Below are 132,527 nucleotides of genomic sequence, written 5' to 3'. Positions count from 1 at the left end.
TAATATTTTGGTGAACTGGCTTTGGGTCAATTTTTATTTGAAACCCATATAGGACCCTCCGTAACTACCCGAGGGATCAGTACGTGTAGCCTCAGCACGATCCATGACTCATTCATAGTATTTAGGGACTGCACAAGCAGAATTTGGTGATTTTCTCATTTTTCATGTGTGTTAGCCCATAAATATTTTAGTGAATTGGCTTCCGGTCATTTTTTTTTGAAACCCATATAGGACCCTCTGTAAGTATGCGGGGGATCAGTACTTGCAGCCTCAACACGATCCACAATGCATTCATAACATTTAGGATCGCACAAGCGGAATAGCCGATTTTCTCATTTTTCGTGTGTGTTAGCCCATGAATATTTTGGTGAACTGGTTTCCCGTTATTTTTTCTCAAAACCCATATTGGGACCCTATATAAGTATTCGGGGGATCAGTATATGTTTTCTCGGCATGAATTCACATCGTATTCAAAGCATTTGAGGCCGCACAAGCAAAATTAGGCAATTTTCTCATTTTTCGTGTGTGTTAGCCCATAAAAATCATTTTAGTGATCTAAGGACTTTCATTAGGTATACATAGGTACACATAGGATTTTCTTGCAATACATAGTGGTTTGTAAAATGACTTCCGGTCAATTTTTTCAAAACTCATATAGAATCCTCTGTAAGTATCCGGGGGATCAATATGTGTAGTTTTGACACGATCCATAATGCATTCATATCATTTAGGGGCCGCATAAATAAAATTAGGCGATTTTCTCATTTTTCATGTGTGTTAGCCCATGAATATTTTGATAAACTAGCTTCCGATCAGTTTTTTCCCTAAACCCACATGTGACCCTCCATAAGTACCGAGAGGATTAGTATGTGTAGTTTTGTCCCTATCCATGAAACATTTATAGCATTTAGGGGTCGCACAAGCAAAATTAAGTGATTTTCTTTTTTTTTTACTTTGTGTTAGCCCATGAATATTTGGATGAACTGAATTTCGATCAATATTTTTTCTAAACCCATATGGGACTCTCCGTAAGTATCCGAGAGATTAGTACGTATAGCCTCAACACGATCCACGATGCATTCATAGCATTTATGGGCAACAAAAGAGAAATTAGGCGATTTTCTCATTTTTCGTGTGTGTTAGCCCATTAATATTTTGGTGAAATGGATTTCGGTCAAATTTTTTTCAAAAATCATACAAAACCCTCCGTAAGTACCCAGGGGATCAGTACGTGTAATCTCAGCACAATCCACTGTGCATTCATAGCATTTAGAGGCCGCACAAGCGGAATTAGGCGATTTTCTCATTTTTCGTATGTGTTATCCCATGAATATTTTGGTGAACTGACTTTCGATAAAAAAATTTTGAAACCCATATGGGACCCTCCGTAAGTATCTGGGGGATCAGAACGTGTAGCTTCAGCATGATGCACGATGCATTCATAGTATTTAAGGACGGAACATTATAATTAGGTGATTTTCTCATTTATTCATATGTGTTAGCCCTTAAATAATTTGGTGAACTGGCTTCCTGTTAATTTTTTCTGATATTCATATGGGATCCTCCGTAAGTACTCGAGGGATCATTATGTGTAGCCTAGGAACGATCCACGATGCATTCATAGAATTTAGGGTTGCACAAGCAGAATTTGGAGATTTTCTCATTTTTCGTGTGTGTTAGCCCATGAATATTTTGGTGATCTGGCTTCTGGTCAATTTTCTTTTAAATCCATATAGGACCCTCAGCAAGTACCTGTGGGATCAGTACTTGCAGTCTTTCCATGATCCACAGTGCATTCATAATATTTAGGGGTCGCACAAGAAGAATAAATGATTTCTCATTTTTCATGTGTGTTAGCATATTAATATTTTGGCGAACTGGTTTACGATCAGTTTTTTCTAAAACCTATATGGGACCCTTTGTAAGTACCTGGGGGATCAGTATGGGTAGCCTCGACATGATCCACAGTGCATTCATAGCATATATGGGCTGCAAAAGGGGAATTAAACAATTTTCTCATTTTTCGTGTGTGTTAAACTATGAATATTTTGATGAAATGACTTCTGGTCAATTTTTTTGAAACTCACATGGGATCCTTTGTAAGTACCCAGGAAATCAGTAAGTATAACCTCGAAATAATTCACGGCGCAATCATAGCATTTACGGGCCGCACAAATGAATTTAAGTAATTTTCTCATTTTCGTATGTGTTAGCCAATGAATATTTTGGTGAAATGACTTCTGATCAAATTTTTTTTCCTAAACCCATATAGGAACCACCACATGTATTCAGGTGATCAGTATGTGTATCTTTAGCAAGATCTACATTGTATTCATAACATTTAAGGGCTTCATAAGATGAATTAGGTGATTTTTTCATTTTTTTATGTGTGTTAGCTCATGAATATTATGGTGAATTGGATTCCGATAAAAAAAATTCAAAACCCATATGGGAACCTACGTAAGTAACCAGGGGATCTGTACATGTAGCATCGGCTCGATCTATAGTGTATTCATATCATTTAGGGATTGTACAAATGGAATTATACGATTTTATCATTTTTTGTGTATGTTAGCTCATGAATATTTTGGTGAAATGACATTCGTTTAGGTACCCAGGCGATCAGTAAGTGCTGCCTCGATAGAATCCATGACGCGTTTGTAGAATTTAGGGGCCGCAAGCGAAATTAAGCGATTTCATTGGATTTTACTCGGAAATATTATAGGCCCCTCCTTAGGTATTCGGGAGATCAGTAAGTGCGGCATCGGCATGATTCACGGTGCGTTCATAGATTTTAGGGGCCGTATAAGTGAAATTAAGCGATTTTGTCATTTTTTCATGTTGTTAGCCCATAGATATTTTTGGTGAACTGGCTTCCGGTGAATTTTTCTCAGAAACCATTATGGTACCCTAGAGAATCAGTACGTGTGGCCACAACATGATCCACGATGCATTCATAGCATTTAAAGAATGTACAAGCGGAATTAGGTAATTTCGCTATTTTTTCTTGAGTGTTTTGCCCATGAAAATCTTTGGTGAACTGACTTTTGATGAATTTTTTCTCTGAAACTATTATGGGACCTTCCGTAGATACCCGGGAAATCAGTATGTAAGACCTCAGCACGATCCACAATGCTTTTATAGCATTTAGGGGTTTAACAAGCGGAATTAGGCGATTTCACCATTTTTTCATATGTGTTAATCCATGAATATTTTTGGTCAACTAACTTTCGATGGATTTTTCTCATAAAGAATTATGGGATCCTCCGTAGTTATCCAGGAGATCAATATGTGTGACCTCGACACGATCCATGGTGCATTTATACCATTTAAGGGCCTCACAAGTGGAATTAGGAAAGTTTTTTATTTTTTCGTATGTGTTAGCCCTTAGATATTTTTGGTGAACTGGCTTTCAAAACCATTATGGTACCTTCCGTAGGTACCTGATGGATCAGTACATGTGGCCTCAACACGATCCACGGAGCATCTGTAGCATTTAGAAACCGCACAAGCGAAATTATGCAAATTTTGCCAATTTTTTCGTGTATATTAGCCCATTAATATTTTTGGCGAACTGGCTTCTTGTGAATTTTTCTTGAAAGCCATTATGGGACCCTTTGTAGGTATTCGGGGATCAGACAGTCCGGCCTCGATACGATCCACGGTGCATTCATAGCATCTTAGGTCCGCACAAGCAGAATTAGGCGATTTTACCATTTTTCATGTGTGTTTGCTCATGAATATTTTTGGTGAACTGACTTTCGGTGAATTTGTTTCTTTGAAACCATGATGAGACCCTACGTAGGTACCCGACTTCGATAGGATTCACGATGCATTCATAACATTTTATGGTCGCACAAGAAGAACTAAGCGATTTTGCCATCTTTTCGTGTGTGTTTTCCCATGAATATTTTTTATGAACTGGTTTCCGATGGATTTTTCTCGAATACCATTGTAGAACCCTCCGTGGGTACCAATGGGATCAGTACATGAGGCATTGGCACGATCCATGACGCTTTTATAGCATTAAGGGGCCGCACAATCGAAATTAGGCGATTTCACCATTTTTTGTGTGTGTTTGCCAATGAATACTTTTGGTGAACTGTCTTTCGATGAATTTTTCTTAGAAACCATTATGAGACCCTCCATCGATACCCTGGGGATAAAGACATGTGGTCTCGACATGATCCACAACGCGTTCATAGCAGCTAGGGACCGCTCAAGTGAAATTAGACGATTTTTTCATTTTTTTCATGTATGTTAGCCCATGAATATTTTTGGCAAAATAGATTTTGGTAGATTTTTATAGAAAACCATTATGGAACACTTCGTAGGTACCCGAGGTATCAGTACATGCGACCTCGATGCGATCGACGCTGCGTTCATAGTATTTAGGGGCCACACAAGTGAAATTAGTCAATTTTGCCATTTTTCGTGCATGTTAGTTTATGGATATTTTTAGTGAACTGGATTCCTTTGAACTTGATAGCATTTAGGCACCTCACAGGCAAAATTAGGTGATTTTACCAGTTTTTAATGTGTGTTAGCCCATAAATATTTTTAGTGAACTAGTTTCTGGTAGATTTTTCTTAAAAAATATTGTGGGACCCTGCATAGGTATTTGAGGGATCGGTAATTGTCGCCTCAGGATGATCCACGGTGCGTTAATAATATTTAGAGGCCGCACAAGCAGAATAAAACGAGTTTACCAGTTTTTTGGTGTGTGTTAGCCCATGGATATTTTTGGTGAACTGGTTTTCGGTGGATATTTATCACAAACTATTATGGAACCTTCTGTGGGTACCAAGGGGATCAGTGCGTGTGGTCTCAGCACGATCGATGGTGCATTCATAGCATGTAGGGGCCCTCACAAGCGGAATTATGCGATTTTGTCATTTTTTCTTGTGTGTTAACCCATGGATATATTTGGGGAAATGACTTTTGGTAGATTTTTCTCAAAACAGTTATGGGATCCTCCATAGGTATCCGGGGAATCATTATGTGTGAACTTAGCACGATCTACGGTGCATTCATAGCATATAGAGGCCGCACAATTAGAATTAGGCGATTTCGCCATTGTTTTTGGTGTATTAGCCCATTAATATTTTTGGTGAAATGACTTTCGATAGAATTTTTTGAAAACAGTTGTGGAACCCTCTGTAGTTATCCGTGCAATCAGTTAGTGCGGCCTTAGCATAATCTACGGTGCATTCATAGTATTTAGGAGTCGCACAAGCGAAATTAGGTGATTTCACCATTTTTTCGTATGTGTTAAGCCAATGATATTTTTGGTGAACTGGATACCGATTGATTTTTCTAGAAAACCATTATGGGACCCTCTGTAGGTATCCAATGGATCAGTACATGCGGCCTCATCACAATCCACAGCCCGTTCATAGCATTTACGGGCTGCACAAGCAAAATTAGATAATTTCACCATTTTTTTCATGTGTGTTAGCTCATAGATATTTTTGGTGAATTGGTTTCTGATGTATTTTTCTAGGAAACCATTATGGTACCCTCCAAAGGTACCCGGGGGATCAGTACATTCAATCTTGGCATGACCCACGGAGCGTAATAACATTTAGGGGCCGCACAATTGCAATTAAGCAATTTTGCCATTTATTCGTGTGTGTTAGCCCATGGATATTTTTAGTAAACTGACTTTCAGTGAATTTTTCTTGTAAATCATTATGGGACCCTCTGTAGGTACCTAAAGGATCAGTACATGCGACCTCGACAATATCTATGATGCTTTCATAGCATTTAGGGGCTGCACAAGCGATTTAGGTGATTTATTTTCTTTTTCGTGTGTGTTAGCCAATTAATATTTTTGGTGAATTGGCTTCCAGTGAATTTTTTCTCGGGAACCATTATGGAACCCTCCGTAGGTACCCGTGGAATCAGTACGTGCAGCGTCAACACTATCCTTATTATGTTCATAGTATTTAGGGGCCGCACAAGCAGAATTATGTGATTTTGCCATTTTTTCCTGTGTGTTCGCCTATGGATATTTTTATTGCAATGTCTTTGGTGGATTTATCTCAGAAACTATTATGGAATACTCCGTAGGTACCCAGGGGTTCAGTACATTCAACCGCAACATAATCTTTGATGCATTCATAGCATTTAGAGGCCGCACAAGAAGAATTAGGCGATTTTACCATTTTTTCCGTGTCTGTTAACCCATGAATATTTTTGGTAAAATGGCTTTCGATGAGTTTTTCTAGAAAACCAATATGGGACCCTCTGTAGGTATCCGAGGGATCAGTACATGCGGCTTCGTCATGATCGATAATGCGTTCATAGCATTTAAGGATCGCACAAGGGAAATTATGCGATTTTGCCATTTTTCGTATATGTTGGCCTATGGATATATTTGGTTGAATAGCTTCTGGTAGATTTTTCTCGAAAATTATTATGGGACCCTCCGTAGGTACCCGGGGGATGATTACGTGCGACCTCGGCACGATCCACGGCACGTTCATAGCATTTAGGGGCAGCACAAAAGGAACTGGGCAATTTCGCTATTTTTTCGTGTGTGTTAGCTCATACATATTTTTGGTGAAATGGCTTCCTATGGATTTTTCTCGGAAACCGTTATGGGACTGTCCATAGATACATGAGTGATCAGTAAGTGAGGCCTAAGAATGATATTCGACGCGTTCATAGTATTTAGGGGTCGCACAAGCGGAATTAGGCGATTTCACTATTGTTTTGTGTGTGTTAGTGTCACGACCCAACTCCGTAATCCACGAATCTTGCTCGAGTTAGACACTCATTCGTACTCGTAGCGCAAATTAGCATATTAGAAGAATAAACAGATATAGAGATCAAGTGAGGTCGCTAGATAGCACACAAAAGCCGATAAGGCCGTCACAGAATACAAAAGCCCAAAACATATACAGAACCCACAAATACATATCTACATACCTCTAAAGAATGATAGTATAATCATATAACGGGATAGGGCTCTTTCGTACCCCTGACCAATGTATACATATAGGCTACAGAAAGGTCAGTACCAAAATATGGGATCCGAACAAAGAAGCACTGATAAACAACAGAGTGGATGTCCTAAGCAAGCGGATCAACAACTCAAACGTTTGTACCTATAGGCATGTAACGCAGCCTCCGAGGAAAGGGGGTCAGTACAGAAAATATACTGAATATGTAAAGCATGGACTGTAATAAATAAAGTCAGAACCAGAACAAAATATGCAGAAAATAAGCAAAATATCCAGAATGTCAAAATACTTATCACAAACACAGATAATGTGTGCGGAAAAATATATATCATATCCGGCCCCATTAGAATACTTGGTGAACAAAACGTGGTCGCCCTCCCATCATTGGTACTACAACACAACATACTCCAGAGTAGAAAACATCTCCATAATAGATCATATCATATCAGATGTCCATATCATATAATATCTTCAGACATCAACATATGTGTACATGGCACAACATACACCACAACCCATGTACATATCATACCTGTCCCCTCACGTCGGGGCAAGACGAACAATGCAGAGAAGTACGCTTGATAACATATCCTGGCCCGGGCTCAGTGGAAGAAGCATTGAGGCATCCACGAGTGGAGTAGTGAGAAACTAAATGAAATTTAAAACATTGTCAAAGACTCAATGAAGTAATAAAGACGAATTGTCATTTGAAAATCAGGACGATAGTCATATCAATCACCCCTCAAATATCACTATTGATCATATCAAAAGAGCCTTAGAAATCATAGGCATGAATCAAGACGATACAAAGTAACTTATAAAAGCCAAGGACATTAACTATCGGAGAATCTCTAAGAACAAGAATCATGAATCACCCTCGAGACTTATGAATAAAATTACCCCTAAAGCTCATATTAATCCTTACTTAATTCTAATACATGCTAAAAGAAAGAAGGTAGCTTCACATACTTATGGCAAAGACATACCAAGAGAAAGAAGGTAGCTTCACATACCTCTTATAGATTACTCTTAACCACGTTCGCCTCGTCGTCTTTTGAATCTATTTAACATGAAAGCAATACTAAGGTTAATAACCTTTCATTTTCCAATTTCCAACTCTACAACCAAGTATCCATAGGAATCGTTTCCTTATCCATTTCTCTCGACTAGTTTATTACTAGTTCCGAAGTTACCGAAAATCGAGCAGCATCTCCCTTATAACTTGCCCTATCCAAACTTCAAACTACATACTTAATTACCACAGCCAACCAACAACAAAAACTAGCAATATTTATACAAGTAAAATCACTTCAACATTACACAATATAAACTCCAACTAACTCGCTCAAAATTACGATACCAAAATAGAGTTTTTAACCTTTGTTTCGTAAAACCCTTAACCATAAAAAATGGAGCGTCGTGTGGCTGCAACCAGCAATACCCACACCCTTATTATAACTCTTTCCATCCCTGCAACACGCAATCAAACCATCTGCAACCATAGCACCACAATCACAACACACTACTCGACTTCGATTTAACTCTAACAACTTCAACTTAGTTTGTTTTTAATGTTAAGCATCCTTATGCAAGTTTTCCACTTCCAGCCTTATTTAATACATTTAATATACCTCATAACAACATCATAAATTACAATTTAAATGGGAAAGACTTACCTTATCTGAAACTTGCCAAAACTCACCTCGAAAGCTTTTCTAGCGCGGTTGAAACTTCGTGGCTGTTTGCTATCCTTTTGGGGCTTCTTGAAACCATAAATTTACATTACTAACACCTTCATACCCTCATGGTACACCCTATATGATTAATTCAAGGAACAAAATCGGAGAACTCACCATTTTTTTCTCCCTAAATCTGAGGCTCTCTCTTTCTCTCTAGCTAGAGTTTCTTCTCTCTTCTTTCCTTGAATTTTTGGATGAAGATATAACTTATGGGATAAGGATGAGTTGAAAAGTCATAAAGCATATATATACCACCTTAGGGGGTGACATATGTCAACCCCTAAGTGGTGACACGTGTCAAGCCCTTATTGGGCCAACACACCCCCTCCTTCACCCATGGGCTGCCATGTGGCAGGTAGGGTCCACCTCTTACTTCAGTTGCTGCCACGTGTCACTCTCTCTTGCTTCCACGTGTTACTTTCTTTTCCTCCTCATGGGTTCGAAATCTCATTTTGCTTTACGAAACTATATAATCCTTGCTACGTAAGTTTGGTATGAACTCAAGTAGCTTAAGAATGTAAAATTTTCAAGTTGGTAGCTTACGTACGTTAGTCGAGTCCTACGACTCCTTACTTGACCTCCAACTTCTTCCAAATTCTTATAACCATATTTCCAATCTTCCCTACTATGAGGTGTCATATTCTCCTTTCCTTAGAGTTTTTTGGTAGCGTTATAGATTATTCGTCTCACATGGTGACTTCTAAGAAGCTTAAGTACCTTTCAAGGTACAAAAGTACGGGGTATAACAGTTAGCCTATGGATATATTTGGTGAACTGACTTCCTATGAATTTTTCTCAAAATTTATTATAGGACCCTCTATAGGTACCAGGAGATCTGTACATTCGGCCTCGCATGATCCACAACGCATTCATATTATTTAGGGGCTGCATAATCGTAATTAGGCAATTTTGCCATTTGTTTGTGTATGTTAGCCCACTGATATTTTTGGTGAACTGACTTTCGATGGATTTTTCTTGAAAACTATTATGGATCCTCCGTAGGTACCCAGGGATCATTATGTGTGGCTTGGAAATACGTACGACATTTTCATAGCATTTAGGAGTTGCACAAGCGGAATTAGGCAATTTCTTCAAATTTTCGTGTGTGTTAGCCCGCGGATATTTTTTAGTGAATTGGATTCCGATTGATTTTTCTCAAAAACCATTATGGAATACTCCGTAGATAACCGAGGGATTAGTACATGCGGCATCGGCATGATCCTTGGTGCGTTCATAGAATTTATGGTATCAAAAAAGGCAATCAATTAGAATCAAGAAAATAACTCAAAAAATCTTGGTAAACACTGGAATTTTTACCCCGAAAAGCCAAATTCCCCTCAAGAAGATTCCATTAAAAGGCATGGCGTGGATCGTCAATAGACTGAAGCGTGCCGCACAAATAGAATTAGATAATTTTGCCTTTTTTCATGTGTGTTAACCCATTGCTATTTTTGGTGAAATGGATTTCGGTGGATTTTTCTAAAAAACTATTATTGGCCCTTTTGTAGGTACCCAGGGGATCATTATGTGTTGACGACACAATTGGTGGTGCATTTATTAAATTTAGGGTCACACAAGTAAAATTAGGCGATTTTGCCTTTTTTTCATGTATGTTAGACCATGGATATATTTGGTGAAATGGCTTCCGGTAGATTTTTCTTAGAAACTATTTTGGGACCCTCCGTAGGTATCCGGAGGATTAGTAAGTGTGGCCTCTTCACAATTCACGGCATGTTCGGATCATTTAGAGGCCGCACAAGCAGAATTAGGCAATTTTGCCATTTTTTCGTGTGTCAGCACATGGATATTTTTGATAAACTTTCTTCCGGTGGATTTTTCTCAGAAAACATTATGGGACCCTCCGAAGTACCCAGTAAGTGTCGCCTCGGCACGATCCATGGCACGTTCATGGTATATAGGGGCCACACAAGCGGAATTAGGTGATTTTGCCATTTTTTCATGTGTTAGCCATAGATATTTTTTGTGAACTAGCTTTCGGTGGATTGTTTTTGAAATTTTTTATGGGAACCTCTCTAGGTACCCGATGGATCAGTATGTTTCATCTTAGAATGATCCATGGTGAGTTCATAGCATTTAGAGGGCGTGCAAAAGTATTAAACGATTTCACCATTTTTTGGTGTGTTAGCCCATGAATATTTTTGGTGAACTTGCTTCCGATGGATATTTCATGGAAACCATTATGGTAACCTCCGTAGGTACTCTAGGGATCAGTACGTTTGGCCTAGGAATGATCCACGACACGTTCGTAGCATTTAGGGTCCGCACAAGCGGAATTAGACAATTTCACTATTTTTCAGGTGTGTAATCCCATTAAATGTTTTGGTAAACTGGCTTCCGATAGATTTTTCTTGAAAACCATTATAGGAAGCTTCGTAGATAACTATGTTATTAGTATGTGCGGCCTCGTCACTATCAATGGCGCCTTCATAGCATTTAGGGGCTGCACAAGCGGATTTAGGCGATTTTGTCATTTTTTCTTGTGGTTTAGCCTATGTATATTTTTGGTGAACTGACTTTTGGTGGAATTTTCTCAAAAATTATTATGGGACCCTTTATAGTACCCAGAAGATCAAAACGTATGGCCTCGACATAATCCACAACGCGTTAATAGCATTTAGAGCCGCACAAGCGAAATTAGGTGATTTCACCATTTTTCTGTGTGTGAGCCATTGTATATTTTTGGTGAATTGGCTTTCGATGAGTTTTTCTCGTAAACTATTATGGTCCCTCTGTAGGTATCCGAGGGATCAGTACATGCCGCCTCAGCATGATTCATGGTGCGTTCATAGAATTTAAGGGCCGCGCAAGAAGATTTAAGCAATTTCACTATTTTTTAGTGTATGTTAGACCATGAATATTTTTGGTGAACTAGTTTTTAGTGGTTTTTCTTAGAAACTATTATGGGAAACACTGCAAGTACCTGAAGATCAGTACATGAGTCCTTGAAATGATCTAAGGCGCGTTCATACCATTTATGGACTGCACAAGCGGAATCAGACGATTTCATTATTTTTCGTATGTGTTAGCAAATGGATATTTTTGATTAACTGGATTTTGGTAGATTTTCCTCGGAAACCATTATGGAAAGCTTCGTAGGTACCCAAGTGATCAGTACATGGGGCCTCGACATGATTCATGGTGCGTTCATAGCATTTAGGTACAACACAAGCAAAATTAGGCGATTTCGCCATTTTTTCGTGTGTGTTAACCCATTGATATTTTTGGTGAACTGCCTTCTAATAGATTTTAATCGAAAGCCATTATGGGACACTCCATAGGTACCCGAGGGATCAGTACGTGCCTCCTCAATATGATCCACAGTGCGTTCATAACATTTAGGAGTTGCGCAAGCAGAATTAAGCAATTTCACCATTTTTGGTGTGTATTAGCCAATGAATATTTTTGGTGAACTGATTTTCAATGAATTTTTCTCAAAATTCATTATGGGACCCTTCATAGGTACCCGGAGTATCAGTATATGTGGCCTCGACACGATCCACGACGCGTTCATACCATTTAGGTGATTTCACTATTTTTCGTGTGTGTTAGACAATTGATATTTTTAGTTAACTGGATTTTTGTAGATTTTTCTTGGAAACTATTATGGGAACTTCATAGATACCCATGTGATTAGTTCGTGGGGCCTTGGAAAGATCCATGGCGTATTCATAGAATTTAGAGTTCGCACTAGCGGATTTAAGCGATTTTGCCATTTCTTCATATGTATTAGCCCATGAATATTTTTGTTAAACTGATTTCCGATCAATTTTTCTCGAAAAACATTATTGAAAACTATCTAGATACCCGTAGGATCAAGACGTGAATCATAGACACGATCCACGGCGTGTTCATAGTATTGAGGGATCGCACAAGAGGAATTAGGTGATTTCGTTATTTTTTCGTGTGTGTAAGCCTATAGATATTTTTAGTAAATTTGCTTCCGATGGATTTTTCTTGGAAATCATTATAGGACCCTCCGTAGTTATCCGAGGGATAAATACGTGTCACCTAGGCACAATCCTCGGCGCGTTTATAACATTTAGGGGCCGTACAAGCGAAATTAAGCAATTTTGCTATTTTTTTGTATGTGTTAGCCCATGGATATTTTTGGTAAACTGACTTTCGGTGGATTTTTTCGGAAACCATTATGGTACCTTTCGTAGGTACACGAGAGATCGGTATGTACGGCATCGATACGATCCACGACGCGTTCATAGCAATTAGGAGCTTCACAAGCGAAATTAGGTGATTTTGCCATTTTTTTCATGTGGGTTAGCCCATTAATATTTGGTGAACTGACTTTCGATTGATTTTTCTCGAAAACCATTATGGGACCTCAGTAGGTACTCGGGGGATTGGCACGTGCTGCCTTGGCATGATCCACGATGCATTCATAGCAATTAGGGACCGCACAATTGAAATTAGGCAATTTCATTATTTTTCTTGTGTGTTAGCCAATCGATATTTTTGGTGAACTGACTTCTGGTGGATTTTTCTCCAAAACCATTATTAGACACTACGTAGATACCTTGGGAATCAGTACGTGCAGCCTCAACAAAATTCATAATGCATTCATAGCATTTAGGGGTCGCACATGTCTAATTAGGTGATTTTACCATTTTTACGTGTGTATTAGCCCATGAATATTTTTGGTGAACTAATTTTGGTGGATTTTTCTCGAAAGCCATTATGATACCCTTTGTAGGTATTTGAGGGATCAGTAATTTCCGCCTCATCATGATCCACGGTGCGTCTATAGTATTTTGGGCCCACACAGGTAGAACTAAGCGATTTAACCATTTTTGGTGTGTGTTAGCCCATGAATATTTTTGGTGAACTGACTTTCGATGGATTTTTCTCGAAAACCATTATAAGACCATCTGTAGGTACCTGGGGGATCAGTACATGCGAACTCGGCACAATCCATTGTGCGTTCATTGCATTTAGGGCCGCACAAACTAAATTAGGCGACTAAGCCATTTTTTCGTGTGTGTTAACCTTTTGATATTTTTGGTGAACTAACTTCTGAAGGATTTTTCTCTGAAAACTATTATGAGACTCTCTGTAGGGACCCAGGTGATCAATATGTGCAGCCTCGGCACTATCCACGGTGCGTTCGTAGCATTTAAGGGTCTCATAAACGAAATTAGATGATTTTGCCATTTTTTCGTATGCATTAGCTCATGGATATTTTTGGTAAATTAGCTTCCTGTAGATTTTTCTCGAAAATTATTATAAGACCTTACCCGGGGGATCAGTACGTGCGGCCTCAACACAATTCACGACGCGTTTATAGCATTTAGGGGCCGCACAAGCCGAAATAGGCGATTTTGCCATTTTTCTGCATGTGTTAGCCCATTGATATTTTTAGTAAACTGGCTGCTGAAAGATTTTTCTCGAAAACCATTATGAGACCCTTCATAGTGACTCGGGGGATCAGTACGTGCATCTTCTACAGGATCCACGGCACGTCAGTAGCATTTTAGGGCCGCACAAGCGGAATTAGATAATTTTACCATTTTTTGTATATGTTAGCCTATGGGTATTTTTGTTAAATGGTTTCTGTTGAATTTTTCTCAAAAATCATTGTGGGACCCTCTTTAGGTACCTGAGGGATCAGTACATGCGGCCTCAATACTATCCACGTCGCGTTCATAACATTTAGGGGTTGCACAAGCAGAATTAGGCAATTTTGCCATTTTTCTGCGTTTGTTATCCCATGGATATTTTTGGAAAAACTTTTTTGAAAGATTTTTCTCAAAAATCATTATGAGACCCTTCGTAGGGACTCGAGGGATTAGTATGTGCATCTTTTACAGGATCCACGGCGCGTCCAAAGCATTTAGGGGGGGCGCACAAACAAAATTAGGCAATTTTTGCCATTTTTGTGTGTGTTAGCCCATGAATATTTTTGTTAATCTGCTTTTTGTTGGATTTTTCTTGGAAATAATTGTGGGACCCTCTGTAGGTACCTAGGGGATCAGTACTTGTGGTCTCGACATGATCCACGGCGAGTATTAGCATTTAGGAGACACACAAGTGGAATTAGGTGATTTCTCTATTTCTCATGTGTTAGCAATGGATATTTTAGGTGAATTAGCTTCTGGTGGATTTTTCTTGCAAACCGTTCTGGACCCTCCATAGATATTCGGGGGATCAATACATGCAGCCTTGACATAACGACATGTTCATTCCATTTAGCGGTCTCATAAGAGAAATTAGGTGATTTTGTCAATTTTCGTATGTGTTAGCCCATGGATATTTTTGGTGAACTTGTTTACGGCGGATGTTTCTCAAACAATGTTATGGAACCTTTCGTAGATACCCAGAGATCAGTACGTGCAGCCTCAACACTATCCACAACGAGTTTATAGCATTTAGGGGCAGCGCAAGCGAAATTAGGTAATTTCGCTATTTTTTTATGTGTTAACCCATGAATTTTTTGGTAAACTGGCTTTCGATGGATTTTTCTTGAAAAACATTATGGGAACCTCCGTATGTACCCGGGGTATCAGTATGTTTGTCCTTTGCATGATCCACGGCGCGTTCATAGCATTTAGGAGTTGCACAAGCGGAATTAGGCTATTTCGCCATTTTTTCGTGTGTTAGTCCATGGATATTTTTGATAACTGGCTTCCGGTGAATTTTTCTCGAAAACTGTTATGGGAATCTCTGTAGATACCCGAGAGATCAGTACGTGCGGCTTCGTCACCTTCATATTTACAAATTATTTTATAGGCTAATACACATGAAAAACTGAGAAAAATCCTCAATTCTTATTTTGTAACCTCTAAACTCTAAAAAAGTGGTGTAGATCCTATAGATGTTTATGAATATCATTCACTAGGTAATTACAGATGGTTATATAAAATTAAGAGACAAAATTATCAAACTGTCATATTTTACAATATAATACTAGGTTAATACACACAAAAATTTGAGAAAAACTTTGAATTTCTATTTCGTGATCTCTAAACACTAAAAAAAAAAGTAGCGTAGATCCTACATAAGCTATGGATATCATTCACTAGGTAATTACAGATGATCCTTTAAAATTTGGAATCAAAAAGTTTCGGACTGATATATTTAAAATATATTTGTATGGTAATGCTCACTAAAAATTGAGAAAAAATACAAAATTTCTATTTTGTTACCCGTAAACGCTAATAAAAGAGGAGTGGGTCCTACAAAACCTATATATATTTTTCACTAGGTAATTATGAATGGTCCTACAAAATTTTGAGCCAAAATTTTTTGGATGGTCATAATTACAAAATATTTATAAGCTAACATATATGAAAAATTGAGAAAATTTGATTTTTTTTTCGTGACCCCTTTATACTAAAAAGTGGTGTCGATCTCAAATAAAATATAAATATCATTCATTAGGTAATTACAGATGGTCATACAAAATAGGAGTCAAAAATTACCCGATGGTCATATTTACAATATATTTATAGGTTAATACACACACAAAAAAAAAATCCTAAATTCCCGTTTCATGACCCGTACATACTAAAAAAGTGTTGTGGATCCTATTGAAGCTACACATATAAAAACCAGAGAAAATTCTGAATTTTTATTTCGTGACTCCTAAATGTTAAACAAAAGTGGCATGATCATGTACATGCTATGGGAAGGGTTTACTTGGCCATTACGAATCGTTCTAAGAAATTTTAGGTAAACATAGTCAATCAGTTATATCTTCAAAAATTTATGGACTAACACATAAAAAGCTATGAAAATTCTAAATTCTTGTTTTGTGACCCCTAAATGTTAATAAAAAGTTACGTGAATGATGAATAGGCTATGGGAAGAGTTTGCTAGGTCATTACGAATGGTCTTAAAAAGTTTAGGCAAACATAGTTGGGCAGTCATATCTCCAAAAATTCAAGGACTAATACAAATTCTAAATTCGTGATTCGTGACCCCTAAATACTAATAAAATTGACCTGAATCATGTAGACGATATGGCAAGGATTTACTAAGCCATCACAAATGGTCCTTAAAAAAAATTAGGCAAACATAGCTAGTCAGTCATATATCCAAAAATTCAAGAAATTCAGGATAATATCGATTTTATGTATATGACCGACTTTGTTTGAGCTCAAATTTTATGGGTCCATTAGTGATGACCAATTGAATGATATTCATTGTTGTTGAAAGGTAAACAACACTTTTAAAAAAAATTATGTGTTTTGAAACAAGAATTCAAGATTATCTCATTTTTTTGTGTACAAATCTTTAAAAATTAGTTGTAAATAATAAAAATAATTCTATTTGACTTTTGAAAATATTTCTATCTCAAGGTCTTTCTAGGATGGGGTATGTACCCCAAATTGAAAGGGAAAAAAAACGAACGTAGTGGGGTTAATTAACCAATGAAAAGACACTTCCTGTTTTAAGGTGCAGTTAAACCATATGGTTAGTGTAGAAACTATATCTGTGCATCTTATATCCAAAAGGCTTGACCCACCAACGGGTTGGATGTGAGGAAGGATATCTTTCCACTGTTAATCAAAGGTCTTTACATTTGAGTCTTGATAATGGAAGAGTTTTTAGTAGGAAGAAATGTCTCGCTCTACTATACCCCTGCACATGACGAGAATCTAAATTAGTCAGGCTTGTGTCTCTTATAAGACCTCTGATTGAATTCTCGATATTTTCATTGAGTCCAAAATGTCGAATTTAATGGGATATCATAACTCATTTGCATGTATGCAGTTCCGAACGAACCCCAAGCACCCTGTTGGAGTATTTTTCAACTCCACAAGTTCAACTGATGCAGCCCTTGCTGGTGCATCTTAACTTGTGCTTCGCGTTCTTGCGAAGAATGGTCAAAGATGACCTCCGCGTTCGCGAACCAAGTCCCGCGTTCACGGAAGAGAGTCAAAGTTGACCTCCGCGTTCACAGACCAAGTCCCACGTTCGCAGAGAAGGACCCTTGGCAATTTATCAGTGTTCTTCAATGATTTCAACTCATTTTCTCAAAGTTTAAATACGCTATCTTGAGCTTTAGAGCTCCATTTGAGCTCATTCATTTCTTCTTTTTTCTTCTATTAATTAGTTTAGATTGAGCAACTTTCCCCAATAACACTTAGCCATGTGCCTGTAGACTGAAATGGTCTCAGTCACTGGTAGCCTAAGAGCAAGTCAAAACTACGAGAAGAATGCAAACAATTTTATGAAGGTAGAGAAGTTTTCAATTCAAATTTCAAATTGTTGTGTCGTGTGTTAAGAAGACTGAAACCGCCCTAGAACTTGCCTTGATTCCTATCTAAAATTAAATAAGACTAGATTAATCTCACTAAATTCATTCTCGAATAATTTATCGATGAAACTAGACCTAGGTATATACAAATTTCTTGTGATTGCATAAAAAAAAGGATCTCAACTTGGTTAAAAGGAAGAAGAAGGAATGGAAAAGGGGGAAGAGAAAAGGGGTTGGGGGACGGGAAGAAAAGGAAATGTGAAAGGATAGAAAAGAAGGGGGAGGGGTTGGGGTGAATAGGGGAATATTAGTAGCTATCTGAACTCTCACTTTATTGGTGAAGGTTTGATTTCCCACACTGTAATTTCCTTTTCTATTTCCCCTTTTCCACTCCAATTTTTTTTAAAAGGATTGGGTTGAATACTTGTCCATATATTCAATCAATAGATACATGTGCTTATTCAGTCATGACATACTTATTCCATCAAATACAAATACAATAACAATAACAACAACAACATATTTAGAAGTCGTTTGGTAGAGTGCATTAGAAAAAATATTAATGCATGCATTAACTTTGTGTATTACTAGTACATTGTTTGGTACACTTTTCCATCCTATGTATAACTAATGCTTACTTTATTGTGTATTGAGGTGTGTATTACTAGTACATGAAAATTCATGATATTAGTAATATGATGGTTTTAATGCATGTATTAGAAAGGTTAAAGACTCAATTACCCCTCAAAATCTCTTTTTACATTTTTTCCACCATAATTATGGAGGATATCTTTGTAAATAAATATTTTTATGCAATGCATGCTATTTTTAATGCACCAAACCAAACAATGCATAAGAAATAATCTATATATAATTAATACAAGCATTACTAATGTAAGTATTAATAATACACTCTATTTAGCATTATTCTTATACACCCTACCAAATGACCGCTTAGTGTAATTTCATAAATGGGTTTTGTGAGGATGAAAATGTACACAGTACTACTCATATTTTATGAAGGTAGAGAAATTATTTCCGATAATAGTAGTAATAATAAAAATTAAAAAATGTGACTAAACGACGCCTATTATAGCCAACCTCTCACACCATTGGGGCATCAGAGCATCTACTTTACACATGCTCAAACCATTTCAGCCTCACTTTCCTCATTTTATCCACCATAAGGTTACTTCCACCTTGTCTCAAATGTTTTTGTTCTTAATCTTATTCTCCTAATACACTCACATATATCTCAATATCCCCATTTTTGCTTCATTTATCTCTTGAATGTGATATTTTTTTTATCAGCCAGCACTCTGTCCTATTTAATAGAGTTGTTAAAATCGAGAAAAGACTCTAGTTGGGAGCCGATTTTCAGAATTCAGGACAGCTATATGTGTCCATTTAGGTATGTCTCTTTGAACCGCGGCAAACTTGCACGCTAGCTTATACTTCCTTGTTTTAATTTATTTTCACCATTTGATTTGACATAAAATTAAAAAAATAAAAAATAAAAAACTTTTAAATCTTGTAATCTTAAATTAAAGATAACTCAATTATGTCTATAGAAGGCAGCAGGAAGTAGTAGTATTTGGTAGGGTTACTTAGCATTTAATAGTAGAATATATAAAAATAATACTAAATAGAATGCATTAGTAATGCTAAGATTACTTATTGTTGGGATTATTTCTTATCCACTATTTACTTTGGTATATTAAGGACAGTTTAATTTTTAACTATGTTTATCTATGTATTAGTTACTATTATATTGCTAATATCATAATTTGCTATATATTATTTATACACGCTATAATACTGAATAGGGTGTACGACCCTAAGACTCCTTCAACATCCAGATTCCTTCACTTTCTCTTATCTGCATTCCCCTAATAAAATGCTGTTATGCTGATATGACTGGGAAAATTCACAGTGGCTCAAGAGAAGGGGATATGGAAGTGGAAATATTCTTTACCTTTAAATTACTTCTAATTTCTAAAACAGCAAAAGCAACTAAAGTTACAAAATTTCAACCTATCTTCTACGTCTGTTCAACTATTCTGTTCTCTGGTGGCGGAGCATAGCGGCGGAGAGAATCAAGACTGCCAAAAACATATGAACAGTATGTCAAAATATACAAATAATAAGTAAATGTTTCTAAGCACTTTACATTATTGAACAAAAGGACTGCATCCCCCTTAACAATTACTAGGAATTTAGAACGAGCGAAGAGGCACATGTATATGCACACACATGGTTAACATGCAGAGGACAGGGGAGGCGGCGACGGAGAACATTGAAGGAGGAATAATGGGGGACAGAAAGGAAGAACAGTGAAACGGGGAACAATAGAGGGAAGTTGGGACTGTAACAGAACATGAGATAAGGGAAACCACAAAAACAAGGGAGTTAGGAGCCAATTAGTGAAATGAGTTTGGGAGAGACAAGGGGAAAGAACGAGAAATGGTGGGTTAAGGGCAGTGAAGGAGCCAGACTATGCCAAATGACGAGCGTTAAACACAAAATATTCATATGTTTCCATTACAACCCTTTGAATCAGTTATATTTGGGATTGGCATAATACATAAACAAACACTCAAACTTGGCTTCAACTGACAAATAAGCACTCCAACTTTGAAAGAGCATATCCAAATACCTCAATTTGGTCTCAACTGGTAACTAAACACTCCAACTCGTCTCCACTAAGTTTCTTGGACACTTGATGCTGCGTGACACATAAATTTTGGAGGTGTCTAGATGATCATTTTGTAAGTTCGAGTATTCAACTGATATAGTTGAGGTGTCTAGATGTGCATACTCAAAGTTGGAGTGTTTACTTGCCAGTTGAGACCAAGTTTGAGTGTATGTTTATGAATTATGCCTTTGGAGAAACATGTCATGTTTGAATATTTCATGAAGTTGTGTGTTTGAATGTAAAGCAGGCTGGTGTTGTTAGTATATTAATTTCAAATAGGATTTCAGTGACACAAAATCTAGAAAATCATGACAGATGGAATCTTACCTGCAGTTTTGAGGAACTTGCCATGATAATGCCGATGATATCTTTTGTACTGGTGGCAACGACAAGAAGTTTTTCCAGTCTTGAAGAAGGATTCTAAGATCGTGAAGTTTGCTTTCCAGCCCAAAACAGCAATTAGCATGCATTGTACATACTTCATTCAAATTCTTGCTAGGTTCACAAAAGCCACCAAAGTATGCCGTGTCCAAGAATCTCATTTTGAGATCAATATCCCTAATGAAAGAATCGTTCTTGATATTGTTAAGAACATCTTGGTCGTGCAAACCTGGATACTTCTCTCGTGACGAATACCAGTACTTGTAAAATTCAATTGATCTGTTATTCGATCTCACATGATTGAAACCACCATTAGGTCTATTCCCAACATCATCTGGTTTGCCTGAGAAATGATCACATGCTATTTGAAAGTCTGCATCCTTGTAAAAGTGAGGAAATGGATCTCTGAGCCACATAACATCGGCATCCTAGCAGATGGAAACAACTAAAATGTAAATTGTGGAACATGTTTGCCAGCTAGATACACAATGCAATATATTTACTGAACTACATGGCATCAGAAATTGTTCAATATATGAAGAACTTTACTTATTTTACTTATTTTGGTAAGTAAACAATTGTATTCATCGCCAAAGTAGTATCTTTACAAGACCACAGACAAGCAATACATTGGCTGTCTAAAGAAGTAAAAAAACAACAGCAAACACACCTGTTACAAAAGACTTAGCAGAATTATTGAAGCAGTAAAAAGTGATTCTTCAACAAGAAATTACCAATAATGCAAAAGATGAGCATGTACAGCATATATTAAATGGTATGTACAGCAGAATTCATGCCACTGCTCTTCCAAATTTGGTTAACCAAAACGAGAAATGATCAAAAAGAACAAAAAAGGAAAGGTGCAACCAGATATTATGAACTTAACATAAATACTATATTAGTAGCTACACACCGGCTTAGAAATTTTATAGATGTGCATCCCTCATCAGTATGTCGATTCATACTTACTTTAGCAACGTTCCAATGTGCTATCCATCTTTCTTCAGAAGAGCAACGAGACCCTAAAAGAAACGCCTAAAATACTGGCTAAGTTAATAGTACTAAGAAAGATGATTTGTAAGGAGAACTCACAAAAGCCTCGAATCTTGTCAGATCAAGTTCCCAAAAAGACTACATTTTCACCTTTCATCAGACTCACATAAAAGCTATTCTTTATAATCATGCATATTTTTTCTTAAAATTTCAACATGGAAACATCTCAAAGTAGAAAAGAAGCATTTTTTTGCTCTAGTTCTATATCTAGGTTGTTTTAAAATAAGAAAAAGAGAGACCTCTATGAAATGTCTGCAAACGAAAGCCACTGGAATATTAACTAATATTTGGTCAAAAAGTGGCTCCAAATTATGTATATTCACATAACTATGCCATGTTAGTCCAAAAATACAGAGCATGATACAGATGGTTCCCTCGGATCATGTCCTTTTGGATTTATGACATGCCTAACCCAAGTAATGGCAAATCAGAAATAAAAGATATCCACAAATCCAAACGCTTATCAAGTATTTCTGGAAGTCTTCATTTGCTGTCATGTTACGTTACTAAGTAACAAGTGGAACAAACACATGAAATAATAGGTAACGTGCCAGACATCCAAAATTTTAATTATGAAACAATGGAATTGAAATTTGTGCTAGTTTAATTCAAAACTAACAAAAATAAAGAGAATTAACATGCGCAGTAGAAAGTATACCGTGAAGATGAAGTTGTAGCCCATTTCAAGCACCACCCTCAAAAAGTCGATCCTTCTCCACATCATCTTCAAGTAGTCTGGGAACATGAAATAAGCTTCCTTTGAAAAATCAACCCCTTGAGTCACTAGTGCATAGCAATGACTATGTAAAGCCACACATCTTGAGAATGCCTTCTCATCAAGAGCAATAATCACTAAATGATTCAAAAGCCGACGGGTGTGGTCTCCAATCCTAAAACTTTCAAGAAACAGATCAACAACTGAATTAGGAGCAGCCCATGCTTCATTCAAAGTTGTTAAGATCACTGTTTTATCCTCCATAGCAGCGTTCTTCAACACTTTCTCAAGCATGTACTCCTCACTATCCTACAGAAGATTGGAATTTAAGCAAGGAAAATCTGAAATGTCACATTATCCTAAATAAATATCTTATATCTTAGTTGCTGGCTTTTTTATGTATTTTGATTCGAATACTGTATTGTCTGCTATATATGAGATTATCACAAGATAATACATATAAATGGTCGGTCCACGCAGTTTTTCTTAATTCACACTATAAGAACAAACAGTTAGTCCTCAGATTATTTAGTTAATTCTGCATGAAAATAAACAATACTCCTACAAAAGAAACTCAAGAAAATACTCAATTTTCTCTTGATCCAATCAATCAATCAACTTTGCATCAATCTTAAACCAGTGGGGATCAGCTCTATTTAATAAAAAAAAAAAAAAGTAAGACAGCTCGGTACACAAAGCATCCATTGTTAGACCAGGGAAGGACTGCACCCCTACTGGGGATCAGCTCTATAATTCCTCTAAATTAAATTGGCCATTTCATCCCAATTCAGCTCTATGAATCCTCTAAATCAAATTGGCCATTTCAACCCCAATATTTTAAAATGTATTTTATTAACCATATTGATATGAGACAGAATTGCAAATTTTCGTATAGTTTTTGAAATCTAAATTATAATTTTTGAACTAATGAGCTCATCTAATCCACTTTAGCTTCAAAAATTAATCAAATTGACTCTAGTAAAACAAAAACAATCACATAATTGAGTTGATCTAATCCACTTTAGCTTCAAAAATTAATCAAATTTCCTCTAGTAAAACAAAAATTATCACATAAATTGAGACACAGGAAGTAGTAATTTTTTTTTTTAGCTAGAAACTAGAAATTTCAAAGTCCTCCATTTTTTCTAAAATATAACTTTAGAAGACCAAATAAGAAAAGTGAAAATGCAGGAAGAAAAATGATCGATCCTCACCGAGTAAGCAGCGGCGGACACATTATCGTCCGGAAGAAAGAAGGAGGCGCGTGAGGTGAATGAACCAGGGATCCTAAAACCAATGCTTTCACTAGCTCTGTAAAGTACGAAACAAGAGAACGAAACAAAAAGCACTACAGTAGCGATCCGACGAACAATCAAAACGGAATTTCCCGCAGCCGCCACCGTAGCACTACTACTCGCAGCAATACTACTACTAGTACTACTAATCGCCGCTGTCGCTGTCGCCGTCGCCGTTTTTATATAACACGGTAACAAATCAGCTAACATCTCCGGCGAAAATGCGGTGGTGACGTATTGTCGGTGACGGTGGCACTGGCGGTAGTGAGGACGAAGAAACGAGCGTTTCGGAAAATGAGGAAGGAGAAGCGGTTGAAGAAGTAATGTGAAAAAATAAGCTAAGTTTAATTTATTTAAATTTAGAAATTGAATAAGAGAGATTTGGCTAACTACTTTTGAACCGCGCGCATTCCCGAAAAAGACGTACACTGACCAAGTTGCTTACAAGATGGAACTACTCTTCTTATGGATTTAATTTTTAATCCTAACTTTTTAGTCGGTCGAAATCGCATTTATTTTTTTGGGATTACATCGATTCAGTTTAATTTTGAAATTTATCGATTTGATTTAATTTTTAATCCTAATTTTTTTGTTCGGTCTAAATCACATTTATTTTTTGGGAGACTACAGTTAGATTTGTGTATCGATCAGTTCGATTCGATTTTTATGTTTATTAATTCGACTAAATCGTTATAAAACTATTAAAATATTGGCATATCGATTATCGATTTATCGATTCTTGATCGTAATTGATTTAATTATCGGCTTAATTGTTAAGATTTAACACCAAAAAAGAAAATCATTGAAAATCAATTAGAAACAAGGTGACAAATCAAATGAATCATGTATATGAAGTAACATATTTCATCTTGCTCAAGAGCAGATATTGATACATTGTAGAATAATCGAGAGTTTGAGACAGCCAAAAATAAAAGTATGATATTAAACTCTAAATCAATGAATTTATATACTGAATAATATAAATATAATTTATTAATTTACTATCGAATTATCGGTTAACCCGTGAAAAAAAATTGATTCGTTAAGAATCAATAACCTGATAATTAAGTGGGAGTACGAGCTTGTCATGGAACGAATGTTTCAAATGCAGAAGATTCGTCAGCAAGAGGAAACTCAATCGAAGCAAAAAGGACAGATAATTTCCTTAATCCCTAAAACTGCTAATGCCTAATTAGGTCAGTTCTAGTTGATTACTCGTTTTTTTCTTCTTCCTCTTCATATTTTGATTAGATAGCAGTTTAATTCCGATTTGAAGTTTATGGGTTCTAGACTTGATAACAAATATATAGCTCAATTTAGTAATAACTAGGTTTGCAATTAAATATTTATACCTATATAATGGATCTCCTTATACAGATACAAGGGCTATTGGATTTACGAGGGACAGAACCAGAATTTTCACCGAGGAAGTTTGAAATATAAAAACTAAAACACTAGAAGAGGCAGGGGTTCAACACTATATATACATAAAAGAAATGTTAACCATAACGATGTAATTTTTCGTCCAAGGGGAACGGATGAACCCCTCTGTCCTTGCTATTTACCCATATGAATTTAGAAGGCTTTCATTATAGGAAAACTCAGTAACTTAAAAATCTCGTCTTTTTCTCATTTACTGTTAATACTATAAGATATGTCATGCCTTATTCACTTTTGACTCCAAAATGTTGGGCTTTTTTGTTCTTTTTTTTGCCTTTTTAATATTTTTAAGGGGTTTCTTGATTGTTTTATGTTATTGCACTCAAAGATTTTGCTTGGGATGCTCTTGCTTTGTGTGTCAAATTGTTGAGTAGCTTCTTGTTGTTTCTCTTTAGGTCGTAAGGCATAAGGACAATGGATGCGTGTTGATTTGTTATGATCCTATTGCAAGTTATGGGACTTGAGTCCCTCATTGATTTAATGGAGAGCTGATGTGGGGCTTATACAGGCTATGAACATATGCTGAAATGGTATCTATATGGTTCACATTTGACATTGGGGACTCCTTTGCATACTCTTGCATTTCAAAAAAGTTGTCTTTAATTTCTTCTGAGATACTTGCAGCAGGGAGAAACAACTTCTTAAATAATTTTCTTTTGCACTTCCATTTGGCAATGTCTGTTTTGTGGTGGTTGTCATAGTTATTGAGTTTCTTTTTGTGTTATTTCTGATTCTACATGTAACTTTGTTATGCTATGAGTTGTTTAAGCCACTTTTAAATGTAAGGTTTTTCATCAACTGAATTCCAACATAGTGACTATTTTGACAGGGAGCTGAACCGGAGCATTATAGGGTAGAATACCCAAGGGTGTGACCTCGTGTTTAACGAAATGGGTGAAAACCTTGGGGTAGGTGATTTTTCCCAACTGCCTAAGTTTTGGTTGGTAAAATTACATAGTATTTGTGTTGGTGAGAGGTAGCATGTAGATATCTGATGGCATATGACTTCAAACTATTGGTCAGTCCCGAATTCTAGATTAAGAGTTATGTGAGTTTCAAGAAGACACTATCGATAGAATTCCTACTTACAGTCAAATTACATGTATATGACTGTTCTCTTGGCTTTATAGAGTGACAATATCTTGTAAAGGCGAATATTAAAATTGAAATACTACTTATAATTCTTAATCACATTGAAACCTCCCAAAATTCAATATGGTATGGTGAAACTCCAAAGGACCTTGAGCTTTGGGGATTCAATTTTGCTATAATTTTACTAAAGTTTGATACACTAAGAGCATTATCGTTTCATTTTTAGTCAAACAATCCCATGAAAACCTAGAATTACTCATTTGAATCTTAGTGGCCGGGCTGTCCTTTTTAGTTGTGGATTGGCATTGTCTCTCTCATTTCACCATGATGCTACTCAAAGAAGCAACCACACTACACCTAATTCTATAAATGAGGCAATATACTAAGACAATCATAGTGTCAATCTTGACCTATCTATTGCCTTGTGAACTAGTGAGTGAATATTAATTATTAGTTCCATTAGGGAGATGAAGAATTTTGTATTTTTCACTGTTGGGGTACTTGGAAAAATAGTTCAACTTGCCATGATGGTGAACTATTTAGGCTTTGAAAAAGATAGTGGCAAATAGCTCAATTTAAAATTAAATGGCCAAATACGCAGCTAAAGTATCCTAATTTTTTGAGTTTCATACCTCAACTATGAGGTGTAAGTTTCATATATAAATTATCACCAATTATTTATCAAAACACACTTCAACTATCAGTTGTTCTCCTTTCCTACCTAAAAATATTACCGTCACTCAAAAAAGAGGACAATTGATAGTTGAAGTATATTTTGATAAATAATTGGTAATACTTCAAGTAGGAAACTCGAAAAAAGCGAAATACCTTGGTGTTTTTTTGACCCTTCACTCCTCAATTTATAATCATTCCTTCCTTCTTAAATAGCTCAACTTGCCATGATGGTAAATCTTTTCTGCGGCCAAAAACAATTCAAACTCTTAAAATATGATGTGATATTGTTCGATGGACAAGTCTACGTAGTTTTCTCCACAAGATCTGGCCAGCACCTGGTAATGATAAGACAGTGCATGAAATTACTACACCTGAAGATGATACAAAAATAATAAGTTCCTACATTGCAAGGCGTTGCACTGAAAGCGCGAGTCAACAAAGAACAACTAAGCCTTTGTGTCAAACAAGTTGGTATCAGCTATATGAATCCTTACTTACTGACCATGTTTTCTCGTTTAAATTCATCTCAAACCAACATCATACTAAACGCAAATAAAATTGAAAAGTACTAGAAGTTCCCTATACTTCCTACTGGCATGAGAATCTCTACTAGCAAAATAGCAGCAACAAACAGAAAATGGAAAATATACGTCCTGTTCTTAGAGACCATTAACTTTTCTTCTTATTCGTATCTTTTGTATCCGAGACTAAGGCCTTGATGCAGAGTCGAGGCTTTGTACTAACAAATGCTTGTGGAAGAACTGATAAACCAACTATGGCTGTCCTATCCGATACTCCAGAAAGTGGGAGTACCTCAACAAGCACACAGAGCTGCAAAAAAGAAGCAACATTCAGTACATTAAAAGATACAGAGGAAGTAAAACACTTATAACTTGCCACTGACGACAAAATAGTTTTGACCTCTGGATCTTTCAAATCCACTATCGAATCGGGGACAACTTCTTTCACTGCTGCTGCTACGACGCTGAAGCATTTGTTGCGATCCAACAAAGCAAATATATTAGGATCACTAGAAGCTTTTCTTAGATTCTTCATCTCAGTTTCCTCAATCCCTCTCCTGTTATATCCAACTGCAAACTATAATGTCATTAGTTCTACAAGTTATCTTAGAATGATCGACCCACAGAGAGCAAATTGCTTGAGCTACTGAACGTACTGCTCAAATTCAATTCATTGTAATAGAAAGAAAAAAGGTTGAGCTACTGAACGTAATACTCATGTAAGAGAACTTGGGATTAGCTGGTACCACAAAGTTACGAAAGCCAAGGTTTACCTTAACAGTGCTTCCAGTCTCCTTCTGCCTATTGTTCATAAACTGCTCAACAAGCTTAGTCACAATCTTCTTAAGTTCCTTCTCATCTAAACAGCATGTACCTTGAATTGGTAATATCCGATTACACCAACTGCATAACATGATAAAAGTCATGATCGTCTTAGATTCTTCGGTATTAGAAGTAATCAAGAGAAGAAAGGATGAGAAAGAAGATAAGACAGTTGTCTCCTATGATAATGAAAAAGATCACACCAAAGAAACATTACCACACTATCAAGGGACCACATAAAGCAATAGTATTACATGTAGATACGAGCTCAAAAAGTAATCGAGAGCAATCAAGAAAGAGAACAACTCACAGAGGAGACTTCAATATTCCAGTTTCCAGGGATTGAAAAATCTGTGAAACGATGTCAACAACTGCTGGAGACTTGTCGAATGGAAATTTAAAGAAAATTAATCCGCTTCTCGTTAACTTAACAAGTGAGAGAATGTCACTTTTCTCCATAGAAGTACTGGATTCTGCAAGGGGCAAACAAAGAACTGTTTGACACTATTCCTAGTAAACCTTTGTATCAGTAAGTCCACACAGATATCAACACTATTACAACAACATATTCAATGTGGTCCCACAAGTGGGGTTTGGGGAGGGTGGGGTGTAAGCGGGTCTTACCCCCACCTTGTATGAGGTAGAGAGATTGTTTCCGATAGGCCCTCGGCTCTCAGACTTCAACACTATTCAAGAAAAAAAGAAGTCCACACAGATATCAAAATGTTGAAGAAGTGTCAATACCAGAATTTACATGCTCATTAGCTGTACCTTTTCCTGATCCATTACATTCTTTATTAGCATCTTCCAAGCATGTTTTCCTTCGCTTAGCATCATGATTTGAAACAATGTACTGACAGGAAAACAAAAAAAACAACTATATTTAGCATTCTTTCCAATACAAGGGTCACAGAGATAATTTAACACCAACTTATAGGTGCAATACAAAATAACATGGATTTTTAATGGAAACTTAAAGATCATTTGAATAGAAATTTATAAGGTTTCCATAGCCAGCAGTATGTCACCAGAAAGGCACATATTACAGCTCCACAGGAAAAACAATATCAAAGGTCACTTGTCCAGAACTTTTTTTGAAACAAAATAAATAAAAGAATTAAAAATACCCCAAAAAAAGGTAAGCAAATAACCTTTTCAAGGATACCTATAGCTTCTTTAGTTGCACTTTTCTCCCTCTCTGAGGACAAAAGGAAAAGAATCTTAGGAACACCAAAGAGTAAACACATAAACTTTTTTTTTTATGACATGCTACGCTATAAGCATCAGCTGTGTTATCAGGCAAGTTAGGGAGTTGTTTACTTATCCATTTTAAAAAATAAGTTCAAAGTACAAGAACAGAATCCTACCTTTGACAAAAATCCTATCCTCAGCATAGGTTTCGACCTTTCTAGTCTTAGAGCACTAAAGACGCACCTTTTTTATTTGAGATAATTGTGGTGTCCAGACCAGTTTTTGAGCACCTCGACTACTGGAATTTGAACCTGAGACACATTCTTTATCCAAGGCAACACTCGAACTACAGGTTGCTCCAATTGGGTACCCAAATAGATGATAACATAGTCCTATTAGAGACTTCCAACTTAAAGTTTGGAAAAACTTTTGCGCATGTTGTCAAGAGCCCATTACGTAGAAAAATCAACCACTTGAAATGTTCCCTTAGTTATATGCATTAGACTCAATAAGGCGTAAAACCTCATGTTTGTTCCAATTGATGCTGATTTGTCTAATTAAAGGAGGTAACATATTGTATGTGGTTAACTTATCTACGTAATAAGTCATTGAGAACACGTGCAAAAACTTTTCCCAAATTTGAGCCGAAAGTGACTAACTAAGAATATTTTACAATTTTCTCCTTGAGAATATTAGATGATTTTCAATGAACTTCATACTAGGAAGCAAAAGCACACCAACATAGCAGTGTAAACAACAAGCCCCACAAGTTGCTTAACTTCCTGAGTTTAAGATATTTTCGCTTTCTCACCTCTTCTATGTTCTACAAGCACTCAAACATTCAAGCTTAAGGTCCATTCCATCTTGAGGCCCAAACTCATGGGATGTGTCAAGTATCATGGCAGTCCAATCAAACTCAAGGCCAACAAGATAATGTCACATGTTCAAATGATGTGGCCGAGAACGAAGCCCTTTAACTTTGAACAAAACAGTACCCAACAAACAGTGGGGATCAACTATTCCTTGGGGTACCTACTATCGGTATCGGGTAACACTATCAATAACTTTGATCTTGAGACCTCATGATTCTCAGCTCGCGACAACTATGCCACACTCTTGAGTACAGGAAAATGGACACATTATATCTAGCAAGATTATATTATTTTTTTTCAATATAAGAAGAAATCTAGTGAATCTTTATCCAACAGCACACTATTTGCCACAAAATTCCAGTCCCTTAACTGATAAACTTCGAAAAGCTGAATCAATTTCAATCTATCAAATATTCCTCAATCCTAAATTTTCTATAACAAAAGAGAGAGTTGCTCGGACGTTAACCACCCCTCACTTCCAACCTTCCAACCTTAAGTTATGAGTTCGAACAAAATGAAAAATACTCAAGAAATTGATAAAAATTTCAAAGATTGGGAAAGTAAGCGAAAACTGACTGATGGGGCAAGTAATGAGAAACCCAGAATGCGAATTGTGGAGTAAGGAAGAAGAAGCGTTGTAATCGTATCGAGGGATGCTTATCACAGCAGAATGCTGCTCCCATGGCTTCATTTCTTCAATTTTTTCTCCTTTTTCCTCTTCTTCTTTGTCTCTTTCTTCTGAAATTGTGGTTTCTACTTCCTCCTTCCCTTTATCTTCCGCCATGTTTTTTCTTCTTCTGGTTGCCTTTGTTGAGTAACAATGTCTGCCGGCGGTACGAGGAGGACAGTGGAAAAAAGAAACTAACCCTTTGGTGGATTTCTCATAAAGTCAATCAACTACTCACTCTCGTATCGTTCGGTTTGATTCTTGATTGTACTCACCCTATTTCTGTTCCTTTTGACCAGATCCTAGTCAAAGTATTCCAAGAGATTTCCTCCGCTGAATAGCTTTGTGTTATACTCCAGTATTAAGTTTAGCAAATTTAAAATAATAAATATGAAAATAAAAAAATAATATCTGAGTTTACAGAATTTACTGTGTATTCTTAGAAAATTTAATTCTCTCAACGTACCCGAGGTTATGAATTATTTCCTCCCAAGATAAAATGGATAAACTATTAAAAAAGTAGCGGTACCTCAAACTTCAATAATTTCAGTGAACTCAAAAGTCAGCAACAAAATCACACAAAGACTCAACTTTGTTTGTAAGAAAATATATGCAGAAAAGGGAGAAATTCAATATTTAAAAATGAGAGAAAATCCTCTATTTATAGACAACAAAGGTAGTGTGAACATGTGCTTATTGTAACTTATCAAAAAAGTCACAACTCTTCATAAAAGTCACAATATTTCGGAATGGTCACAACACTTTAAAAGGTCACAATTTTTCGAAAAATCACAACCTTTCATTTCTTATTTACACATTTAAAACCCTCTTTAAAACCCAACAATCCCCCACATGAATGGGAAATGGCTATTGTCAAAACATATGCATGAAAAACTGTGTGATTTGTAAGTAAGAATTAATTACATATGGATAAGTAGGTATAAGAATTAATTACATCTGGATAAGTAGGTTTTTCTTTGAACTTTTTGTAGTGAACATATATCGGATATACTCGGTCAATCGGTAGATTTGATATCTTTGAACCGTCGAGCTTTGGTGTATACCTAGACAACATAAGTTACACAATCAACTCTTTTAACTACTTTTGGTTCTCATTGTTTTGTTCGTTTTAGCCTTGAACACTTCTTGGTTCATAAGTGTTTAGAGAACTGGCCTTACCGGATTCTTCTTGAAACGGCTTACAATTCACACTTACATAGGTAAGATCTAAATGTGTTATCCTGTAGAAACACCATTTGACATGCCTTGTATCTAACTTAGATATCATTAAAAGTTCCTAATGCCTTATCCTTGTTACTGAACATTGTCACATCATGAGAATGGATCATAAAAATTATTTTGACAATGTTGAACCACCATCAATGACTTTGTTTGATCTCCTTCTATCACGCCCCGGGAGGGTACCCTAGACGTAACCGGCACTCAGAAACCATTTCTGGCTCCCAAGCGAACCACATAGTCTGATCACACATCCGTTTATTCATTCATTCAGCGGAAAGTTTAAAAATAAAGAGTAATTTAGCGGGCAACTCAAATAACCCATCCAACTCAAAGAATAAAGGCCATGGGCCGACAGATCAACTAAAATATTTGTCATTTAAAAATAGTTTGACAAGAAATACTCAATCGACTCATCACATCTAGTCTATGAAGCCTCTATCACTACTATCTAATTGGTGCCAATGACATGTTCATGGCTACCTCAAATCAAAATGAAAAGGGCTAACTCGATGCAAGAATACACAGACGGTGTCCTCCGAATGTAGGGGAGGACTCACCAATACGCTGAGTGCGAATAGATCCCCAATGATGCTCCTATTGACGATCTCTTAAACTTGTCTCTGCATCATGAAACGATGCAGGTTCAAATGGACGTCAGTACGTGGAATGTACTGGTATGTAAAATGGCAGAATGAAACATACCTCAAGGAAGAATAACATCGGTCCACATATCTCAATTCAGAAAGATGAGAGAGACTCAACAAGGCGTCATAAGTCTAAAGTAATAATACATTTTTAGACAAAGACCAATCATATACCATACAGTCCAATCCAATCATTTACAATTCGATCCCTTTCAATCATGTACACTCCGATTATATACACTCAACTCAACAATCAACTCAATAATCAAATCCAATCTAGTCACATACCATTCTATTCAATCCAATCACAATTCATCTATTCCAATTCGACCATATACAATCTACTCAGTATTCAACTCAACAATCAGCTCAAAGGACTCAACTCAGTAAATATGCAAATTAAATTATGCAACGCTTTACAATTCAACTCAAAGGACTCAACTCAATAAGTATGTAACAACTCACTCAAGTGTCCTAAGTCTAACAAGAAATAGTTTAGACGGGACTAACTCATAAGCATATAGCAACTCACTCAACTCAACTGACTCAGAGTACTATCAAGACCTAAATGGGAGTTTCTCTTAACCGACAACCATCACTTATGAGCCAGTGAAGGTACAACAAAACGACGTTGTTGCCGCGCCCGTTCATACCTTGCCAGGGTATGAACGAATCAAACACTCATGGATCCAATCCAACCAAGTCCTATAATGTCAGGACAAAACTCTCGGGGAAGCATCCGACTTTAACGGTTCAATCCCCCCTACGTTTGGCAACACAGTTATTGGGTTCGAGTATGGACTATACTCTTGCCCAATTCGGTGCTCGATACTCCTCCCATGACTCCATGCTCATAAAACTCCTCCAATCATCTCAAACAAGCCCTCACAGCTAGTTTCATGTGGAACATTGCCACCTCACCAACTCTGTTCTCATTTCAACTCAATTAACTCATAATAACAAGTCTCATTGGACCTTCTTTCAAATCGACTCATCTCAAATCATCAAACTCTTCTCTTTAAAAATTTATACAATCTCAACTCAATGAATGCAGAAAATATTATGTACATTAAAATATAATTTCAACTCCTCAACTCAAACTCAAAATAGATACTTTAATGTAAAAATACTCAACTCATTTAAAGTCTCCTCATACTCAACTCATACTTAAGCTCATTTCTAAATCAAAGATGAAACTAATAATTCTTTAGACTCAAAATAGTGTATAAATAGTTTATGCAAAAAGGTTCACAAATAATTTATTGAAAGCTCCTCCTCAAAAGATCATTTATTTTCAAAATATTTCTAAGACTCCAATCTACTCAAATTATGCACCTCACATACCACAAAATCATATTAGACTCCAATCCACTTCATCACACAACATCCTCATCGACATCACCTCTTCGTTCACATCGTCACCAAACATCATCATCACATCATCATCATATATCATCATTCACATCATCATCAAACATTATCATCACATCATCATCATATATCATCATTCACATCAATCGTCAAACATCTACTCCAAAATCCTTATTTTAGTTCTATGTTCATTTTATAGAAGCAAAAGGACATTCTTAACTATCCAATTCATTCTTTTTATTCCAATCAATACATATATACACAAAACCATCCACCTCAACTCAAGACAAACTATGACCAAAGAAATCTCATCTTGGGTTCATGTGAATGAAACATGAATCCATACTCTCAACAAAACTCAACTCAAGAATATCGTCAATACCTATAAATCTATATACAAAGATACATTTGTAGTTAATAATATGAAAAATAACTATTTAGTAACTCAATTCATTAAAAACATCAATCAACTAATAGTACTTAAAACATTCTATAGTTTAGGAAAACTTTCAAAAAAACCTTCTTAGAAGGTTCAACTCTTTCACAACTTCTATCCAACACATCTATGGGCATATGGAAGAACTAAATCCATATTTTAGGTTAGCCTTACATACCTTGTTTGAAGACTTTGAAGGAACTTGATGTTAGGTCTTCAATGGAGGACTCAAATCTTGAAGCTCTTGGACTCTTTTGTTGGAAATGGAGAAGAAGAAGAAGAGAGAGAGAGAGGAACCCCTAGGGCTTTTCTAGAGAGAGAGTGGAGGCTGAAAAATGATCCTAAAATGGTCTATGGTGATACATATATAATTTGGGACAATTCCCAAATTGCCCCTTATTAAAAGTTCTGAAAAATAGGCAAAAATACACCTGGCGCGATAGTGGCGCGTCGCGCCCTTGCAGCGCCAGTCTAATTACGCCTAAAACCTGCACACCTCGTAGTGGCGCGCCACGCCAAGGACCAAAATACTGAGGCACATTCTTGGTGCGATAGTGGCGCGTCGCGCCCTTACGACGCCAAGGCCAATATTTTCTGGGTTCTAGAAATTGGCTTGGAAAACCCTGCACACCTTATAGTGGCGCGTCGCGCCAGAGCCCAAACTACTGAGGCATGTTTCTGGCGCGATATTGGCGCATCGCGCCACTGCGGCGCCAAGCCTAGTTTTCCAGCAATTGCAACCCAGGCCTGAAAATCTCTGCTGTACTAGTCTGTAGTAAAATGGCTATAACTTTTTACTCCGAACTCCAAAATTTACGTTCTTGGTGGCGTTGGAAAGAAGACTTGACGAACTTTAATTTGATAGGTCGTGGGCTACCCAGATTGACGTCTTTCAAAAGATAGGGTCGTTTGAAGTTGACCCTTATACTAACTCGTCCGAAAACTTAATCGATTGGAGTTCTTTGGACTCGAGTTGGTGCTAGAGATCCCTTATGACCCCTAAACACATCTAACACACTTCAAATACTTAGGGATTAATCCTAACTCACATGTAGAATTACAAGTCCTCCGGCCCGAGTCTACCCACACGTGAAGAAATGTTTGATTATTTGCGAAAAAATTTCCGGGGTGTCACACCTTGAACCTAGATCTTGGGATCTCTAGTCTTCTAGGTAGAGTTACCGCCACGATGATTTGTCCTCAGTCATAGTCTCATTCCCTTTGATGATCGCTCAACTCGCTCTCTAGTTAGGCCTTTTGTAAGTAGATCTGAGACATTATCCTTTGACTTTACATAGTCAATTGTGATAATTCCACTAGAGAGTAGTTGCCTAACGGTATTATGTCTTCATCATATGTGACGAGACTTACCGTTATACATAACGCTCCTAGCTCTTCTTATTACAGCTTAACTATCACAATGTATGCATATAAGAGCCATTGGTTTGGGCCAAAATGAAATATCTGCTAAGAAATTCTGGAGCCATTCTGCTTCTTCACCGGCCTTGTCTAAGGCTATAAACTCAGAATCCATTGTAGAGTGAGCTATACATGTTTCTTTGGAAGATTTCCAAGTACCGCTCCTCCACCAATGGTGAAAACGTATCCACTTGTGGACTTAGTTTCAGTTGACCCAGTAATCCAATTTGCATCCCTATATCCTTCAACAACTGATGGATACTTATTGTAATGTAAAGCAAAGTTTTGAGTATGTTCTAAATACCCCAAAGCTTGTTTCATTGCCATCCAATGATTTTGATTGGGATTACTCATGTATCGACTCAATTTACATATAGCACAAGCTATGTCTGGCCGTGTACAATTCATAATGTGCATCAAACTTCCCAACACTCTTGCATAATCCAACTGAGCTTGACTTTTACCTTTATTTTTAGCAAGATCAAGGTTCACATCAATTGGTATTTTTGCACTTTTGAAGTTTAAGTACTTGTATTTTTCAAGTACCTTTTGGATATAATGAGTTTGAGACAATGCTAGACCTTGAGGAGTTTTTTGAATTTTAATTCCCAATATCAAATCGGCAACTCCTAGATCTTTCATATCAAATTTACTAGAAAGCATACGTTTAGTAGTATTTATGTTTGCAATGTCGTTACTCATTATTAGCATATCATCCACATATAAATAAACAATGACAACTTTGTTTGGAGTGTCTTTAATGTAAACACATTTATCACACTCATTAATCTTAAATCCATTTGTCAACATAGTTTGGTCAAACTTCGCGTGCCATTGTTTGAGTGCTTGTTTTAGTCTGTAAAGTGACTTAACAAATTTACAAACTTTATTTTCTTTATCAGGAACCATAAAGCCCTCGGGTTGTTCCATGTAAAGTTCTTCCTCCAATTCTCCATTTAAGAAAGCTTTTTTTACATCCATTTGATGAATTTCAAGGTCATATACTGCAGCTAGTGCAATTAACATTCGAATGGATATAATCCTAGTAACAGGTGAGTATGTATCAAAATAATCAAGTCCTTCCTTCTGTCTAAATCTTTTGACGACAAGTCTTACCTTATATTTGTCAATAGTTTTATCAGCTTTCATTTTTCTTTTGAAAATCCATTTTGAACCCAAAGGTTTGTTTCCTGGAGGAAGATCAATCAATTCCCAAGTATGGTAGCTCAAGATTGAATCAATCTCACTATTGACAGCCTCTTTCCAAAAAGATGAGTCTGCAGCGGACATAGCTTCTTTGAATGTTTGAGGCTTATTTTCAAGAAGAAATGTTACAAAATCAGATCCAAATGAAGTAGATGTCCTTTGACGTTTACTTCGCCTTGGATTCTCTTTATTAGGTACATTCTCCTTTGGTTCTTCTCAAGGTCGTTTAGACATTTCACTAGATACTTCATATCTAGTTTTATACGGATAGATATGTTCAAAAAATTTAGCATTATCTGATTCTATTACCGTTTTCTCATGAATATCCCGATGTTCGGACTTGTGAACCAAAAATCGACATGTTTTTCTATTTGTAGCATATCCAATGAAAACATAGTCTACAGTCTTAGGTCCTATTGTGACCCTCTTAGGTTTAGGAACTTGGATTTTGGCTAGACACCCCCACACTTTGAAATATTTCAAATTTGATTTTCTTCCTTTCTATTTCTCATATGGAATAGACTGTGTTTTGCTGTGGTGAACTCTATTGAGTATTCGATTTGTTGTAGGGATGGTTTTCCCCCACAAGTTTTGTGGTAAACCTAAACTTATAAGTAAGGCATTCATCATTTCCTTTAAAGTTTGATTCTTCTTTTCTGCAATTCCATTTGATTGAGGTGAATAAGGGGGTAGTAGTTTGATGGATGATTTCATTTTCCAAAATATGTTTCTGCAAAAGGAGATTCATACTCTCCACCTCTATCACTTCTTATCATTTTTATCTTTTTATTCAACTGATTTTCAACTTTAATTTTATATTATCTAAATGCTTCTAAATAGACAAAATAATATCTAGTGCAATCGTTAATAAAAGTTATAAAATACTTTTTCTTACCACGAGTTGGTGTTGACTTCATATCACAAATGTCTGTGTGAATCAATTTTAAGAGACTGGAATTCCTTTCAATAGATTTATAAGGATGCTTAGCATACTTAGATTCAACACATACTTGACATTTTGATTTATTGCACTCAAAGTTAGGCAATACATTTAAGTTAATCAGTTTTCGCAAGGTTTTAAGATTAACATGTCCTAAACGTGAATGCCATAAATTATTTGACTCAAGTAAGTAAGAAGAAGCTTGAACTTTATTATTATCAACAACCATTACATTTGGTTTGAAAAGACCCTCAGTGAGGTAGCCTTTTCCTAAATACATTTCATTCTTACTGACAACTACTTTATCTAAAATTAGAACACACTTGAATCCATTTTTGATAAAAATACCGGCAGAAATCAAGTTCTTTCTCATTTCTTGAATATGACAAACTTTGTTCAGCGTCACCACCTTGCCGGATGTCATTTTCAAGAATACTCTACCATATCCTTCAACCTTAGCCGTTGCAGAATTTCCCATATAGATAGTCGCATCAGGTATGGCGGGGGAATAAGCAGTGAAGGCTTCTGGACAGCACAAACATGCGATGTAGCTCCTGAATTAAACAACCATTCTTTGGGATTTCCTACCAGGTTGCATTCAGTCATCATTGCACATAAGTTTTCAACATCCCCATTTGTATCAATCATATTGGCTTGACCTTTTTTCTTTTCCTTCTTGGGAGCACGATATTCCACAACCTTATGTCCAGTTTTTCCACAGTTGTGGCAGTCTCCTTTGAACTTCTTTTTGCTAGGATAGTTCTTCGATCCAAAAGGTTTCTTCCTATTTTTTGATTTATTTGGACCATCCTCAATAATATTTGCTCCCATAATTGTTGAGTTTCCTCTAGCCTTCTTCTCAGCAGCCTTGAAGTCTTCCTCGATCCTAAGACGAACAATCAAGTCTTCAAGAGTTATCTCCTTTCGCTTGTGCTTTAAATAATTTTTAAAGTCTTTCCATTAAGGAGACAATTTCTCGATTAATGTCGCTACTTGAAATGTTTCGTTTATGATCATACCTTCAATGGATAATTTAAAATTAATAATATATTCAATAATTTTAACAATAAAACTATTGAATTTGATCATACCTTCTGCCAGGAGATCATGAATAATGACTTGTAGTTCTTGGACGTGCGACATCACAATCTTGCTATCAACCATCTTATAGTCCAAAAATTTTGCAGCCTCAAACTTTTTTAAGTCTGCATCTTCAGTTTTGTATTTCTTCTCAAGAGCATATCAGAGTTCTTTAGAGGTTTTACAAACACTGAAGATGTTATACAAGCCATCTTCTAATACATTGAGTATGTAGTTCTTGGAAAGGAAGTCAGAATGTGTCCATGCCTCAGTCACAATAAATTTTTCATTGTTAGGAGTTCCTTCCTCTACCACAGGAACATCTTCATTTATAAACCGTTGTAGGCTGAGTGTAGTCAGATAGAAGAACATCTTCTATTGCCAATGTTTAAAGTCAATACCAGTAAACTTTTCAGGTTTTTCTGCAGTAGCCATTGTTGTAGAAACTAGTGTTCTACTGGTTGAATGCATTGTGTTTGCTTCAAAACTAGATATATTTGTATCTACTATTCTGTTTGACAAAACAAAAGTAGTGTTAAACAACAGAATAACCAAATAGGGATTTTTGTTCAACTTGATGAAGTTTTTATATTCTTCAAACCGAGAAAAATAAAAACTCAATTAACTTGATGAAAATTTTATTTCTTCGAACCAAATTAATCACTGGAGTAGAAAGTCTTTCGATTTTAGTCTTCATCCCTCCAAACAGAATATAAGATGAAGCAGAAATATACAATTTGTTTCTAGTTTAACGATGAAGTTTTTATGCTCTTCCAATCGTTAACCGAATGAGTCTTGAATACTGATAAAGTTTTCATACTCTTCAAATCAGTATTAGATTCAACCAGAGTAGAAAATCATAAAAGTTTTAATCTTCAAAAACCAAAAAAATACAACACTGTTTCTAGTTAATGATGAAATTTTTATATTTTTCAATTTTTTTAACTTTAATAATCCTGACGAAGTTACACATTTTCATTGAGCCAACCTCAAAAAATTATATTCAACTTTCCATAACATTAATTCTATCTATTTTAGGGGGCTCCAAAGTCCCTAATTGTTTCAATCTAATTGAAACCAAACAACAAGAACAAGAATTCTTATTGAATAAAAAGCTTTCTAGGAAAAAGATATAAAGCTATTGCCATTTTAAACCCATTCTTGGCACCAATAATTAAAAAAATATTGAACCACCATCAATATTATTATTCTCTTTCTAAAATATGAGCAGTCACGAAGTGCCTTTATAAATTCTCATTCTTAGCAACAAATTGCACTTCTTCCAATTTTCTTAAATACTGATTTCAATCCTTTGAAAGATACCAGTGACATTTGAAAAGCCACAAAAAAAATTATCAGTAAAATTAAATGACACAATTAGAAAAGTTTCCAGTGGCTTCACCACTTTAAAAGGTCACAATCTTTCAAAAAATCACAACATTTCATTTCTTATTCACACCTTTAAAACCCTCTTTAAAACCCAACATGTTGTATCTGATTAGTAGTGAGATTTTGTAATTCTGATTCCTCTATCGAATAGTGTTGTATCTGATTAGTAGTGACATCTTGTAATTCTGATTCCTCTAGGGAATAGTGTTGTATTTGATTAGTAGTGAGATCTTGTAATTTTGATTGCCATTAGTTTCATCTTTTGCTTTCGGTCTTTACTATTGTTCGAAGATTTATGATCTATATCGAATTCAATTATTGTACTAAATGCTCTTTACACTTATGACATCAGATTTTGAGATATTTTTCTTCGTTATTCGTCTTTTCGTTTCTTTTGTGGTCTGGCTTTTCCTTAGTCCGTATGGAATTTATTCTTACACTTACACATCAGATTTTTGGAGATGTGTGACATTATGACCTTGATTTTTAAAAATTTCTCATTTAAATTTACATAACGAAGTTAAAGCTTATACAATTTGACTCTCAAAACGTTAAACACGGCAGTTAATATGGTACAAAGATAGTATTACACAACATTACTCACATCAAAATTAAATATTCTGACCCTCATACTCCAAATCTAAATTTATATTTTCAATATCCCCATGTCTAATTCATACAACAAAGTTAACTCATAAACTATAAATTTTGGCTCTATATCTGGCCAAACAAAACTAAAAGAAGAAATTATCACAAGAAGGCAAGGCAATTAGTACATAAAAGAAGTTTACAATCAAAAATAGCCAACAACATTAACCATAACAAACCATTAACTCCCAAGAAAACAGAACAACTCTGTTTCTTAAGGTTCAAATGGTCGTTAATTTTTTTTTATTATTTCAAGACATTAATTCATATTACATATCTAAACACTCATAATAATAACAACTCTTACAAGAAAGCTTAATTGATTAATTAATTTAATTAATTAAATTAATTAACAGTGTCGAGTGCAAAAGCAACGGCGACGGAATCCACGGCAGTGGCCTCCGTTAAACCCCTCAGTATGGCAAACGGAACCACAATTTCTCTTACTGAAGCACAATCCCTTGAACCGGTGGCTCTGCGACTCGCAAATCCTCGCCTCCGCCACCATCCCTATACGTTATTAATGTACAGGCGAATTCAAAATTTAAAATCGATAATGTACTTAGAGGGAAAAAATATATAATTAAGCAAATATATGTGTCTTCATTTTAATGATTTAAATATTTAAATGAGATGGTGATCCAAATTAAAATGTAACTATCAAAGTAGGTAGAGTCGTGAATTCAAATCTTACTACGAACTTATTATTAAAAAGAATTTTCTTATGTTTGGTCTATAAAAAAATTAAAAGAAATTAGCTAGCTCTGCATGTTAGAAGCGTGTTGAGAAGACCATTTTGTTTTATAACAGTGAAATTCAGGCACATACTTCGACTAATTTTATGAGATATCTACCTTCCTTACATGAGCCTAACTGAGAAAAGTCTATGCCCAATACACTTTTTTTTGTTGAATTTTGAGAAGACCATATAATTGAGCACTAAAACTTTTAGAAGTGATGCTCCCACATCAACAACTAACATTAGAATGTGTATGATTTTATTATATGTTGATATTTAGCTTTTATTGATATAGTATATTTCATAAATTCAGTTAAACTAACAGAATTTACTTTAGATACGCCTCTCAAGTTAACATCGAAGAAAGTGAGGAATTACATAATAAGATGATTTTGGTATATTTGCAAGTACTAATTAACAACTGGTAAACCATGGTAGCTGGTGTAGGTACAGTCAATTTTTATTTATTTTGACATTATTTGAATCAATATTATCGAATTTTTTAAAAAAATAAAAGATTTTTAAAATTTATTACTATCATAAAATTTATATATTTTTAAAACTTTTGAAACGTATAATCTTTTAACATATTATAGATGAAGAGCCAAATAAGAAAGAAAAAGAATTAATTAATTACCAGTAGCAAAAACCAGCATCAACATAAGAAGAACAATTGCAACTACTCTAGAAAAGCCAGCCATATTGAATATATCTCTTTGCTTTTATTTTTTTCTTCTTTGTTGTGTTGAAGAGTGAAGAGGCTACTACTATATAGGTCTAATTTATAGCACCATAAAGATATATGAGTGTGAAGAGGAGTGTGAGAATAATGATAAAGTTATCTATGAATAATTTATAGGTCATCAGTTTGAATCGTAGAAGCCAGACACTAATATTTAGATAAAGTTATCTATGAATAATTTATAGGTCATGAGTTTGAATCGTAGAAGCCAGACACTAATATTTATATTAGAGTAAATTATATTACTTCATATCCCTTAGGATGTAGCCTTTTCTAAACTCTACATGAAGACAGAATAGATTGTTCACCAAATTATCTTTTCTGTTTAAAAAAAAGTTTTAATATGAGTGTAATAGATTGATTTTGGAACTATGAGGTGTGTTACTTTGAATAATCCAGAAGAAAAAAGTAAAGGGCGATCCGATATACAAAATATTTTATATTTATGAAGAATTTGAGGAAATATTGTATTTTAAAAGGCGTAACGTACACAATCTATTATAATATAATATAATCATTAATGGTTATTTTCATAATTCAAATCCACATATAATTTATAAATCATAGAAATAATTTTATCGCTACAAATATTCGAGCGAAAGTAAAAAGAAAAAAAAAACACATTATCTCTAACAAATCATAACAACTCGATGTCCACTAATCTTTGCTCGTCTTAATTATCTTTTTCACTTTCTTTTTTGAATTTAAATATATATGTTTTGAAAATATAAATTTTTTTATTTGTATATCTTGACCTTTTATAAGAGATCGATTTTCATTTTTTTTAAAATTAATCACCGACTAATATTTGTATGGTGTGGGAAAGTCTTTGCTCATCTAGCTTTTATATTTATTTATTTAGTCGAATTGTCCTTCCATTTTAATTAATTGATATATTGCGTAGTTTGCTTAACCATAAAATTTAATTATTTTGTAAATTTATGAAATATGAACTTAAATATATCACAATGCGACTATAGAATTTTTAAAACTTTGTTTGTAACGTGACATAACATGTATGTGACTATAAAAAAAAATTCATAAAGGATAAAATAAAAAATTTAAGTATTTCGAAATTCAAAAATATATAAAAAAATTCTCACTCTTTTTAAACGAAAAGAGTATATAATTCTAGCATATTCTTCCACAAACCCCTAAAAAGAAAAAGAAAAAACTAAAAGAAAGAAATGAACCTACTAGAAAGAAAAAACATGAAGGTGTGTACATTCACTTTTGCACATTCTTTCTTCAAAACCTAAAGAAGTTAAAGAAAAAAAGTGCTAAAAGAAAGAAAAAGAAGTACGTACAAATTAAAACAAAAATGAATGTATAAACATTCACTTTTTAAAAAAAAAGTGTCTGATACACTAAATATTTTGCATTCACGTAAAATTTGGTCAGAAAAGGTCTCACAATCCCAAACTAAAGGGTGTGATTGATGTATAAGGCAATTTACCGTAACATAAATATATGATTTGATTTCATTATTCGAATTCGTACCATATTATATAGAAACAATTTTATGGTTGTTATAAGGCTCCGTCTCTTTTTGAACATCCACTTTAAATACCTATGAATATAAATATGTCTAAAGATTAGTGTCTGATCTAATTCAACCTTTAAATAGCTGGCACTTTCTATCTTTGTTAAAGGGACCTTAATTGAGTATAATATGGGTTGTGGTGCAGTAATGAAACTGTTTTACCCTTAATTAAAGATTTTAGAATTTGAGTCTTGGGTATGAAAAATATCTTGTTGGGAGCGACATCTACGAATTGGTCATGTAATGCATGATCCGAATTTAATCGGGACTCAACGAACTCTAGACACCGAATGAAAAACCAAAAAAAAATTGCGTATATGAGTTGGAAAGTTCTAGTTCAAGAAAGTGAGTTCATTAAGATCATAATTTGTTTACTAACCTTAATTTACAAAGAATAACATTTTTTTCGAATCAACTATATCATGATCAATATATATTTATATGGCATCACCAGGATTATCATAGGATATTGATCAGTACTCTTTTTAAACTTTTAATTAAAGTCATGAATTCAAACTTTGAATATAAAAAATTTTCTATTAAGATAAGATTTTCCTTTAATAAATTTTACGCGGTATGGACGAAAAAGGAAAAAAAACTAAAGATATGATCACTACTTTTTGACATTTCATGTATGTTGTTCAAGATATGTCAGCTGCAAAAGCTAACCAAAAGGAAAAGAAAAAAAAAAGAAGAAGAAAGAACCATCTATTATTATCCTTTTTCATTTTTTTTCTATATATTTTTAAATAAATAAAAAAAGTTTTGGCCACACATGAAGAGGGAATAGAATAGATATCATGATCTATGTTCATACTTCATAACATTGATTCCACAAAATATAATTCGACAGTATAAAGAATTTATATTGGTAATATAAATTGACTAATTAGTATACGTTTCCCCCTTAGAGGCGAGTTTATCGATTTTAGGTAAAATTCAATAATTTTAATTTAATTTTTAATATATTTATTTAAAACTATAAATTTAAAACCCAATAACTTTAAAGAAATAAAAATCAAAATTCATAAATTTTATATCATAAATTTGCCTTTGTCGTTTACTTTTCCTATTATATCTCATATCTTTGCAAATAATCTATTTCACACTTCATCTATTTTGAACGGTTAAAATAATATTTTTGTAGGTTTGTGGTGGAGGTAATTTGTGATGATGGTTATAAATTGGTAATAAGAATAAATGCAATGTAACTAGTGGTGGGAGTGGTTAATGATGATGATGACTAATTATAATGGAGGTGATTAGTGGTGGTGGATAGTAGTCGATGGTGGAGCCGTGGAGGTAATCATTAGTGATCGATGACAATTATGGAAGTACCAATGAATAAAGGTATGTGGTTTAGTGGTGGTGATTGATATATAGTTGTGATTGTTCAAAGGAAAAAGGTATGTGATTGATAGTAATAACATATCGTAGAAGCGCCTTGTGGTAGAGGTGATTGACCATGACTATAATTTGAATTTAGGAGAAATAGTAATTTTGGTCCTCAATTTATTGTCTTATTACGATTTTGGTCCTTGTATTTTATGACTTAGCACATTTCACCTTCAATTAATTAAAATGTGTTATTTTAGTCCATAAAGCTAATGGATGTTATAAAGCTTTGATTAAGAATACAAAGTATTTATCAGACTCTACACAAGCGAAGACTTAGAGGCAAAAGAATACAATATCATATTGTGTTTGATTGAATAGACGGGAGTGTAAATTGATTCTCTCAACCTTTGAGGGTGAAGTGTCCATTAATGAATGCACAATCAATTATGAAGCAAATGATAACCTTTTTAGGTTTTAACACCATGAAGTGGAGTAATATATTATCGCAGTGAAAATGAAATATATACCAAAAGCAAAAAATACTATGCATTGGGTGTCAGTAGAAGTAAAAACATACCCGAAAATAAACAAAGATATATGTTGCTTTAGATAATAATCCTCAAATATATTAACTTTAGGGATTAAAATAACACACTGTACGACATAAAAACCAAAATCACAATAAGACAATAACTTGAGTGGTTGTAAATAAAGAATATAAAAAAATAAATAGACTTAATTAAATGATTTAGCTACATAACTCTATTATGTGAAAAACAAATATTAGCTACCTTAGTGTCCTTTTCCCAATTATATATCTGTGTCCTTTTCAAAGAAAAAAAACCGTACCTTTATATTGTTTTTTTTGTTAAATTTTCAAACTTTTACGTCTGTATTTTGGACTCAAATGTCTATTCCAACAATTTTGTCGACGTCGTCGACAACATGGCCTAATTTTATCGAGAACAAAATTTAAGAAAGGAAAAATTACTTTAAATACTGAAACGAAAATTTTGAATATTCATTCCTAAAGTATGTTATTGATCGGTGACATGATCTCGTTAAGCAAATATTGCTATCGATATTGATTCTATTTTAACGATTGATAAAATTCTTTCTTGGGGATATGACGCTTTCACTAGTTAGGAAGGAATGAATTCTTCTCCAAAGCATCTCTTTCTTTATCGTAAATCTATTGAAATAAAATAGTTTCATGTTCTTTTATCGATAGATTATTCCTTTCCTTTTGTATTTGATTTGATTGGCAATAACAGAATAGGAAATTTTTTCTTTTGTCTATAAAACATTTCTAAATATAAAAAGATAATATTTTTTTTTTGAAATAGATCGAAAAAGAAGAGTATCACATAAATTAGGGGTAAATAATTGGATAAACCTTTTAATATTTAATTAAAAATAATTTAATCTTAAACTTCTTATTTTATCTTTATTAAGATAGTGTTTAGCCCCAAGTAGTCTTTGAAAAAATTTTGAAAAATATTTGGGAACTTGTGTTTGTCCATACAGTTTGCAAATATTTTTCCCAAATTCTAAAAAAAAGTAGAACTTGGGAACTTGAGAAGTTTTAAAAATTTAAAAATAACCCCAAATTTTTATATTTTATAAAAATATCAATCATTTATTAATTTCAACTAAATATTTATCTACCAATTTACTCCATTAATATGATCATCAAAGATTTTATAAAATAATAGTTTGGTATTACCTCCTCAGGAAAAGAATAGTTTGAGTGACAAAATTTGAAAAAAAAAATAGTTTTTAATTCGATTAATATATTGCTCTTGCCTATAATGCTATTTTTTTTGTTGTTGATTGTTATCAATTATGTCATAACCTTTTTTTTTAACGAAACGTGTTTATTATAAAATGATAACACAAACTTATGGATATTTTAAATAATTTTTAGAACTTACGGGTACAAAATAATATTTTTTGAAATTTCACCAAAACATGGAAAAACTTGGGGCCAAACGCATGGTCCAATTTCACCAAAATTTCTCCTAAAAATAACTTACCAAGAATATTTGAAAACTTGGGGACAAACGAGGCTGAAGATCTTTCTTTTATATTCTTTCATGAACAATAATTGAATTTCTTTTATCTCTACCCTATCTCTTAAAGCTACAACATTCCATTGATCGAAGAATTTGCTTTACTATTTTTTTTTATAGTCATATAAATAGCTATAATTTCTTAGATCATAGTTTGTTTTATAAGGAGTATCTATTTTTTTTCTTCTAAAATTTTGAGTTTAGTCAAATAATATCAAATAAAATGAGATCAGAGACGTAGAAAAAAGCATACCATCTAACTTGACAAGAGGTTATTGGTGGTGTGGTCCATCATGTGTGATGAAGAGAACGGACGAGTAAAGCTAGAGCTCACAAATGGACAAGTGATTATTGGCATCCATGATTGACATTTATTCCCACTCAAAACGAAGGAAAATATTTTTTTTAGAAAAAATAAGTAAGTTTTTCTTTTTATTTTTTATTATTTGATATAAAAAAAATTATTATTCTAAAAATATTTACATATAATTTAAGACATGTTATGCGAGGTGAAAGTGGAGGGTAGGAGTATGGGGACGAGGGTTATATGGGTGATGAAGACGAGATGGGTTGGAAGGTGGAGATAACACAATTAAACTTGTTTTCCTAATTTCACGAGGGAAGTTATTTTCTATATTTTAAAAGAACTTATTTTCGTAGAGAAAATATTTTCTATAAATTTTAACCAACTGAACATAAAAAGAAAAAATTCAGTTAAATGATTTGCAATGTAAAAAGTATTTCTCAGTTGGAATATAATGTAAAGAAACACAAAGGATAATACCGCGGTATCAATAATATTATAGTATTTGGTTGTATTTTTGAATTTTTTTTATAAAATAAATATTGAATATCATATCGAAGTATAATAAATATAAATCGATGTTTTTAATATTAAGCACAATAAAACTTTCATACAATCCAATTACAATGCATGCACATTTCTTATTATTTTTTGTAATTTGGTCATTGTCCTTCGATCTAAACTTTGGTTTCTTAATTCATATTATTGTATTGAGGAAGCATTGCACGATAATGGATACAAAGTAAACTTTAGACTTTATATAATGTAGTAGATATATCATTATAAGTTATAGTGTAGTGGTGAGACTACTTCACCGTTAACCATATATAGGTCTTGGGTTCGAGTCCTGCGTATGGAGAAAATTCTGTTGCGCGTCATTCTCGAATGGACCCTCCAGTGCACGATTCAGATTTTTTTGGGCCTCCAATGTGGGCTTCGAATATCAAAGGAAAAAACAAAAAAAAATGTAGTAGATTACTAACTAATAATATGGGCCAAACACAAGGGACACATACATATTGGGCTACATGTAAGATACTAGTCTGGCTTATGAATCCAAACCACAACAAAATGGTCTAAGATCCATAATTAATGAGATTTTGATTAATTATGAAATGTAGTAGTATTTTAGTTTCAAAACGCAACGAACATATTATATCCGAATACATAATAATAGTGAAATATCATTGTATTTCTATATATAAATATTTCTGTAGCAAAATATATTATATCCACACACATAATAAATGTATTTGCGTGTATTCATAACAAAATTTCTAACTTAAAAAACTAATAGAAATACAATTTCGCTATTCATTTGGTTGGTCAAAATACTCAAAACCAAAGACAAAAACTCATATTTAAAGGGAGAATATATTCTTAATTTTCAAGACAGGTAGAGAATTTGTCCTTTTATTCTTCTATATGTATGTGACCTTCATTTGCGCATTGATTATACTTCAATAATTTTCCTTGAGGAATTAAATTATACTTCATCTTTTGTTCAATATAATAAGCTTGATAGCAAGCAGACATTAATATATTTCCACTTCTATATTCTTAGAATATTTCATTATTTACGAAATTATAATCCTTGTTTGATGCTCTATAATTCTTGCGGTAAGGCTTAAACTCATTACTTGCATATATTATTATTATCAAAAAGACATTTTTTTTCTTCTAAAAAATCTTATTAGGGAAACAGGTGAGAAAGGGATTCTTTATAAATTTCTACTTTCTTGACCTTTGCTTACCTTTTCTTTTTGTGGGTCAAAGTTAGGATATAAAATTTCTCCACTTGCACAACTTATTTTGAACAGGAATCATTCAATATTTTAAATCAAACTATTAAAAAAGTTAAATAAAGTGCGTCTATTAATCAATTATCGTTTCAAAGCATATACATAGACATACACTAACATTTCACTATGCGCGGACAGACAAGAATTGAACTATAAAAATCTATTATACGCAAATTTATCCTACAATTTTGCAATAGGGTTATATATTGACTGATATATATAAAAATCTATTATACGCAAAAATCTATTATACGCAAAAATATTGAATTCGATTGAATTTATTGTAATGCTTTTAATGAGAAAAACTTAGGCCTAAATTATGATGCACGTGAATTTATGCTTTCTTTATAAAATTAAATATTTTATGTATGTATTACTTAAAATTGATCTAATATTATCATTTGACTGCTATGCTTCAAAAAAAAATTAAATGGTGCATTTAATTAAATATTAATTGTTTATCCAAAGGAATAGGAATCGACAAGTTCTTTTTTCAAAAAATAAATTCAAAAAGGGAAACGTCGTGAGGACAACTAATTAATTTTAACTTTAAAAAATCTTAAAGGGATAAGGTGGCATATTTCATTTTGGACCTTCGATTATTAAAAAGGATTAAGCATTGTTATTTGTCATATTATAATAAATACTTCCTAATTAAGCAAACACATCGAATGGGGAATTAACAAATTCATTTTAAAATTGAACTAATCATTAGAGGTGAAAAGGAAAGCCATCTTCACAACAAAATATTACAATATGTGTATTGAATCCTACTACACTGAAATTTTAGTAGCTCAGTTGATTCGTTATTTTCAATTTTTGCTTTGTTGATGATAATTTGATTTTCCATCTCATAATTTCCTCCATCATTTTTTCTTCCCCTATCCGACTCCAATTATTTTTAAAAAAACTAGTACAAAAAAATCCAATATGAATAACTTGAAATTGTGAGTATATATATATTATTTTATTTTTCCGCGTGATTTTCAGTATCCATTATGGAGCTCAATTAATCTGAATTTACAGTGTAGAAATTCATTTTGAAGGTGAACTGCTCTCTACCAAAGATGATTCCGATTCATTCAAAAGGCTTGAACCCAAAGACGGATCCAGGATTTTAAATCTCTGGGTGCTACATTATTTTGAATAGTAACCTATGGCAAAACCCCCAAAATAGAGTAAGAAAATACTTAATATTTATTAACAAATTTGCATGCAAAATTTAGATTTATTATGTTGGTTTAGTTAAGATTTTACGTACTAGAGGTTTAGGGTTCTAATCTACCTTTTCACAATTCTTTTTATAATAAATTCGCTAACGATGTCTTGCATGGTAAAGAAAAGTTTTAAGAAAATATACCTACTCAAAGGCTCGAACTTGCATCCCTACAATAGTAAACCTAAGCTTTAACAATTGGCACCACAAGACACGTTATTTCTAAGGATACCATGTTTAATATTTATACTTTCCTTATAAATATATATACAAATATACATGTGTATACAGATTTCCAACCGAGACCACGAATATAAATTTTCAATCGAGGCTATGCCACCCCTCGGATGCACATAGATCCGCCCCTGCTTGAATCCAAAATATTTGATTAAGGACAAAGAAGTACTAATCACACCTCCAGAGGTGCTTAGTAGCTTCATTACTTTTTTTTTCGAGTATTCCACCCGATGTCTGTATGATCTTCTTTAAAGTCTTCACTCTTGACTTATTTGAATCTATACCACGTAGAGCTCATTAAAAGGAAAGATACTATCTATCAGAACTTTTTATATTTTTTTTAACTTGACTCAAAGCTTCTCATTAAAAATGCTCAGAAGAATATCGATTCCACCAAGGGAATATTTTTATAGTTGATATTATTTTGGTATTGCAATATATGGTAGAAACTACTATAACTAATTACAAGAATGAATTTTAATCTTTTCCTCTCCAATTTAAGGGTTTTGAGTTTGTCACGATCCAAAATGGGCCATGAGTGGCACCCACACATAACATCCTGGTTGGGAGAACCAACGATACAAACCCCAACTAATAACAACAACGCGGAAGCTCAAATAAATACGTTTTCCCCAAAAACTGAAAGTCATCACATGAAGGACATCTAAATTCTAAAACTAAGCCTCAAATTATCAAACACCAAATACATAAATAACATAATGTGTCCGAAAACTAAGGACACCATGCCATGACAAGAGATCTCATCGCCAGCTAGAAGGATAGCTCACCCTGAAATCTTATGAACTGGAGACTGACTAGAGCTGAGGTCGAGTCGAAGTCGGTGGAACACTCGCTGCACCCCACAAAATAAAACAAGAAAAGATACAAGTAGGGGTCAGTATAAGACAACATGTACTGAGTAGGTATCATCGGCCGACTCAAAATAGGAATCAATATGCAATAAGTAATAGCGGAAAATCAACCGTAACACTTAACAGGTGGCAACCAACAAGATTAAGATCAAGTGACAACACAATGAACAATTTTATAACCAATCAACAATATTAAGATCACACATGAGGACTCAAGCCTCCATATCACACCCTTTTGGAAAATGAGTTATTGGAGATTGGATAGTATTAAGTCATTTTAATTTATTTTCCTTTAATATTACCGTGTCGGAACGTGATACCCAATCCAAATATACTGTGTCGGAGTGTGACACCCGATCCAAATATATCATGTCGGAACGTGACACCCGATCCAAATAACCGTGTCAGAACATGACACCCGATCCAAATATATCGTGTCGGAACGTGACACCCGATCCAAATATACCGTGTCGGAACATGACACCCGATCCAAATATAATTAATTTATCATTCTTCATGATTACATTCCACTTCATTAACAATATTTCATCAAGCCTTCTTTATTCAAGACACCATTTTTAATAAGGCAAGTTCAAGATTATGGATTTCATGGCCTCGGGATTTTAGACCAATCACAACAACATATCAACCATCCAACCACAACAATTAAATGCGTAGTAAACTTCACACATATTACTCAATGAATATCAATCACTATTAAGAGTCTATCTATGATATAGAATAATAACCATAGCCTATCTCAACCGAAGATCCGAAGTAAAGCAAGCTAATTCGCCACTGTTCTTTCTTTCTTCAATGCCTCAGACCGTTTCCAATCTATCAAATATATAATATTTATAAATAAACTAGTCCGTAGACACCAATATTATTTATATGTTTAACCTAGACCCAACAACTCACTTGAATTTATAATTAATTTCCTCAATCCCAAGCTTAGGATTAAGCCTCAATTTCTTCCAATAACATAAATCTAATTATAATCATATACTACAATATACCTATTATTTAATTACCTATCTCAATATATCAAAACGTGAATTATAGTGTGATAGTTAAAAGAACAAAATTAAAAAGAAAAACTACTATTACGAACTAGTGCTCAATACGGATGCGAAATGCAGAATGTAAAGCACGAAAACAGTATCTTACTTGCTGGCAATTGAAGACAGGAGCACTATTATTAAATTCCTACATCATCATTGCCCTAACCATTAGGCCATCAATTTTTTTTTTAATTTTTTTTTAACTTTCTCCAATGCAAAATATAGGTGATATGACCTCTACTGCTATCCAACCTCAACCTTAGCATTTTACTAATATTATACTAATTGTTGACAACAATTTTAATACAACTCAAAGTATTACAACAGAGAAGAAAACAACTTACCCGATGAGGTTTTTCGCCGCCACCCTTTCGTTCACCCCAAACAGTTTTCTTCTCCTTTTTCTTTTCTTTTCTAAAATTCTTATGTATTAAAAGTGTCAAATATCCTTAACCTAATTTAATAATATGAGATAAATGGTATAGGGTATAAAATAAGTTATCACTTTAGCCCATTAACTAAATTAATTATTTAAACTTACCCTCAACTAATTAACCGTAGTTACCGAATAGTCCAAAATATCCAATTAAAAATTTACGGGATGCGTCTTTTATGAAATAAAAGGTCCTAGTACTCAAAACGACCTACTGGGTCATTACAATAGATACCAATTTACCCACCGTTCGTCCCCGAATGGTCAAAAGAAGGGCGAGGGTAGAAAAGGGTACCTGACTCGACGAACAAATGTGGATATGTTCCACGCATATCAGCCTCAATCTACCAAGTGGACTCCTCAACCGGATAATTCTTCCATTGAACCTTCACCGACGCAATCTCTCTTGACCTCAATTTGCGGACCTCTCTATCAAGAATAGCTACAGGCTCCTCCTCATAAGACAAATTCTCATCAAGCAAGATTGAATCTCAGCGAATAATATAGTTACCATTACCATGATATTTCTTTAACATAGATACATGAAACACTGGGTGCACTTCAGACAAACCTGGAGGTAAAGCCAATTCATAAGCCACCTCTCCAACACGCTTAAGAACTTCAAACGACCCAATATACCTCGGACTGAGCTTACCTCGCTTACCGAATCTCACCACACCCTTCATGGGTGAAACCTTCAACAACACTTGTTCTTCCTCCATAAACTCCATGTCCCTGACTTTTCGGTCTGCATACTCCTTCTGCCTGCTTTGAGCTGCTAGAAGCTTCTCCTGAATGATTTTCACCTTCTCTAACGATTCCCTCAAAAGATCAGTTCCCCAAGGTCTCACCTCAAATGCATCAAACCAACCAATAGGAGACCTACATCTCCTCCCATACAACGCCTCAAACGGAGCCATATCAATACTCGAGTGATAGCTATTATTATACAAGAACTCTGCCAGGGGTAGGAACTGATCCCAATGACCACCAAAATCTATCACGCACGCACGAAGCATATCCTCCAACACTTGAATTGTCCTCTCAGACTGCCTATCAGTCTGAGGGTGAAATGCAGTACTAAGATCCAATCTAGTACCTAACTCAGCATGCAAGGTCTTCCAAAAGTTAGAAGTAAATTGTGTACCTCTGTCTGATATGATAGAAACCGGAACTCCATATAATCGAACAACCTCGCGGATATAGAGTTTGGCTAACTTCTCTGCATCATAAGTCACCTTGACTGGAATGTAGTGAGCAGACTTAGTTAACCTATCAACAATCACCTATATAGAATCAAACTTACCCAATGTCTTTGAAGTCCAACCACAAAATCCATTGCAATCATTTCCCACTTCCATTCAGGAATGGGCATTCTTTGAAGTGTCCCTCCAGGTCTTTGGTGTTCATATTTTACCTGCTGACAATTTAGACAATGGGCAACAAAATCAGCAATGTCACGCTTCATTCTGCTTCACCAATAATGTTGTCTCAGATCGCGATACATCTTGGTTGCGCCAGAATGTATAGAGTACCTCGAACTATGAGCCTCTGCAAGAATAGTCTGAATTAAATTATCAATACGGGGCACACATACCCGCCCCTTAATCTTCAAGACGCCTTCCTCATCGATTACAGCTTCCTTGGCCTCTCCCTGCAAGACCATATCACGAATTCGACTCAGCTTCTCATCCTCAAATTGCTTTTCTTTAATCTTGTCAAGGAAAGAAGATCTTGCCTCCACACAGGCCAAAAATCCTCCCTTCTCAGTTACTTCCAGCCTCATAAAGTCATTAGCAAGAGTTTGAACCTCTCTAGCCAATAGACGTCTCGAAACCTGCAAATGAGCTAAACTACCCATGCTCCCTGCTTTTCTGCTCAAGGCATCAGCCACTACATTAGCTTTTCCTGGATGATAAAGAATAGTGATATCATAGTCCTTTAGCAATTCCATTCACCTCCTCTGCCTCAAGTTCAAGTCTTTCTGAGTGAATACATGTTGTAAACTGTGATGATCTGTATACACTTAACATTTTACCCCATATAGATAATGTCTCCACTGCTCCAATGCAAATACAACTGCAGGCAACTCTAAATCGTGAGTGGGGTAATTACGTTCATGCACCTTCAATTGCCTTGAAGCATAGGCAATTACCTTCTTCTCCTACATTAGCACTGGACCTAAACCAGAATATGATGCATCACAATAAACAATGAAATTCTTACCTTCTACTGGCAGGGCAAGAATTGGTGCAGTAGTCAATAAGGTCTTGAGTTTCAGAAAACTCTTTTCACACTCATCCGACCACACAAATGGAACTTTCTGCTTGGTCAAATTAGTCAGCTGGAAAGCAATAGAAGTAAATCCCTTGACGAACCGGCGGTAGTAGCTAGCCAAACCAATAAAGCTCCTTACCTCTGAGACATTAGTGGGCCTTGCCCAACTCTTCACTGCTTCAACCTTCTGAGGATCCACCATCACTCCATCTTTAGAAACCACATGCCCTAAGAAAGACACTGAATCAAGCTAGAACTCACACTTGGAGAATTTGGCATATAACCTCTTCTCCCTTAACAATCCCACAACAATTCTCAGATGCTCTTTATGTTCTTTTTTGCTTTTTGAGTAGATCAATATACCATCAATAAAAACAATAACAAAGAGATCCAAATATGGCTTAAAGATTCCATTCACCAGACTCATTAAAGCAGCACGCGTATTTGTAAGCCCAAAAGATATTACCAAGAATTCATGGTGTCCATACCTAGTTCGAAAAGTAGTCTTCGGTACATAGGCTACCCGTATTTTCAGCTGATGGTAACCAGACCTCAAATCAATTTTTGAGAAAACACAAGCACCCTCAAACTGATCGAATAAATCATTAATGCGAGGAAGGAGATACCTATTTTTTAATAGTCACCTTGTTTAGCTGCCTGTAGTCTATGCACATACGAAGGCTACTATCCTTCTTCTTCACAAATAAAACTGGAGCACCCCAAGAAGAGGCACTCGGTCTAATAAAACATTTACCCAACAACTCCTGAAGTTGGGCCTTCAACTCCCTCAACTCAACCGGGGCCATTCTATAAGGTGGAATGGAAATTGGGCAAGTGCCAGGCTCCAGTTCGATACAAAAATCTATATCCCTATCAGGTGGCATACCAGGTAAGTCTGCGGAGAAAATATCCATAAATTCACGCACTATCAAAATAGACTCAATCGATGGCACTTCAAAACTATCATCCCTGAGATGTGCTAGGAAGGCTAAACAACCTTTACTCACCAACCTCTTAGCATAAAGAAAAGAGATAATCCGAACTGGGGTGGGAAGCTAGTCACCCTCCCACACCAACTGATCTATCCCAGGCTTGGCTAATGTCACAGTCTTAGTATTGCAATCTAAAATAGCAAAATTTGGAGAGAGCTAAGCCATACCCAAGATTACATCAAAGTCAACCATCTCCAAAATTGTCAAATCTACATAAGTTTTGCTCCCCACAAAAGTCACAAGGCAAGACCTATACACTTTCTCAACTAGCACAAACTCACCAACAGGTGTAGAACCACGAATAGACATGTCAAGTAAGTCACAATATAAATCAAGTCCATCAGCAAATGTGGAAAATACATAAGAAAATATGGATCCAGGATCAAACAATACGAAAGCCAAGCTATTGCAGACCAGAAGAGTACCTGTGATAACAACATCGGATGCCTCTGCCTCTGACCTCTCGGGGAAAGCATAACAATGGGCTCTATAGCGAAGCTATCTAGCTTCACCCCCTCCACCTCTATCACAAAATAAACCACTTTTAAATGTCTAACCCAATTTTATATGCACATTCTTACTAAAATCTTCAATTGCCTTTACCTAAGTTTACTTGTTGGGTCTTCATGTACCCATAATCTTGTCGTTCCTATATCTATCCACTCTCTCAGAGCTTACGATAAAGTCACCGATCCTTATTTAGAATATTTGAAATATACTCAACAACCTAAACACATTAATCGTATCTAAGATATACCCCTAGAACACATTATACCTATCGAGAAGACCGTACCTCAAATGATCTGCACCTTCTTACTCATTGAATAACTACAAAACATTATCAAATTCGACCCATTCTATCTCTATCCCAAGCGATATACATTCTTTCATAGGTCAGGTCGCTAGTAGAAGTAACACAATCCATAATCTAACCAAGTAAGCATCGATATCATTATAGTAGTCATATCCTGACCCTTTTTGATACACACTCAATCTATGAAATTGCAATAGAGATTCTGACCACAATCCTTTCACAAAGTGGCAAAATCCGCTCTTCTGTACTGAAGCAAGGTTGCATATTTGGATAAGGCACGAAACCTGATCTCACATGCTACAACGAATATCTTTCCTTGCTTTATATTTTGGAACTCATCTCGCCTCTTATTCCTCTAGGTTCGGGGGATATACTTCTCTATGAAGAAGTCAGAAGACGTTTCCTAGCTGCCTGATCTCTGCCCCTGGTGGGCTTTCTTCTGCGATCTCTACCACGATCTCTCGTCACTAACCACCTCTAGCTACAGCCCTAATGGCTGGCTCAGACGATGCTATTGTTTTAGTTCTGAACATTTGCGAAAATAGAGTGAAGAAAGTTAGATACCAATTTGTATCACCTAGATACCAATTGGATTCAAGTAATAGCACGAAAAAAAGAAGGAATGGAGTTTTCCTAAAGTCCCGTAGCCTCTCGAAGAAAAGTAAAGGCGTCCCCATACCGTTTCGCAAGACTCTACTAGACCTGTCCTTGTGTGATGAGATCACCGAACCTAAGGCTCTGATACCAAGTTTGTCACGACCCAAAATAGGCCATGAGTGGCACCCACACTTAACCTCCTGGGTGGGAGAACCAACGATACAAACCCCAACTAATAACAATAACGCGGAAGCTCAAATAAATACGTTTTCCCCAAAAACTGAAAGTCATCACATGAAGGACATCTAAATTCTAAAATTAAGCCTCAAATTATCAAACACCAAATACATAAATAACATAATGTGTCCAAAAACTAAGGACACCATGCCATGACAAGAGATCTCATCGCCAGCTAGAAGGATAGCTCACCCTGAAATCTTATGAACTGGAGACTGACTAGAGCTGAGGTCGAGTCGAAGTCGGTGGAACACTCGCTGCACCCCACAAAATAAAACAAGAAAAGATACAAGTAGGGGTCAGTATAGGACAACATGTACTGAGTAGGTATCATCGGCCGACTCAAAATAGGAATCAATATGCAATAAGTAATAGCGGAAAATCAACCGTAACACTTAACAGGTGGCAACCAACAAGATTAAGATCAAGTGACAACACAATGAACAATTTCATAACCAATCAACAATATTAAGATCACACATGAGGACTCAAGCCTCCATATCACACCCTTTTGGAAAATGAGTTATTGGAGATTGGATAGTATTAAGTCATTTTAATTTATTTTCCTTTAATATTACCGTGTCGGAACGTGATACCCGATCTAAATATACCGTGTCGGAGTGTGACACCCGATCCAAATATAATTAATTTATCATTCTTCATGATTATATTCCACTTCATTAACAATATTTCATCAAGCCTTCTTTATTCAAGACACCATTTTTGATAAGGCAAGTTCAAGATTATGGATTTCATGGCCTCGGGATTTTAGACCAATCACAACAACATATCAACCATCCAACCACAACAATTAAATGCGTAGTAAACTTCACACATATTACTCAATGAATATCAATCACTATTAAGAGTCTATCTATGATATAGAATAATAACCATAGCCTATCTCAACCGAAGATCCGAAGTAAAGCAAGCTAATTCGCCACTGTCCTTTCTTTCTTCAATGCCTCAGACCGTTTCCAATCTATCAAATATATAATATTTATAAATAAACTAGTCCGTAGACACCAATATTATTTATATGTTTAACCTAGACCCAACAACTCACTTGAATTTATAATTAATTTCCTCAATCCCAAGCTTAGGATTAAGCCTCAATTTCTTCCAATAACATAAATCTAATTATAATCATATACTACAATATACCTATTATTTAATTACCTATCTCAATATATCAAAACGTGAATTATAGTGTGATAGTTAAAAGAACAAAATTAAAAAGAAAAACTACTATTACGAACTAGTGCTCAATACGGATGCGAAATGCAGAATGTAAAGCACGAAAACAGTATCTTACTTGCTGGCAATTGAAGACAGGAGCACTATTATTAAATTCCTACATCATCATTGCCCTAACCATTAGGCCATCAATTTTTTTTTAATTTTATTTTTAACTTTCTCCAATGTAAAATATAGGTGCTATGACCTCTACTGCTATCCAACCTCAACCTTATCATTTTACTAATATTATACTAATTGTTGACAACAATTTTAATACAACTCAAAGTATTACAACAGAGAAGAAAACAACTTACCCGATGAGGTTTTTCGCCGCCACCCTTTCGTTCACCCCAAACAGTTTTCTTCTCCTTTTTCTTTTCTTTTCTAAAATTCTTATGTATTAAAAGTGTCAAATATCCTTAACCTAATTTAATAATATGAGATAAATGGTATAGGGTATAAAATAAGTTATCACTTTAGCCCATTGACTAAATTAATTATTTAAACTTACCCCTCAACTAATTAACCGTAGTTACCGAATAATCCAAAATATCCAATTAAAAATTTACGGGATGCGTCTTTTATGAAATAAAAGGTCCTAGTACTCAAAACGACCTACTGGGTCGTTACAGAATTCGATCTAGAAGTTAAACTCAAGATTTCAGATGATAATATTTTTTTACTTTAGAAAAACATAAAAATAAAATCTATAAACATCTATTTCCAATAATTGGGGAAATAGATGTTTGACTTTTTACCCTTTTTTTTGCCACATATTATTGCATACTAAATCTCAAAGAGTCAAATGATGCATCAACATCACTTATAAATTACTACAATCCAACTTGAAAAATAAAATCTCCAAGTAATTATATTCTAACAACGAAATAAAAGATGTAGCTAATCTTAGCATATAAAAGACATTTCAAAATATATGCTATAATATAGTCAAACCTCATAATGACCTCATTTGTTTAAATATTTTTTAGAAAAATATTATAAGGAAATTGAGTCCAATAAAAATCGTTATAGTGACTTATTATTATAAAATATGATTGTTATAAACAAATTTGTCTATATTAACGACTTCATAAAGTCATCAACTGCTTTAACTTTTTACTCTAACATTTAAATTTTGCGTGGAGTCATATACCTATGTACTACTCTATATTAGGTTTCCATATGAGACTTTTTAACTTTGTAAACAAAATAAATAAATAAAATCAATTTTTTAATTTTTTTTTTAAAAAAAGAGTCAAAAGTCTTTAAGTTGTTATAAATGAAGTTCACACTTCACAGTCCCAATAATTTGATAATTTGCACAGGGAGGAGTCGAAAGTTAGGCAATCCTACTATATTCTACCCCCTAAAGTTTGTTATACGTTTATAATTTGGTCCCCATTTTTCATCGATTACGTAATGCATAATAAATTTTCAGTATTTATGGACAAATTGTTTGTCCTTTATTGGATTTTACAATACCTTAATTTTTCCATTAATAACATTTTCTCTTAACTATAATTTAGATAAGTAATAATATATATTTAAGTCATTAATATTATTTTGGTTTCAAATTTTCAATTATGTCAACTTACATTCGAAACAACTCATATTATCATCTCGACTTTTTTTAGGGTTATAATAGGATGAAAATGACCCCTTTTGAGGTCTCGAATTTAAATTTTAAAATTAAAAAAATATAGGTATGAATTAGAGGCGGGATCAGAATTTAAAGCTTATAAATTTGAAATTTTAGCCTCTTTAATTAAGTCACGGGGTTCTAATTTCTTTGTCTTATTTTACCTTTTAGTCTGTTTTAAAAATATTGTCTCTTTCCTTTTTTGATAATTCTTTAATTTTAATTTTTCACACATATTCAAGACCATAAGATTAAAGATTAAAGAATATTTTGGTACATTTGACATGACTTTAATTTAAAATTATAAGATTTAAAAATCTTCTTTACTTTTTTAAACGTCGTACCAAGTCAAACAAGACAAATAAATTAAAACCAATGAAATAATATTTTATACATGTTAAATGAATTTCCTAAAATAAATACAATAATTCAACCAAGATTATTGAGTACAGATAAACTCGTATACCTTGGTCTCTATCTAACTCCATCCCCAATAAAGAATATTTCCCTTATTATAAACATGACGGACATCTGAATTAGTCGAAATTCGAAGCGGATACCAAATATCGTTTGGAATAAAAGGTAGAGAGGAACATGCGTAAAACCAACGGAGACAAAGGTAAATAAGAAGTGGGAATTATTCATTTCTATGGACTTTTTTTTCTGTGGTTAGTATTATTGGGAATATAAGAATATAAGATAATGTATTTAATGTAGTTCTCACACACACATATAGAAATTGGTTCTCACTTTTCAAAAAATGTCTTATCTTTCTCCTCGTGACACTAATTTATTTTACTTTTTAATATTATAAGAAAGAAATTTACAAATTGAAAAGGATGGTTGAGTTGATTATTCATATGATCTTTCAAATGTGGGGTCTAATCATATTAAGATTCCTGTATGTTTTTTCGATCGAGCTTGTTGCATGGGGTTTATCTAGTGCAGTTTATTTCTTTTATGTTATTTGTAAGATATTATATCTGAAGAAGGATTTACTTAGTATGTGCTCACCCGAGGGATAACATTTATAGATTCCCTTGTCTCAACTTTAATAATTTTTTTAAAAGGGAATAAATTTGGATTTTTATTCGTCCAACACAATTTTATTGCACGTGTCATGAAATATCAGAACAAAGCTAGACAACCGTTAAGAGTCGTAAATTAGACTTAATTTATGTATGAAACAAATAAAAACTTTAAGTGGATTAATTTAACACCTAAAAGTTATGGTTCATGAAATAATGTAAATTAGATATAATTTAAGTATGAATTTAATAAAAACGTGATAATTTGAAGGGGTTTCTGATCCAAAAAGGTTTTCTTTTTTCTTTTTCAAAAGCCAATTGTAAAAACAATTTTAAAAAAAATATTCAAACAGAAGCAACCTAATTTCCTTTGAAATGTTGTCATTTTTCCTTCAAGAAACTTTCCTCTTTTTTTTTTGTTTAATAGACGAACATATTACTCTATTACTTTTGATTTTTTTAATAGTACATATTTATTAAAAGCACAAAATACTTCTTGGACTTTGCACAATATAATAATTATACTTTGAATATTATTTTATTAAAAAACACATAATATACATTTCTTGGACTTTATTCAACATATTAACAATTCAAGCACACAATAACAACATGGTCAACATAGTTTATATATATTTCACAAAGTCTTTCCAATATTATTTCTAATATGAAGACTTTGACAAATATGCTTATTTGCCAACTATAAATATCCATAGCCCTTTGCTCCCTTTCCCTCCAACAAATTACCAAACAAACCAAAAAAAGAACAACAAGATCATTATAATTTTCCTCTCTTTTATACCAAAGTTTTACTAAACTTCATTTTTTTTTCAATTTAATTTTTCTTGTTCTTAATTTATCTCCATTTTAATTACAACAATGGGTCTCTCAAAAGCTTCCTCTGAGTCTGATGTTTCAATACACTCCACCTTTGCTTCTCGCTATGTTCGGACTTCTCTTCCAAGGTAAACATTGTATCAGTGTCCAAATCAGGAATTTCGTTAATAATATATGTTCAAAGTTTAATACATACATATATATATATATATATATATATATATATATAATATTATCAGAAATGAGTTTAGAATTTTGATTTGATGAGTTTAATCTTTACGTTCTTACAACTGAATTCATTGCTTGGATTCATAATCTTTTATCTATCTAAGTTTGAATGTCTTTAACATGCGTGGAGCTAGGGGTAATGAAAATTTCTCCAAAAATTATATTGTATATGTAAGGTTTAAAATTATTTTTATATATTTATATGTTGTAGACGTTGAATTTTTTTGGATGTTTTTTCATATATATATATTTTTTAATATTTTGAATCTTCTCAGTGAAAATTCTAGCATCGCCACTAATTTTTAACATATATTTCTATACTCCACCACTCCCCCAAGATCGTGAGATTATAAAGACTATATTATTATTGTTGGCTTATATATTAAGCACGTTTTTGACTTATATATGCGTTTGATAAACATTTAAAGTGCCTATAACTTAAATCTTTTAATTTCTTATTGTAGTTACGTTATATCAGCTTATAAACATATTTAGTTTGATCGAAATATTTTAATTAACATTTTTTTTTGTTATTTTAGGTTTGAGATGCCAGAAAATTCTATGCCAAAAGAGGCAGCATACCAAATAATTAATGATGAATTAATGCTTGATGGCAATCCAAGGTTGAATTTGGCATCATTTGTGACAACATGGATGGAACCAGAATGTGATAAGCTTATGATGTCTTCAATTAACAAGAATTATGTTGACATGGATGAATACCCTGTCACCACTGAGCTTCAGGCAATTTCTTCTTCCCTATTAATCTGACGTATTTTAAATTTTATAACAAGATAAACACAATGGATGTTTAACCACTTTAATTAAGGTAACTTTTTAAAATAAAAATAGACTATATGACTAAAGCTACTGAATTATGTCAAATCTCTACCCCTCTCCTTTTAGAATTGTTTTTTTTTAATTATTCTCCTTTATTCTTTTTCGAACAAACAGACTTTTGTCATTATATTTTCAGAACAAATACATCTTTGTCGTTACAAAATTGCCAAAAGTACCCTTTACTTCTATGACAACTTTTGAAATGAAAAGTGGACTACACGTGTGTATTTATTTTACATATTTAATTAACTAATTGGATATAAACACGGGCCACCCCACACAGTGGAAGTATACTGGATTTGTTGTTGTTGTTGTTATATAAACACGGTATGTGTGTAAACTTTTACCATTAACAAATATACATTCCCAACGGATTTATGATTTAACCATGAAAAATGAATATAATTTGATATAAATATTACAAGTATCTTTCATGATTTCTAAAAATAGTTATTCTGTAAATTGCAGAATCGGTGTGTGAACATCATAGCGCGTTTATTCAACGCGCCTTTGAAAGAGGAAGAAACAGCAATTGGTGTGGGAACAGTGGGCTCATCAGAGGCCATAATGTTAGCAGGCCTGGCCTTCAAGAGAAATTGGCAAAACAAACGAAAAGCTGAGGGAAAGCCTTGTGATAAGCCCAATATTGTTACTGGTGCAAATGTTCAGGTATATCATAGTGATATACAAAATAATCTTTTTAGTATACAAGATATATACACTCCTTCCGTTGTGTTTTACTTGTCGTGTTTTTAGTACAAAAAGTATTTTTTTACAAAAAATATTAGTCGTTAGAGATTGAAGGCTAGGGCTATCTCACTTGATGAGCTTCTACTTCATACGAGATGTGGAAAAGACAAAAGTAATGAGAGAAAAGAAATGAAAAGAAGTATATGTGATTTGATTTTTTTATTTAAATATATAAATCGAGCGGAAAGTACTGGATCAACCCTCACAATGTAAACACACATTCTAAAAGGCGGGATGCTATGTAGGGGTTCCAAGGGAGTTCAATTAAATTTCATTCGTTAAATAATCATATCATGTAAATAGGAAACAATGATATTCTTTTGCTTATTATAAAAAATATTGAATCACCTTGGTCCTTGATATAAGGAAAAATTATAATGCAATACTAAAAGTGGTTCAAAAATTACTTTAGCTCACATCACATACCCTAAATCTAGGTGTTCAAAAATAATTCTAATATTTCTTTAAAATCTTCTTATTTGAATTTCTGTCACTGTATTTCAAGAACTTGTTATACATAAAAGTAAAAGAAAGTTTTTGATTTTTTTGGGCCTTTTTTTTTTTTTTTAGGTGTGTTGGGAGAAATTTGCAAACTACTTTGAAGTGGAATTGAAAGAAGTGAAGCTAAGGGAAGGATACTATGTGATGGACCCAATCCAAGCTGTAGAAATGGTAGATGAGAACACTATTTGTGTTGCTGCTATTTTGGGTTCAACACTTAATGGAGAATTTGAAGATGTCAAACTCTTGAATGATCTTTTGATTGAAAAGAACAAGCAAACTGGGTAAACTATTTCTACTCTAATTTTTTTTTATCCTGTCCTGAAAGAACGATATGTTTGTTGGATTTTTCATCACTACTCATTTAAATGAAAAAAAAAATATGTGGAACTTCAACTACCTCACGTTTAAACGATATGTTTGATTCTTTAGATATATTTGGCTTATATGTTAAAGATTCTTAAAGGGATTTGGCCCCCTGCGAATTCGTAAATCTGAGGAGCATGCTGCAACAAAAGGATGGTTCCCTATGCAAGCCATGGGATTTTTCACAATCAATATTTGAGTATTTAATTTTAGCATCCCCTTTTAAATGAAAAGATATGTAGAACTCGCATTACCTCTTGTTTAAAGAATATTTTTGATACTTTAGATATATTTGACTTACATATTAAAGGTTTCACTGCATATTTTTTCTATCTGATATACATATTTTTATACACATATTAGATATGAATTATATAATCATCGGCTGTTTTTTAGTTTAAGCAGTTGGATGAACGATCATATAGACATGTCTTCTTTCTTTCTTTAAAAAATATTTATGATTTTATTTTGTTTTTTTGGTAGATGGGACACACCAATTCATGTGGATGCAGCAAGTGGTGGATTTATTGCACCATTTATCTACCCAGAGTTGGAATGGGACTTTAGGCTTCCTTTAGTGAAAAGTATTAATGTGAGTGGACATAAATATGGGCTTGTCTATGCTGGTATTGGTTGGGTTATTTGGAGGACTAAACAAGACTTGCCTGAAGAACTTATTTTTCACATCAATTATCTTGGTGCTGATCAACCTACTTTTACACTCAATTTCTCCAAAGGTAATACTCAATCTCTCAATTTCATCCATCCCAATTTACGTGACACACTTTTCTTCTTATTTTTTCTTTAATAGAAAAGAGTGTGACCTAAGTTTATGTGAATGTAGGTTCAAGTCAAGTCATTGCGCAATATTATCAGCTTATCCGCTTGGGCTATGAGGTAACCCTAAAAAATTGAATCATATGACATTGCTAAAAATTATCTCCGTGTGACCTAGGTTTATGTCTTGAAAACAGTCGCTAATGCTTACATTATAGTAGATTGTATGCGTCAGTGAATATGGAAAATCAAATAATTGTGATTCGTGCGTATAAAATTTGTTATTTCAATATTAAATTTGAGCAAATTTCAGGGATATCGAAACATTATGGAAAATTGTCGTGAAAATGCAATTGTGCTAAGGGAAGGACTTGAAAAAACAGGACGTTTCAACATAGTCTCCAAATATGAAGGTGTACCCTTGGTGGCATTTTCCCTTAAGGACAATAGCCTTCACAACGAATTCGAGGTCTCCGAGACACTCCGTAGGTTCGGGTGGATTGTCCCAGCCTACACTATGCCAGCTGACGCGCAACACGTTACAGTGTTGCGCGTCGTGATCCGTGAGGATTTCTCCCGAACCCTGGCAGAGCGTCTGGTCCTTGACATCGTGAAGGTCTTGAACGAGCTCGATACGCTTCCGGCTAGGTTGAGTGCCAAAATGAAGGAGGTAAGGGAGAATAATTTGATGATCAAGAATGGAAAGAAAACAGAAATTGAAGTTCAAAGGGAAATTACTGATTTTTGGAAGAAATTTGTTTTAGCTAGGAAAACATCTGTTTGTTAGGGAAGGATTAATTGTTTTAAGGAATAAGTATTAATAGTAACTTTTTATTATTAATTACAAAAAATGTGATTTTTCTTTTTTGTTATTTTGTTATAAGTGACTAACAAAAATTTATATATGAAGGATGATAATGAATGTATCATCTTTTGTTCTATTGAATTAATATTATGATTGCTATGTTACGTTGCACCTCTTTTTATTATTATGTCTTGTGGGATTTCTATTAATTTATTTTTCATTATGTTAAGTCTTTTTTTTTTTTGTATTTTTGGTTTGTACAAATAATAATTGGTATTCCCTCTGTTCATTTTTGCTTGCAAACGTTTTGCTTATTTAGAGACAAATTACATGAACTTTGACCTATATCATATTAATATGAGAAGAATTGCACTTATAGTATTCTTAGTATAATTTTTGAATATTTTAATTTTAATTTTAAAGCATTAAATTAATCTTATTTAATTTAGTTTTAATAACTAGTTAAAAATTAACTCTCGAACAGTGAAACATAACCAATAAAATTCAATATTTCCAGCCAGACATACTGGGATTGAAAGTATCAATTGTTTTTTCCTTGTGTATATTTTGTTGATTGTGTTGTATAAATAATGGACTATATTCTTTATAACTATTGCTTCACAGATTGTTCTCATCTATAGAAATAATAAAAAAAAACAAGCCACTATATGTATATCAGTAGCGGAATCAATATTTTCATTTAAAGATTCAAAATATAATGAAATTGTAATGATCTATTCGGTCGTTTTGAGTACTAGGACCTTTTAGTTCATAAAAGACTTATCTTGCAAATTTTTAATGGGTATTTGGACTATTCAATAACCATAGTTATTTAGTTGAAGAGTAAATTTAAATAACTAATTTAATTAGCGGGCTAAATTAATAATTTATTTAACACTCTATACCAATTATTAAAGAAAAGGAATACGATTTATTAATTTTGATACATAATTAAATAGAAAAGAAACTAAATAACAGAGAAAAAACCTTATCTGCGGAGCCGACGAGGAGAGTGCAATTGCTGCAGGTAAATCATCCATTGCATAAGTCTTTATCATGAATGTTGATAGTTATATTATTTTATTATATTAGTAACTTGTTATGAAGAGAATCTGTAATGGAGATTGCTTTTAGTTTTTCTAATGATGATATAGTAGATTAGTGCTACTATTTCTACAAGCACAACGACAAATTTAATATGAAGGTATACGTTTCGTCAACGATTTAAAATATAATAAAATAAACAGATGAAAAATTTAACCTATACTATATATAAAGATTAAAAAATAAAAAATAATAATTTGATGTCCTACAATGAAATGTGTCAAGTTTTTATGAAGAAAATCATTACAACATTGAATGATTAAGTGCACAAACTTAACCATTCCATCTCTCCACGTATAGCTTCAACTAACCCACTAAGCAAAAAAGTAATATCAAGCCATTTTCACAATTCAAGTTCACACAAGAGACTCCTCCACAACAATAACGAAAAAAAATAATTAAACTCTTCCACGTTTAATCAGAGATTTTAACTTTGAAGAAAATGAAAAATTCCCCTAATAGGAAGCGTTTTGAAAAGTAAAAGAATCGCGGTGGATATATTATGTCATCAAATAAAAAAATGTATCGCTCGTACGTTAATTTAGAAATTTGATACAGATTAATGATATATAATTAAAATATACGACTAGTTACGAGCTATGTAGCGAAAGATTAGTAACAAATTTCGTAATTAATTCCCAATTTTTTTTTATAATGAATCAATTGGATGTTATGTAATGCAAATCTGAACTAATTGAGTCAGTATACTCCGGATACTAAACAATTATACCAAAAGAAAAAAGAGACCTCTCAACAACCAAAACCCTATATAAACCCAAGCCACTAAGTCCATAAAACCACCAACCACATCTTACACACACTTAGAAAGAAAAACAAAAGACTTCTCCACTTCACCAAAAAATTAATATGGCCTCCAATAACATTTGCAACATTTACTGTATAACCATTATATTCATTTACTTTCTAGCCACAATTAACAACAATCCAATTCTCCCACAAGCAAATGCAGCAACAGGAAATTGTGGAAATGCACCAGCAACTAGCTTAGTCCCATGTCTTGGTGCAGCCAAAAATGCAAGGGCTAAAGTCCCTCCAATTTGTTGTGGCAAAGTTGGGGCATTGCTAAAGACTTCACCAAAGTGTCTATGTGCTGCAATATTGTCACCAATAGCCAAAAATGCAGGGGCTAATCCTGCTATTGCTGTCTCTATCCCTAAAAGATGCAACATCAAGAATAGGCCTATTGGCAAGAAATGTGGAAGTAAGTGTAACAAATGTCTTTTTTTTTCCTTAATGAGTTTAACTTATATATATATCGGATTCGTAATAAGAGAATTCGTATAATATCAGGTCATCCAAAAGATAATTTCAAGTAGTCATGCATAATAAGTGAATTTGTACGATATCAAATCATCTAAAAGATAATTTCAAGTAGCGATTCATAATAAGTGGCTTAGAGGGCATTGGTTAAGCTTATAAATTGATCAAACTAGTTTATACGTATTTTTTGGCATATCTACATTAATATATAGTGCTTATAAACTCAAATCAACCAATAAATAAATGAATAAAAGTTGGTCATCCTAACTTATAACTTATGATTTTATAACTTATAAGTACTTTTATTCAAAGGCGAATCTAGATTTTTATTCGATGAGTTCAATCTTTAAAATTATGGGTTATTTGTAAAAATGTTTCACACAACACATACACTGTATGTGTTACGCATAGAAAGTAATGGATTCAGTTGAACCAGTAATTGTATGACTACATCTACATCCGCTACTATTTCGATTTAACCAGCTACCTTTTACGATTTTATCCTTAATATCTTTTGTAATTTTGGATATACTCTTCCTACCACATAACTTTTAATTATTTCTCTATTCTATTTTTGTAATTTATACTTTCTTATGTAAAAATATTTTTAAATTTATATTTTTCTATAAATAGATTTAAGGACATTTCAGCCATTTTAATAGACAAGTGATTATTAGCTTCGTTTTACCAATTACATTAGCTACTTATTATCAAATTTCAGGACTTCTATTCAAACACATAACTGCTTATTTATAAGTAATATAAAAATAGATTTAGAGGCCAAACTATTTTAGTAAAAATGGCTCAAATTGAGGCTAATCTTTGGGCTTTTTTGAATGTGTAGTGGGGGGAAGATGTTTGGGCTTAACAACTAAAATATTAGCCCATTTATTCAAAAGCCCAGTTCATTTGTCTACCCATTTAGGGTCATTTGCACTTTTGTCCCTATTTTGTGCTGGTCTTTAATTTTGCCTTCAAGGCAAATAACTTTTCCCCGGGGTATCTGTTTATATTATCATATCATAATATTTCAAAAGTTATGCCCCGCGCTTTTAAAGATTTTATATTTTGCTAGACATAAGTTCGATTACTAGGTCAAAAATTAAAGACCAACTTACTTGAAGGTCAAACCGTGCGATTAAATGACCAATTTAGTCTCTGTTCTTGTTCTTGTGCAAATCATTAATCAAGTTCTTTTTTATACCCTTGCAGGATATATTGTTCCATAAGTTTATAATTCTCAGCTTGGATGGATGAATAAAGATGAATTTCCAGCTTCTTGATTATTAATTATGTTTTACTAATATAAAAGTATTTCCATTTTGCTACAAAAATAAATTGTTGTTAATTTGGTATTATGTTTAACAAATGTACTACATCTCCATAGTTCCAAATTCCAATCATCATGTTTAGATGATTAAATGGACAACTACTTTTTTGTTTTTCTTGTTCCAAGAAACAACTATTATGTCTATATTTATATTCTCTACATGGGAAAACAAGTTAATAGGAAACTTTAAGAGTGAAATAAAGGATAAAGAGACTTTGACTTAGTTAAAGTTAATTATGTGAATTTGAGACTTAATTATAATTTGTAAGATATTGGGGACGAATATTAAAATATTCAAATTTTAAAAATTGATTATCTTTTTTTTTCATTTTTAATGATCCCTTTTAGCTGGTTTCCGAACATAATAAATATGATCTAATGGACGATAGCTTGCGAGAAAATTGAAGCCTAATGACATAATATTTTAAGTAGTGCACAACAAGACATACAATAAAGTAAAAAAGACTTTTAGGATTAGGATTATGACACTAGAAGAGGAATGTTTGAACTCATTTTATAACCTCCCATCATAAATTTATGTGTAAAAATTCATTAAAATTACAACTAACAATATGATATATAATTAAATCAATAATTTAAAAATGCAATGGGTTCACTGTTAAGAATTTTAAAAATTGAACACGTAACACTTAAATCTTGTGATCTGCCTCTGGTTCGTGTTCTAAATATAAAAAAATGTGTTTGGTAGGAAATGTTTTTCCTTTAACGGGCGTCATGCAACCGGATTCCGAATATGTCAGGACCCTAATATTCCTTATTCTTGATAGCACAAGAAAGAGAGATTATGGAATCTCCTGAATTCACCGCTACACCTTTCAATTATATTTTTCTTATTCCAAGAGTGAAAAGAGTATCATATAATCGGTTATACTATCCAAAAACAAGTATAAGTATCGGACATTAAGTGGATCCCCCTCCCCCACCCCCTCTTCCTTTTTAAAAAATAACTTTTACTAGTAAAAACACATGTTTTTTAATGGACAAAATCGATAAAAGAGCGTCACTAAACAAGAATTTTTGAGAAAAAAAATCAACAGATGAAACTCTAATAAAAATAATCACATCGATACGATTAATCGGTGGATATATATTATCAAAATTACTAATAAACACCATCAGAATCTTCTAGCTTTTTCAAACTTTTTTATTAGAATTTTCGACTTCGACACTCTAAGAGTTATTATACATAGCAAGTGGTTTTGGATTGCGACGCACCATGGTAGATTGTTTAACAAAAACATGACAGAATTGTGGTCCTATTGAACGTTGATGATGAGAGAAAATTGAAGCCCAATTAGGCTAGACATACATACTATTTTTAGTATTGCTTCCAACAAAACTTTTTCTTGTTCAAAATACTTTAGGATGTGGATTGTGACATTAGAAGAGGAATATTTTGTGATGACATGTTCATGTTGTAGTTGTGGTCACATAAAATTGCGAGCAAGGATGTTCGACTGATCACCATCCATGTTTTAACATGTATAACCATGCCTCTAAGTAGTCGGTTGATTATAGATTTCAAAGATTTTCACATTATTTTTGAAATCTTAGAGTTGGAATACTTAAAGTTGTGTTTGTTATAGTTTTTGCCAAGACTATTTGGTTGTACCTTTTAAAAACAAACATGAAAATGTTTTAAATTTCATAGTTTTAAAAAACTAGCAAAATCATTCAATTTGACTAATTTACCTGAAATAGACAATCAAATCTATTTTGAAAGAGTAATATCACATTACATATATATAGTGACATACTATCATAGATTAAATTTCATATACGAGCTAGTACATGTTATTACATTTTGTTAGTTTTTAAATGCTATTACAAAGATTCATTAGTACAACAAATCAACAACATATCGTGTGAATAATTTCTTCTCGTCGGGTATGTATTTTTTGATCAATTGACCGAGAAGATGAAGCGGCATTGTTAATCTTCATCGCTGATTGGTGGCTGATATGAAAGATTTTTTTTTTTTAACCCAAAAACAAAAAAATTAGGGCAAAATAAATTGGAAAACATATTATAAGTTATTTTTTAAATTTGAAATACAACATCAAATTGAATATAAATTTTCATAACTAAACACTAATATTTGTATAAAGTAAAATATTATTCCCAAAAATAAATTTAATAACTTTTATGGCCAAATGATCCTTAACATCGACTCTTTGCTCTTTTATGAGTGGATATATTATTCATCACGTCTGCTTGTTCATTTGTTATGACTTCTCCAATTTGAATGCGTAGTCATGAACTAGTTTTCTAAAACCAAATAGAATTTTTAATAAGAGAATGAGAGTTGTCGACTTCAATTATTATTTAGGTGCGATTCATATTTGATCTGATTCTGTCCATCTTATTTTTTTTGCGTTTTTGACAATCCATCTTTGTCTCAGTAAAGTCGTCTTTCAATGACACATTTTTGCCATCTTCTCTATTACTTACAAAAAGTGAATTGACCGTTCAAAAACGAGATACGTGAAATCTTATTTCTCCTTAATTTTTCATCCAATCTTGTCTCTTTTTTCTTTTGTTGTTATGACTAGACTCGTGATATATTCGAGTTGTTTAGTTAAAACATCTTTGACTTAAATGAATAAGTATTTTTAGATTACTATATATTAACATAAAAAATTACTTAAATTTAAAATAAGCAGTGTGATAAAGATATATAAATGAATGTCAAATTTTAATTAAAAATTAAAAATACAACAATGAAACGAAATAGTACTTAATCTGACTTTAAAGTCAAATTATTTTGCTTAAACTATCATAAATGAATACCTACTTATATCTAGATTAGCTATAATTTGATTTTGACCTATATCTTCCAACAACAATATTTCAATGATATACAACACAAATATAATTACTAGGTAATCAAACCCAAATATTACTTTTTATCTTCCAATTTATGTGATATATGAATTTATTCTAAAAATAATATTCTTTCTATTTTAAAAATAATTTAATTTTTAACCTCATATTTTATTCTTAATAAAATAATTCATAGTTAAATAAACATTTAAAATTTATGTAAGTTTTATGTTAAATTAAATATATCATATAAATGGAGACAGGATGAGTATTAAATATAGGGAAAATTACGCGAATAGACAAACAAATACTAGTTAATTAGCTAGCATAACTATAGTTTGAATTAATTACGGCTCGCCACTAACATCTAACTATAATTACAGTTTGAGTTTTGTATATTTTGCACGATTATACAAACGTTGTGTGCGATTATACAAATGCGCGAATTGTATATCAAAATATAAAAACACTGCGAATTGTATATAAATGTTATACAAAAACTGTGAATTGTATAACGAATTATACAAATGCTATACAAAAATTGCGGATTGTTGCGCGAATTATACAAACATTGCTATAACTATAATTACGAAATGTAATTATTCAAACTATAATTATAAAACATAATTAAAATATTTTTATGTGGTTATATGCAAAAATTCCTCCAAAATATATCATATCAAATCAATGTCATTCACACAAATTTAGATGTTTCTCATTTAACCTACACAAACCAAATTTCTTGCTCCATGTTTGAAAAATCCACAAAAAATCATTCAAAATTCTTCACCTATGGGGGCACATACCTATTTGACCTAAAGCCAGCATGACATTTTGTAGGTCCCACTAAAATTAAGTATAATTGAAGTGCTAACCAACCCCATGGAAACTCTCAAAAGATTTTGGGGTCTACTTTTGTTTACTTTTGGTTTGATATGCTAACTGATATGACAAAGAGGAAGCCCCACAAACAAACCTAAAGTTTCAAAGGAGGAAAACAAGTCAGAATATGAAAAAGTTCCAAAGAAAAAAAAGAAGGAAGCAATATACATACATTAGTGTTTTAATTTACAACAACAAAAAAAGAAATAGGCTATTATTTTGATGCTATTATTTTAAAAATTTTGACCTCGCTTGTGTAAAAATAACTTTCGATTAAAAAGAGTCGATTCTTGATAGATCATCAAAAAAAATTGTATTGCACAATTCTGATGGATCACCAAGAATTTAGTAGAAAAATATCTAGTTGGGTCACTAGGAGTTTAGTACAAAACTAATGTCCTGATGGATCACCAAAAGTTTTTGATGGATTGAGTTTGTCATAAAGTATAATAATATCATGATGGATCATAAGAAGTTTATAATGGAACTTGTCATCACCAGGAGTTTAGTATAAAAAAAATCATGACGGTTCACTAAGAATTTTTGATGAATGGGCTTGTTATAAGCCCTGGAGAATCACGAGGGGTTTAGTACAAATTATATGCTAACTATGGAACAATTTTTTTGCAGATTCCAGAGGATAATCATAAGTTTTTAAGAAATTTCACACAGTTTTGATTTAAAATTAATTCAAATTGGTCAAAATCAATTCCAAAATTACCCCAAATTTGATTTTCAACGTTCTAATAACAATTTCAATAGTTAAATTCAACTCAAAACTTTCAAAATTCAATAGACTCCATTTGTTTTCTTCAACAAGTATATTTTAATTAAGCTCAACAAATTAGTTATGTTATTTCATAATCTATTGCAGGATGAAAAGAAAGAAGGAGATAAAATTGGGTCGAATAATAAATGGATAGGACTGAAGCTTCAATTATGTTATAAGGAAAGAAAAAAAAAGCAATTATGTAATTCTCGACTCTAACACGTTCTTATCTAGGGTCATGTCCTCGATAAGCTGAAATTATATGCGTACCTCAACCTCTCCTAACATTTGTTACAACCAACATCTCACACCTCCTTACTGGTGCATCCACACACTTTTTTTTCCACGTATGCTCGAACCATTTGATCAGCCTTACTTCCCTCATCTTGTCCGTCGTTGGGTCATTTCCACTTTGCCCCGCATAACTTCATTCCTAATCATATCTCTCTAAGTATGCCCATACATTCATGAGCATTCTCATCTAGATCTGCTATATTCATCTTTTGAATGTGGGCGTTCATGACTGACAAGCACTTTACTCCATACAATAATGTCGAACTAGGCACCACTCTATAGAATTTAACTTTAAGTCCTTGGAACACATTCTTAATTATCGCACAATTAATACTCCAAATGCAAACCTCCATTTCACTCACCCTACTCCAACATAATGTATGTCATTTGTTAAGCCTAACTCACTATTCAAAATTTACGTATTTTTACAAATTTGATAGTAGAATATACAAAAATCTTAAATTACTACATGGCATTAAGGAAATACACTAAAAATTTAATTCAACTTCAAAAACTAATTCACAAGGTTAGAATTATCTTATTGCTCATTATATTCTCTCAATATGAGTTGTGATGGAATAGGTAGGGTCCATTTATCTTTATCAGAGATCTATGTTCGAGTCCTGCATATAGATTTTTTTTTGTTAGGTCACGTTTTCCCTTTAAGTGAGTCTTACGCAATGCGAGTTCAAATTAGTCGGAGCCCAATACAGATATTGGACATCGGATGAGAAATCAAAATAAACTTATGTGGACACAATAGAAGAAGAAATATTCATTATTCTCTCCGTCCCAAAATAAGCGTCACCTTATCAACACATCTATTAAGATATTAATATATACAATGTGTAGTTTACTAAATCGAATATTATTAAGTAGATGCAATATAAGGGTATAGTTGAAAAAGAATATATCATTTTTTTTCATTTTTGAATTTTTTAATGATATTTATTTTGGAACAAATTTGTTTTGCACTTATTTTAGGATGGGAAAAGTATGTTGTTACTCAAACTCTCAAATTTCTTATCCATTGGATTTTAGGAAATAAAACTTCAAAAAAAAAAAGCAAAAGAAATTAGAAAAAAGCAAGAAAGGTGAAAAAGCTGAATTTGAATTTGTGTTTGTCTGTGAAGCATGTAAAAATCTCATGCATTGCCAACAAAATGATAACATAAGCACAGCAATTATTTAGTCCCCCACATATTCACTTATTTAATCATGCAAAATTTTAAAAAGTTGAATTATTTAACGAATCCCAATAAAAAAAAATCACAAAATCTTATTTCTTTTTCTTTCTTTAAATATATTTTGCTTGCTGGCCGTTGACTGGAATTTGCTTCTTCTAAAATCATGATTTCACTTATCACTTTATTTCTTTTTCTTGTTCCCTTAATACTTTACAAGAGAATTTGAAAATCTCGATCTAGATTGTGATGAGATAGTTAAGATACTTTTATAATATATCAGAAATTTTGATTCGAGCTTTTGAGAATGAAAAAATATTTATTGGAAGTGTTGTTCCTAAAAATGAACCCTTCATTGTGTGAATTTAGATTTAATCGAGTCTCAATGCAGATAACAAATACTAAATGAAAAAAAATGTCAAAAGAATTTTGGAAGAAACTTTAATGAGGGAAAAGTTTTGTTTCGAATTTATGAATGAAGAATAGCTTTATTAATGATTAAAAATAGGATTAATAGCATTTTTATCCTTCAATTATTAATAAATTTTAATCTTATTTCTTGCAATATTTGAGTAAGCACAATTTACCTTAAATTACTTAGTATATCATAGGTGTACTTTTAATTCCTTTACTCGTGAAATATATACAAATTTTCGTAATTATATACTGTTAAATAATAGAAGAATCAAAATTGTTATTTTCTTTTTAAAATAATAATAAAATTAAATGAATGTCTAGAAGGAGAGGAAAAATAATAATAATAAATTCCCAATATAACCTGGAGGCTAGTTTTGAGGACAAATTAGACAAAAGAACTATAAGACAAATTTTAGGAATTTAAAAATAATGACTGGAGAATGAGAAAAAGACAAAGTTCATAAATAAATAATACGGTGAGTCATTTAAAAAAAAAATTAATGTAAATATTTGATGCGGGTAAATTATTACCTACCCATTCATTGTTTATAAAAATAGTATGATAGAATTCAATAGTTTTAATTTAAAATAACGGAAAAAACATGTCATACAATAAAAAAAGATTTTGAAATTGCAGAATGGAACAAAAAATAGAAAGACTCAATCGTCTCGATGCAGCTATATTGAAAAAAAAATTGTGGCGCTTGCAAAACTTATATATATAATAAAATCCACTAAACTTTACAAAACAAATTTCAAAATCCATCTACTAAAACTTAAAATTATTATCCTAAAATTCATAATTCATAAAAATTAAATTTTGAATTCGTGTCTGTGTAGTCACAAGTTTTGAAATATCATATTCTTTTTATTTCAATTTATGTGGCGCGGTTAAATTTTTAAAATTCAAATTTATAAATTTTGATCATAAATTCAGATATAGAAGTTGAAAATAACGTAAAAGATATTATAAATCACAAATAATAACTTAAAATAATTAAAAGACATATAATAAAGTTTTAATAAAAAAAATTGACTAATTCTCAATATTCCATCTGTATCACGAAAGAAAGTAATAGGTGGTGTGGTCACAAAGTTGGTAAAAAAATCATAAGCCCAAAATCTAATTCCCCATTATAATTTTTTTTATTTTTTTTTGCACCTTGTCTTTATTTTTCTTTGATGGGACATATCTTTTGTCTCTATTTAAATACTAGATGACACATTTGGAACATACATACATACATACTGAGTACTCACTCTTCTCTGCAACACACAAAAACTTATCAATCAAAAAAAAATGGGTGACCTTCACTCAATTGCTTACAATGGCTTCTCTTCCCTAGGTTGTGACTTCAATGGCCTTGAAGTTTTCAACAATGACATGTCTCCATGTAAAACATCTGTCATCTCTTATCTCATTTTCTTATTTGGATTATATCAGTATTGGTCGAGTCAGAATTCAATATCTATTATATATAGATAATGGATGAGTAGTTCACAATTTTCTTGTTTGGCTTAATGAGTTGTGGTGAAGGTGTACTTTTCATCGAAGAATTCAATATCCGCTATATATATATATAGATATACATATAATTTTTTTTAATATTAGTGATTTTTCTATCTTAAACCCCCTTCTGTCCCTCTAGCTTTGCCATCTAACCAGGGGCGGAGCCATCTATTGCTCGGGAATTTATCCGAATCCTCTTCGGCAGAAAACTGTATTATTTATATATGATAAAAATAATTCTTTATGTATATATATAGTAGATATCGAACCCCTTTCGGTAAGTTCATTGGTCTCCTTCTTCAAATTTTAAATCCTAAATTAAAATTCTGGCTCTACCACTGCATCTAACAACTCTTTAGTTTCTCTCTTCTTGTTCTTATTCTCAATTTTCCTTGTTTGGCTTAAAGAGCAGTGGTGAAGGCATAGTTTTCGCACAAGAATTCAACATTTGCTATATATAGTTATAAAAGATATTAACCTTATACATATATAACACGAGTTTTCGACTAAGGGAGTCCAACTACATACTCTAGGCAATTTTTTTTTTTATGTATAATGTGATTTTCTAGAGAAAGGTTCGGATGAATTTATTTCCACCTCTCTATCTACAATAAATTCTTGTGGTCGGATTCTTTTCGAACTCTGCGCATAGTAGGAAATTAGTGCACCAAGCTAATTCATTTTACCTCCACCCCTGCTAATATTTTTTTAAATATTTTTCTTGTAGTTATAGAGAGCACTCCACCATTTTTGTCAAATCTTGATTGTGACTTATCAAGTGGATATCTACAAGATGCTTTATTCAAATTCAGCTCAAAAAGAAGGCGTTTATTATTGTTTAATGATGATGATGAGAAGGAAAATTATCAAAATAAAGATTCAAACAATTCCATTAAGGTATAATTAATTACATTAATTATTTGGTTAATTATATGGATTTTATTTATATTTTTGTTTATTGAATTATAATTCAATTTTTTTTTCTTATTTATGTTGCAGAATTTGTGGAGTTCCACAATTGACCAACAATTTTCTGAGGATTATGATTCCTTTAGCCAGATAACCAAGTGTGATAGCTTTTCTGGTAAATTCCTTTTTTCATTTATCTCACTATAATTAAATTATATTATGTGAATTTATAAAATTATTTTATTATATACAAAGACGGTACAAAGATTTATTTTGACACTATTGAGTGTAAATATTTATCCTAAATTACCAAATAATTGACATGATTATATGACTATTTCTTTTACATCATCACTACATAAAACTTAAGCATTACTATTTAAAATTATTTATGATAAATCACTACTTTTATTTTTCCTAATTTTCCTCCTAACTAGAACTTGTCAAATTTCATTTATTTATTTTTTGAAAAAAGAAACCGTTAAGGATGGAATAATTATGATTAGTAACAGTCGTTGTGATTTGGACATTAATTTGAAATTTAAGAGAATAAATATCATTAACTTGTGTTATGATCATAAATCATATTATATAATGATTTCATTAACTTTATACTGGTGATTATATATTGTGTGTTATTAATTATAGGGGATCTAATGAGTAAAATGAGTGAAGAATATTCCAAAAGAACAGAGGAGGAAGCAATCTCAGAAAATTATTACTATTCTTCTAATTCTTCACCAACATCATCATCTCATCATAACAATATTCATAAACAACCTCTACAATATGGTAACTCTCTCATTTCCCTTTTATAATTGATCGTATCAAAAGGCGAATTTAGAATTTTCATTTTTTAATAAAGTAATATTTATTTGATTTTGAATAAATTATTTATAAATATTTATATGAATTGTGTTTTAACAATATGCAAAATTTTGTTGAACTCGTAATTAAAAATCTGACTCTTCCCCTGAATTATAGAGACAGATTTTGAGAGTATTTGATTTTCGATGAGTTATTGTGTGAATTGTGTTTTAACAAGTATGCAAAAATTTGTTGAACTCATAATTAAAATTCTGACTCCTCTGAATTATAGAAACATATTTTGAGAGTATTTGATTTTCAATTAAACTCATTACTTTTGACTTAGAAGATATATATGCATACGGGAAAAAAAATATTCATCGATAAAATAAAATTTATTATTATTTTTATTGTTTTGTGTGGGGGTGGGGTGGCGGGGAGAAGGTGTGGGGGGGGGGGAGTAATGTTGCTTGTGATGGAATTTTTTTCAAGAAATGCTGAATGAAAAGACATGGCATTTGCCATTTTCAAATTATTATTTTTACAATAAAGAATTAAAGTGCGACTTTATATCATAATTTTCAATTACTAGTACAATTTTTTGTTAAAATTTCTCCTTCTAACTCAAAAAGATTAAAAAAAAAAGGAGAATAATATTCTTCTTCTCTGTTTTTAAATCTCTTTTACTACGTTTTTTGCTGTTATTAAGTGGCAAAAAATTAAAAGTGGAAAAATGTTTAAATGGTACAAATATATTGGATACTCAAAAGTCAAAAAGTAACCACTAATGTTGTTGACTTGCTTTTGAATTTGAGTAATATTTCGTAACTATAACACAATTAATTTATTATTTAATTGCATAGACGTTATAGACCATATATATGAACAGTTACTAATATTTATTAAAATAGATTGCTTACATTACATTTTTTGGGGTAAGGTTCTTTTTTTCGAATCGTACTTAACACGATATGCTCATTTTTTTTAGTGTAATTCGTGATCTTAATTTTGTTTTCTTTTTTTTTTTATTGAAGGAGGGGGTGATCAAAAGAGAAGCAAGAAAAGAATGTCTGGAAAAATTGTGTATCCATTTGGGCTAGTGAAGCCCGGAGGGAAAGAAGGCGACGTGACGTTAAACGATATTAATGAGAGGATTTTAATGAGGCCGACCCGGCCCGTAAGGCATCCGGTCGGGGACTTTGCATGTCGTCCGACCGTATGTCCTGCCGGACCGGGATTGTCCGGCAAGACGGTGGTCGCACTCACTAAAATCCATACACAAGGGAGAGGGACAATCACAATTATAAGGACTCGAGGGTGAGCACTAGGACGTAATACCTAGGTAGCTAGGGTTGGTTTTCAAAATTATTATTTTGTTAAATTTTCGAGGTACGTAGGATCGGATAGGAAGATAAAATTAAAGGAGAATATGTAATTTTATATTATATGTTTTGCTCGTTTGATGAAATAGGCTCGTAAATAGAAAGAGAAAAACCGATTCTCAATATATCTTTGACAACTCAAATAGAAAGACCTAGCTCGATTCACGATAAAGGATGTATGGAATGTATAGATATGGAGGTAAGTGGATGTACATATTTTATTTTTATTACTGAAAATTAGAATGAAAATGTTTTGCCTTTTATTTTATTTCTGACAAATTGAAGATTTCCTAAGTACTAGTTTGAGTTATGATCTTGTTTGTACGTAGTTAAGACGAATGGACTGATAAAGTTCCTAATAATATTCCAAAAATGTTAGTCTCGTTTTAAAGAATTAAAAAATATATATATGGTCTAAAATATGATATAGGAGTATCATTTATATGGCGATAATATTTTTGAAATTTATGACCTTAAATATGTCATAACATATGATTATACATAAATAAAAATTACTTGTCATTACAAATAAAATAGAAAATATAAAATTAATTATTTTAAATTTATTCGAAGTGTGTCATCTAAACTGGAATAAATGCTGGACTAGTACATAAAGAATGAGATGTAACCAACATGGGTTGTGATACAGTGGTGAGACTGTTTTAATTAGAGGCTTCGAATTTGAGTCCTGAGTATGAAGAAAATCCTATTGAGAGCATCATTTCGAATCGGCCATGCATTACACGATCCTAATACTTCTCCCAAGTTAAAATTTGGGATAATTTTACTTTTGGTCCCTCAAGTATTGAAATTTTTTAACTTTGGTCCCTGTAATATTTATCTAAACATATTTGGCCGTTAATTAACTAGAACATATGTTTTGATCCCACTATATAGAGAATATGGATATTTAAATTAAATTTAAAATTATTTTATTATCAAAAATGAAGTAATAATATTAATAAATCATAACATACCGATAATTTAATAGGTTGGAACTTAAAAATTCGCTAAATTTGTGATCTAAGTAGTCCTTTTCATCATGTTGACAATTATGTTATACCAACAAATTAATATTAATATGATTAAATAAGTGCCAGGTCTATTTTTTGAAGAAAAAAAGTGGTTAGGTTATAAGAATTAAAAAAAATTAGGAGGAAAGCAATGCATGTGACTAAAGTGAACTATCTCTTTGACTATTGCATCCTAAGGCTTAATATAATAAGTTGAAATAATTGGTAAAGGGAAAAAAAAGAAAAAGAAAAAGAAAAAGGAAAAAAAAAAGAACCAGAAGTAAAAGAAAAATAAAGAGAGAAAAAAAAGAGGCAAATGTTGATTTTAAAAAAAATAAATCCTTGATGTGTATAGTTGTTGTGTGGATAAACAATACTGGTATATTATTTTAAGTTATTAATATTTTCATGTTCAAGTGTTTTAGTTTAATTCAAAAAACAAATCACTTTTTATATTTTGTAGTAACTCTTTAATTTCAATATGAATCAATTTCACTTTATCCCTTTAACAAAAATAATCCCTTTTTAAGAGGAAATAATTTTTGACGCTAATTATTTTTCATATTTTTGAAGTTACATTCTTGATCTAGTGATCAAATAGTTGAAGTAATAATAACTTGAAAAATCAAAACTTGAAACTTTGCTAATGATATAATCGTTAAATTAATTAAGAGCAACATACAATGAGATAAAAGTAAAGTCAATATAACTATAACTTGTAACATTGTCAAACTTTCTTTTTGGTATATATTTGAACTTAGGCTATTTTCACTTAAAACTAAAAATATAATATTGTTGGTGGAAGGTCCATACACTATAGTCCATAAATTTTAAATATAGGACAAATCATAATGAGTAGCTATCATAGGAGGCACATGTTTTACCATATAAGTTTCATAAAAAAAAGGACCATTTCCCATAACACTTGGTGAAGGAAAAGTCATTCTATGTAACAATTGGTATAAAACAAGATTTGGTTAAAAAAAAGAAAATCATCACCCGATATTTAAAGTTTAATGTGTAGGGACCCTAATTAATCATTAGTGTAAAGTTTTAATTTCAAAATAATCTATTAATTATTAGTTTGGTGAGGTGGAATTATAGGCTATATATGACCTTGTTTGAAACTATGTGGGGATGGGGGGGCGGGGGGGAGGGGGGGACAAGAAATGGAAAATATTTCTCTATTATCTATCCTTCCTTTGTTTTGTGAAGAAATGAAAGTACAATAATTTGAATAACAAATATGATGATGGCGTCGATTTATGAATTTTCTTTTCTTTTCTTTCACTGCACTCGAAGGGTTGAAGGGAGATTTCCCCCTTTCCTCCGCTCGACTCGTTCAAAAAGGAAACTATATATGCATTGTATCCCTATAATCAGTTGATGGCAATAACTCAATACAAATAATAAGTTTTGAAAATTTACAAGTCTTTTTTCGTAAAAATAGATATTTCTAAATCACAAATTGAATTATTAGTTGATAATAACCTTTATCTTAGCAAATAAATTTCTTTAATCATAATATAAAAAAATTATCATCAACTTTAAGAGGTTGTCAATGTGTTTAACCATTTGCTTTTGCAATATGCATGCAAGTCAAAAGAGCTAGTATGTCATTCTCTAATTATAGGTCAATATACAAGTTGTTGGGGGCACTAAATTCAAAAAGTTACAAACATCAACAAGGTGGGAAATTTACTTCTCGTACATTCAAATCTCGTTATAGTAATAAAATTTGTCTGATCTATAGTGAAATACTTTTATATAGTAATATGTGAATTTTATTTAGCTATTATAAATAAAAATATATAAAAAAATAGTTTAATGATTGTGTATATACCAAGAAAAATGAATGTATTTATTAACCAATTTAATCAAAAAAAAATACTAGAAAGAATATTTTAATGATTGTGTATATACCAAGAAAAATGAATGTATTTATTAACCAATTTAATCAAAAAAAAAATACTAGAAAGAATATGATTGTAAAAAAGACAAATATCAGTAATTTTTTCTCCCGACATTAGGACCAAACTAATGATTTTTTTCATTTTAGGTATTCGTATTTAAATAAAGTGCATGGAATTAATTATGATTATTATAAATATTTTAATATTCTAATCTTATGCATAATATATACGTACAAATTATTACTATATAATATTTGAGTATGCTGTTATATAAGAGTAATTTTATAAAAATATATATTGTTATAATGAATATCATCATTATTATAGAAAAAGTAAAATATAACATAAAAATTGCTTTCAAAGAAACTCAAATAATGTTGCTATAATGAATATAATGAAATTTGACTGTATTGCAGTATTGATTAATGTTTCTTTTTATTATAATGTAAAGTTTATTATATTTTAATTAACTCACATGCTCCTAAGTTGACCTTTCTTTTTGGGAGGAAATTATTATAACATGCGTTATTTACCTTTTTATGTACAAATATTTCAACAACAACAAAAACAATCTCCCTATTGAATATTACTTGTAGGAGTAGTAAATTTACCTACCTTAATTTTTCAGGTAATTAATTTTTTTTTTCATAGACCATTTATCTATTATTAGTTTATTTTATTTTAATTTCTCACCTGATATTAAGAACCTGTCTTATAACCTCAGCTAAATTCAAATCATACATTATAGAATTCATTCAAAAATAACGTTTTCAGGAGAATTTTTTTCATATCTATTATTATATTTTCAATAATGCAAAAGTGCTTTATAATTATGGCAGGCATATCTTATAGCTGTATGGCAAACTAAACAAAATATCTATTTTTTTTGTCCTTTTTCTGAAAGAATTATACATTATACATTAGACATTTGACATTTCTGTGTACAATTATTTTTTAATTATTATTTCGTTATAGTAGGTATGAATAATTTAATAAATTAGGTGTGCATCAGTGGAAAATCTGCTACTATATGATTTTTTTTTTCAATAAAAATTGTGTCTATTAATTCATTAAGGCCATAATATTATTCAATAGACGTATATCATCATTTATGAATAAGGCATCAATTACACATCTAAACTATATAAGTATATTGTCCTATTATATATCTCTTGGAACAAAATTATTTCGTATTATTTACATTTCTAAATTATGTGAGAATTCTATTATAAAAAATCACTGTTCTGAATTAATTTAGTGTATAATGTATAAAATTTACAAGTTATTATTCTTGATTCTTCCATTGAATAAAAAATGGTCCATAATTATAAGAAAAATCACTCCAAAACAACCGCTAAAATTATACCACAAATCCACAAAGAAATGCATTAAAACAACAATAAAAATTGGATCAAAATAATTTTGGGATTTAAATCAATATGAAAAAATTAAGTTTAGAAAGGTAATAAAATCCTCATATAGTTGAGAAGGTTAAATAGTACAAAAAATATTAAAATTTAGAAAAATAATAAAATCATCACATAATTTAAATGTAAAATTTACAACAAATCATATATATTGCACAACCAAAACCTTACTTGAGGTAACTAATTTTAAAAACAAATATTTTATTTTTATTTCTAATTTCAAAACACATATTAATACTTTTTTTTTGTCTGAGTGAATGACGTTACAATACAGAGGAGACCAAAAAAATGACGAAAAGATTTGTTGTGCATGCTGTGGCAGAAAACATTTGTCGACGTCACGAGTTTACGTAAATTCAATAATTTTATTTAAATTATTATGTGTATTTTTTAAAAAAATTATTATATAGTTATAAATACTTGATCGTAAGCTTATTAAATTAAAATTACTATACAAATTTAGGAACTTTAAATTTTTAATTCCCATCCAATACATATAATTTTTTTTACCCTTTTGTTGTTTACTTACCAAATAACTCAAATAAATAAGAAAACCACTTCATCTTTTTTATAACGGAAAAGGGCTTAAAATGCCTTCGAACTATTGAAAATGATATAAAAATACCCCTCATTCATCTATTGGGTATAAAATGCCATTGACATCCATCTCTAGGTCAAAAAATGACCTTTTCTTTAACAGAAAAGAGCATGATGACATTTTTGTACAATTTTCAATAGTTCGAGGGCATTTTAAGCCTTTTTCCGTGATAAAATTTATGATAAATAAATTTTGATTTATAATGAAATTATAACAAATAGATGGCCGCCATATGTTTAAAAAAATTATTCAAAAATTATGTTAAATAAATTTTGATTAATAATTAATTTTAAATTATTAAATTATAACTAATAGATCACCACCACGTGTTTAAAAAAATTATTCAAATTATTTAATTAAAATTATGTTAAAGAAAATTTAATTTATAATTAATTTAAATAATTAAATTGTAGCCAATAGATGACCGCCATGTGTTTAAAAAAAATATTTAATTAAAATAATGTTAAAGAAAATGTCATTTTTGGAACTAAAAGTGAATGATTATCATATCAAATTCTGAAAATTAATGCTCTTGCCATCTACCTTTATGTTCAAAAATGACCTTTTTTTAACATAATTTTAATTAAATAATTTTTTTAAACACATGGCGGTCATCTATTGGCTATAATTTAATTATTTAAATTAATTAAAATTAAAATTTCTTTAACATAATTTTAATTAAATAATTTGAATAATTTTTTTAAACACGTGGCGGTGATCTATTAGTTATAATTTAATAATTTAAAATTAATTATAAATAAAGATTTATTTAATAGAATTTTACTTACGGAAAAGGGCCTAAAATGCCCTCGAACTATTAGAAATGGTACAAAAATGCCCTCATGCCCTTTCCATTAAAGATAAGGTCATTTTTGGACCTAAAGGTGAATGTCAAGGACATTTTAGGCCCAATAGATGAATTGAGACATTTTTATATCATTTTCAATAATTTGAGGACATTTTAGGCCTTTTTTCGTTTTTATAAAAATATTTTTCTTTTATGCCAAGCACATCCAAATGACAACTTGTTGTAGTCATAAATATAATGATAAGTTTAACCTTATAAATTTTATAAAAAATTTCATATGTAGTCAAATAAGATTGCTACTCCCATTGTTTCAAGTTATATGTGTTTAACTTTTTTTAATCTATCTCAAAAAGTCATATTTTTATTTAGTAGAATCTACTTTATCTTTAATATATACCACTCTATTATTTCAATGTCATAACATATTTTAAATCAAAAAATAAAAATAATAGTTTTAATATGTTATACAAGTATTTGATTTAAACTTATAACATCAAAAACAAATCAGTAATAAATACCTTAAAGATTATATAATTTATTTTAGTATCATATTGGAATATGACATTCTTTTGTCATATGTAATTACGTTTCTTTTTTTAAAAAAATGCTCTAACATGTTTTTTATTTCAAAATGATATCATATGCTTTCTATCCTATTTTATCATAATTTTTTAGTTTTTGTTAAAAAAATTTGACTTGATTTGATTTTCTTTTGTCTTGCGCACTTTGAGAGTGTATCGAAAAAAGTCTCAAGAATACCCTTTTTCAATTTTACATATCAAATTATACTGAATATATTGTTATTATTTTTGTATTGAATATGATATTCAATTTTAACTTTTACATTTATTTTTGAAGTGAGTTAATGACTTTTTGCTCAGCCTTAAACAGAGTTATTGATTTGACTTTCCATAAAAAGTATAGTTCCTCACTTCAATAAAGAAGTTACAAGTCAGGAGGTCAGATCTCCAAATTTTATGTAATTCCATAGAATTTTTTTTTTCTCTAAGAATTTATACAAGTGTGTAGAGTAATTAATCCACGTGTTTAGTTTACAAATAATAATACACCTAAAACATTATAATACTCTCATCGTTTATTTTTATTTGTTCATAATTTTTGAATATTTACTTTTTTTAAAAAAGAGGTTAAATGCATCGATAGCTTTTTAATTTTGCGAGTAAATCTAATTTAGACACTAGAATTACAATTTGTTTCAATTAAGCACTTAAACACACGATAAAGTATTTTAATTAGACACTTTTAATTTAAATTTTGAAAAATACTTTTATGTGCTCATAACGTAGTAAAGTTAACTAATTAAAATATTTTGCGAGTAAATCTAATTTAGACATTAGAATTATAATTTGTTTTAATTAAGCACTTAAACACACGATAAAGTATTTTAATTAGACACTTTTAATTTAAATTTTAAAAATTACATTTATGTGCTCATAACGTAGTAAAGTTAACTAATTAAAATATGTCATATCCTTTAATTATTTGCATGTGTCTCAATAAGCGTAAACACTTAGGTTTGTTCCAATTGAGACTAGTGTGTATGATTAAAATGAGATGACATGTTAAATGTTGTTAACATCAACTACCTAATATATGTTTGAGAATACTTCGATTATTTTTTTTTAAAAAAAAATTGAATGACAAATGTTTAACATGAACACTTTATCATGTGTTTAGGTGCTCAATGTATAACTAGTACCCCAAAAACTAATATGTGTACCACAATATAAGGTATGTTTCATTTTTTGAAAGTCAAGCTAAATTAATTTTGATTAATATTTTAAGATATATTTTTTCACAATATTACTATAAGAAAAAGTGTATCATATAGTACTTTTTATATATATTTTGGATATTTATAATATTAAATTAATTTAATCTAAGTTAACTTTAAAAATTAATTAAATTAATTCTCAAAAAGTAAAATATGACAATTGATATGAGGCACAAAGAGGAGAAGAAACATGAAGTTTAATATTTTGATTTTAACATAAATACAATAAAAGGTCGTCCAATAAAATATTAAATAATTACCATGGATCTAGCATGCAAAGTAGGAAAATACTTTGTGATTCAAGTACTAGAATTACTTTTTATTACTTGAATTTAAAGACATAAAAAAAGAAAGAAAATAAAGGAAAAAGACAAGCAGAAAAAAGAGTAAAAGAAAAAGAAATTAAAGCAAAGAGAAAGAAAAAAAAAAGAAATAATAAACCTAGATATATGTGAGAATATTATCCCTCTACCTTTTACTTTTTCTCAAATCCCAAATGAATAGAGAATTAGATTCTTTTTCAGATATAATACAATAAAAATATACACTTTTATATTGTGATTTGTATCCTTTTGAGATTTTATTAACTTTTAATTTTTCTATTAAATAATGATGACGTCAAAAGAATGTAGTTCCTACGTCATTATAGTATCAAATTCAATCAAATGGATTTGTATTGGAATACAACCCAAAAATATTCCGCATAATTCCGTAAATGTGGTCTAAAAAGAGTAAGATACTGACATATATACATATAATATAATATGATATATTATAAAATGATTATAACAACTATTTAAATAAGATGTTAAGGCCTTGGGTGAATTCATTAGATATGATCCAATCCTTCAATATCAATTAATAAATTAACTCAACTAAGTTATTATTATAAATTAACTTACAAAACCTTCATAAATTATCAATCCTGAAAACACTTCCATCAAAATATATATATATATATATATATATATATATATATATATAGTCATTGGTTATCAAATAAATTTCAAATCTTAAATACGTCTCGTTTATAAATCATTGATGATCTTATAAAGAAACAAAAACAGTGGAAGAGTTGGAACGACGTCGTTGAGATGAGAAACAAGAGAAAATTTTCCTTATCGCATTCTTCACAACCTGACCCCTTTTCGGTATCCACCGCGGCGCCGTCTCGCTGCCTCTACATCCCGTCTGTCGGCGCCGGAGTTCGTCGGTAACTGCCATTAATTAACGGCGGTTTAATTAATAATTAATTTGATACTTGAATGTCTAATTAACTCCAGGTTTTTAGCAAATAGGGAAAAATATTTGTGTGTTTAATAACCAAAATGGAATTCAGTTATATATATACACGAAATGAAATTGAAGCTAACGCGTGAAATTCTGAGTTTCTGTACTTTTAGTTTTTTTTTTTTTTCTCTGAATGAGTCTTGTTGGGCTTTGTTTTTGGTAAGAATGAGTCAATATGAAGTCAAGATCAACCCCCAGTGTAAAACATCGTGTAGGGTATTATCTATATGTGAAGAGCCTAATTAGGTCCGAGATACATTTCGTATTAAAATAATGGGATTGGCTATTTCATTAATCCTCGGGATATTCCAACTTACGTTAACTCACGAAGTATTTTTATCTATCTCATTATGAAAACCAAATGACAATATATAGTTGAGGAATTAAATCTTAGGTTCCGAGTTGGGTCTTGAATCAAGGTCAGGTTTCGACACAAATTTGGATCTCGAGTGAGGATTGAGTTTGATTCGCATCTCAAGTCCTGAGTCACGATCAAGCTTGGGTTCGGGCTTTGGATTGGGTCTGAAATCCTGAGTCTCGAGTTACAGATTGGGTCTCCGATCAAGGCCAGGTTCCGAGAAAAGTTTGGATCTTGGGTTGGGATCGAGTCCCAAAATTTAAGTCAAGCTCAAGTATCGAGTTAGACTCGCATCTCATGTTAGGGTCGAGCATCAAGTCAGGATCGAGTATTGGGACCAACTTGGATCTCGTGTGTTAGGGTTGGGGTTAGATTTAGGGTCTCAAGTTAGGGTCAGGTCCCTAGTCAAGTTTTGTCTCTCGAGTTAGGATATGTCCCTGGTCAGGTTTTGGGGCTCGAGTTAGGATCGGGTCCTTGGTCAGGTCTCAGGTCGGGCACAAATCTCTAGTCGGGCGTGGGTCCTAAGTCATGGTCGGGTCTCGATTCTCGAGTCAAGGGTAGAAGGTTCCGATTGAATTCGGGTCATGAGTTTCTTATTTTCTAGATTGGTTTGTTTTCCTTTTATGATATATTATGTTAATATTGTTCAGATTAAAATGGTTAAATTGGGAAGGTCATGAATCATTCCATTGTTTAGTGCAAAGTATATTTGGACGAATCATGATCCAACTCAATTTTTAATTTAGCTCATTTTAACTCCTCAATTTCAGTCTAATTTGCCCATTTGGCACCCCCTGCATAGGGGCGCAACTAAATTCTCTCCATTGAAAAGTTTTATTATGGAATAGGTTTAAATTTTTTTATTTTTTTTGCATATCTATAAATTATTAAATCTCTTTAGTTTAAGATTTTTTCAAATTTAAATTTCTGACTCCGTACTGATTTAAAAGTTCCGTTCACAAAAAGTACTCCAATTAGTTTGTGAAATAATTACACAATTATAAGAGTAAAAAAAAATAAAAAAAATTCTTTCAATTAATTTACAAAAATAGACAAGAAAAGGAATATATATATATATATATATATATGTTTTTAATATACTTGACAAATAAAATGAAACTAAGTTTAAAGGCAGTAATCAACGAAGGTCACCCATATTTCTTACAATGATTTTCCTAAATATTCACTTTTACAGTTGCTAATTGGAATATAGTCAGTATTTGTTGAGTGATTGAAAAACAATTACAACTAAAAAGCAGCAAACGGTTGAAAAATAAATTTCGAGTACATTCAAACGGTGTCATATAAATTAAATCGGAGGGAGATTTTGAATATTATAGTTTGTAACAAACATTAGACATTTTGTTGGGTATGAGGAGAGCGGGTATGCCGAAGAAGTTTTGGAGAGAGGTGATTAGACAGAATACGACACTCGACACATGTATAGCTTATCGAGGACAAAATCCTAGATAGAAAGATATGAAGATTGAGCATTAGGAGTAGGAAGTCCAGCGTTGTTTAATTTCCCCATCGGCATTATTGTTATTACTCCCCTACTATCTTATTCTTCAATTTCTGTATTATATGTTGTTTCCATTGCTTTTGTTATCGTATTATTTGTTGTTTGCTGCTATTCTCTTTTTCAATATTTTTTCAGCATAACTTCTTTATTACTGTATATGCTTTTCATACATGCTCTTCACTACTGTATGTCCGACCTACATGGACTTCTTTCTTCTCTTATGATATTTATAGAAAACTTAAAAAAGATCTCTATTTCCTCCGGATAATAGATAAATTTTGCTTCTTTTAACTTTGTAATAACACTATAATTCAACAAAACAAGATTATAAAAGCTATGAATCTCTTATTAAACAGGATCAATGTTGCCCTTTTTCCAAAGAAAAATTGTACATGCTACATCTTGGACATCTATGGAGAAGAGCTTTTCTGGAAACAAACCAGTTACATACAAAGTAACACTTCTTTTTTTTTTTTCCCGCACGTATTAAGACGGATACATTATTCACATGAGGTTGTTGAACAACACAATGGTAAAACCTCTCATGCTATTACTCTATCGCGTTATTCAAACATATAACGATAATAAATCAATGTTCTCAGTAGTATTCACATAATCAGTGTGTGGAAAGGCTCAATCTGCCTATGATGTTTTATCTTCCTCTGTGATCCATTGAGGAAAGCTTGGTCTTCCCGAATCAATTCTGATGAGATGTTCATCCTCGCCACCAGAATCATCGCTTGAGTCTTCTCTAACATGACTTTCTTCAATTGGTGGGCTTGGATGTTGTATTGTGTTATCTTTATTCTCTCCTTGCACTTGAGCCATCTTTCGCAATGTGGTAGATCCTTCAGATCTAGCAGAAACAAGTGTTTGTGCCCGATCTGATCGAACTTCTGGATAGGACAGACTGTGAGAGAATTTAGCTGCACTAATTCCAGGAAAACTTCTTGGACGACTTCTTGTGTTGCTTATCTAATAACCAAAAAAGCACAAGTAATCTAAGAAGCCAATACTGAAAACTGGTGATTTCAACTGAATGCAACTCGATGATAAATAAGACAAGAAGCCTCTCTTCAAGCCCATATTGTTTGGTTTCAACCCAGGGGGAAGGCTCTATACATAGACCGACCCTTAAACTTAGCACGGATTTTCATTTTGACACTTGAACTATAGATCTGACCTATTGATCACTTAATGTTTATGTTGTCAAAAACGTATCTATTGAACACAAATTCAACAGTTCCAAAACCAAAAATGTACAAGGACATGGCATGCTCCGTCAAACAGTAAAATAGAATTCTGGCCTAATTGGCACTCTGTATTGAGCAGTTGCTCCATTCCCCAAAGCCTAACATTTAAGTAAACTCTGTTATGGGCCAAAGAAATTGTAAAATAAATTTACTACTAACCATGCTTCCAAAGATGTTTAGCTGCATTGCTCGGGTAGACATATTGGTTTCCTGTTGACCAATCTGTTCCACATCCTGTCTATGTTGCATAGCCTTGTAAGTATTTTCTGGCCAGCTCATTAAACCACCATGCTCTCTACTAAAAGACCTTGAGGGATGATCAATCGAGTGCGATAATAGCGAAGACGATCTCTGAAGACCCCTGCCTGTTTGAAACCTCGCAAAATCAAGCATAATAACCCTTGCCCTTGTCTCAACTTGATACCGATAAGGTTGGTGAGAAAAACTAGCTGCATGGAAACCTTATTTTGAACCAAAAAAGTACAAATTAATCAGAATTCTCTGAGATGGGGCTATGAAGCAAAGAGGATTTATGCAAATAACCAAAGTTGCAAGTACTATCAATTTCTGAAGCACAAAATATTTAGTGCATATATGTCAACTATGCCAACCTTAAGAGAGAATAAAATTGTCAAAGTAGCACAAAGAAATTGTTTCGAACAGGCATGCAAGTCTCCAATCAAAGACCATATGGGAGGTAAGTATAACCTGTGTTGTCAAAGGTGCATTTAAGTCCTGAAGCGAGGCTCAAAACATGTTGAGCGCTTTACCTCGCTTAACTTTAGTGTTGTCATCAAGGCTCTAAGACATACTTTTCCTTGCCAAAGTGTTCCCTGAAGAAGCTATACTAAACAATTGATATACCGCTTTATCATTATATTTTTTCCAATTTCTTTGTCCATATATTTGTTGTTCGTACTTATAATTATTAGTATTGGACTAAACATATTTATATATTTATATTTTTTCTCCATTTGTGCCTTTTTTCATCAAAGTCCATGCTTTATTTGCACTAAAGCCCCAACAGTCCTAAGAGTTCTTTTGCGTTGTTCGCTTTTGATAGCACCGAGTATAACCAAGATATCAGCTGCCCCCTAATTACAAAGAGAGGGATACAGCAGAACTGCAGTTAAAAGGGGTAAGAAGCAACCTGATGCCTCTATGTTGTGGAAGCTTCGTTGTTCCCATGACGAAGGCAGCAACGGTGAAGGGGCAGAAAGAAGTCCTTCATGTGAACCATGAGCTTTAACAAATCCCTCTAACAGCAAACCAATGTAATGGTGAGGCAATTCAAAACTTTCCCCTCGTATGTATACGCTCATAGTTGACCTTTCTGCAATCAGAGCTCTCATATCTTGCATTGTTGTCTTTTCAAACATTTGAGGAAGCAAGACTTTCGCAAGAAGGAGTGCACTTTCCTGCAGACACCAAGATAACCTGTGTGAGCAACTGCTTCAAAAAGACCTAAATTCTAGTTACTCCCTCTGTTCCATTTTATGTGGCACTCTTCCCTTATTTGTTTGTTCCAAAAAGGATGGGATCTTTCTATATTGGAAAACAATATAACTTTAAATTTCTTAGTTTACCCTTAGTAACCACCACATAAATTGGAATGGAGGGAGTAACACAAATCAGTAAAGAGAGAGTTCACCTGGTTGTCAGTAACTTCCAATTTTAAATATATGTAGCTTTTAACCTCACTATCCTATCACATTGGTTATGTATTTATATTTTACTTGGTGAACCCACTAGCTCATGGTAAAGCCTTCATACAATGTTCTGTGCTAAGATTGTGTATCTTTGGCTCTAGAGAGCGAGAACACAGAGTTTGTCCGTTTTTTCCTTATATTGTAGTGCTCTTAATATACACACAAATTCTCCAGACCCATGGTACATTGAACATGAAAACTTTACAGACTATGTGCAGCAAGAAAGGACCTATATTTCACTATATATGGTAAGTGTTTCTGCATTGATCTTTAGCAACAGAGATACCTATGGCTTGTTTATTACTGTTTTTCTTCACAAGACATCAACAACTATTTGCTTTTAAGGATTTATTTACAGTAAATGGTGACGCTCTTTGGAGGAGTTTGAAGAATCAGGAAGCATATCCTCAGGCAGAATGCAAACAGCAGAAAGAACCGACCCTTCGAGTATCATTGAAGATCATTCAAGGTAATATAATTTTCTTTTTGATAGGTAAGAAAAAAAGGCAACTTTTCTGAAACACTATCACTCAATCAGACAATTCTAGACCTTAGTATAATTAAATCCTTCCTTGCAGAGATGACTTGAGTTCTTATTTTTCTTCAGTGCTAAAAAGATAGCGGAAGAACCATGCAGTATGGTAAGAGTGCTTTTTTTTTTATTATTTTTTTTGAAAACTTGCAGTATGGTAAGAATGTTAACATTAGGGACCCAAAATCTCCTCTCTTTTATCAACTCAGTATACTCTTTCAGTAGTTGAAGAACTCTGCTATTTTTCACCATACTGATAATAACGAGAAAGATGAGTTAAGCACAGATATATGTATGGAAGCTAAAAAGGTTCAAAATAATAATCATTCAAGATACCTGCCAAAAGAAATCTTCTATAGCTGGATCAGATCTGAGAGCAGTAAGTATCCTCTCACTATCAACAGAAAAGCAGAGAGCCACGGAGTCCGTTATAATGTCACAGATGTAGGGCTTTCCCACAAGCACTTCATATAAACCTAGTGTACTCCCATGTGAAAAAGTTGGATGCAGTAGATGCATATTACTCGCGCTCTTACTTGACCACTATCAAACACGATATCATACTTTCAGAAAAGATGTTTTTGGCTAAAAAAATATTATTGTAATAACTATTACACTACTAATTACCTTCACTACACCATTTGAAATTAGCCAAACTCTAGTTGGCTTTGATCCCTCTTCATAGAGGGTCGCACCACGCAACTTCATTATCTCCTTGGTTGAACCAATTAGTGTCTCACGAACTGTAGGAGGTAGGGCTCCCAACAAAGGATTGACACTAATCAAATCACGAATTTTTGGATATTTAACCAGAGGTGGATTCCTTACAAGCCTTTTCAAATCAGTCTGCACAAAATACATAAAAAAATAATATCAAGTATGGAATCAGAGACAAAAGCAATGAAACTGAACTAGCAGATGAGAAGGAAATGCTCACCTGAACAGCATCGTGAAGATGTGTCATCTCTTTTTCCTCCAATATACCAATCTTCTCAAGATTATGGACATAATCAATCAAGTGATTCAACACCGCATAAGTAACTTGTCTGGTTTTCACAACTCGGAGAACCTGAGTCAAGAAGTAGACTGGATATTGTCAACACGCTAAAGTCCATTTATACGTTGCAGAAACCAGACAGCTGTATTCCTGATTTCAAAATATAAGTGTATGACCATGATTCAAGTATGCAGTCTGGCAAAAGAATGCAGGTAGCGTAAAATTTCTTGTACTACCAGGCTCCACCCTCTAGTATTTTTGTTCAACATGTTTGAGTCTAACAGGAAATATTGAGTTCATTGAGAGAGATTTGTCTTTGTATACCTGAGGAAATGAGATACGGACTTCTTCCAGAAACTTTTGTGCATCCTCTCCTTCTTCCTCGCTTTCCTTGATAACAAGGGAAGCAATTTCACTCTCACCTGAAACCATAATTGCTTGCATAAGAAACTTCCAACTCCAATACATATCATTCTTTTTCTTTTTCTTTTTCTTTATTTCTTCTCTCTTTTGTAAGGATTCCGCTGCTGAGAAAGCTTCCTCATAAAGAGATATAAAAAGATATAAAAAGAATAAGCCACAAAAGTGATGTTAAAGTTAGGCTCTCATTAGGAAACATCAAAAAAATATTCTTGGTAAAATCTTTTTTTCCTTTTTTCCCTTTCTTTGGGAAGAGAACACGGAGGAGAAAAACATGCAACAATAGTAGCTGTTTAGCCCAATGTGCAACCATTACCAGTCTTTAGTACAAACAACAAAAGGATACTATATCTATAGTTCTCAACATTTCTTAGTACTATCTTCACCAAAAGCCTTATAGACCATAACTCACCTTAAAATATAGAAGATATGTTACTTGAATGCAACAGTTAAACTTCAACACAATTGTAGGTAGTCACAATCTAAAGAAGTCAATCCTCAGATTATTGTTTATAGAGCAAACTGAACAATTGAGAAATCTCATATAAAAGACCTGATCAGTAGTCTTCATCAACAAAAAAAAGAGTAGAAAAGCCACCATAAGAATTGATGTCGTTAGACTATTCAAGATGGTGGCTCTCTAATCTTTATCCAAAAAGATTTTTTGGCCAAAGGAAAAGGAAAAACTGTTTTGTTATGTTAAGCCAGAATGTCTTAGCATTCAACCTTTGCCACTGATGATTTGTAGGCAGAAAGAAAGGGTCCACCGAAGATGAGCAGGGAAAGTCAAACATAATTGAAAAGAATCATAACACACTGAAAAGGATGTTCCAATAAGATGCTATATAGAAATCATTACTAGTTACTTACCGATAAATTCATTTAGTTGTTGTCGTGCAATTCTATGCGCCCGGAGAAATCCAGCACAGATATAGCATGCAGACTCTAATCTATCAACAGTGAAATATGTAACAAGCTTTCGGGGGACAAAACTTGTTTGAAGAAACTTGTAATAATTTGGGATATTAACATAAGATCTTAAACCCTTCCAATCACATAGGGGCTTATGCGATATTACGTCAATTGCTTCCTCCACAGATTGCATTAGAAGATTTGCTATAGTTTGTGGGATCCTGCCCTCGTTGAGCATTTCCCAGTAGGCTGCTTGAACACCTGGAAATAATGGGACAATTTCAAATATATACAATAAACTAATTAGTTTACAACAAATATAACCATATTTTATTTACGTAAGAAATAGACAAAATCATAGGAAATATACAATGACTATACACTGACTATACAATATAGATTACTCATACATGAGCTATACACTGAATATATATTATGATACACTCAAAAACTAAATATAGCTTGACTATACATGAAATATACACGGACTATACATGCCTATACAGCGAATGGTCATTTTTTTGGTAGTTATTTTGGCCGAATGGCCACTGGGTGTAATTTGCCCAAACATAATTTCTCTTTTAGCAAATCAAATTTGAAAATTTGAATATCATGATCAATGGCAGAGCTATGATTTTCACTGGGAAGGTCAAATATAAAAAAGTAAACACAAAAAATCAAGAAGGATTCAATTTATAATATATATATAGAAAAAAATTACCTAGCTACACAATTTAATGTTCCAGCGTAAGGTGTCAATCATCCCCTCATGAACTAGGCTTTGAGATTGAGTTAGACCCAAAGTCCATTTTCTTCACATGGTATCAAATCTAGACTCATCGATCCCTATTGTTGTGTTTCTCGATGTTGGACACCCCGTGTTACGTATCCACACTTTAGATGTCCAGTTTTGAATGTGCGAGGAGGTGTCAAGTCCCCACATTACTTGAGGGAATGGGTTGTGGTCTCCTTATATGGTCTAGGTCAATCATCCCCTCATGAGCTAGCTTTCGGGGTTGAATTAGGCACAAGGTCCATTTCTACATATCCAACTTCGTTAACAAAATTTTGTTTGTTGATGTCACCTCCTTGAAACTCGTCACTATTTGATATCTTCTACTTTTCACCACCTGTTGGTAATTCTAATAGTATCACTCCTACATTTCTCACTTATCATCATCGTCAGCGACTCATATAAGGTTTGGATGGTTCACACCATGCACTAGATCAATGACTTTTGAAATATGTGCCTTTTCTAATCTCTTTAGTCCTCTAGGTTTGTTTGAAAAGCTATTCGCTCTGCTCTTAATCCTCATCAAATAAATTCTTGAGTTATTATTATTTATTATCGCCCTTTATATCTTTTCATCAACTAAGTTCTATTATTTTATAACTAAGTCCAAAGTCGAAGTTTTCTCCTATCCAAGATGCGTAAAGACTACGATTGAGAAGATGTCTACTCTATACTCTAGTAGCATGTGAGAACTTCTCCCTTTGCCTTCTTTTTTTTTATAAGTATTCTCCCTTTGCCTTTAGGAAAAATGGTTGCTAGTGGATTTCCATGGTCAAGATTGCTCCGGATGATTAGAGGCTTAAGGCACGTCAATCAATGAAGGCTATACTCAGATACTTGGATTAGAGAAAGGTAATACTTTCTCTTGAGGCCAAGATTGTGTCCATCCATCTTTTTATATCTATAGTTGTTCAGTATGGCACTCTTAATCAGTTGGATATAGAAAATGCATTACTTCATGGTGATCTACATAATGAAGTGCTTATTAGAGCATTGTCTCGAGGAAAGGGCAGAGATGGTTATGTCAATCACGCATTATCTCAAGGAAAGGGCAGAGATGGTTATGTCAATCACAATATAATCTCAAACATTCTCTTTGTCAAGAGGCAAGTTATCATAGCTATTTAGGAGTTTAGCATAAACAGCGAAACTGATTATTCTACATTCCATCAACACTCGACCAAATATGCGCATTTACTTGTGATTAGGTTGTGAAATAGTTATTATAACAGTGACCAGGAACACATTACAAGATTGAAATATCTATTTTTAGCATTTTTAAACCAACAACCTAGATGAATTAGGTATTCCTAGGGATTGAAGTTGCACAACCTTAATTGAGCATTATCATTTCATCACGGAAGATGTTGACATTCCTGAGGAGATGAGGATGTTATATTGTACACATTGATATCCCTATTGATCTGAATGTTAAAACTTCTACCTAGTCTTGGGAGCCTCTTAGTTATCCAAGGAGACATAGGTGGTAGAGGGCCTGAACTATCTTCTTAACCTTATATTTGCTTTTTTGGTGAGTTTTCATTCTCTGAATTATCTGTGTGATATTCTTTAGAATCTAGCATCTAAACTTTAATATCTAATCAAAAGAAAGGAAAACTCTATGAGGTTAGAGTACGAGTAGGTTTTCTACTATACAGATGAACATTACATAGAGTCACCTTCTGATTGACGCTCTACCCCATATACACTGTACTGATGGGAGCTAATTTGGTGTGTTAGTGGTCTTAAGATTAATTATATAAGTGAACCAGGCTGCGAAGCACACAATTATTGAGGCAAATGACCCAAAAGTGACAGAACAGATCATAAACAAGATGTACTTTCCCCAAAACTGAGAATGTAATGTTCTCACCATTTAGCAGGCGGATCCGAATATCTTCTAAATGCATACGGTCCACATTATCATCATATTCAGATGAAGTATGAGGATGCACTGGTTCACCCTCCACATCATTTAGGCTAGTAATATATCTTTTAACAGTTGGCCAGTCAGCAGGTCCTAGTTCCTCATCATCTCCAAGATCACCAAATGCTTCCAGAGCTTTATTCAACATCTCATATTTTGTGTAGTTCAATATGCGCTTCTGCAACGAGATAAAACTACGTTATAAAAAGAATCTATAATAGGACTTTACTTGCTTACCTAAGCATCTACTGTTAAACATGAAAGGTTTATGTTTTATTTTAAAAAGTTATTGACTAATTAAACTACTTTCTTTAATTCTCCAAGTGATATTATCTCTCTTTTATTCATTATGCTGCCCCCTCCCCTGCTTGTTTTCTAAGCATATAGATTTCCTTATCATGACATTTTTTTTTTTAGGAACACAAGTGATAGAGGCAGAGGTCTTCCATCTCTTTTGGATTCTACCACTCAACCCATCTTTCCTCATCTCGCCATCATAGGATTTGGTCTTTGAACAGTTCTGGCATGTCAAGGTAATATCCTTTTCTTTTTATGATAAGGATGTAAGGTGATTTCTTTTTTCTCATATTTTGCTTAATTTCAATATCATGTAGTGTTTTTTAGATCAGTTAGAGAAAAGTAGTCAGTCCATAAAAGATATAAATACTGCTATGAAGGGCATATTCCATTATCTGAGGGGCTGACAAATCTGAGTGTCATCAATGACAAACCACATAAAGAAACAGTTCAGGCAGCAAACATGGTGAACTGATGATAGATGAGCTAGCATATATGGGGTTAGATGAATAGTTATTCATTCCATTTGTCACCTATTTTACTTAGTTGGCAAATGGATTGGATCTAATAATGTCTTCCTAGACCACCCATTTACTCCATTAACACCCCTTAAAGAAATCCAAACCCACTGGGAAAAAAAACCATTTCTCCCCCTCTTAAGCTCCAACAAGGACAAAATAGTACCACGTCAAAATCAACTCTACCTTTGCTGCCGATAGCTTACCCATTCCCAGATAATGTAAAGCAAACTGTGTGGTTGAACCATTGATGATGAGCGTCAAAAATACAACCCCACCAGTCAAGAAAACGAACTGCAACAGAGGAAGGCCTGTATGACTAGAAAGATATGTCTAAAAGATAATTAAATATAGAAGACTTCAAACCTGTTGGATTTCCCATTAGCTCTTCTTCTTTTTTTAACTTACCAGAGTTCCAGTATCAGGACTGATATATTGAGAGCCATCACTGGAACGCTGAAAATAGCCAAGAAGGAATAGTTTTAGAAACAAAGGCACACTTAAGTAAGAAATCTTTGCAAAATTAAGGAATGAGAGGGCTTGGAGAGAGCCTCCGCACATAGCTACCTTGACTGACAATGAAAGAGACAACGCTACGGCACCTCGAAGGCCACCCCAGACAAGAATAAAAGCTTCTTTCAAGTCCAAACCATAGCCAAAGTATCGTAAAAATGGATACAACACACCAACTACAACGGCCCGCGAGACAAGGATAAGCACATAAAGAAGGATGAGGTAGCCCCACGAATTATCTGAAACACATTAAAAAGCATTAAACAAAGATGTAGTTTAACAAGAATGAAAGTTTGACCAAGTATAAAAGACTGCCATACGAAATAGAAAAGAAACTTGCCCTCCCCATATAAATATAAACGATCATAATACTCGTGTAAATAGAGAATTCAAAAGAGAAAATGCACAAACTACGAAAATAAGGCAAAGTAAAAAAAATCCAATCAAGGTATTTTTTTTTCTGGCTGGATATTGTGTATTAGTAAGATGTAATTTGGTGTTTTGGAAGAGCAGAAACAGAATGTGGTTGCTCAATCTAGTGCAGAAGCAGAAGATCGTGCAACGATTATAGCAACTTGTGAGCTAGTTTGGATTATACATTTGCTTGCAGAATTGAAATTCGGAGAAATCGTTCAGATGGAACTTGTGTGTGATAATCAAGCGGCCCTTCATATTGCCTCAACTCTAGTGTTCTATGGAAGTACTAAACACATAGATATTGATTATCACTTCATCAAAGAATAGATAATATAAGGAGATATTGTCAGCAAAATTTGTGAAATCAAATGATCGCTTGCAAATATTTCCACCAAGTCACTCACTGGTTAGTTAAATCTGTAATATGTTTGGTACATGCGACTTATATGCACTGGCTTGAGGAGAAGTATAGATAGTTAATGTATATATTAGACTTAGTGTCCCATACTGGAAAATGTGTATTATATGCTATGTAAAGCATCGATAAATATAAGGCTCAATGTAAAACAATTGTTTATACGCATTCACATAAACTCTTTCCCTTGTTATATTTCTCATATGTAGCATGGAGAGCTCCTTCGCTTATTTAATATGTCAGTTGACTCTTAGTCGGAAGACACTTCAAGTAGTATATGAGATCTGTTAAAGGCCATCAGTACCAAATTCATTATTAAAATATCAATTGCAGGTAAAATCTACAGAAAATAAATAGATATTAAACTTAATACAAGAAAAAACATAAATAGGGTTGGTTATAGTAAGATAAATGTTACTTTTGTCTTCATAAGTCAAATGTCATTTTAGCAGAAGTACCATAGATTTTGAAAATATTGTCACCACCAAGAATTCCTTCAGCTATGACGACTCCACTGCAGAAAAAGATAACCAAAATGAGCAATTAGGTTTTCGGTTTCATGGGATAAATTTATCAGAACAAGTATCAGTTCTACTCCGATAAAACTATAGCCAACTGGTTTTTTGATGTACACAAGCGCCTAAATTACTTCCACCAAAACATAATCCTCCTCAATGGTACTTTTAACTTTTCTGATGGTTAAGGATGAAAGTCATCAAACAACAGTACCAAGGGAGTGTCTCCCCAGTGCAACACAAACTAACTTAGAAAAAGAACAGTGATAAACCTAGAAACATCATCTGACAAACTCAGCCCATCCATGAAGACATACTTTTCTGGTTTTCCCTGATCCAAGACACATTGAGCATGCAAAAGAAAGGAGTTAAGCAATCACATTTGCTCATACTGAAAGGCCACTATATTCCTTTCCATTAAACTGCACCAAATCAAGGATGGTATGCATAGCTTCTTGGCTCTTCCAACATATAAGCGTCTCCTTGCTAGAAGCTACTCCTTCGTCAAAGAAGGAAATGCATGCTGACCCCTTAGCCATCAGTCCAATACCCACTCATAATGTAAAAGTACAAGGCAGACAGATTCCTCTACATTCTTGTGAAAGAGATAGCAACTAACGATAGTAACTTCCTCTACCTAATACTATAACATTTAAGTGGACACATTTCGTTTCTTCAAAATAGACAACTAGCACACATAGCCACCACACAAATCCAACCTCCCAAACTCTTGAAGGCAGTCCAAAAGGGATCCTCATAAATGTTCATCATCATGTTTATTTGGTTGCTCAAAACTTCTGTATCTGATCGCAATGTTCACTTCTTTTTCTGATATTTTTGTAACAGATTAATTCAATGACTTAGAACGAATAAACTGATTGATGCTCAATATCTTTTAGACTGCAGTTCATGGATACTCTTAAATCATAATTCCAATTATAGACTATGATACCATATCAGAAAAAAAATTCAAATTCCTTTTTGGTTTTGGAGTTCACAACAACAAACACCTACAATATCTTTTGCCTATCTCGATAATGTTTTATTTTAGGACAAGACTATCAGCTAGAAAATAAATAGTGGCAAAAAGGATTGGGTGTCTTTTGTAGAGAACCATATTGGTTTGTAGGTTCTTTACTTTTTGGTGTACTTTTTGTATACAACCGATTTTGACTTTTTGATTAATATAATTATTTACTTGATCAAAAGAAGATTTAGAATGAAGTTACATTTGGTGCTGGCAGTCTAAATTCTTCTAAGAAACATAGCCATCAAAAGACCTCCAAAAGTATTAGTGCTAAAAACTATTGTTAATAACGATTAAATCAATAGAATTGATAAGAGAGCTAAATCCATACTTACCTTAAGATAAAAATTAATGTATTTGCAATATAGGAAACCATTTCCCTGAAACGAAAGTGAGATTTGTATTAAAAGCCAAAATCAAAAGTTGTTTTAAACAGCATATTATACGCTTGACTCTTGAGACCTATTGCACACATAAAAAAAAAACGTCATGCTATCATCTTACAGATGGTCAATCATGTGGGTAGTGCTGTCAGAAGGTAAGACATAAATCTTATACCAGATATGAAGGTAAGACATAAATCTTATACCAGATATATAATGCAATGTTGTAGCTAATGTTACCCAAGTCCAGATTAGATATTCTCAATGGTTTTGCAAAAAAAAAAAAACTGGAGAAATGAAGTGCTCAACTCAAAACAAGATGAGACGAATAAGTATATCATAAGGTCCAGTGCCAGAAAGCAAGTCTTCTTATCTGTTGTTCAATTACAATGTCTGTAAGAAGGCTAGTAAAATTTACCAGAAGTGATGCAAGCTTTGATGACTCTCACCCTTGAAAGCAGTTTTAGCTACAGCTGAGTAGAACCTGTTAGTGCATGTCATATCAAAATAAGTTGTTCTACAGCTGTAGAAGGAGTATCAAAAGATCAACTTTAACACTTACATCCCTAAAGTCATCACAGTCAAGACACCAGAAACATCAGCCCCTTGTTGTGCCTGTTTCATTGTTGGAAGCAGTCATTAGACTCTTTTTTTCCTTTTTTCCACATGATTAGAATGCACAGACGAGAAATTGCAAAAACTTGAACTGGACTTGCATCTGGCTAAGTAAAAATGATATAATTAACTTTGTAACCGCTATTTTAAACTAGGCATTTAAATTACATGTTTAGTTAAATTATAATACATAAATTGCCACAACAACATCTATCCTTCCATCCCAAGCTAATTGGTACCAACTATATGAGTCACCACTATGCATTTCAACCCATTTAGTTCTAATTTTCAATAACTTCACAAAAAAGGATGGAATAATTTCTTTGCAGCAAGCATTATCATGCCGGATACATTTTCAGGTAAAATCATTGCTTGGAATCCACTTCAGTTATTTTTGTTTAATTTCCTAATAATTTTGATGTACTTATTTTTCCTTGTCAACTTCCTTCACAATTCTAACTTCACAAATCTGGTCACACATGTTTACGAATTTAATAGTCAGACACCGTTCCAGGATATTGTTTATTCCAAGATATCTCTCCTGTGGCTAAGTCACACATTGATTGAAGGAATGGGTTGTCGTTTCCTTATATGGTCTTGTGCAATCCTCCTCTCATGAGCTAACTTTTGGGGTTGAGTTAGACCCAATAACCATTTCTTCTCTTTTTTGGGTGTGAAACTGGTAACTTAACCCAATATCCATTTCTTCACATGGTATCATATCCATTCTGAGATATCAATCACCGGGCACTTTCCAGCGACATCAGGAAGAAGAAAATTGTCAGCATGTGAATATTTTAGCGACTGTAGGACTGCTCTACTTTTCATAGATGTTACACATCAACTAACATCACAGACACTCAAATTCCTGGGCAAGGAAACCCCAGAAAGCAGGGACACAGTCGGAGTTCTCACATACTATGAAGAAAGAATTTTCCTGAGAGATTCGTACATGCACCAACGCCTATAACGTCTTCCAGCAACTTTTCGGCGAGATCCTTTCCCTGTGGGGTCGCCTCACCATTTCAAGCATACCCATCCACTTTTTATTGCATCCCAACTACCAGAGCCCACCTCCTACGAAGATTTGAAACTTTCCAGCCAAGTTTTACACTCTTCAACCTATTGCCCCCATCTTTTGGCATTCGACAGGTAAGCTAGACTCCCTGGTAAACATCCTGAGTTGATCTGACTGGTAACATTTCGGCCAACAGACTTATCCAGCCTACCTTTAAACCATCTTTTGACACAGTGCAGTCAACCTAGCATCTCCAAAACCCTACGAGTGATTTGAGAATTCACCGGCAACTTTTCCAGCAAGCAAACTACTTTTCTGCTGCCTGAACAGTGGTCTCATAAGCACAATTGTTTTCTCCAGTCGTCCTTCTCTCTTTTAAGCAGAATCAATATATTGACCCATTCAGAGTCATACCAACAACATATTTCAAAAGAGAAATACCAACATATTTCAAAAGAGTCATACCAACAACATAATTCAAAAATGGATACGACTGATGCGAGAAATCGGATGATTTCCTTGTCTAATTGTAAGGAGTTTCACAAGCAAAAAGAGGCACGTAAGTAGGCATCTTCATAAATCACAGATGTTGTCCAAACTGGTACTTCTGTAACTGATGTTTCACATTCTTCTAACCGTGAATCTTAGGTCATTGACACTAGAGAGCAGATCATATTTCTGGTAATAGATCTCTGTTCTCCTCTCTTTCCCATTCTCAAGCTCTTTATACTGTCTCATTGGCCAATGGTTCACAAATCATTGCAACTGGAGTAGGCCAAGTTATCCTATCTCCCTCATGATTTTAAACTCGGTGCCGTATGTTCCTGATTGTCTCTTCAGTCTTATATTCATTAGTCACTTTTCTCAAACACTTAATTGTTCAGTAAACTTTCTCAAAAAAATTGTTGCTATATAGGATTGTAGTACGGACGGATCATTTGTACCAGGCGAATTTAATGGACTGTACTACCTTAACTCTTTAAGGTCATTCACAGCCTGTTCTGTTATCTACTCTACTGAGTTGCTTCGTAGAAGATCGGGACACCCCAATTTGTCTAAATTTCAGAAATTGGTTCCTGGTTTGTCTCATCCATGTACCTTAGAATGTGAGTCAAGTCAACTTGGTAAGCATACTCATTCTTCCTTCTCTCATTGTTCTGAAAACCGTGCAGAGTCTCCTTTGATTTTTGCATAGTATCAGAGCTAGAATCATCGGTCTTAATGTTGGGCCTCCATGTTATGCTATCCATGCTCCAGATGTCTACTCCTGGGCATGCAGGGGGGGTTGCTTAAGTCTCACATTGGTCTCTTTTTGGAGTTCAGTTAGGCCCAAAAGTCACCTTTTTTTACAAGAAATATTAGTCAATAGCCTTGCATGTAAAAGACCTTGTCTAATCTAATATAGATAGCTACTTGGGACTACAGGATATTAAAGGGTTAGCATGAGAATATGAGAGTTAGAGTGTTAAACAGTTAAAGAGCTAAGTCCAAAACTGGATATTTTCCAACATTGGACAACTATTAAAAAGTGTATTTTGTCCAACACTAGTAACAAGGTGTGCCTTGAAAATAAGTTCTAATCAAATAATGAATTTTTCTTTTCCCTTTTATTTCTTTATTACATTGTATCAAAGAACCTCCACGATTTTGGTAGAGACTCAAATAACTTTCTGTATAGACACTTCGTAAAATTTGTAGTGCAGTTCCGTATATACTAGGGTCCCTCATAGATTAAATATAAGATGTGGAATGTATCTTACACCTAAAGGTAGGTTTCTTGCATTCGATTATCATTAGTCTTCTCTTATTGTATCACAATTTGGCACTTCAATAATAATGATAAAAGAATCTAGACAAGTTGTCAGACTTTACAAGTTTAGTAGATTACCGATAAGGTTTCCTATCCCAATACAAATAAATGGCGGACAAAGCTTTTTAAGCATGCAAGATTGGAAGGGTACATACTGTGAAGTAAGCAACATAGCTCACGGCAAGAGTCAGGCTGATCTCAATCACTGTGTCATTAAAAATGAATCCCAGCCATAAAACAGAAGCTATTCCAAAAGCAATACCAATGCCAACTCTGGACAACAGAAACAGAACTTATCAGACAACTTCCCAACGGCAGATAACCAATATTAAAGGCAAATATACATACGCCCCAAGGGAAACTTCTACTAGGAATTTGATGACAGCTCCCCAGTTAAAGGTCCAACCAGTTACCATCCTTAAAAGTAGCTGATAGACAACAATTGCCGTCCTGAAGGGAAAAGAGAGGTTATGGCATTGATGAATAAGCAAAATATTATTGGAAAACTCTCAAAGTTAAAGGGAAAGAAATAGGATACAGTTCATGAAATTCCACTTATCCCCTCGCCTTCGTCACTATGGAAATTACACAACTTCTCATCTCTTCCCGTAAGCAACATACAACATATTTCTACTAAGAGAAAATTACCCATCATTCATCAAGGACTCTCCTTCAATTATGGTACTCAATTTCTTGCTGGCGCCAAGCTCCTTCAGAAGGGCTACAACAGCCACAGGATCAGTAGCGCTTAGAAGTCCACCAAGCAACAACGATGTTGACCAGGTCCAGTTATAAGGAAAAGCAATCTGCATTTGTCACTAATTTCAGATGCTTCCGTCGGAGAAAATATCAAACTGTGGAAAAATCCAAATTCAGCCAACCTTGAAGGCAGCTCCAAGACAAAAAGTGGAAAGAAGCACGCCAGGCCCAGCAAGTAAAAGCATCTGTACTGCACACCTCTGCATTAGGAGAAATAACTGGTTAAGTTAACTAATAGAGGTAAAATCCACATTGACAAATTCAATGAATCAGAAGATGTAAAAAACCGAAAGATACTGTTACAAAAGGAAAATTGTGTACAGCCAAATGCCATGATATAATTAGTGATTGAAAGCTCCTCCCACTAGTGTTCTAACACTGTAACCTCTTCTTATGGAGTTCGCTTATGGAAATACATAAGTGAGATTTCAGGAGAACCCTTTTTTTGGTTACAGCATCCAACTTAGGCTACGGAAGGAAAATACAGTTTTGGCAAGATGAATGGTTAGGCACACACTCATACTAGATGAATTTCAAGATTTGTTCCACATGATGCAGAATACTGGAGACACAGAAGCGCAATGCATGGCCAAAAATTGATGGGAAGAAAAGCTTAGAAGAATTCTAAAAGATTTACAGACGGGCAGCATAACAGAATTAATAGAGAAGCTGGACAAGTACCGTCATTTATCTAATAAACCAGATTGCTTGTGCTGGAAAGTAGGCGAAAAGGGGCTTTCACAATCAAATCTTGTTATCTGTCAGTTTCGTCCAGGGAGAGACAGAATGGTTAGTTTCATCAGGGGAGAGCCAGAATCTCATGGAAGCACCTATGGAAGATCAACACCATTAAAAGCACGGTTCATATGAGCAGCTTTACACAGTGGCTGTCTCACACAAGCCAACCTCCAGAAAAGAGAACTCATCCTAAGTAATAGATGCTACTAGTGTGCAGTGAATCTGAAGACATAGACCATATCTTCCTACACTGCCATCTAGTACTCCATTTATGGTAGATGTTCCTCTCCTTCAGGTGAAAGTGGTGCTGCCTAGGTGCTTACATAATTCATTGACTTATCGGCTTGGAAAGAGGGTGAAGAAGGAACACGAGGATATATGGATCACACCCCAGCATGTATATTATGGGTGTTACGAGAGAAAAAAACTGCACCAATGAGGACACATTTCATGTACTTAAATGTAGGTGTTTGTAGCTACTAGCATTTTGGACAAATTGACGGATTATACAATTTATGCACTTTTTCGAGTTCCTGTCTTCTTTCCAGGAATTATAGGGGGGAATTCAAAGCATTTTTGTAAATTGCCGCCTTTTCTGTGCATGACAGCATTCCCTCAGTGCTACATTTTATTCAATAAAATTATTACGCATCAAAAGTATATTGTATCTGTAGTCTTTACAAAAAGCGCAATGCCAGCAGATCAATACTTGGTCAGCAATTAAATATGAAAGCATCTAACTGTAAAGGATCTGCAAAATATAAGGTTGTAAAACATGAAGAAGATGTAATGCATGACATTTAAACAAGAAGAATGGCATAAATGATGCGATAAACAAGTATATGAACGAAACAAATAATGCAAGCAAGAAGGTAGACGTTGAAACTGCACAAGCATAACATACAGATGTACATGCATAGAAGAGAAAAATCATCACTGGAGCTCCCCATAGTATCAGCATTCTACGAGCAGTAGAAAAGAGGAAGGCTAGTGGTAATGTACCTTTATCTGGTGAATTTCCATTGAGAAAGCACTCTCGAAAAGAAGAGCAGGAAGGAAAACCGCCAACAAAAGATCAGGATCAATGTTTGCCCCTGTGCGGATACCAAATATGGTTTACTAGGAACAGACATTTGAGAGCAGAATAATTGACTGGTGGTATACTGGGTGAATGGGGTTTCTAGTTGATATTGAACAGAGGGAAACTTGATTTGAACTTAATGGATACTTGTATGAAGAATGATAAAGAATTGAACTTACAGATACGGATACCATCTCCAATCCTTCCCAACCCATGATGTGTTCCATACTCTGCGGGGTAATTTATTATGTAAATATCAGCATTCAAATGCATCATGTATGAGACTGATCAGTAGTTCAACCAACTCTAAAAGGTAACAGTTTTTAATTCAAAAGCTTGTTGGCACCTAAAGCAAAGGTGCATAATTTTATATGTTAGACAGATCAATAATATAAGCATCATTTCCATCTCGAGCTGGCAATAGATGCTCCAAAAGACGTCCAAAAAACAAATTCTAGAAAGAGAAAAAGAATACTAACACGGAGTTAAGCAATTAGAAATTGAAGCTAATATTTCAAACATATTCAGAGTTTTTCTTCTCTCTTCTTTCAACTATCTTTTAGTTATGGTTAACTTTGCCGATCTAATAAATAAATAGAAGCGTCCCTATTCTTATATCTTAAACTTTTAGATGAGGTACTTAACTTAATTCAACATGTTATGGTCTAGTATTTGGTCTAACTACCGCCATCAAATTAAATATTTTCAGATGATTGTCACAAGAAAAGAATCAAGTCGGCATGTTGCTGACATATATATGAATAAGAGCCTGTTTGCGTTAGCTAAATAAAAGCACTTTTCAAGTGTTAGAACTTGTTTTTATAAATAAGCAGTTATGTGTTTGAATTTAAGTGTTAAAACTGAAAATAAGCAGTTAATGTGTTTGAACTAAAGATGTTTCTGGAGAATTTCTCTAAACATTTAGAAAAAATTATTTACGTTTAGGTAATTGATTTTTGGAAGTGACCATACATTTAACGCTAAATATTAGTTTCAAATTGTCAAAACATTTTGTGTTTGTTTTGTTTATTGGACAAAAAAGTTTGTTGTTTGTTTGGTTATAAAAAAGGAAGGAATCTACGAATCGAATCAAAAATGATTTTTCAAGAAAAAGAAAAAGAAAAAGAAAATTATCGGTGAACATACTACTTGCAAGTAACAGAAGCTGGTTGTTTAGACGTTTTCATATAACAATTGACGTATCATTAGCTAACATTCAAGTCACAGCACAACAAAACACCTTTTAAATCCAATCAATGTCATCCAAAATACATTACAGTATGCAAAATAACCCCTAAGGATGAAACAGACATTCAATTCCCTAAAGTCAATCTGCAATCTTTCTTCCAAATTACATGGCTTTGAACTTTAAAATAAGGGGGCTAACATTCAAGTCTGGCCAATTTTGGGGTTTTTGAGACTTCCACTCACAAAACTTCAATGATTTTCCAAGTAAAATGCATGTCAAACACAATTTCAAATTCCAAAAACCACAACTTCAAAAACTCAAATTTTCAAGTTTCAAGTTCAAAATCTATGGTCAAATGGGAGCTTTCCCAAGGTATCCTCTATGAATCTTGTAGGAAGTGAGTGAGACTGAGAGAGTCCGGTGTGTGAAAAACTAAGTCTTTCAGCCATAATAAAGTTGTGCATAACATTTGTAAATTTTAGTTTCAAATATTTCTTTGGCTATGAAATTTGATCATATTTTAAAAATCTAATCTTGAAATATTTTCAAGTTCCCAAAATTGGCTCAGAACAGTTGTAGCCCTTTTTGTATTTTTGGGACTTCCACTCACAAAACTTCAAAAACTGAAATTTTCAAGTTCAAAATCTATGATCAAATGGGAGCTTAAAAGGATGTCTGAAAAACTAAGTCTTTCGCCATAATAAAGTTGTGCATGATATTTTGTAAAGAAACTAAGCTAGCGTTCGGCCATAGACTTTGAAAGTTTATTTTTCAAATATCTATTTGGCTATATAATCATACTTTGGAAATCTGATCTTCAAATATTTTCAAATTCCCAAAAACCAGCTCAAACCACTTTTAGTCCCTTTTTAAATTTTTGGGACTTCCACTCACAAACTCCAAATTCCAAAAATCACTACTTCAAAAAGTCAAATTTTCAAGCTTCAAAGTTCGAAATCTATGGCCAAACGGAAGCTTAAAAGGGTGTCTGAAAAACAAGTCTTTCGCCATAATAATGTTGTGCATAATATTTTGTAAAGAAACTAAGCTACGTTTGGCCATAGACTTTGTAAATTTATCTTTTGGCTATGAAATTCAATAAGATTTTAAAAATTTGATCTTTATATATTTTCAAGTTCCCAAAAACCAACTCAAACCAGTCTTAGCCGCTATTAGGATTTTGAGAACTTCCAAACTTCAAATTTCGAAAACCACACCTTCAGAAACTCAAATTTATTTCAAGTTTCAAAATTCAAAATCTAGGGGCCAACGAGAGCTTAAAAGGATGTCAGTAAAACTAAGCCTTTTGCATGCATAATATTTTTGTAAATATTTGTTTGGCTATGAAATTTGATCATATTTTGAAAAATTTGATCTTCAAATATGTTCAAGTTCCCAAAAACCAGCTCAAACCAGTCTTAGCTCATTTTTTGAATTTTTCAAAACTTCCACTCACAAACCTTCAAATTCAACAAAATCACAACTTCAAAACTCAAATTTTCAAAGTTCAAAATCTACGATCAAACGAGAGCTTAAAAGGGTGTCTTAAAGTCAATCTTTCCCCATTCTTTACAAGCACAAGCACAATAATGTTACTATAATAATTGATTTAACAGAGAAAGAAATAAATCAAGAAAGAAGGGTTCACTAACCGATAGCTCCAAGACCAAGGCCAAGAACAAGCAAAGCTACAGAGTAAGGTACTCTAGTACATTCTCAACAAATGTCTACTACCAATTCCTAATAACAAACTAATCCCAACAAAAATCACAGCATTTGTAGGATCTGAACCAGAACTTTCAGCTGAAATTGGCTCTTCCATTACTCTAAACGGCGTGGTTTCTACTATCAACTCCATTAACAATTGCTAGTTCATGTAATAATTCAAAGAATTTTGGTGGGTTTTGAAAGGGGGACAAGGTTGACTATAAATGAAACAATTACATGAAGTTTTGAAGTTCAAATAAAATAAAAAATTGATCTTGGCACTGTACAAGATGCAATCATCCAAGTTGATTTGGGTTGTCTTGTACGATGATTCCTTCAATTTTTTACTATTTTTTTATAAGTAATAATCACTTGTCTTTAATGTCAACAACAATAATACCTCATGGAGGAGGCTCCTCCTGGATATAAAAAATACTCAACTTGACAGAGAGTGTTATCCTTGAATGCGATCTATGCCGTGCAAATTCAAATTAATCAGATTTTAATTTAGATACTGAATATCTAATGGAAAAAAATATCTACACCCATTTCTTTGAATTTTTCGAACTTCCACTCACAAAACTTCAAATTCAACAAAATCACAACTTCAAAAACTCAAATTTTCAAAGTTCAAAATCTACGATCAAACGAGAGCTTAAAAGGGTGTCTGAAAAACTCAATCTTTCACCATTCTATACAAGCACAATAATTTTAGAACTTCAAACCAGACTCAGACCAGTGTTAGCACGATTTTGAGTTATTAGAACTTTCACTCATAAAACTTCAATTTTTTCACAACTTCAAAAAACTCAAACTTTCAAGATTCAAAATTCAAAATCTACGATCAAACAAGAGCTTAAAAGGGTGTCTTAAAAACTCAATCTTTCCCCATTCTTTACAAGCACAAACACAATAATGTTACTATGATAATTGATTTAACAGAGAAAGAAATAAATCAAGAAAGAAGGGTTCACAAACCTATAGCTCCAAGACCAATGCCAAGAACAAGCAAAGCTACAGAGTAAGGTACTCTAGTACCTCTCAACAAATGTCTACTACCAATTCCCAATAACAAACTAATCCCAACAAAAATCACAGCATTTGTAGGATCTGAACCAGAACTTTCAGCTGAAATTGGCTCTTCCAGTACTCTAAACGGTGTCGTTTCTACTATCAACTCCATTAACAATTGCTAATTCGTGTAATCATTCAAAGAATTTTGGTGGGTTTTGAAAGGGGGACAAGGTTGACTATAAATGAAACAATTACGTGAAGTTTTGAAGTTCAAATCAATAAAAAAAATTGAACTTGGCACTGTACAAGATGCAATCATCCAAGTTGATTTGGGCTTGTCTTATACGATGATTCCTTCAATTTTTTACTATTTGTTTTTTATAAAGTAATAATCACTCTTCTTTAATGTCATTGGACAAAATAAATTATATTGAGTTAAAAATAATATATTTTAATTTTAAAAATTAATCAAATTGACTTTCGAAAAGCATAACATGACAACTAAAATAAGACATGGAAAATATATGTTAATTCACTTTATAGTTTAAAATAATTACATGTTGTCTTATAAATTAATATTTTTTTTATTAGATTAGAAGTCAGATACAATACTCATTCACTCTCTCTAACCCTCTCATTATGCTCTCTCCCCCTCACTCTCTCTATGCATGATTACACTGGTGATTGTACCAATGCATTTTTTGACAGTGCATACATGTATCTTGACTATCAACACATTCTAAAATACAAATATATAGGGAGAGAGGTGAGTGAGAAAGTTCACATGCACTTTTGATAGTGGATACGTATATTTTTAATACTAAATACATGCTAAAATATAGATACAATGGGGAAAGAGGAGAGCGAGAGATGGAAATAGGAGAGAAGTGAGCGAGAGAGGGAAAGAGGAGAAAGGCGAGTGCGGAGTCAGTGCATCCCAGATACATGCGAGTCACGTTTAAATACAGTGTATATAATTAACAATCAATTTGACTCACATGTATCCGAAAATGTATCTAATTGTATGTTTATATCAGATACATGTATTTGGTGAAGAAAATGTGATATGGAAGAAATTTTCTAAACTGATATGAGCATATGTAATTACAACCTAAACTTAGTGGAATTTGTGTTGTTTGTTCTTCTTTTTTACCCTCAAAAAAATGCTTTTAGAATATTGATTAAGCACAAAGTCTTGCTCTAATGTTGATAAAAGTATTTTCAAATTAATTAGCCAGATATAAATTGCTACTCACCAAAGTATATTTCGAAAATCACTTTCGAAATACATATATTTTCAAAGTAATATTTTTCGTTCTAAAAGCTTGACCGAACACACCAACCCTTTAAATCATAATTTTTACTATCCTGTCTTTGATATGCGTAATTCCATATCATAATTTTAAATTAGCATTTGGACATATGACTTGAAATCATGACTTGGATCATGATATTATATTTTTAAAATGGAAAATTTGACCATAGGTTTATATTTTGTAAAAAAGAGAAAAGAATCATCATTTTAAAAATTGTAAAATAAAAATGTATGCTTGTCATGAAAAGATTGTGCATACTATGTGAAAGAATTATTAAAGAATAACTCATCACTACTATTATTAATTAGTGAACCTTTATAAAAGTATGTGTATTTGAAAATTAATAGTCACAAACATTTATTTATAAAAGATACATAGAGATATGTGATTTATCAATACAATGCTTTAGAAAATTTTGATAATATTCACAACTTATAAGATTTTCATATTTATAAAAACAAATACAATATAAAAATTTAAATTAAATGTTTAAATAAATTTTTAAATTCATATTAATCTATTTTTCAAAACATAATTCTAATTCATAATTTAATATCGCGACAAGCCCTAATCATTAAAATGCAAACATATGGGAATCTTTAAGGTAGTAAACCCCCCACCCCCACCCACACATGTGAGTTAGATCCATAAAGCTTTGGTTTTTTCTTTGTGTCTTTAAATGTTGAATTGTACATATAATGATAAAAAGATAAGATCTTTTTATCTTCTCGGAGAGAAGCCAAGAATTTTGGCTCGGAATTTGATTTCTGCTTTTATGAAAAAATTTAACCAATTATGAGCCCGTTTGGATGAGTTTAAAAAAAGTAACTTTTATGTATGAAGTGCTTTTAGAACTTTAAAGTGCTGAAAGTTATTTTTATAAATAAACAGTTGAGTGTTTGGATAAAAGTGCTTAAATGAGGAAAATTACGTGAATTTTAGGGTTAAAAGAATAAAAAGGGTAGTTTGGAAATTTAGTTAAAATATAAGGGATATAAAAGTAATTTTCATGGTCAAAGAAAATGACTTTAAGCACTTAGTAAAAAAAAGTTAGGAATCCTAACTTTTCATTTTTGACTGACTTTAAGAACTTTCTGGCTTAAAGTTAGCATTAGGCAAACACGTCCAAAAGCTGAAAAGGGGCTTTAAGTTGGTTTTGACCAACTTAAAGCCAATCCAAACGGACTCTATATCATTTTATAATTTTTTTTTATATGTATAGAAAAATCACACGCATTTGATGCGCTTGATTTTTTTTCCAAATTCTTTTTTAATCAAATGTTCAAATAAAACTGTTTGGAGTATATATATATATATATATATATATATATATATATATATATATATATATATACTTTTTGAGAGAGTTTGATAAAATAGGACAGAAATCCCAAATCCATCACAAAGTTATCTATCCATCACAAAGTTATTTTAGATCCTGAAATATGAAATAAATATTTAAATTCAGTGTGTGATTAAAAAAAACTATTCATGACTCATGTGTTAGGGTTTGTCCTAAAAAAATTTATGATATTTTGATTTTATCTTTTCTTGAATGAATTGGATAAATTTTTTTTATCATAATTTACTTTTTACTTTTTGGAAAGAAAAATGATAAATCTTTCATATTTGGATATTTTTGGAGGAAAGTATTTTAAATTTTTATAAATTAAATATCTTTCATTCCTACAATAACAAAACAACAACGTCATCTATAATATACTCCATCCATTTCATATTAAGTGAATTTGTGAGACAATGCACATATATTAAGAAAAACTTTTAAGGACATAATTTAAACAATACTTTCCACTATTGTCCTTTGTAAAACATAAATATAACTTTGCAAGTAGTGTGATTTATCTCCTAGAAAATATTAAACTACAATAAATGAAAGGGCAAATATGAAAAAAAAATTAAACATCTATTTTGAACTTTGAACAATTCAATTATTTTGAATAATGAAAAATTTCTTAAAAATTCACTTAATATGAAATGGAGGGAGTAGTCTTTAACGAATCTAATTTAGGAGTAAATTAATTTCTCAATAGTTTTTTATGTATATTTTTATATTAATTTTCATACTCGTCAACATTTTTATAAGTTGAATCCTGTTTTGATTGATGAGAATGGTAAACACATGACGTGCATCAAGTAGTACATTGAATACATGACATAATTAGTAAATCTCCATGCTTTATTTTTTTTCATTCTTTTCTAATTATTATTTTTTCAAATCATATGTATTTTTTCTCTCCATCAGATTCTATACACATTTTTGGCTCTTTTTTCCCCTCATGTTCTTCATTTATTTTTTCTTTCCTATTTTTTAATTAAATCTTTATCGTTTCTATATTGACTAAATTAAATTTCTATAAAGTCTCGTGCGATAAGCATAATAATCTCGATGTAAAATTTGATACTATAAAATTTGAAATTAATTTTAAATATTTGGTTTAAAATATTAACTAATCTCATTTTATTACATTATTTATATTAAAATAATAAATTAATATTCCATAAAAAATAAAATAATTTTATTAACTATCTCACCTCATATTGTTCTTATTTATCACATTTCACACTCACACATAATATACAATACAAGGTATCTACTATCTAGTGATCAAGGATAAAAAAAAGACCCTCCTTATCATAATACTCGAACTCAAAACCTTTTATTATATATATAAAAAATAATTATCATTCTATCACGATTCCGACTCAAATAGTATTTTTACTTGTCTTATTTCATACTCACATTTTTTAACACAATACTCAAACTCAAAATCTCTTATTATATAAATAAAAAAATAATTATCACTGTATCACAATTCCAACTTAGATAATATTGTTACTTATCTCATTTCATATTCATACTCTTTAAGGCAATAGTGGAACTCGAAATGTGTTATTAAGATTAAAAAAAAGTATTTATCGCTCGGCCACGAACGAATCGGTGACGCCACCGCTTTTGTTTGCTTCCTCTGTTGTATTCCATTTTCCCACTCCGTAACGCAGTCTATGGCTGCTCCGTCTACGTTTGTCAAAGCTAAAGTTGTCAATAGCTACTAAGTTTTCTTAATTAACCACTTCAAGTAAGCATTTTTTTCCCTTTCCCCAGTAATTTGGTACTATTTCTTTACATGGGTTCTTGATAATTTGATGATATAGATGTTTTTCTTTACTGGGTATTTCGTTTCTTGATTTTCCAATTGTTGATTTGTGTGAAAGAATGATTTTGTTTTTTTCAATTTTTGCCTAAAAGTGTGTTTTTTTTTAGCTGTGAGCCTGTGATTGAAATGAAATTAGAAAAGGCAAACTTTAAATAATCACTAATTAGTCTTTTATGCTAAGGTTTATGTATATAATTTGCTGATTTGGTAGAACTATGTGATGGGTTGGTTTGATTCTTGATTTTCTAATTGTTGATTCTTGTGAAAGATGGTGTTTTTTTTTCCTTCAAATTTTGCCTAAAAGTGTTTTTAGCTATGTGCCTGTGATTGAAATGAAAAAAAGGTCAACTTTAAACAAACACTAGTAAGTATTTTATGGTATGCTGCTTGGACTTTTAAAAAATGTTATGGGTTGCGTGTTGTATTCTTCAAAAGTAGTGCATTTTCGAAGGATTCGACATGGGTGCGGCAACATTTTTGGAGAGTGCGAGCAACTTGGTTTACACTAAGGTTTATGTATACAATTTGCTGATTTGGCAGTCCTATATTTATATGATGGGTGGGTTTGATTCTTGATTTTCTAGTTGTTGATTCTTGTGAAAGAATGATGTTTGTTTTTTGATTTTTTGCTTAAAGTGTTTTAGTGTGTTTGAAATAAAAAAAGGGTTACTTTAAACAAACACTAGTTAGTATTTATGCTATGTTGCTCGGATTCTTCAAAATCGTGTTATCGGGTGCATGTCGGATTCTTGAAAAGTAGTGCATTTTTGGAGGATTCGACATGGGTGGGGCAACATTTTTTTGGAGAGTCCGGGCAACATAGTTTATGCTAAGGTTTATATATAATTTGCTAATTTGGTAGTCCTATATGATGGGTGGGTTTGATTCTTGATTATCTAATAGTTGATTCTTGTGAAAGAATGGTGTTTGTTTTTGAATTTTTGCTAAAATGTGTTTTAGCTGTGTTTAAAATTGAAAAAAGGGTCAACTTTATACAAATACTAGTTAGTATTTTCTGTGAAGGCTTATGTATAATTTGTTGATTTGGCAGTCCTATATCTGTATGCTGGGTGAGTTTGATTCTGGATTATCTAATTGTTGATCTTGTGAAAGACCCCCTTTTCCTCAATGTCTATTAATATCTGTTGTTACACCTGTTTTTGTAGATTTGTTATTTTTGTTGTATCTTTTTCTTTCTTACTTTTCTGCACCTATTACATTTCGTTTGAGTTTATCGGAAACAACCTCTCTATTCTTCAAGGGTAGAGGTAACGTTTGTGTACATCCTACCCTTCCGACCACACTTGTGAGATACAGTGGGTATGTTGTTGTTGATTCTTGTGAAAGAATGAGTGATTCAAGTAGGGGAGGAGGGTCAGTTCAATTCTACATGTTTTTTTTAGTCAACATTTAATAGTGACTGATATGAAATTGTGGAGGTGTACTAGTCAAATATTGAATAGAGGACTCACTAGGGGATCCTTAGCTTAGCAATTTAAGGAGAAATGAAGGCAGAAATCATCCACTAGTTTGTGTAGTTGATGATTTTTCACAACCAAATTTAGTTCTTGAAGATCATAATGTGTTTTATTGTCATCAACAGGTGAGGAATCCCTAATCTCCAAATCTAAGGTTGGTTTTTGAGTCATCAGGGGAGCAACATGAGAATGGGCCACTTTTGGGATCCTCAGTGGGGGATTTTGATTAGTGGTGGGGTAGAGAAGGATGCCTTTGGGGAGCGCTATCAAGTGAGAGAGTTTGAACTAGAGTTCAGGAAGTTTGATTTAATTTTGTTGTTTTATAGCTCTTTGTGAGAGGGTCTACGTGCTCTTTAGATGGGTAAGGTTTTCACAGTCGGCATGTTTGGTAGTTCAACTGTTATCCTTCTTCTATCTCAACTGATATATTTTGTCCTTTGTTTGTTAATGGGGTTTTCTATTTATCACTGTAGGATCCCCACAACAAATCACATGGGTGTCTTCTATCGTACCAAACCCCCCACATAATAGAGACTCTGATTTTTTTTACTGAGTTTCTTTAATAATTCATGGAATAGTGTCCTATTTAGTTTCGAGATATAGTGACTAGACCAATGTAGCTGGTTAATGTGTTGAGGGCATTTACATATATCCCTTTGTTCTCCTTTTCTGTGCATCGTCTTCTAGTCAGTGTACTATAACAAGCATGGAAAACTACTTTGTCAAAAACCTATACGAAGAACTAAACTACATTTATGATCTCCAAAATGATTTTCTCCATATAACCTGTTCTCAGGGATGCTATGTAGGAGCATCAAAAGACAATGGGCGTGCTGAACTTAGAACTTTGAAATTATATATGGTTTATGGAGGAAATATGTCGCTACCAGCTATCTTAATTTAATCTGTAGAGCCCAAGTCTAGTCTTAGATTGAAACTATTGTTTATCTTTGCTACTGAAGTTATCTGTAAATGCTTAAAGCTTTCTAGTGACATCAAGATTCTTTTTGATGTTCCTTCTATCTGATATATTTAGATGAGTCAATTACAAAAATAAAAGGATCCCATATCTATGATGAATGTAGAACTTCGCTGCATATAAAAGGTGATGAATGGAATGTCCCACATCGGTGAAGGGATGGATAAGGCTTGGGCAATCCTCCTCCCTTGGAGCTAGCTTTTGGGGTTGAGTTAGACCCAAAATTCATTTCTTTACATATTATCAGTGCCAGTTCCATCTCCATTTGGGCTTCTGGTCCACGCTCCAGTTGGGTCTGGGCGTAAAGAGGGGTGTTAGAATGGTTTAGAGTCTCACATTGGTTGGGGAATGGACGTGTGGTTTGCTTATATGGTCTTGAGCAATCCTACTCTCAAGAGCTAGCTTTTGGGGTTGAGTTAGGCCAAAGATCCATTTCTTTACAAAAGGAGTATCATGGGTTAAACTGTTCTTCCTTCAAGAAATAGTATTTCCATTGTTTTAGAAATGTTGCTTGAGGAATTGAATAATTCAGTTTTATTTACTGGTGGAAGTTCCTATAACATGCAATGCTAGTTGTGGGTGTTTGCCTTCTTAGCTGAGAAAATGGCTAAAGATTCTCTTTTTTGTTTTTTTGGTCTTTGCCTTCTTAGCTGAGAAAATGGCTAAAGATATCAAAGGATCTCCTCTGGCAGCCTCTTTCGATTACGAGCTTTATGAAGGAGATCCTGATCATCTTAGAACTGTTGTTGCGGCACCTGCCCCCGCGGGTCCATACATTGATCCTGCTTCAATCAAACTTAAACAGAGGATTGGGCGTGGATACTTTGGTGATGTTTGGTCAGCCACACATCATCAATCAGCTACCGATTACGATGAGAATCACGAAGTAGCTATAAAAAGGTTACATCCTATAAATGAGGATCAAGTAAAGGCTTTCTTAAGTAAGTTCGAGGAGTTATGGGTGAATTTGAAGTCTAAACAATTCCAAGGTGTTTGCTGGTTGCATGGTATCTCTGTAATATCTGGAAAGGTGAAATTCTGTCTGCATAATTTTGCTTACCTCTATATGGGGCCTTACAATTTGTTTATTGTTCTTAGACAAAATGACAAAAATGGTCCTTTATGTTTGAGGATAGTTGTAAAATTGTCCCTTAACTATGCATTGAACAATTTTGGTCTTTTAAGTTCACCAAAAATTTTAGTCTCTGTCAGATGTTTAACAATTTATATTCACTAGATTTGATAGAAATAGTGTAAAACAAGATTTTACGATAAACACCAAGAAAGTCCTATCAAATCCTAAAATATGCGACACAAAAATTGCACTAGACACTAAGAATTACATCTCAAAAAGTTGCAGCAGATTTTAGAAATGAATCAAAAATAGCATAAACTACAAAATCTCTACCTCTAAATGTGAGTTCCCTCTAATTTCCTTTTTGTCATAGTTCTCTTCAAATCTATCAGACAAGAGTTTGATAAATATTTGACGGAGACTACAGCTGTTAATCTTTGGCAGCAGACTTGAAGGACTAAAACCCTTCAGTGCATACTTAAGGGACCATTTTGAACCTAACCTTAAATATAAGGGAACATTTTTGTCATTTTCTCATTGTTCTTACTTTCTGAATAATGTTTCTCTGGATAGATCTGTATAGTTATGAGATCCTATGAGGGGTCAGTTGGCGATAAAATGACTCGGCTGAAAAGAGGGAAGCTTCAGTTACCTGATGTTCTTAGGTAATAGACATACTCCCTCCGTTTCAATTTGTTTGTCTAATTTTGACTTGACACGGAGTTTAAGAAAGTAAATGAGACTTTTAAAACTTGTGGTCTTAAACTAAAGATATGTAGAATGTACCCAAATGCTCTTTAATCCTGTGGTCTTAAATATGCCATGTTGAAAGTTATAATTAAAGTGTTGCCAAAAAAGAAATGAGACATTCCTTTTTGAAACGAACAAAAAAGGAAAGTAAGACAAACAAATTGAAACGGAGGGAGTATTATTATTAGAAAGGTAAAAGTTTTCATTATGAAATTGGCACTTGCTAATATAGAATGCTCATGTCTTACAGATATGGTATTGAATTGGCTAAAGTAATACAAGAATTGCATTCAATGAATGTCCTGGTTCTGAACCTTAAGCCAACTAATTTTCTTCTGAACGAACATGACGAAGTGTTCCTCGGAGACTTTGGGATACCGTATCTTCTTCTTGGAGTTCAACCGTCTGATTCAGATCTAGCATTAAGGCGTGGAACTCCAAATTACATGGCTCCGGAACAGTGGGAACCTGAGGTTAGAGGCCCAATAACTTGTGAGACTGATTCTTGGGGATTTGGATGTAGCATTATTGAGATGTTGACTGGTGTTCAGCCCTGGTTTGGTAAATCAGTCCAAGATATCTATCGTTCAGTGGTGATAAACCAAGAAAAGCCACAACTTCCTGGTGGCCTCCCCACTGCTATTGAGGATGTTCTCAATGGCTGTTTTGAGTTTGATTTCCGCAATCGACCTCTGATGGTGGACATTTTGCAAGCATTTGAAAGGTTCTCTCTCCTCCCCCCTCTCTCTGTATATATATAACACCCCCACCCGCGAAAATGACAAAAATGGTCCCTTATCTTTGGTAGTAGGTTCAAAATAGTCCCTTAAGTATCATCTAAGCAGTTTTGGTCCTTTAAGTTTGCCAAAAAATAAGCACTTTTGGTCTATGACAGAACTCTGAAACTTCTTTTTTTTTAAAACTAGAACACCAGAAAATCCTCTCAAAAGCCCAAAAACCACAACATCAAGAACTGCACCATACACAAAAGAAGAAGAAGAAAAAGAAACATAGATTTGCACCTCAAAAAGTTGCACCAGACTCTTGAAATAGACCAAAAATAACATAAACTGCAAAAAATATAGTTCGCTCGCCTTCTTAGATCAGTCTTTTATGTTATTTAAATTAGGACACAAAAGCTTCGAGTTTGAATATTTCTCTTCTTTCTTATTTCGACTTGGATTGCTGATTCCTAACACAGTGACTATTTCCCTGACCTGTTGCCACATCTTTTATTAGTGTCTTAACCTGTAACCCCATATCCTATTGGGCAACCCTCTCAATTTATTTTGCATTTCTAGCCTTTTGAGCGATTGATGTGTTACTACTTACTGTGGAGGAGTAACTTTAATTATGAAATCTATTGTGTGCTTGTGTAAGTTTTGAGTATCGTCGAAATTGGGATTATGCACATTGAATGTGAATTGATGTATAGAAGGGTCACACTAAATTTGGATTGAACTGTTATGATGTATGGAACCAAAATTGATTTTTAGCATTGGTCATGTGTAATTTGGTGATCTATTCGGAAATGCATATAATTTGGTAAAGAACCGTTTAGGAGTTGATTCTTTGTCTCACCTCTATGACATGGGAGTGAAAACGATTAGGGATAAGTTCGTTGGCGTAGAAATGTCCTAGTTAGAAGGTTCTCGAGCAGCTAGGTCATTTAGTGCCTGTTTGACTTAACTTATTTTAAGCAGCTTATAAGCTGAAAACAACTTATAAGCTAAAAAAATAATAAGTTGGGGTAGCCCAGCTTATTGTTTTTGGCTTATAAGCTGTTTTCAGCTTATAAGCCGCTTTAGATAAGTTAAGCCAAACAAACCTAATTCTTTTTTTGGGCTTATTTTAAGCACAAAATGCCTTTAAGTTGGCCAACCAAATACTCAAAAAAATCTGAAAACAACTTATAAGCAACTTATAAGCCAATCCAAACGGGCTCTTAGTCACATGTAATATCTAGTGTTATCAAAAGAAAAAAATAAAGAGTGAGTTTTAATTAAAAAATGTGCGAAGGGAGAAGAAAATACAAAAATATATATGTTTAGTCGAAGACTAATAATTATAAGCTCTTAGTCACATGTAATATCTAGTGTTATCAAAAGAAAAAATAAAGAGTGAGTTTTAATTAAAAAAACGTGCGAAGGGAGGAGAAAATACAAAAATATATATGTTTAGACGAAGACTAATAATTATAAGCGTGAATGACAAATATATGAACAAAGATTTTGTTTTCCTTTTTAATGATAAAGTGAAATATCAATTGTTTAGTGTCACCTCTTCGCCTCTTCAGCTCTTCAGAAGTATGCCTTAGTACCTTGACAACGACACTGAAGCGACATTAAGCGAGGCGAAGTGCTCAATTAGTTTTGAGCCTCGCTTCAGGCTTAATCTCGCCATTGACAACACTGGTAATATCCTGACTTGCGATCTTTTATTAACTTGTGAATTCTTCTCATAATGTGAATAGACGGCCTACAAAGATCACTTATGAACCAGGAGATTGGTGCTAGATATTTTTATGTTGCTTTGTTGGAAAAATTGATGAATATGTCTTTTCTGTGCGGAAAAATTCCCATAAATTTTAATTGCACGTTTGGCAGCTCGAAGAATGCTGTTTATAGTGAAGGAGAGTGGAGTGACATAGGAGGAACTCTGTCTGACAAAAGCAAAACCCGTGGCTTTACCACATGGTACCTTTCAAAAGATCTTCTTGAAGTGGGAGATACTATTCGCTCCAGAAAAATGTTCAACTCCGAAAAGTCTCAAGATTTGGCTGTGGTGGAAGGAAGTGTTGTTGGTCTGGAGAAAGATACTGATCGAGACGGATTTGTTCTGGTACGAGTCCCCAATTTACGGAGCCCTCTTAGGGTAAATGCATCAACCATAGAGAGGGTTACATGTGGTCTGGCAGCTGGGGATTGGGTGCGCTTGGTCAATGAAAATAAGAATCAGTTCTCCGTGGGTATCTTACATTCTGTGCAGCGTGATGGAAGCATCACCGTTGGTATTTTAGGCTTAGAAACATTATGGACAGGACATTCTTCTGATGTCGAAAAAGTTGACCCATATTTTCTGGGACAGTTCGTGCAATTGAAATCAAATGTTGAAACTCCCCGGTTTGAATGGCCTAAGAAATGGGGAGGAGGATGGGCTACTGGGAGAATATCACAGATACTTCCAAACGGTTGTCTCGTTGTTCATTTTCCAGGAAGGATGGTATTTGGTGACAAACCTAATACTTTCTTGGCTGATCCAGATGAGGTGATCCAAGTATCGTTTGATACATGTCCGGGCATTATAAAAAAGTATCAGCACCTCGAGGATTTTCACTGGTGTATTCGACCACTTTCTATTGTGTTTAGCCTATTTACAGCAGCAAAGCTCGGTATATCTGTAGGAAAATGCATTAATGGGAAGCTGAAGAAGGATCACCAGACGTCCAGTGATCGTCGTACTAAGGATGGTGAGGTTGGTGGCAAGCAGGCCTGGCTTCGACCAAATATACTGTTTAAAGAAGGTGCTGCTACTGCTAGATAATCTGTACTTATTATTAGTAAAAATGAGTAAATTTCGTAGCGTATTTTCCAAGTTCACTAGCGCAAAACTTTGTATTATATGGTTGCTGAACTTTTTATTATGTTGAATATGGGATAGGTATTGTACATATTTTGTTGATTCAAGCTCTCCAGATATCAGAAATCTAGTCTCTAACGTAATCAAAAGGAAAAAGCAGACAAGTTTAGATGGTAGAGTAATACTACACTTGAATTTAAGTTATATTATATATTGACATGTGATCAGGAGGTCACGAGTTCGAGCTTTGAAAATTGTTTTTTTCAAAAATGCAGGATAAGGCTGCGTATAGCCCGTCCTTATTGTCATGCTTTTTTTTTTTGCAGAGTGAGTATAGTTTAATTTGTGATGGCAAAGTTAGTATTTACTGTGTTTCAATTTATGTCGGTACATAAAGGATTACAGGAATGACACTTTTTTTTTAATTTTTAATTTTATATATTTGGTAAATATTTAACTTTGAATTTTTCGTTTTACCCTTATTGTGATGATTTATAGTCGTATAATTTTTTATGGCTTGTTTAAGACAACATGATTCAATTTTTTAAATTCATAAACTCCGTGCTTAATCAATACCTACTCATAAACTGGTGTTTGATGCTTGTTTCGTACTTCGAACTAATTTGAATTTCCGTCATATAATGGAAATTTTATTCATCCTATCACAATTTTCAATGGGACACATTATATCAATTTTTGATTCATTTATTCTTTTTGTAATTACTCATTTCCACCCAATTTGGTGAACGGTTACAACATAAAGGCCAAAAATATTGCCACTTCTAACAGAAAAAAACATAGATAATAATAAAAGCATTGGACCACTAGTAAGTCATAATATTAGAGTAAAAAAAGAATATATACTTCTTATAACTTAAATAATAGTGATAATACTTCCTTTTATTATTGGTGAATGTAAATAACAAACTTATTCACCACATTTGGAATCATGATGGAGACTATATACTCAACAAATATTGTAGTAATTTGAAGCATTGCCCAATTAATTGAAAAGTTTCAAATGTATCCTTAAATAAATAACTAAAAAATTCCAACACTAGTAAAAACAAAGGCTTTTTCAATCGTGAATTAATGAAAAATTTGTATCATAAAATATGATTAATGTTACACCCTATTTATATAGAATTAGCTCACTGGAAAAACATATGGTGAGAAACATATTCTCATTGAAATATCGAGAGAATATTCATACTGAGAATATTACATTGAAATTTGTTTTAATTACTACATTAACGTTTTATCATAATAAGTTACTAGTGGTAGGATGGATTTAAATTTTAAATTTTTATTAAATTTTGTTTAGTTTGTTAAGATATTTTAGTTTTTTTTTTGAATTTTAAATAATTTTTTTCTTGTTTTTAATTGACTATTTCTAAAATCTTCGTGTACTTAATAAAAATATTAAGAGACAGTTTCAATTAATACTTCCAATCTTTTTTGTTGCAAACATCTTTTACAAAAAACCAACCCGTATGTATGTCCGTTAGTTCGAGGGGCTTATTTGAATCTTTTTAATTGTTTTAGGTTAAATCTGAGATGAAAGATAACATTGAGAACTTGTATGAATCAATAGATTAACTAAGGATATATAAGACAAATCACAAACTAATAAACCATCATGCGCACGTTCAATAATCGTCTTCATTTTTTTTTTACCAAAAATAAAATAAAATAAAATAAATCTTCTTCTTCACTTAACTTCTTCTTTGTATTTATGAAGAATTAATTAAGTTAACCTTCATCTTGATTGGTTAATTAATTAAATTCCTTGATGAAGAAAGTGCATGTTGTTTTTTCCATTTGCATGCTAATCCTTTTAATTATTTCTCATATTTTTATTTTCCAAGATTACAATGCTTTTGATGATCATTGCTATAAACAAGGAGATCATGTCCCTCTTTTTGCTAATAAGATTGGGCCTTTTCACAATCCCAGGTACATTTTTTTTCATTTTTAGTGGTGGAGCTCGTAAGAAAGAAAGAAGGGGTTTAATTGAATTTGCTTTATTGAAAAATTATACTGTAAATTATTTATTTATATTTGTTACTCCCTTAGTCCTAGTTTATAACGAAATTCAAACAGTGTCATGTAAATTGGAACGGATGAAGTATTATATATTATATATAAACTGTTGAATTCCCTTGTTATAAAGGAAAATTCTATTGTAGTTGTTAAGGTGTTCTAAAGTTGCTTTAGGTCACAATAAGTAAAATTTCAATGATAGCGTTGTGGGCATTTGACCATGTTTCATTTTGAAATTTGAACAAAAAGTAGTTTTTGTTTTCGAAGTTGTGTTTGGTCGTGAGTATGGATTGGAGTTGTTTTTGACTTTTTGTGAGTAATTTGGATTGAAAAAAGTGAACATTTTTTTGTTGTTTTTCAAATTCTTGAAGATGAATTCCGAAATTTTATGGCCAAATGTTAGATATGAAACAATTGAGTATTGAAAATGCTCTTTGTAAATTATGAATATGTAATTTTTCTTTTATTTATTTATCATTTTCCAATGTCATTCTTGTTTTCTTGTTTTACAGTGAATCCTACAGATATTATGACCTGCCATTTTGCATACCAGGTTCATTCTACAACTCTTCTCTCATGAATGGGGCATGTGAATTAAATAGCTTTTGTCAAACCCCGTATATGAAATATCTATAAATATTTGATAATGAATTTAGTTATGATTTTGTATTAACTTAATGTTTGTTGTAAGAAACTGATAAATTTCAAATCCTGTGTCCGCCTATGAGGTTAGACTATAGTTGTGATTCATATCGCAAATTTTGAAAGATGTATATATGTTGGAACACTTGAAATCTTATGTTACTCGAGTTTATATGCAGATTATGTGAAATTGGATGAAAAGAAGGAAGATCTAGGTGAAGTCTTAAACGAGGATCGACTCGTGAGTGGTCCTTATGAACTTGATTTCTTGGTAGATAAAGACTCGGAAATTCTTTGTCGAAAGAAGCTAACAAAGGAGGAAGTAGCACAGTTTCGAAGAGCAGTTGATAAAGACTATTATTTCGAGATGTACTACGATGAATTGCCCTTATGGGGCCTTATCGGAAGAGTTGAGAATAGGGAAGAGACAGAGGATACAAAATATTACAAGTACTTTCTATATAAACACATACATTTTGATATCCACTATAACATGGATCGTGTTATTGAGATCACTGCACGAATGGATCCACATTCTGTTTTGGATGTGACAGAGGATAGGGAAGTCGATGCTGAGTTTACATACGCCGCGAAATGGAAAGGAACGGATATTCTGTTTGAGAATCGGATGGATAAGTTCATGCAGACTTCTCTACCGCATATCTTGGAGATCCACTGGTTCTCAATCGTTAATTCTTGTGTCACTGTCCTCCTTTTAACCGGTTTCCTTGCCACGATTCTTATGCGAGTTCTTAAGAATGATTTTATCAAGTAAGTGGCTTATCCCTCCTATATGAGGCATCGTTTGTCTTGATACTTTTTGGCTGCTACAACAAAATGTTGTTACATATAACATATAGTAAAACATCGGTTGCAAAGAAAACTTGTCCGTTATAGTGAAATATGACTGGTATAGAGAGGTCTGACTATATTTGGTTTTCTCGAGAAGTAACTCTTTGAATTGGCCATGTATGCAAAAGGTATGCACATGATGAAGAAGCAGTTAATGATCAAGAGGAGACGGGATGGAAGTACATACACGGTGATGTCTTTAGGGTCCCGAAACACAAGTCATTGTTTGCTGCAGCACTTGGTTGTGGAGCTCAGCTCTTTACACTGTCAGTGTCCTCTGAAATCTATTGTTTTGCTAAATTAAGATCTAATACAAGAAACATTTGCATTATTTGTATATTGTATCTTGTACAGGACAATTTTTATATTCTTGATGGCGCTTGTTGGGGTGTTTTATCCTTACAATAGAGGAGCTCTATTCACTGCCCTGCTGGTTATATATGCACTCACTTCTGGCGTTGCTGGATACACTTCAACCTCTTTCTATTGCCAGCTTGAAGGAACTAATTGGGTAAGTGCTGTAATGTTCCAATAGTTGCCGAGACATTGTCATCTAGACAGTAAACTTGTTATCTCGTTCGAGCTATAACTATAATGTAACCTTAGATGTATTATGCCT

General features: G+C 33.1%; 9 protein-coding genes across 12 annotated transcripts in view; 5 read left to right on the top strand and 4 right to left on the bottom strand.

Moving 5' to 3' along the window:
* Positions 1-19,890: 19,890 nt before the first annotated feature.
* On the bottom strand, positions 19,891-24,796 carry LOC129887919 (uncharacterized protein At4g15970-like). Its single transcript, XM_055963163.1, has 4 exons — positions 23,998-24,796; positions 22,727-23,092; positions 20,962-21,443; positions 19,891-20,041 (listed from the first exon to the last, which is right to left on the bottom strand). Exons 1-4 carry the CDS (start codon positions 24,286-24,288, stop codon positions 19,981-19,983), a joined length of 1,200 nt encoding a protein of 399 aa, XP_055819138.1. The 5' UTR covers positions 24,289-24,796; the 3' UTR covers positions 19,891-19,980.
* A 2,643-nt stretch (positions 24,797-27,439) lies between these two features.
* Positions 27,440-31,660, bottom strand: LOC129887920 (uncharacterized). Of its 2 annotated transcripts, none has more exons than XM_055963164.1 (7): positions 31,268-31,660; positions 29,780-29,826; positions 29,373-29,481; positions 28,939-29,101; positions 28,580-28,709; positions 28,207-28,383; positions 27,440-28,116 (listed from the first exon to the last, which is right to left on the bottom strand). In XM_055963164.1, exons 1-7 carry the CDS (start codon positions 31,473-31,475, stop codon positions 27,955-27,957), a joined length of 996 nt encoding a protein of 331 aa, XP_055819139.1. In that variant the 5' UTR covers positions 31,476-31,660; the 3' UTR covers positions 27,440-27,954. The 2 variants fall into 2 exon arrangements, with proteins under 2 accessions (XP_055819139.1, XP_055819140.1); XM_055963165.1 differs by having other exon boundaries at positions 29,400-29,481; positions 31,268-31,658.
* Positions 31,661-41,715: 10,055 nt separating this feature from the next.
* LOC129885218 (defensin J1-2) lies at positions 41,716-43,270 on the bottom strand. Its single transcript, XM_055959415.1, has 2 exons — positions 43,110-43,270; positions 41,716-42,243 (listed from the first exon to the last, which is right to left on the bottom strand). The coding sequence occupies exons 1-2, from the start codon at positions 43,171-43,173 to the stop codon at positions 42,083-42,085; spliced, it is 225 nt and encodes a 74-aa protein (XP_055815390.1). The 5' UTR covers positions 43,174-43,270; the 3' UTR covers positions 41,716-42,082.
* A 20,370-nt stretch (positions 43,271-63,640) lies between these two features.
* LOC129887918 (glutamate decarboxylase 4-like) lies at positions 63,641-68,192 on the top strand. The gene is made up of 7 exons (XM_055963162.1): positions 63,641-63,883; positions 64,523-64,727; positions 65,292-65,492; positions 66,144-66,358; positions 66,924-67,177; positions 67,285-67,337; positions 67,531-68,192. Exons 1-7 carry the CDS (start codon positions 63,798-63,800, stop codon positions 68,002-68,004), a joined length of 1,488 nt encoding a protein of 495 aa, XP_055819137.1. The 5' UTR covers positions 63,641-63,797; the 3' UTR covers positions 68,005-68,192.
* A 1,738-nt stretch (positions 68,193-69,930) lies between these two features.
* LOC129885217 (non-specific lipid transfer protein GPI-anchored 15) lies at positions 69,931-71,849 on the top strand. Its single transcript, XM_055959414.1, has 2 exons — positions 69,931-70,348; positions 71,620-71,849. The coding sequence occupies exons 1-2, from the start codon at positions 69,994-69,996 to the stop codon at positions 71,634-71,636; spliced, it is 372 nt and encodes a 123-aa protein (XP_055815389.1). The 5' UTR covers positions 69,931-69,993; the 3' UTR covers positions 71,637-71,849.
* A 7,515-nt stretch (positions 71,850-79,364) lies between these two features.
* On the top strand, positions 79,365-82,984 carry LOC129885215 (protein XRI1-like). Of its 2 annotated transcripts, XM_055959412.1 has the most exons (5): positions 79,365-79,521; positions 80,365-80,534; positions 80,637-80,721; positions 81,195-81,338; positions 82,388-82,984. In XM_055959412.1, exons 1-5 carry the CDS (start codon positions 79,428-79,430, stop codon positions 82,672-82,674), a joined length of 780 nt encoding a protein of 259 aa, XP_055815387.1. In that variant the 5' UTR covers positions 79,365-79,427; the 3' UTR covers positions 82,675-82,984. The 2 variants fall into 2 exon arrangements, with proteins under 2 accessions (XP_055815387.1, XP_055815388.1); XM_055959413.1 differs by lacking the exon at positions 81,195-81,338 and having other exon boundaries at positions 79,382-79,521.
* A 10,800-nt stretch (positions 82,985-93,784) lies between these two features.
* Positions 93,785-116,362, bottom strand: LOC129887917 (sodium/hydrogen exchanger 8). 2 transcript variants are annotated; one of them, XM_055963160.1, is made up of 23 exons: positions 115,983-116,362; positions 112,288-112,338; positions 112,030-112,121; positions 110,412-110,489; positions 110,179-110,336; positions 109,879-109,980; positions 109,686-109,803; positions 106,650-106,702; positions 106,506-106,571; positions 106,040-106,084; positions 104,621-104,676; positions 103,385-103,569; positions 103,226-103,273; positions 103,004-103,111; positions 101,949-102,180; positions 99,241-99,543; positions 98,275-98,372; positions 97,891-98,022; positions 97,581-97,799; positions 97,290-97,496; positions 95,863-96,130; positions 94,872-95,173; positions 93,785-94,434 (listed from the first exon to the last, which is right to left on the bottom strand). In XM_055963160.1, exons 1-23 carry the CDS (start codon positions 116,185-116,187, stop codon positions 94,102-94,104), a joined length of 3,459 nt encoding a protein of 1,152 aa, XP_055819135.1. In that variant the 5' UTR covers positions 116,188-116,362; the 3' UTR covers positions 93,785-94,101. The 2 variants fall into 2 exon arrangements, with proteins under 2 accessions (XP_055819135.1, XP_055819136.1); XM_055963161.1 differs by lacking the exon at positions 115,983-116,362 and adding an exon at positions 114,950-115,131.
* Positions 116,363-120,228: 3,866 nt separating this feature from the next.
* On the top strand, positions 120,229-128,486 carry LOC129887916 (E3 ubiquitin-protein ligase KEG). Its single transcript, XM_055963159.1, has 5 exons — positions 120,229-120,432; positions 123,618-123,997; positions 124,616-124,707; positions 125,043-125,516; positions 127,399-128,486. Exons 2-5 carry the CDS (start codon positions 123,626-123,628, stop codon positions 128,333-128,335), a joined length of 1,875 nt encoding a protein of 624 aa, XP_055819134.1. The 5' UTR covers positions 120,229-120,432; positions 123,618-123,625; the 3' UTR covers positions 128,336-128,486.
* A 1,759-nt stretch (positions 128,487-130,245) lies between these two features.
* The window catches only part of LOC129884432 (transmembrane 9 superfamily member 2-like), a 4,545-nt gene continuing 2,263 nt past the window's right edge, over positions 130,246-132,527 (top strand). Inside the window, exons 1-4 of the mRNA XM_055958728.1 lie at positions 130,246-130,327; positions 131,236-131,827; positions 132,037-132,174; positions 132,263-132,419. Of these exons, the coding sequence (XP_055814703.1) occupies positions 130,246-130,327; positions 131,236-131,827; positions 132,037-132,174; positions 132,263-132,419 (969 nt within the window). The remainder of the gene's footprint in view (positions 130,328-131,235; positions 131,828-132,036; positions 132,175-132,262; positions 132,420-132,527) is intronic.

This window comes from Solanum dulcamara, chromosome 4, assembly GCF_947179165.1.
Source record: "Solanum dulcamara chromosome 4, daSolDulc1.2, whole genome shotgun sequence".
NCBI classification, from domain to species: Eukaryota; Viridiplantae; Streptophyta; class Magnoliopsida; order Solanales; family Solanaceae; genus Solanum; species Solanum dulcamara.
Note: the sequence above shows the minus strand (reverse complement) of the source record. Positions and strands in the feature narration are given on the sequence as shown.

Bases quoted from the DNA above. Each gene is read 5' to 3' on its own strand.
- LOC129885218 (XM_055959415.1), bottom strand. From the start codon at position 43,173: ATGGCTGGCTTTTCTAGAGTAGTTGCAATTGTTCTTCTTATGTTGATG. The intron at 42,244-43,109 runs GTAATTAATTAA...AATAACGTATAG, and splicing joins GATGCTGGTTTTTGCTACTG to GGATGGTGGCGGAGGCGAGG.
- LOC129885217 (XM_055959414.1), top strand. From the start codon at position 69,994: ATGGCCTCCAATAACATTTGCAACATTTACTGTATAACCATTATATTC.
- LOC129887917 (XM_055963160.1), bottom strand. From the start codon at position 116,187: ATGGAGTTGATAGTAGAAACGACACCGTTTAGAGTACTGGAAGAGCCA. The intron at 110,490-112,029 runs GTACATTACCAC...CTCCTAATGCAG, and splicing joins TGGAAATTCACCAGATAAAG to AGGTGTGCAGTACAGATGCT. The intron at 103,570-104,620 runs GTACTTCTGCTA...AATGTGTTTCAG, and splicing joins CAATATTTTCAAAATCTATG to ATAATTCGTGGGGCTACCTC.
- LOC129887919 (XM_055963163.1), bottom strand. From the start codon at position 24,288: ATGTTAGCTGATTTGTTACCGTGTTATATAAAAACGGCGACGGCGACA. The intron at 23,093-23,997 runs GTGAGGATCGAT...AATCTTCTGTAG, and splicing joins TGTCCGCCGCTGCTTACTCG to GATAGTGAGGAGTACATGCT. The intron at 20,042-20,961 runs GTAAGATTCCAT...TGTTTTTGGCAG, and splicing joins CAAGTTCCTCAAAACTGCAG to TCTTGATTCTCTCCGCCGCT.
- LOC129887916 (XM_055963159.1), top strand. From the start codon at position 123,626: ATGGCTAAAGATATCAAAGGATCTCCTCTGGCAGCCTCTTTCGATTAC. The intron at 124,708-125,042 runs GTAATAGACATA...CATGTCTTACAG, and splicing joins CAGTTACCTGATGTTCTTAG to ATATGGTATTGAATTGGCTA. The intron at 125,517-127,398 runs GTTCTCTCTCCT...CACGTTTGGCAG, and splicing joins ATTTTGCAAGCATTTGAAAG to CTCGAAGAATGCTGTTTATA.
- LOC129887918 (XM_055963162.1), top strand. From the start codon at position 63,798: ATGGGTCTCTCAAAAGCTTCCTCTGAGTCTGATGTTTCAATACACTCC. The intron at 63,884-64,522 runs GTAAACATTGTA...TTGTTATTTTAG, and splicing joins GTTCGGACTTCTCTTCCAAG to GTTTGAGATGCCAGAAAATT. The intron at 66,359-66,923 runs GTAAACTATTTC...TTTTTTTGGTAG, and splicing joins GAAAAGAACAAGCAAACTGG to ATGGGACACACCAATTCATG.
- LOC129887920 (XM_055963164.1), bottom strand. From the start codon at position 31,475: ATGGCGGAAGATAAAGGGAAGGAGGAAGTAGAAACCACAATTTCAGAA. The intron at 29,102-29,372 runs GTATTGACACTT...TGCCCCTTGCAG, and splicing joins TAATGAGCATGTAAATTCTG to AATCCAGTACTTCTATGGAG. The intron at 28,384-28,579 runs GTAAACCTTGGC...ATGACATTATAG, and splicing joins AGACTGGAAGCACTGTTAAG to TTTGCAGTTGGATATAACAG.
- LOC129885215 (XM_055959412.1), top strand. From the start codon at position 79,428: ATGGGTGACCTTCACTCAATTGCTTACAATGGCTTCTCTTCCCTAGGT. The intron at 80,535-80,636 runs GTATAATTAATT...TTTATGTTGCAG, and splicing joins ATTCAAACAATTCCATTAAG to AATTTGTGGAGTTCCACAAT. The intron at 80,722-81,194 runs GTAAATTCCTTT...TATTAATTATAG, and splicing joins CAAGTGTGATAGCTTTTCTG to GGGATCTAATGAGTAAAATG.